The sequence below is a fragment of the Eumetopias jubatus genome, unplaced genomic scaffold, assembly GCF_037043125.1.
Source record: "Eumetopias jubatus isolate StellerSeaLion01/CBP00866 unplaced genomic scaffold, mEumJub1_p1.0 scaffold_3, whole genome shotgun sequence".
In the NCBI taxonomy this organism is placed as follows: domain Eukaryota; kingdom Metazoa; phylum Chordata; class Mammalia; order Carnivora; family Otariidae; genus Eumetopias; species Eumetopias jubatus.
Window position 1 is genome coordinate 166,146,194 of NW_028274809.1, and position 144,179 is coordinate 166,290,372.

Here is a 144,179-nt window from a genome sequence, read left to right on the forward strand (position 1 = left end):
ATGACTCTGCTTTTGGGAAGGTAGGAGGGATTCCAGTGGGAAGTATGTCCCAGGAAAAGGGGACTCAATAGCATCACTTTACAGAACATCCAAGTCATTCTGAGTGGGAAGACATTATGTCCACATGAGAAAATGGGAACAATGGAGGGTACTGGGGGTGATTCTGGAGGTGAAACATCAATTATGTGAAAGGACCTTTGTAGTCATTTCACACAATTTTGATATGAACAATGTTTTATCACTTTACATTTTGGCACTTGTCTAGTTTGGGTTCTCCAGGAAGCAGATGCTGCTATGAATTTATGAGTGCAAGAGATTTATTAGGGAGTTAACATCTGTGAAAGGAAAAAAGATCGGGCAGGGAGACTCATTACAACATACTGCAGAGCTAACGAGTTTAGCAGGGAGTTATGAAGCAAAGATTGCCCCTTAAAAGGGTCAGTGTCAGGCAAAAGTGGCTTAACCTGTACCACCACCAGTCAATGACCAGATGCCACGCTGAAAATAACACGACCTCAGGTTGAAAACTCAAGGAAACCCCGACACAGCTAACAGCTGGAGGTTGTTGGTTAATCACACTCCTTGCACCTGGTCAGAGTGTTTTCTGGATGGGGAATCCTGGCAGTTTATCGCCATGTCTGCCCCAGTACTGCAACGTGGCACTCGTGAAATTATGGGTGGCTGTATATTTGGAGATGAAAATTGACTAGGCCAGAACAAGAGGTGTTAGTGAAATGCATTAAAATTCTAAAATTGCACTTGAACTAGTTTCTAGAGGTACACTACCACCAACTTCTTAGGTAACTAGAGTTGTCACCACTTCCAGTAAGTTTAGGGGTTGAATATATTGGATGTTGCTTAAGGCCTCTAAAAGGATAAGAATATTGTTATTCCCATTTCACCCAAAATACATTGCTCTTAGTGGGACAACTCAGGGCCTCCCTTGTGATGGGCTACTACAGGTCACACTGGCTTAGTTGTAAAATGGGCAAAAGGAGCTCAGTGTGGCTCTTTTGGGGATAATGAGAAAAAATCATTTATTTCATATAGATCAAGAAGGTAGACTTAACGAAGTCAGATTGGCTCTTTGTGATGCATTTTTTTTTTTTTTAGGGTATATTATAGCATTGTGCTTAATATAGAGGAGACTCTGGAGTCTGTGACCATTTGCTAGTGATTTGGCTTTGGACAAGTTCCTGAACCTCTTGATGCCTTACTTACTGATTTGTTAAACAGGGATTATAGTCATATGCCTACAGCAAGGAGATATTGTGAGGATAAAATGATGTAACATATGCAGCCCCCAGCTTGGGGAGGATTCAATATCCATTAGTTATTATTTTACTTCCTTCCCCTCTTTCTCTTCCTCTTCTTCACTGAAAAAGTGCTCTCCCATTGAATTTTGTCATTTGCTCTCTAGATTAGCAAAATGTTCACAGAACTTGGGAGGAGGGTAAAATTGAAAGAATCCGTCACCCTAACAGGATTCAGGATGTCTACTTTTGGTCAGGTCTTTAAGCTTTTACCATTATGTTCTCAGTACTGATCCGGGTGTGTTAAGTGTAAAAAATGGCCTCTGCCCTGAGCAGTAGTGTATTTGAGAAACAACAAATGGACATATAAATGGTTAACGAAAACACAAGCACATATAAAATTAAGTTCTAAAGGAGCAGTATAGGTCATAAGTGATGTAGGAATCTAATTTCATTTTGCTGATACTGTTGTTTTGACTATGAAAGATGATACCATTTGGGGTGAAATTGTGAGGGTGACCTCTTGTACAATAATACAAGAAAATGTTCTATTTCATCGTCTTCGAATCTAAAATATATGAACTTAGATCAAAAGAAAACAAGTTTAAAGACATTTAAGTATGATATTATTGTCTCTTTTTATTGTTAGCCTATTCATGCTCTCTACCACTAGATGTTTCAGGATGGTAAAACTAGGAAGAACTAGTCAATGCTTTGAATAAAATTGTCAAGAAGGTTTAAATTTTTTTGGTGATGATCTCTCAATGAGTTTCTGTCTTTATTGTATTTTTGCTATTTTAACTAGCTGATCAGGCTCATTCAGTGGCCTTTTTCATTCCAGGAATGTCCTTTGGAGATTCAGGAAGGAAGTAAAGTAAAAGAGATAGCTGGGCCAGATTATGTGGGATCATAGTTTTCAGGGCATAGAAAGCAGGTCTTTGGGTTAAAAGGTACTTTATTTTGTCCCATCATACTCTTCTACTCCCTAGAAAAACATGCTTTGTGGCCTTTGGGAGATACTCACACATAGTAGGTAACGTGTGGTTACCCAGACACTTAAATAGTACACAAATTTATTGTTAAATCCTTCGGAATTATTTGAGTAGGATGACAAAACAGTCCTATCTTATTTCATTATATTCTTGTATCCTTCCAGTAACCTAGGGCTCTCCAGAGGCCTCCTTCCTTGGCGAGATATTAAGAGTATGGTTGAAGAGTCCCTGTTAGATTCTTAAATCTCATACTACCAAGAGGGGGTCAAAACAATATTTAAAAAGATATCCCTTACCTCACTAATGATTTTGAATGCGCGTTACAGGAACGTCCTAGAGACGGATCTCCCTGCATTGTCCTATGCTGGGTGAGTAATAAGAGGACGTGTTGGGTAAATGGGTGGTGACCCGACCTCAGGTGTTCTAGGTATGCGTTCTCTTTCCCCTCCACTCTGGTTTCTGCGTGGTGTGACTGTGTACCCGCCTGTGCTTGCGCGAAACCCGTCCAATAGAAAAGACCTATCAAGGACGGTGATATTTTTTTTCCGTTCCCTTTGCCACCGCCCACTCCCAACAACCTAGACAGTTCCCCGGACTTGTCTTACTTTTCCATCTCCTCCCACCCAGCCCAACCTCCCCTGCTTGCGACGCGAATGGGACGCCTGAGGACCCAACGAGCATGCGCAACCATTCCGAGCATGCTCAGTAGCGCGCGCGTCGTTCTGGGGCTTCACTGCGCGGTGGCCGACGCGGAGGATTCCGCGGCTGCTGCGGGAGCGACAGGAAGTGAAGCGGCCCGGCCGGGCGACCGCGGCGGCAGAAACAGAGGCGGAAGGGGCGCTGCGGCGACGACGTCGGCGACGGGGGTGGACGAGGGGGTCGAGAACCGAGACGACTCGCCCGCTCGGAAGCCGGATACCGAGCCGGGCAGGATGGATCACCACCAGCCGGGGACTGGCCGCTACCAGGTGGTGAGTTCCTGCGCCCCCGCCCCGGCCTCCTGAGCGGGCCGTCTCCCGCCGTTGACCAGGGAGTCCCCTTCTTCGGGCTAAAAACTGCGTAATTTATTTTTTTCCTTTACACCTCTCCTTGTGGAGCTTGCCACTGATTCGAGACCGTTTGCTCTCGACCCAGGGCTCCTCCTACCTCCCCGCCCCTCACCCGCACCCTATACCCCGCTGTAGGACGCCCTCCGTCCTCCCTTTCCTAAAACTTATATTTGTTTTACTTCTCACTTTCTCGATCATTTCCTAATTCCCTGACCCAGTCACTTCTGAGACCTTTACAGTGGATTGTTTGCTGGAAATGGTGTTGAGTTCACATACCTGCTAGGAAGATGATCGCCGTCATAAATGGAGCGGGTTGGTGGGGGGAGGAGATGTAAGCACGATGTAGGGTGGGATGTGGATTCGGTGAAAAATGTGGGTTGAAAAATTGTGTAACTATAGAGAATAGCGGTGCTGATCTTGTGTCTCAGCTCTAGTTAACCTTGTCATTTTGTCCTTTTCCATTGTTAGTATTAAAAGTGACTATTTTTTCCAATTCCGACTTTTTTGGGGGGAGGGATAGGAGAGGATATAGAAGTTTTACTAGAAAAAAACGCAAATCTTGTTTGAAGAATTATTTTTCATTAAATACAGGGTTTTCCAGTTCAACCACATAAGCCTTTGTATGTTAAAATGACTGAAAAGTGTCCCTCTCTATTTTTCAGTGTCAATTTTTCCAACGTAGTTTTTCCTCTAGTATTAATTATGGTCCTGGCATTGGGGCCTTCTATTGTAAACACTCTTTAAAGAAGGGTCTCGGCAATAGTTGACTCTTCTGTTGTAACTAGGTAGCGAGTTACAATATAAACTTTCAGATGGTAATAAGTTAAACCTTTTTACTAAGGGAGAGGAGGAAAACGTTAATATGTAGCATTGATGGTGCAATTAATAGTACTGTTTGTGAAATTTTACAAATGTAGATATAATAGAACAAATATGTATTTGCACATGTGAGCCTTAATTATGAACTAAGAATTTAATAATTGCATTTTGACAAATATGAAGGCTACTGAAAGATGAAATCCCAATGTATGCAATTTTGCATTTTTCTAAGGTAAAAGCTCATGATGGTTTCATTTCATCTGCTTTACATTCTGTAAATCGTCAAATGATCTGTGTTGAATTTTGTGAAAATTTGTCCGTATTTTCAGAATGGTTTGGAAAATACTGCTGTCAGTATGGAAGGCATTTTTCAAGTGGTCAGTGTACACACTTTTGGTAGTTTATTTTTTATTTTTGCAGATGTTAGCTAAAATAAAATTCAGTAGGTTAATATTGAGTACTATTTCCCGTGGTTTTTTTCTAATCTCTTTTCTTTTCTTGATCCTCTTTGTTTCCTTAATGGCATTAACTGATTTGAATTCTTTGTCTGTGGGGATTTTGCTTACATCAGAATCAACCATGTTCTCATACACAAGTCACTACTCAAAACATTTTTAATTGATGTAGCTGTGCCTTAAAATAATTTGTTATATTGTCATATTCACTTTCAGTAGTTATGACTAGTTAAGACTTGACTTAATTATTACTAAAAAAAAAAATTCCTAACACCAATATTTTGAAATTTACTCTCCTAGTTTTAAGATTTTTTTCCTTTTCTCTACAACTTTCTTCACAATAAGTGGACATATCATATTTTATTTCATTTTTTCCCCCTCAACTGGAGATATGTCCTACGTAGACTTTGAAATAGACTTTGATTGGGTGGAAGCATTCCTTCAGAGCAGAGGGCAAAAATTTGTTCTTTTAAAGTTACTCTTGGGTGGGGGGATGGGTTAGCCTGGTGATGGGTATTAAGGAGGGCACGTTCTGCATGGAGCACTGGGTGTTATACACAAACAATGAATCATGGAACACTACATCAAAAACTAATGATGTACTGTATGGTGACTAACATAACAACAAAAAATAAAAATTAAAAAAATAAAATCCATTAATTCCAGCTTTCTATATAAAAAAATAAAGTTACTGTTCACCTTAAGTAGGTATGATATTAATGGGTTTTCTTTGTAGGGCAAGTGTTTGAGAGTCTTAGTGTAGTTTAAATTTGGATGTTAATTCCTGTTGCTTTGTAATTACATAATTATTTCCTTTGTCTAGTATAACTCTTGGTTTTGTTGAGAGTGGCCTGGTAAATAACTCTATCTAGTTATTCCAAAGAAGCAGCTGAATTGGTGTCTCCTAGACTATTTGGCCCGGGACAAATCTGCAGCTCTGGTTTGTTTATACGATGAACACAACTGCTGCGTGGCTGTCTCTAGCTCAGAGTTTTTGAAAACTCTGGAATGATTAGTAGATCACTGAGCAGTAAACAATTTCAGTTGTTGAATGTTAAGAGATGACTAAGTAGGAGACGGGCAGATATACTTAGGGGTGAAATAGTATGTGATGATAATTTATCACTTGGTGATAAGAGTTACAGTTTAGCTTTTCCATATTGGAAAGCTGGCGGTGATGCGCAGGCCCACCAGGATGACTCACTACCATTAACCAATGCACAGGTTTTATGTGGAAACTGGTTTTTCTGTGGTCTTTTCTTCCCTTCCCTTGTTATAGGGGGTCTGAATTTTGTTAGGTAAAACAATGTAGAGCTACCAAAAGCCTTAATTATTACCCTTCTAATTTCAGAAAAAGCTAGGTATGCTATATAATTTCCTTGTGTTATGGGGAATTAAGTCTTGCTTGGTAAAAAATGAGCAATGTTGCCAAACTATGTAGTAGTTGATTTGGCTTGAAGCTGTTAGGCCACATTCTAACTTTGATGTTCTCTCTTTTAAAGGATTATGTACCTGAACCAAGCTGACTATTATGGGTTCAAAGATAATTCTGTATATCAGTAAAGTTGGCATTGTTGATTGTAGCAGTAGTTTCCCAAACTCTTTTCCAGAATGCTGATAATAGATTATCTTAGAAGATTTATGGCTTACATTAGCATGTTAAAACATATATTTGCATATTAAAACCATGAGAAATTCTGCAGTAGAGACAATGGTTTGGATTTGTTTGACCTAGCTCTTCCTAAATTTTGATCACAGAATTTTGAAGAAAATTTTAAGATTAACATTTCCAAAATGTTAATTTTTCTGTGAACATAATGAAGTATTCATACTGTAAAGGTCTAGGTACTTTGGTCTTATATCTGGAGAATTAGAGTTGTCTTTGGTAAATCATCTGGGAAGGAGATTGATTATTGATGGTTTAAAAAAAAACACATTTTAAAGGCATCTGGGCTTGTATTTAGGTTGTGCTGGTTACAGTTTGTGGGCCCTTAACTTATTTACTTAACATTTGAAGCCTCTGTTTCATCATATTAGTACCTATCTCATAAGGATTATTATGAGAATTATATGTTGTAATTTATGTAAAAGATAAAATACCGAGGCCATTACATGATAAATAATATTATGAATAACTTAAGGTATACAAACTATAAAGTATTATATATATTTCAGTTTTTGTTTGTGACCACTTTTGTGTCTCTTTTTTATATAGCAACATGAATATCAACTAGTTCTTTGTTGCTCATGTCAAGTACTGTGAAAAGTCTTAAGATTTGATTTTACCATGTTTATAGGCTAATAAGTTAGTTTTATTAATTTTTAATTGTTGCTAGTAAAAAACAGGAGATGGCCAGATCAGAAACACTAGCGTTATTACTCATAACACAGCAAGTGGCGTGAACATCAGCATGTTTGTGTAGGTTTTCGTTAGTACCCAGTTCCCATGAAGGTGATAAGTCTAGATGGATGCATGTAGTGGGTCACAATGGAGGAACTGAGGACCAAGGCTCCAGTACTTTTTTAGCAAGCAGCAAACATTGTAGCAGGCAACAAACAAGGTAGTTCACCTCTCCCTTGGAGTATAGTTATGTGCTGTGGTAACCTTGACCTTCTTTATTGCCTAGGTGACTTATTACAAGAATCTACTCAGTATCAGGAAGTAGGTAAGTTTTGCAGACTTTCACACTCAGCGGGAATATGCAGGGACAGTCACGCCCACGACTGCCTTACTCAATAGTACATGTTCTGGATGAGATAATAGATGGGGATTTTTAGGTGTAGTCATTTACTTTTGCTTTTCATGTTAAAGAAATACGGTAGCCTTTTATATTATGTTGCTCTCTAGCTTTTTCCTTCTTGGCCTACCTTTATTTCTTTGATCCTCACTTGTTTGTTTCCTTTGAATTTATCAGTATCCTTTTTCTGGTGTATATTCTTACCACACCACTTTTACATCATCAGAGTTGCTCATTGCTTAATCTAATAGGTATTTTTCTTTGTTCATCTTGCTGGATTTCTGTTATATTGACACTGGGAACTTACTTTCTCCTTGAAACTCCTTATTCCTGATAAGAAGCTTTCTACTGTTCTCTGACTTCTCTTTGTGAACTCATTTTGTACTTACTATTTAAATGTTAATACTTTCTATGACATTGACTGTTGTAAGATCCTACTTACTACTTTCTTCCTTCTTCTGACCATCCTTCAGTGTGTCTTTTGCACTGTGTGGGTCATATTTGTAGAGCATAAATTTGTATATCCTTTTTATTGCCGAATAGTATTTCATTGTATAAACTGAATGAATACACTACAGTTTATTCATCCATTGCTCTGTTGATGGACATTTGGGTTGTTTCCAGTTTTTGGCTATTATGGATAAAGCTGGTAGGAATATTTTTGTACAAATCTTTTTTTTTTTAAATATCTTTTTTTTTTTTAAGATTTTATTTATTTTGACAGAAGGAGAGAGTACAAGCAGGGGGAGTGGCAGGCAGAAGGAGAGGGAGAAGCAGGCTCCCTCAGCAGGGAGCTTGATGCGGGACTTGATCCCAGGACCCTGGGATCATGACCTAAGCTGAAGGCAGCCATTTAACCAACTGAGCCACGCAGGCGCCCCTGTACAAATCTTTTTATCAACATATATTTTCATTTCTCTTGGGTGGAATTACTAGTAATAGGATAGGTGTATGTTTACTTTTATAAGAAACCACCAGACTTTTTACCAAGTAGTTGTACCATTTTACACTTTTACCAACAATGTATGAAATTTTGGTTGCTCCACCAACTTGCCAAATCTTGGTGTTGTCAGTCTTTTTTAATTTTAGCCATTCTGGTGGGCTTATTGGAATTTTGAAATCTAAATTTCTGTTTTTAAAATAAAAGTTCCCTGAATGGACCTTTCCATACCTGTACAGTGCAATATCTTAGCAGTTCCTCCTCTTAATTTTTATGCACTAACTGCTGTTGTCTAGCAGGACCTACTTATTATTATTACTTCTTCAGCCATGATGTATTCTTTCTTACTTCTTTGATTTTATGTATGTTTATTTCTCATCTGCAATTCTGTACTACACCCCTCTGGTTTGTTTGCCTGTTCTTAAATGTAAAAACTCCTACAAAACTATATTTGGAAGAGGGAGAGAGGGCGAGTTACTTGTATCTCATCTGCATCAAGGCAGAGAAAAGTTGAAAATCACAGTATTAGAGAACTTGTTATAATGAATTATGTTTTTGTGTGTCTTTCTACCTTCTAGACCTGGTGTATTTTGGAGGTGCTTCAGCGCTCAGGGTTCCTGTGAATGATTTTTATCTCAACTTTAGAATAGGTTTGAAACTTATAAATAAAAACTGTAATTGAGGAAATTCATACTCAAATCTATATTATACCAAGTTTCCACAGATTGAAGACTAGTATTATGTTATTGTGTGTTGCCGGGTTAATTTGTTTTTTTTTTTTAAGATTTTATTTATTTATTTGACAGAGAGCGATATCGCAAGAAAGGGAACACAAGTAGGGGGAGTGGGAGAGGGAAAAGCAGGCCTCCCGCGGAGCAGGGAGCCTGATGCAGGGCTTGATCCCAGGACCCCGGGATCATGACCTGAGCTGAAGGCAGACGTTTAACGACTGAGCCACCCAGGTGCCCCTGGTTAATTTGTTTTTGAACAGAGCTCATATTAAAGTTTCTCTGGCTATTTCTGTGCTTGTAGTGATATTAACTGTAAGTGTGTCACTGATTTGATTGATTGAGGGCAGCTCATTTTTTTTTTTTTTTTTAATTATACAAATGAACAAGGAACAGTGTTGGCGGGGATGTGGAGAATTAGGAACCCTTGTACACTGTTGGTGGGTGCAGCCACTGTGGAAAACAGTATGGAGGTTCCTCAGAAAGTTAAAAATAGAACTACTCTACAATTCAATAATTACACTACTGGGTATTTACCCCCAAAATACAAGAACACTAATTTAGAGACATACATGCATCCCTATGCTTATTGTAGCATTATTTATAATGGCCAAATTATGGAAGCAGCTCAAGTGTCCAACCATAGATAAATGGATATAGAAGATGTGGGGTGTGTGTGTGTATACATACACATACATACATACGTATATATAAAATGGAATATTAGTCATAAAAAGAATGAAATATTACTATTTGTAATAACATGGTTGGAATTAGAGAATATAGTGCTAAGCCAAAAAAGTCAGAGAAAGATAAATACTTGACACTCATATGTGGAATTTAAGAAACAAAACAAAAGAAAAAAGAGCGAGACAAATCAAGAAGCTGATTCTTTTTTTTTTTAAAGATTTTATTTATTTATTTGAGAGAGAGAGAGAATGAGATATAGAAAGCACGAGAGGGAAGAGGGTCAGAGGGAGAAGCAGACTCCCTGCTGAGCAGGAAGCCCGATGTGGGACTCGATCCCGGGACTCCAGGATCATGACCTGAGCCGAAGGCAGTCGCTTAACTAACTGAGCCACCCAGGCGCCCCTCAAGAAGCTGATTCTTAACTATAGAGAACAAACTGATAGTTAACCAGAAGGGAAGTGGTTGGGGGGGTGGGTGAAATAGGTGAAGGGGATTAAGAGTGTACTTATCATAATGAGCATGGAGTAATGTATAGAATTGTTGAATCACTATATTGTACACCATCTGAAAGTAATATAACACTGTGTGTTAACTGTGCAGGAGTTAAAAAGCTTAAAAAAATTAAAGTACAGATGATATACTACATGAGCACACCTAATTGATACTGAATCAAATGCTGGCCATCGCTTAGGCATATTTAAGTAGTACATGATCTAGTAATAGTAAAAGATTTGCGCAGTAACAAGTGTGTTGGAATTATGTCATGAAAATACCACATTATAGTTGATATGCTTATTTTATGTTTTGAGTGCCTCTTGTCAGATTTATGCTTAAGGTATGGGAACAGTTCTTGGATATCATTGTTAACTATGAAACAGAGGTCCTGAAACTCATTTATTCAATATATAATAATTCATGAAGTATCTCTGTCTACCAAATTCTGTTTTAGTGCTGGTGAACAAGACAATAGCCAAATGTCGTATGGCTCATACTTTGGTGGAGGACGGGGTGCAGATAAATAAGTCAGCATAATTTCAGATAGTACTAGGTAGTTTTTAAAAAAATGAAGCAGGTTGTGGAATGAATAATAAATTTTATCAATACTGAAATAGCAATAATAGAACAATAATGACTTTGCATTATGTCAGGAATATGCTGAGAACTCTGCCAAGTGCTTTACACATGAGCACATTTAATCCTTAGACCACTTCTGTGAAATAGATAATATCCTGATCCTTACTTTGCAGATGAGAAAAAATGAGATGTAAAGAGGTTAAATAATAGGCTTAGCTGTGATGGATGTGGTATTCAGATTTTGTTATTGTTTTATGTTGCTTTATAACAAACTACTCCATATGCGAGCATTTTATTATGTTTCATGATTCCGTGGGTTGGCTTTGATCAATAAAGAGGTTCTTCTGCTCCATGTGATGATAGCTGGGGCTGCAGCCGTTTTGGGGCTTGATTGGGTTGGAATGTCCAAGATAACTCATTCACTTGGCTAGCAGTTGATGCTGACTGTTGATTGGGAGCTCAACTGGTACTGTTGACTGGATCATTTCAGTTCCCCTCTGTGCTAAATTTTAAAGCAGTCATAGATTCAGCCCTGTTCAAAGGGAGAGGAAATAAACTCCATCTCAGTGAAGGAGAGGCATGCATATACATGCAGGTAAGAAATTGGTGGTGACCATCTTTGGAGATGTCACACCAGTTGGTTTGACCCCTCAGTTGACTGGAATCAGGATAATCAGAGAACGTCATCCATTCTGAAGGGTGTGACAGTCAGGCTGAGGCTTGATTGAACTGTTCTAGTTGATGAGTATTTCAAGTGTGATAGTGGCTTATGGTGAATATTAGTTTGTTGGTGTAAGAATATGAAGAAAATTTTGTGGCTAGAGCAAGAAGAAGGGCGTTGGCTCAGAGTGAAATGGGACAGACCATAGAAATTTTATGAATTTGATAGAAGAATGGAAGTTTCATTTACAACTTTGGTTTATAATTTTTGTTTTATGAAAGCAGTGAAGTCTAGCTACATAATTTGTAGGTCCCAGTGCCAAATGAAAATATGGGTTCCTGGCCTGGGGCAAGGAAGCCAGTCTCCCCTTCCTGTAGGTCTGCTGTCTCAACCCACAGCAGATGGACAACTCCCAAGGGATTGCATCCTCCGTGCCAGGACTTGCTCCATACCTGAATCAGCCACAGGAGGAAACCTTGCTGGTTTGCCTGTGAATGTGTCACAGTGATGCCAGCCTGGGATGGGGGTGGCTGGTGCCTTGTTATACCCCTAGTTATGGGGCAAGCGTGGGGAGGTCAATCAGAGCCAGAGGGTTCAACTGACTGAGAATCCTTCCTGGGGAGGCAGACTTCTTATGGCTTCTTTTTCTTTTTTTTTTTTAAGATTTTATTTATTCATCTGAGACACAGAGATAGAGACAGAGAGAGAGCATAAGCAGGGAGAGAGGCAGAAGGAGAGGGAGAAGGGGAGAAGCAGACTCCCTGCTGAGTCAGGAGCCCGATGTGGGGCTTGATCCCAGGACCCTGGGATCATGACCTGAGCCGAAGGCAGACGCTTAACCATCTGAGCCACCCAGGCACCCCTTCTTACGGCTTCTTCTGAGCCCTGGCACATGCACTATTGTCTCATTGGGGTTTACTTATAAAACTCAGATTCAGAGATAAAATTATTAAAAATTTTAAGATGGTGACCATAGAGCATTAAACCCCAAGCATGGGGCCTTCCTGAGGCAGGGTTCTAGTGACTACACTGGTCATGTGCTCATGAAGGTGACCCTGAAAGTGGTCTTACTGTGGGGGTGGTGGTGGTGGTGGTGATGATGGTGATGGTAGTGTTGATGATCTAGACCAACTTCTGTAAAGGGCCAGATAGTAAATATTTTAGGCTTCCCAGGCCATGTGATCTGTGTCATAACTTCTCAGATCTACTGTTGTAGTGCAGAAGTATCCATACTTACTATGTAAACGGATTAATGTGGCTCAAAAACAGTGGGCTAGATTTGGCTTGCTGTAATTTGCCCACCTCTGATATAGTTATGGTAATATACCTCAAACAGTCCGGAAGCTTGGGCCTGTTGCCAGATGCTTCTGACAAATTTTTTATTTCACGCAGTCTAGAAACAAACCCTTAGGACTGTGGTAAGGTTGTTTTGCATCATTTACTTCTACCTGGTAATCAGTCAAACGCCTAGTCTGTCACTAGAATTGGGGTAGAGATGAATGGGTAGTGGAATAGAGTATAAATTTTTTCTGTGAGAATGGCAAAGACAGACTTCTCATGTCTGGTAGAATCTTCATTCTGTTGGAGTGATCCCCTCATTGAGGCCCTCTTGGCCATCTTATTTAAAATAACTATATACCCTTTTCACAGTACTTTCAAAGTTTTTTCTGTAGTACTCATCACCAACTGATATTCTAAATATTTTGTGTATTTAATTCCTACCTCCTCCCTTCACCCCAGGTGTAAACTTCATGAGAACAGGGATTTTGTTTGTTTAGTTCATTGCTATATCTTTCAGTACCTGGCATATGGTAGGCATTTAGGGAGTATTTGTTAAAAATGAATGAATGAATGAATGTTGCTAGCTCAAGACCAATTTTGTACGCTCAAAATCTTGCTTATTTTATTGTTTTTATATTTGTTTTTTCATTGCTACTAAGACTTGGGCTCTTGGTGGTGGTGATGGTGATGGTGGTAGTTGTGTGTATCTGTATTACCCTCCAGTTTAATGTATATTGCTGGCTCTTTGTGTGTGTGTGTTTGTATATAAATATATGTGTGTGTGTGATTGGCTCCCCCTAGAGTTGTTTAGTAAGTAGCATGTGAACCATATGCTGTGGCCCTGCTTATTAGTATCTTCATTAATTGTGGAGTTGTGGGTACTCCTTTGATTTTCTCATCTGTTTTATATTGATTACTTAGCGACTATTTTCTTTTTATTCTTTCCTTAATGTCAGACTTACATTCTAAAACATTGTCTCATTGTATGTCTATTAATAATATTTTAGAATTTTATGTCTTTCATGTATGTAGGCTTGACTTAAGTTTAGATAACTATGGAATACATTCTACTGACATTTATTAAATGTAAATTTACTGACAAGATCCTTGTAATTAAGACTAGCCTACCTAGCATGTGAGTATAAATCATCCTATATCTGTGTTTTAACAACCATGTTGTTATGGTTTCTTCCAGTTTGATTACTTAGCTGGAATTAAGGTGTGGATAAAATTCTTGTTAAAGATATGCCAAATGCAAGTTGGGAAATGCTGCAATGGTCTAATATTTACTATCAGATTATCTCAAAGGTTTGACTTGCTTTTAAGATTTGTTTGAACATGAACAATTTAATATTTTCAAAGTTTAGGAATGTGCTGTGGTTTAGTTTGTCTATGATGTTTCTCCAGAATTACCCATTATGTTGTGTGAAGAAATTGTGCTGTTAGGCATAGGCTTTGAGAATCAGGAAATAAACTGGATGGTTTTATCTCTTTACTAATTTTGAGGTGCTTACGATTTCTAGACTTCAGATGTTGGATTGAAGAAGTCCAGCAGTGACAGTTTTTATAGAACATTTGTTCTCACTGAGAGCTTTCATTTATCAACGTGACTTTTTGTGTGATTTCCCCCAAAGAGGAAGGTTTTGAAATAAATCTTGACCCTTTTTAAGTTTTTGTTTGTAACCTTTAGAGAACAGCATGAGCCCTTGCTTACCTCCCCTCTGCTTGGTTTGTTATTGCCCTGCACAGGAGCCAAATTTTGAACTATATTACTTTTGTTCTCCTGCTTTGCCCCTCTCTAACCACCACTCTAAACCATGCTTTCTGGCCTTTTGGCATTTGAACAAATTATTCCCCTTTTTCCTTTTCTCCCTCCTTCCTCCAGGATTATTTTCTATTCTTTATTCAGATCTGTTTAGATGTTCTTTTCCTCAGAAAATCTTCCTTCACCCTTTGCTTTCCCCCCTTCATTTCCCCCTTTAACTACCAAGTTCTGTGTGTTCTTTAACACTGTGCACTGATCCCTATCATTTTTTAAAAAGATATTTATTTGAGAGAGAGAGAGAGGGAGAGCACTAGCGGGGGGAAGGGGGGGTAGTGGGAGCAGAGGCAGAGGGAGAAGGAGACTCTCTGCTGAGCACGGAACCTGACATGGGACTCGACCCTGGGACTCTGGGATCATGACCTGAGCCGAAGGCAGATGGTTAACCAACTGAGCCACCCAGGTGCCCTGCACTTATCCCTATCATAGTTCTTATTCCATGGTATGTATTTTGTAAACTCAGTGGGAAGTAGAGCTTAGATTTCTCTTGTTTATATTAGTATATAGCATAGGGGCACCTGGGTGGCTCAGCTGTTAAGCGTCTGCCTTCGGCTCAGGTTATGATCCCAGGGCCCTGGGGTCGAGTCCCGCATCAGGCTCCTTGCTCCGCGGGAAGCCTACTTCTCCCTTTCCCACTGCCCCTGCTTGTGTTCCCTCTCTCACTGTGTCTCTCTCTGTAAAATAAATGAATAAAATCTTTAAAAAAAAAATAGTTCTCGGCCAATCATAGGTGCATAGTACATACTTACTGAAAAAATAGATGAAAATCTTTCTGAATGTTTCAAGTATATACATGAGTTTACTGGTGTATTATCTTTTATTTATGAAGTGAACAGTTTTGCAGTTACGTTAAAACAACAACAACAATGTATTGCCCAGCCTATACAATGATATTCTTGATGTCCGTAGTTAGGGTAGATATTTTCTTTTTAGAATAGTCTGAGGGGTCATTTAGATGAATTCTGCTGCTTTTACATAATTCCTCATCTGACTGATGGCTTGTATTTGCAAAATAGCTAACTATGGTTAGGTTATTTGGTCTACCTGTGGAAAGAAGGAAAACTGTTTCCAGGCGTGTAAGTTACTTAGTGATCGTTTTCTTCAACCTGCTTATTTTAGAGAAGATTGACTGAGGGAGGGTCTGGTCGAGGTTATGCAGCAAAGCTTGGAGGACAAATTTTATTACTTGCAAACATATCAGTTAGGTTAAAATGTTACGTATTATATATTATATATAATATGTTAATATTAAAATAAAATGAGAAACATGAGTCTCCTTTTGTCTTCCTAGCCTTTCTCAAAAGAAAACATTAGCTGCTTTAACTCTTGTGTTTTTAACATATATGTATATTCATTTATTTGTTGATTTATTAATCTTACAGTTGACCCTTGGACAATGTGAGGTTTAGGGGTGCTGCCTGCTTCCCGCACCCCTCGCCAGTCCAAAATCCAAGTATAACTTGACTCCCCCAAGATTTAGCCTACTGTTGACTAGAAGCCTTACTGATAAATAGTTGATTAACACATATTTTGCATATGTGTCATATACTGTATTCTTACAATACAATAAGCTAGAGAAAAGAAAACTATACCGAAAATACAGTCATAGTACTGTACAGTATCAGAAACAAATCCATGTGTAAGTGGACCCGCACAGTTCAAACCCATGTTGTTCAAAGGTTAGCTCTACCTTGTTTTCTTACATGTCCCCCTTTCTCCTCCCATATCATGACCTTTGTAGTCTCACCTCTGGGGTTCAGATTTTGGCTTCTCACTTAAATAAAGCACTGTAACCTTGGGCCAGTTACTTCAGCTCTCTATGCCATTGCTTCCTCATCGATAAAGTAAGGATAGTACAGATATAGGACCTACTTCATAGAATTATTGTGAGGATTAAATGAAAGGCACCTAATTTTTGGCTAAAGCAGTAATTAGTGTTTACATTTTATGACATGAACATACTGTTCACTACTGAGTCAGGTGGTGTAATTTCTATAACTTAGAATTTTTAATGGAGTTGCCTAATTTTTATTTCTTTATTTTTTCTCTGTATGTTAATTCTTTGCATGTACTGTGATGATTTTTCAAAATTTGCTTTTCAGCTGTATTCTTTGTGTGGTCAAAAATTACTCGTTCCTTTATTTTGTTCTTTGAAGATGAACGTTCTTAGAGCCCTTCTCCTCCCGTTTCCATCTGTACTGTTTGTTCTCTAGGCCTGCTATAGAGCTGTCCTGCTGAGACTTTTTTCTTCCACACTTTGCTTTGTTGGATCCTCTGTTTCTTGAGTTCTTAGTCTTAATCTGATTTTGGTTTACTCTCTTATTTTAGTGGGACATGTTTTCTAGTAGGTTCCTAGGAAGAGATGCCTAGAGGTAAAATTCAGTCAAAAATTTTGTTGTTGCTTTGTTTGCTGTTTACCTAAGATTCTTTCTCTGTCATTTTCATTGATTTCAAGATAATTTTGCTTTACTTCCTGGAACATAGTTATAATTGCTGCTTTTTAAAATCCCTGCATGGGAACTATAATCTGAGTCATCTTGGAATTGGCATCTCTTGATTGCCTTTTCCCCAGAGAATGATTTATATTTTCTAGTATTTTTTATTTCTAGTAATTTTGGATTTTATCCTGGATCTTCCGAGTTTTGCTGTGCTCCTCTGGAGAATATAGATGTTTTGTTTTAGAGGCAATAAACTCAGCTTTAGATTTTAAGTACTGTTTCACACTCTGTGTGCTGTGCATTTGAATTATATTCAAATATATTAATTCCTTAGGCCTTTACTAATCTATTTTGGGTCAGTCTTACAAATGCATGATTCCAGAGTTAGTGATTTCTCCTCACTTTCTGGCTGGTGGGCTCCATTTCATGTTTCCTTTGCTAGAAATAGCAGGATTTCGGGGCTCCTGGGTGGCTCAGTCATTGAGCATCTGCCTTTGGCTCAGGTCATGATCCCAGGGTCCTGGGATCGGTTCTTGCGTCTTGCTCCCTGCTCCGCGGGAGGCCTGCTTCTCCCTCCCCCACTCCCCGCTTGTGTTCCCTCTCTCGCTGTGTCTCTCTCTGTCAAGTAAATAAAAATAAAATCTTAAAAAAAAAAAAAAGAAATAGCAGGATTTCTATTGGGTTTTTGTAGCTCAAGCGATGGTGCTTTTCCACAACTGTGGTTCTGCCTCAGAGCCAAGTTGCAAAAAGAAAGGTGGGGGGTGGGGGGAATTTCTGCAGGTTCATTCCTCAAGTTTTAACTTCCCTCCACATCCCTATTTTTTTAAATGTTCAGATTGTTCAGACAGTTGGGTTGTTTTGTATGTTGTCCCAAGTTTATAGTTGGGATCAATGGGAGGCTTGTACTGTCGGGACCTATACTGCCATGCTGGAACTAGACCCCACTGTAGATTTTTGAGATTTTTGTGTTTCTACTTCCTACATTAACTTTTTCTTCCTAATATTTTTGTTTTGTTTTTCTTTCATGTTGGAGGTTTTCTCTAAATTTGGGTGCTCTTTCTCTGCCTATTTGTATTTTATAAGCTGTGTTTATGTGTTCTTGACTTATTAATTGGTGGGCTTCAGTGTTGTTATTTTTTGGTGAACCAACCAAGAAATAACAAAGGTCAGTGTCTGCAGTTTAGTTAGGAAGCTGTGGCAGTAGTTGAGCTAAGAGAGAGTGGTGGCTTGGATTAGAGTAGTGGCATTGAAGGGAAGTAGATGGGTGGATTCAAAGATGTGTGTAGTGTGTATGTGTACTCCAGTCAGCATTGGAAGTACTCATAAAGGTCATTTTGTGGCAGAGTAGATTACTACCCGTTATTTTTTATTGGCGGCATCTTGAAATAGAAAGAGCCTGAGTTTGGAGACAGTACAACCTGTATTTGAATCTTGACTTTGCTTCTAACTAGGTGTGTCAATTCAGTTACTTAAAGTTTGTTCACCATACTCATCATACCCAGCTATACACAGAGGGTTATGGTAGAGACTAAAGTCGATGATATATGTAAAGTGCCTTTGTTTTGTTTTTTAAAACAACACTTACATGGGGTTTTTACTGTCAGCCATTATTCTAAGTACTTACTGATGTTAATTTTTGTAATCTTTACAAAAACCCTATGAGTAAGTATTTCCTGTTTTAGATGATACAGCTGAAGCCCAGACAGATCACAGAGTTGATAAGTGCTGAAGCCTAGATTTGAATCTAGAAAAATTGATTCCAACCCTCATTACTTAAACCCAGTATGCTTCTGATTCTTAGCCCAATGCAGGTGATTGAAAATAGGCTCAGAATCAGAACTATTTGTGCTAGTATTTTATTTCACATACCTGTATGTATGCCTATGCAGTGCTTCTCATTGACCCATTTAAAAGCAAAATTACTGTGTAATGAAATACTTTCAAGTCTTTATCAGTGTTTTAGTTATGCTAACTAAAGATTAGCAAAATGCAGTCTTTCAGAAAGTAAAGCATTTAGATTACCAGGTCCATCCCCCCTCCCCCCCCAAAAGTATTTGGTAATTTTTTTTTATTGTGTGCTGACAATTGGAATTTGAGTATCATAGAGAACCACCTACTCAGTTTCTTTCTGGAAAGTAATTTTGCTCTGGTTTTTTCTCTCTGGAAAGTACTTTTGCTCAAGTTATAACATGTTTTTTGTCTTGTACATCTTTGCTCCTAGTGCAAATCAATATAGTATCGGAATTCATGTGTGTAAATTTTTATTAGAAAATGCCAGTCATGTCAAGTTGTGTGGAAAAACCTCAGTGCAATTGTGTGTCTGTATTGACCAGTTTTTAGAAATGTGACATTATAGTAATCTCTATAATATGAGGATATTATTGTTTATACGGGAATAAGGAAATACATGGGGTGAATCAGTATAGGAGTACGTGATCGCTAACTTTTTTGAAAGGAACAGAGAGAGAACATGTGTGTTTGGCTTTTGATATTATGAAGTTATTGAGATTATGTATTTAGATTTATTAGCCAGCGTTTGAGGGTTTGCTTTGGCATATAACACTGATGGATGAGTCTTTCAACTTTTGCCTTGTGCAGTGGCATCTTGGCATTTGCTGTGCTTCCTGGATGAATCATTAACAGCTTGTCTCTGTAATTGATATTATTTTACTTAATTTTGCTTGAGGATTCTGTTTGTAGCTTCTCTGTGTTTATTGAGGGAAAATTGAAGTTTCAGGCCTGGGTCCTTCCTGGTCTTGGCTCTCTGGTTTACCTATGATAGAATATGCAGACTTTTATTTTGCTTTATTCCCTCTCTTGCAGGCCTAGTCATACTGTATCATGGCCTCGCCTCAGAGCTCCTTGTTGTTAGAAGCTAGAAGTTCTGGGGATTGATGGGTTGGGATTTATATCCATTTCTTGCACCCAGTATAGTACCTAGAACATACTAGGCACTTAGTAAATGTTAGCTGAGCAGCTGTTGGGTAACTGACTAATGAAATGAAATGAATGATTCACAGAAAGAAGATGAGGTTCAAAACCCAGTCAGGATTATGCAGCTAGGAGGTGGTAGATATCTTGAATTTTTATCTTCTGGCATCAGATTATCTTCTTTTCTAGTTTATTCATTTAACAACTACCCAGTCGTCTAAGAGAATGTAAAATCAGAAAGACAGTACACCATGCTAATTTCTTAAATGACAAATGAATGCTTGTAATAGTAACTTTAACACTGTTACAGGGGGTTAGTTGCCTTATCCCCTTGCAAATGAAACTAAATTATACCAGTTACACACTCTCCAGCTTCAATCCAGTCTATGTGTTAGATGCAGCCTCCACAGCTCTTGATTCAGTTTTAGCTAAGACTCTTTAAAGTTGGCAGAGTAAAATAAGGACCCCTACAAAAGAAACAAAATGAATAGTCAGAGGTAGGAGGAAAACCAGAAGGAAATAGTTCTCTGGAGGCTAAAGAAAAACCAATTAGAAGTACACTCAATTGTGTTGAATGTATTAAAGATTTTCTTACAATGAGGACTGAAAAAAAGACTTTTGGATTTAACAATTAGGAGGTAGGTGTTCTTAGCAAGAGTTCTTTGAGTGAAAGCCAGTTGGTAATAGATTGAGAGGAAATGAGAATTAAAAGTGCACAGAATAAGAATAGATCTCTGTCTCTCTCTTTTTTAGAATGTTTGTCACTGAAGGAAAGAAAGGAGAGATGGAAATAGTTCAAAAAGCACAAGAGGGAAAAAAAAACTTTATTTTTAGCGGATGGCAGTTTTTCTCTTTTTAAGTATGGCATGAATAGAATATCCATGTGGGTAGAGAAAAAGAAATTAGTGGAGAAAGGAAGGAGAGACATAATGTAAAGCAAAAATGATTCTTTGGGAGGCAGGATCTTCTCTGTACAGTTATCTGGCATTTAGGAGCAAAGAGTGTATGTTAGGATGGATGCCATAATGCTCTAAATATAGAGATGCAGGGGAGAGAGGTTGAAGGAATTTTTGCTTGAAAACCTGTTTTCCTCTGTGAAGTAGGAAGCTCCAAGGTTGGAAGTAGGGAACAGGAGATTGGCAGAGCTGAAACACCTGCCATGATGAGGACTAGTTATGACGGCCCTGCTGGGATCAGAAACTAAATTGTAGTGGCACAATTGTGTGATTTGTTTTCCTCTCTCTACCAGGAGAAGAGCAGTTAGATTCATTCCAAATTGGATCTCAATAGGGTAGATGTATCAGAGGACATAGAAACTAGGAAATTGAATGTGAGCGTCATGCAAGTTTTTCACTTTATAATCCTGGCTACGTACGATAGAAAGTGAAACCAGATGGTAGTGAATGGAAGCCCCAAAGAATAGATTTAGTGGAAGTTAAGGGAAAGAGAAAGGTAAAGGCTAGGAGGTTGTGACCACGTACTAAGATGTAGAAATCTATCTTTTTTAGTAGAAGAGGAATAGATGAATATCATCAGGTCAGGAAAGTAGTGAACTGAGGCAGTCTCTGGACCACTCAACTCTGAATATTTTTACTTCCTGTTTTATAGCTGAGGTGTTAAGTTGGTTTAGTGATCCTGTAATACAGTAGGATTTAAGGCAGGGGGTGATGATATTGGGGGTAGAGAGCTGGCTTGGTAAGTTTTACTGACTGGGGAATGATTTTTGACCCTTGTAAATAGTAATGGTAGGATGTGAGTGGGTCTGACAAGCTGTATAGACTGTGAATTTTAAGAGAGCCTCTTGATCTAGAATTGGCATCATCTAAGAAAACTTTCCTTGTCTTCTTGTTCCCAGATAAGGGGGAGCTGTGGGAGGATTAACACTTTTGTTTGAGAGGTCTTTGAGGGATATAATGCCATTCCAGGGAAAGTTGGATTTTAATTAAATGTAGAGAAATCATTTTGTAAAGTGACTGAAGGTGTAGAGGTTTTTCATGATCTACAGAATTTCTAACAGTGGATTGGAAATTGTTAGAAGCTGGATTGTAGAGTTTAAGTTAATCTGTTGGTTTTTATATAATATGTTCTATTTTCTTATTATATAGCATTTTGTTTTTTTAACTTTTGTTTTAAAATAATTTTAGACTTATAGAAAAGTTTGGAAAAATATTGCAAAGAATTCCTGTATACCATTTACCCAGTTTCCTCAAATGTTGACATTTTATTATATTTGCTTTGTGATAATCTCTTTATATGTATGTACACATACAAACATACTGTTTTTTTCTGAAACATTTGAAAGTAAATAGCAGACATGCTGTCCCTTTACATCTAAATATCTCTGTATATTTTTTAAAAACAAAATCATTCTCTAATAAACTACAGTGCAAATTATTGAAATCAGTAATAGTGGTATAATAATATAAACTGTAAACAAAGTTCACCAGTTTCCCAAAGGTCTTTTAGAGCAAAAGAAAATACATTTTTTACAATATCAGGATTAGTTCTTGATTAAATACTGTGCTTAGTTGTTGTGTCTGTTAGTCTATTCTAATCTGGAACGGTTCTCTAATCTTTTTGGTCTTTCATGACAGTGTTTTGGAAAGATTCACATCGGCTATTTTGTGCTATACCCCACAAATGTCCATTTTTTTCCTAATTATACTTTTTCCCCTTTGGCTTTAGAATTCATTGGTTATTATTGCCTGGAAAATAGTTATAACTATGGTAGTTGTCAAATGGTGATTTCCTAATTCTGTCATTTCTTCTACATTTATTTAGAATTCTATAAGGAAACATTTTCCTTTCCTCCAGTTTATTTTTATTTATATCAGTATGAATTAATGGGATTCTTATTTTATTCTACTGGTTATAATCCGATGCTGTTATCATTTATTATAAGGCTCAGCTCATCCCAGATTTGACCAGTGGGCACCTCTGGTATCGCCTTTTATGTTCCTTAATATGTCCCCATCATGTTTGTACTTTCCTACCATATAGCATCTAGATAATGTGAAGTATCTGATTTCTAGAGTTAGGTTTGGACTGAGGAAGTACTGTTTACATTTACACATAGGGCTGTAATGGAAGCAAACTGACCAGCACAACATTATTGCCACAGTAGCTTACTACTGCTGTACTGGGTGCTGAATGAGCATTTTCTCATGGAGTTGTTCGTGGAAAGTTTTCAGAGTCCTTTATCAGCTAGGTTGTTGAATAAAACAGTTGGAACATTGGTGGCATGTTGCTGACAATGTTAGTGTGCCATCCTTACAACTGGAGTACTAAGGAGTAGATACTATTACTGTGAAAACAGAATGCCTTTGTAGATTATGTAGATGAATATGTAATGCGATTAGCAAAGGCAAAACGACACCATGAAGAAAACTCTGTTATAGATGAAGAAGAGACAAAGAAAAAGCCCTTATGAGTCATTTTGACCTTTAAAATGGGTTTCATTAGAAAATCATTGGGCGCCTGGGTGGCTCAGTCATTGAGCGTCTGCCTTCGGCTCAGGTCATGATCCCAGGGTCCTGGGATTGAGCCCCACATCGGGCTCCCTGCTCGGCCGGAAGCCTGCTTCTCCCTCTCCCACTCTCCCTGCTTGTGTTCCTGCTCTCGCTGTCTCTCTGTAAAATAAATAAATAAAATCTTTAAAAAAAAAATAATCACACTAAAATGGATACATGTTGATATTTATTTAGTACTGTTAATTGATTGATAGAAAATAACAAACATCATCATATCAGGGCTTATGTGCCTGACTTTCTTTTCTTGTAAAGATAATGGTTATAAAAGGTTATTGAATGGTTGTAGAGTCTGTGGTGATTTTTTTCTTTCAGTATCTTTGAGAAATTTTGCAGTGTCAAATTTTCTAACTTATAGAAACTTACTCCTTTAGGCATAGATGGAAATTTCTTTAATGTATCACATTGTGTCTTACATTAAGAACAAAAAAATGTTTCTTACTTTCATCTTAGTTCTAGAGAACTTAGAAAAAATGGAAAAGTAAAAAACAAAGAAACAAAAAATATGGACAGTTTGCAAGCACTCATGCTGCCGATTTTGTAAGCTGTCATTTTGAAACTTTTTCTTATTTAAGAATAGAATAATTTATGATTTAGCAGACACACAATTTTGTTACTTTTTTTAAAGATTATATTTATTCATTTGACAGAGAGAGAGAGACAGCGAGAGAGGGAACACAAGCAGGGGGAGTGAGAGAGGGAGAAGCAGGCTTCCCGCCGAACAGGGAGCCCCATGCGGGGCTCGATCCCAGGATTCTGGGATCGGGACCTGAGCTGAAGGCAGACGCCTAACCAACTGAGCCACCCAGGTGCCCCGTTACTTCTTTAATACAATATCATGATCATTTCCTTATGTCATTAAGTATCCTGTTAGAAACACCATCTTAAATGGCTGCATAGTGTTCCATTGTATTGATACTGTGTGCTTGTACTATTTTGGATGACTAGATTGATTACAGTTTTCTGTTATCATAAAACTGTGATGATCAGCTTTTTAAAGAATCCTGTTTTAAGTTTCTGTTTTGTTTGGGTGTAGTCTTTTTTTTTTTTTTAAGATTTTATTTATTTGACAGAGAGAGACACAGCAAGAGAGGGAACACAAGCAGGGGGAATGGGAGAGGGAGAAGCAGGCTTCCTGCCGAGCAGGGAGCCCGATGCGGGGCTCGATCCCAGGACCCTGGGATCATGACCTGAGCCGAAGGCATACACTCAACGACTGAGCCACCCAGGCACCCCTGTTTGGTTGTAGTCTTAATGTGTTTTTGTAATGACCTTTTTAATTTTTATAAAAAGTGATGTATTTAAAAATACAAGCAGTATAAATACAAAGAAAGAAGCAATCTAGGCATCCATAACTTACGAACCAGAAATAGGTTAGCACCTAACATAATTTCATTTGTGCTTATAGAAAGGAAGAATGTTATAAAAACAGGATAATGCTCTTTATGCTTTTAAAAAATGAAAACATGAAATATGATTTTGTTTGAATTTAATACCAAGGAAAAACATCTTAAAGAACTGTTAAATTCTAGATAAAGGTTTCTGTAACACAGAGCTATTAGGTTATGTAAGATTTCACGAAAATTACAAAAACATACAAAAACCAGTAAGAATTTGGGGTAATTTAAAAAATGGTATGTTTTAATTTTAGATATTAGAAAGTAAATCCCTGCTGTGATAGATGAGGTGAGTGATTACTTTCTCTTATCTCTTCCCCGTTTCCTGATTTTTATGTTGCGAATATTTTTGCTTTTTCGGGGTGTGTGTTTCTTTTCTGTTTGCTAGCAGCTATTTAGTCTTTAGCTCTATATTTAGCATTAGTTCTGTGTTTAATAGGATTCAGTGCTAGCCACCATATCTTTTCTTTTTCTTTGATTCATTTTCTGATTGCTTGGTTTTCATTATGAAGTAATTTTTTTTTTCAAGGAGTCTTGGGTGTTGTAAAACATACAGTTGGAAGACGACTGGCTAGCTCAACTTTTTTTTTTAAGTGTAAACATTAAAATTATGAAACATTTCAAATATAAAGAAAAGTACAGAAAATAATGTAAAAGATAGTTTTATATCCACTGTGGAGATAATGGCAAATGGAGATAATAGCATTTTGCCATATGTGTTTCAGGTTTTGAATGTTTTTTCCTTTACTTTTTTTATTTTTTAATTTTTTTTATTTTTATTTTTTAAGATTTTATTTATTTGACAGAGAGAGACACAGCGAGAGAGGGAACACAAGCAGGGGGAGTGGGAGAGGGAGAAGCAGGCTTCCCGCTGAGCAGGAAGCCCGATGTGGGGCCCGATTCCAGGACCCTGGGATCATGACCTGAGCCGAAGGCAGACGCTTAACGACTGAGCCACCCAGGCGCCCCTCCTTTACTTTTTTTTAAAAGATAATTTTAAAGCCTTACATTCATGCCTCTCCCTTTGTCCTCATACGCTTTTTTTTTTTTTTTTAAAGATTTTGTTTATTTATTTGACAGAGAGACACGCAGTGAGAGAGGGAACACAAGCAGGGGGCATGGAGAGGGAGAAGCAGGCTTCCTGCTGAGCAGAAGCGGGGCTCAATCCCAGGGCCTGGGATCATGACCTGAGCGGAGACAAAGGCAGACGCTTAATGACTGAGCCACCCAGGCGCCCCCTCGTACGCTATCTTGAAGTTGATTTATATAATTTTTGTGAATGTTTTTACTACATAAAATACTTCAGTTTTAGATTATGTGAAAATGTATTTATTACAGTATTTTGCTGTTTTATACTTTCCCAACTTGCTTTATTCATCTAGCATATTTTAAAGATTGGTCTAGGATGATTCATACAGATCTGATTTATCAATTTAAAATATTGAATTGTATTATAAAGTCATGGAATAATACTCATTTCCTACTGGCAGACAGTTTTCATCTTGCTATTACAAATAGTACTGCTGTGAGCATTCTTGTACATGTATCTTAATGTCCATGTGTGAGAGTTTTCTAGTGTTGATATCTGGAAGTAGAATTACTGCATCCTACACACCTTCAGCCTTACTAGGAGTTGCCAAATTGCTCTTCAAGGCAGTTGAGTGAATTCATACTCTTATTAGTTTGAGTCCCAACTCCATCCTTTCTAACAGTTTTTGCTCTTGTCCTTATTAGGAATATTTTCTTTTTTTTATGAATAATTTATATTATGTAATACTGTTTTATTTATTTTGTCCAGTAAAATTTGTTTTCCTAGAATTTTCATTTCTACTAACCTTTATCAAAAGATCACCCCCTTTATGACCTGTTTTTGGTTTTGTACCTATATTCTTTTGTAGTAAATTATTTTTTGATGAATAAAAATCCTGTGTATGACTGTTTGTTACTGCTATGTGCTCTAAGTCACTGATGCTTCTTCTATCAGTGTATGCAGTCTCAGGTAGTTTATCTCTTAATTCAGCGACCTCAGTGACTTTAGCTTTGCTAACTCATTGATTTTGTTGTGGGAGAGGATAGCTGCTTGTGATTTTTGTGACTTTCTTTGTTGTTGGCTATCTTTTTTTAATTTAAAAAAATTTTTTTAAAGATTTTTATTTATTTATTTGACAGAGATAGCACAAGTAGGCAGAGAGGCAGGCAGAGGGAGAGGGAGAATCAGGCTCCCTACTGAGCAGTGAGCCTGACGGACTTGATCCCAGGACCCTGGGATCATGACCTGAGCCAAAGGCAGCCGCTTAACTGACTGAGCCACCCAGGTGCCCCAGTTGTTGGCTATCTTGTCTAGCTATGGTAAGAAGGGCTGTCTCTAGTGTAGTTGTTCTAAACACTTGGGTGTGTGGGGTTGGAGTTTATTTTCTTGTTTAGGATGTATAATTTCAGTGATTTTTTTTTTTTTTTTTTTTTTTTAATGTAGTAAGCTTTTGGGCCCAACATTTGCTTATTAAGTTATGGTGAGTGCCCATAAAGTTGAATGACTAAATAAATATTTCAGGTTACCACTATGTATAAAGCACCGAGGAAGTTGTAGAAATAAATGAGGATGATTCTTGATCTTGAGATGTTCAGTGTGCATCTGTTAGTTGACTAGGCTCCCTACCCCATTTTGGTAGAAGAAAAACTGGGAGGCATGGAAGACAGTGTATTTTATGTGAAGTCTACTGGAAGCTCTAAACTCAGGTAACTGTTTTAGGAGATACCAGGATGAATAAAGCATACTTTCTAAATTTCAGAAAGTTATAATCTGATTGGGAAGGTAGAAACATTCCCAAATCTAATTAGAGGTTCCCAAGGGTCCCGAAGTCCTCAGGGCATCATGAAGCACAGTACAAACTTGCAAGGGGTAGTTTCCTGGAAGGAAATAGTTGCAATTAGAATTTACTAGCTCTTGTTTTTCATTTTTGTGCCTAAATAGTTTTGCTTTTAAAAGCTCTTGATGTTCAGATTCTGATTGCCAAAAGGGCTTATTTCATGTCTGATGACCTGTATCTTATGTTTTTATTTTAATGTCTGACATCTCGGTTCTTTATTATAAAGCATACTCCTTAGCCAATTTTGCTTTTTAATCTTTACCAGATACCACATTTGCTGACTTACTGTGGTGTGTGCAAATTAGAAAATGTATTAGTGTGTTCTTACTTAATTTAAGGAAACAGGAATAAAACGTTTCACTACAAGTTACCATTATATTATCAGTGGCAATATATTATTATATTATCAATGCCTATGTTAAATAGAATACTAGTATGTTAGCTTGTAAAAATCAGACCATTGGAATATTTTGAAAACTGAGGATTTGAATAGTTTTACCAATTAAAACATTAAAACTTTTTCTCCTGCTTTTTAAAAATGCATAGGACCACCTTCTCCTTTGGAGTTTCTAAATTATGATCCCTAAGACACTTAAGGAAATCTTTCTTTAAAGATTCTATTATTTTATTATTTATATTTATATTTATATTATTTTATTATTATGCAACCACTTTGAAAAACAGTATGGAGATTCCTCAAGGAATTAAAAGTAGAACCTACCATATGAACCAGCAGTCTGACTTGTGGGCATATATTCAAAAGTACTGAAATTAAGATCTCTGAGAGAGTGCTCGCTTCGGCAGCACATATACTAAAGATCTCTAAGAGATGGGGTGCCTGGGTGGCTCAGTCGTTAAGCGTCTGCCTTCGGCTCAGGTCATGATCCCAGGGTCCTGGGATTGAGCCCCGCATTGGGCTCCCTGCTCGGCGGGAGGCCTGCTTCTCCCTCTCCCACTCCCCCTGCTTGTGTTCCTGCTCTCGCGATCTCTCTTTCTCTGTCAAATAAACAAATAATAAAAAAATCTTTAAAAAAAAAGATATCTGCACTCCCATGTTCATTTTAAAATTGTTCACAATTATCATTTAGTTTAGATGGCAAACTTTTTTTTTTTTAAAGATTTTATTTGTTTGACAGAGACAGTGAGAGAGGGAACACAAGCAGAGGGAGTGGGAGAGGGAGAAGCAGGCTTTCCACTAGCAGGGAGCCCCATGCAGGGCTTGGTCCCAGGACTCCGGGATCATGGCCGGAGCCGAAGGCAGCTGCTCAACTTACTGACCCACCCAGGCGCCCCAACACTTAAGGAAATCTTAAATGCTGGAATTGCTCTGCATCTTTGTTTCTAAGAAAGCATAATTGATTGATTGATTGATGTAGTGTTCCATGATTGTTTGCATATAACACCCAGTGCTCCATTCAATACGTGCCCTCTTAAATACCCATCACCAGGCTAACCCATCCCCCCACCCCCATCCCCTCTAGAACCCTCAGCATAATTTAATGGAAGGTGGATTTGTCTCAGGAATTATTATCTGTGTTACTCTAGACGAATAATAAAAAGTGTTATGGGTGTTTCCTGAGCTGTGTTAAGTAAGGAGAAGAGGGTCTTCTCTTTCTCCCAACTGCATCTGTTTTTTTCTAGTCATCATTTCTCCCCCCACCATTTACAACAACCTTGGGTATACTTTAAGTGGATCATCTTAGGTTATCTTATTGCTCACCCTTGCCCCAGGCACCCTGCCCAGCAGGAAGTCAATGCTGGTTGGGAACCAGTTGCTTGCCAAAGGAGAGAATCATCCTGACTGATGACTGCTGTAGTCTAGTCAGGGGCTGGTCTTTGAGTGGGGTGGGTTCCATCTTACCTAAATTACTGTGAACCTGTAATGAAAGAGGGATGGAAGGGATTTTAGAAAATCACAAGTCTACCACAGATACCCTAAATGCTTAAGACCACAGTATAATCACTAACAGATCTCAAAAAGCTACTTGTATTGATGAAGTCAAGATACTGTAGAGACAGAAACTCAAGTTAGTGGCCAGACATTGAAAAAAGCAACCTTTATAAAGCAAACCTAAAATATTGTTACATGTAACATATTTTGGTATAAAACTGCAAATATGAGGCTGAACATCTTCCTCTGATGAACTGTATAGACATTTATGGCATATATTATGGTATTTTCATACTAAATTGAAGTGAGCTAGATTGTTAGGAGACTTTGAGAAGGTATGTGAAGGCTGACAAGCAGTGCCCTGAAGACAGACACCCTTAGATGAAAGAAAGTAACAAATTATAGAAATGATTCCTGAGATGAAAGAAAGTAATGAGAAGACACCAATCCAGCACACTCAAGTATTTTTCTCTCCCTCTGTCCCCCCCTCCTTTTTTTTTGAGGACTATGAGATCAAGCAAGCTGTTAGTCTCTGTTAAGATCGTAATGACGTATTGATAAGGAAATAGACTTGTAGGACACATTTGTAATAAGTACATATTAGGTAAGATCTGTGTAAGCTAAATAGAATTTTGGAAAAACATTTATAACAATTTAAGAATTAGGTCACACATTTGTCATTAAAGAGCTATGAATGCAACTAATGAGGGTACCCCATAGGACCCTTCAAATTGGAGCGCCTGGGTGGCTCAGTTGGTTAAGTGTCTGCCTTTGGCTCAGGTCGTGGTCCCAGAGTCCTGGGATTGAGCCCACGGCAGGCTCTCTGCTCAGCGGGGAGCCTGCTTCTCCCTCTCCCTCTGCCTGTCACTGCCTACTTGTGCTCTCTCCCTGTCAAATAAATAAATAAAATCTTAAAAAAAAAACCCTTCATATTAAAGAGGGAATCTTAGGGTCTAGTATATTTACATTGCAACTTTAGCATATAAAAGGAATTTAACCAGAGGGTGAGTGCTTTTGAAAATAGAAATTTATAAAATCTTTATCCCATCTGTTTAGCTTCTTTGTTCTTTGCTGGTCTTTGGGTTGTAGATATGCTCCAACTTTTTGTCCTTTACCTTAGTTAGTAACTAGTACTTAAAGACTTCAAAGTACATAGGTTAGCAAGGTTATTCTCTCTCGAGGCTTCCATTTTACACTATTTCACCGGACATATCTTGCATTTCTTTTTTTTTATTATTTTATTTTGATAGTGTTCAACAAGACAGATATAACCTCCACTTTTTTAAAACTCTTATGCAGCTGGGAAAACAGATTGTAAATGAATGATTACATAAATAATAGTAGTTGTGATAGGTACTCTGAAGAATAGGGTGCTTTAAGATTGTCATCAGAGTCCTAATCTTTTTCTGATGTAGCGTTCCATGATTCACTGTTTGTGTATAACACCCAGTGCTCCATGTAATACGTGCTCTCCTTAATACCCATCACCAGGCTAGCCCATCCCTTCACCCCACTCCTCTCTAAAACCCTAAGTTCGCTTCTCAGAGTCCATAGTCCCTCGTGGTTCGTCTCCCCCTCCGATTCCCCGCCTGCTTCATTTAGCGCTCACTAGAGTCCTAATCTACTTTTGGGAGACAGGAAAAGCTTTTGTGAGAACTTGGTTTTAATCTGACATCTGATGTGTACAGGTTAACTAGGCATGGAATGTGTGGTATGGAAGGGAAAGAATTGAACGTATATAGGAATTAATATTAACAAGTGGACGTACAGGTCTGAAGCTCAGAGAAGCAGTCTAGTCTGGCAGGATAAGTTTTGTCTTCTGTTCGTTAATCATTCTGTTGTCCCATTAATTATCCCTCTCCTTATTTTTCCTTAAAAAAACAGATACGGATTCTGTATTACATTCTTCAAATGTTTATTTTTTGACTATAATTCCAGGTTGTGTTATTTTTAATAGGAAATTGCATATACATAAACCCCAGGGAACTATTGTAATGATACTGTGTAAAATTTAAGTTGGAGAAAGCTTTTTATCATAGAATACAATGCTTACCCTTATTACCTCATTGCTTCTGAGATAAACCAAGCCAGAAACTAGAGATTTCAGTTTTTTGCATTTTGGGTTTATTAAAAATTAGAAATTTCAAATTATGTTTAGTGTGAAAAATTCAAATAGAGAACGATGAAGTCTCTCTCCCCACCTACTGCTCTTTCCTGTTCCTTGCTTATCTTTCCAGAAATTTTGATTGCACATAATGTATTACACAAATAACATCTCTCTTAATATTTTAAACATTGTTACACTGTTTATACTCTTTTGTGTGTGTGTTTTTTTTTTCAGTTGACCTGTTGTGAGCAGACAATAGCAGTTTTAAAATGAAACAACCCTTATTTATTTAAAAGACAGCTTAGTTGTGCCTTGATAAAATATCTGATGACACTTTGTTTTAATCAGTTATTTTGCAGACTCGTTCAGGTGATGGAGCATCTGGAGCTCATGGTACTTTTTGTGGAGCACCATGAAATAATGATATTCTTTCATACTAAGAAGAAAGGTTTTACTTGCAGAAATATGTTTATAATATGAAATATAAAGCCAAACCAGAATTCTGTACTTTAAAGAGAAGAAACTGAAAACTAGGCATGATTGCCAACTCACAGTTTAATATTCATTTGTTGCTTATAGTCTTCCCTAATTGTTTATATTTTTGCTTTATCATAAGCTAGCTTTCATTTGTGGAAAAATGTCCAGAGACAGTGAAGTTTTAGTGGAAATATCCCTAAAACTAAGTTCTGCTAATTTACTTAATAGTATGGTTTATGTACATTAGGAAGACTGCTGTAATTTAGTTTTATTGATAGAAAATCTAGCTTCATTTGCCAAGCAGCAGTGCTTTGTGGGAACTTATCTTCTGAGCATATTGGTTTAGATCACTTGGGCTCTCTGCAGGGATTTCTTCTTACCTCCTGCTGTTACCTTTCCCTAGCAGCGTAGATAAGAAAGCTCACTTTCTTCTTGGGTAATTAAAAATGGGTAGCTTGACTCTACCAGTTGATTTTATTGCAACTCTAATCTGTTTTTTTTCTCTAATTCAGGTGTTAAATAAGGCAACATAGATTGATAGAGACTACCATAGGTTTTCGCTAGAGCCTTATCATCTTAGAGTTTAAAGGAGCCCTTGTCATCTATTAATATCATACAAAGGGCAAAAATCCCATTATATGTAGGTTGACCATTCAATTTTCTTGAGAATGAAAGGGGTGGAGAAAATGCTAAATTGAGTGGTGCCCTGAAATAATAGGTGTAAAGTAGGACTGTCCTGGGAAAAACAGCTGTAATGGTCATCCTAGTTAGACAGCAGCCTTGCCATCTAAAATCTGCCTGAAGGTATTTGTTGCCCTACAGAAAAGCTAGTGTTCTAATAATTTAAAAGATCTAATGGAAAAAAAAGGATCTAATTAAAATTTTAAAGGTCTTTTATTTAGTTAAAATTTAACTCCTTGCAACTAGAACTGTTCTTCCCAGTTTTGTCTTCTGGTACTAAATGTAGTCAGAATATGGCAATATACGAAATACAGTAGCTCTTCACATACCTTTTTTTTTTTTTTAACAACTTACAGTTTTTTTTTTTTCCCAAACACTGCTCGTTAAACAACACTTTATAGTACATCCATACATTCTCATTTGGGTGTGTTTAGAAAACATTTAGTGAGGTCTCTGGCTTCTCAAAAGCAAAGCTTACATTTATTAATCTTTTATCATCTTAAGATAGAATGAAGTGCTACAACAAAGGAAAGCTGACAATTAAAGGAAACGAAACTGTAGTTTATACATGGGAAGGCTGGACTTCCAGCCAGAGTTAATCATAATGCTTATGCTTTTCTTACCATTAAAAGTAATCGATATACATCAAGTAAAGACGAACCATAGATACATTTAAGACAGCCAGCCCTCTTGGCATCCTTTTATCCTTCAGGCTAAATATAGGCAACTTTTCGTCACCCTGGTTACTATAGTAAAGACATCTTTTCGTTTTCATGTGCTGTTGTTGCCCATGTTTTTTTCCAGGAGGCTCAAAAATAGAACAAGCTAGGAAGATAACTTTTGAGGTGATGTGTGGACAGGACACAGAGCCACGTTCATTATTGTATATATGTAGTTCCCACCCCACTTATCTCTGTCCCCCCCCTTTTTTTTGCTATTTTTGATAATCCTGAAAGAATGTAAAATAGAACCATTGCACAGCATGATTAAGGAAAAATTTCTACAGAGGACATTGTTTAATTTGATGGACATGTAGTTTGATTTGAACTTTTGAATGAATTTAGTTAAAAGGCAACCAAAGTAGGTTGATTTATAGAGGCACCAAAGATATCAAAATTAAAAAGTTGATTTTTGGAAGTTCTCTGTTACAGTGGGTAGAGATTATTGACTGAGTTATTGGGTTTTACTGCTGATACATGGCAAATGTTCACTGTATATTATAATTTTGTAAAAATAAAACTGTGAGGTGTGAGGTAGGGCAGTTGAAATAATTTAGGGTGTGTTTTACAAGTACCAAAGCTTTACTTCTGAGGTCATATGTAAAAGTATCTGCAGTTACTCTTTTTTGTTTGTTTTTAAAGATTTTATTTATTTGTGAGAGAGAGAGAGCAGGAGCAGGGTCAAAGGGAGAGGGAGAAGCAGACTCCCTGCTGAGCAGGGAGCCTGTAGCAGGGCTTGATCCCAGGAACCCAGGATCACGACCTTAGCTGAAGGCAGACGCTTAATTGACTGAGCCACCCAGGTGCCCCTCTGTAATTACTCTTTTTATTGCAGTTATTTGAATACATTTTTTAAAAAGATTTATTTATTTTAGAGAGAAAGCTTGCGAGCAAGGGGAGGGTGCAGAGGAAGAGAGAGAGAGAATCCTCAAGCAGACTCTCTGCTGAGCCCAATGTGGGGGGGGGGAGCTCGATCCCAGGACCCCAAGATCATGACCTGAGCTGAAATCAAGAGTCAGCCACTTAACCAACCGAGCCACCCAGGCGCCCCGAATACATTTTGAAGGTTTTAAAAATGAGTTGGTCATTCTGGGGAGCACATTTATGTATTTGATATGGTAGGGAGTATTTCTTGTGAGGAACCAGAGGAGAGCTATTTTGTCATACAGGATCTTTTTCTGTAGTACAGTTCATCCACATTTGCAGCATTAAGGGTAGAGATGGAACAGTGGTTTCCTTTTTTTGATACTATCACTGTTAATTGTTTAGTGGATAATGCTAAGTATATATCTATACATTACTTTTATTTGCCTTAACTTGCTCATCTAATATTTTTGCTCTTTGAAGTATGATCAGAGATGACTAAGTTAGGAATTCTTCCGGGTACTTTGTTACATGAAACATGGAAGATGCTTGGTGATGCTGAGGCAGAGTGTAGCTAGTCAGGAGGGTGGTCATGCAGTGCCAACTTAGAAAACTGCTGCAGGTAAATACAAAGCTCATAGAAAATTCACTTTATGATTGTTTGACCTTACAATTCAGTTTCTGTGTGAATTTTATTACCTAAACCTTGGCGCTATGGGAAAAAACCCTGTCTTATTAACTTGAGAAATGATTTTAGGTATGTTTATGCTAGTTCTGATAAAATATAATTTATGAACTCACAGAATTATTGTGCTAGGGTGGTCACTTACCAAGACACATGCAAACAGCAGTGAAGTAAATTTTACTTTGCATGTTTTTAGAGGCAAATGAATGACCATTTATTGGACTGATAGCACCAAATTATTTCAGGCCACGAAATAAAGTCTATTAAACTAAAGGGGAAGAAGGAGGAAACTAGTATTTATTAAATGCCTTCTGTGTGCTAGGTGTTAATGCTAGATGCTTTCCAAATATTATTTTACAATTCTGTGAGGATTTTGGCTGCATTTAGAACTTATACTTAGAGACACTGAGACACAGAGGTTTATCAAAGCTCCTAAAAGGCGGAGCAAGAATTTGCATGCTCTTTTTTTTTTTTCCACTACTCACAAAAGTCAGATTTGTGTGTGTACAGATTTGCTGTGTGACAAAATTTATTTGGGGGATTATTTTTAACATTGACTTTCGTAAAGTACAAGAATAATTAAGATGTAAAATTGAATAATGTTGAAGGCCTGTAGTGTTTCTTCAAACCAAGATTCTAGTGGATTTAAAAATGTCTTAAAAAATTTAATAACTCTTCTCCAAATATATCTAAGTACCTTTTTGATGAGTCACTTTTTAGAGTATTGATGCTTTTGGTTGACTACAGTTAACTTGCCTACATGTAGTTATTATCACTTCCTAACAAATGAGCATTTAAAAGATTAGTTATAAATGGAGTAAGAAGTCTTTATAGCCCTGCCACTTAGGTTTGATTCTTGGTCTGACCCTTCCTAGCCGTTTTGATGTCTGGCAAGTTACTTTAGGTGTCTACACTTTTGTCCCCCCCCCACCCCCCCATTTTATCTGTCAAATGGGGATAACATTCTCTATTTTATAGATTTGTTGTGAGGATTAAATGAATTAAATGACTGCAGATCCGACCTATTATCTTGCACTTCCTGAGCTTTCAGTAAATTTGCACTTCCTGAGCTTTCAGTAAATTTGTTGTGTTGAAGAACATCTTCCAGGATTTTATATACACATTGATTCATCTTGCTTTATAAGTAACTCCAAAATTTTGGACTTGAGAAAACCTCCTTAGAGTATTCTACATTTTTGGAATGTTCATTATTATTTCATTTTATTAATTCAGGTTACATTTTCAATTATTCTAGGTATTAGTGTAATAGAAATGGTTTTGTGGTTTAATTATTAGATGCTTTATTTTTCTTTGTAGTACACAGTGATTAATACATGGTAGTCAATATTTACTATAGGATTGAATGAATTTGAATCTATTTATAGTCATGATGTTTTTCTTTATAAATTCTTAATTTGAACTTCATTTTTTATTGTAAAGAAACTACCAAAATCTTAATTTCTTAATGACTGCTTCAGTCTCTTACAAATTTTGTGCATCTTTACTTTGTTTTTAACTAAAAGGTGATCCTTTGCCTGAAATAATCTTTAAAAATTCGCTTAAAATTTTTAAAAATAATAATCAGAATGACATTAATATTTCTTTTTTGTTGTTCTCTTAGCTTCACAATGAAGAAGATAATTCAGAGTCATCTGCTGTAGAGCAGCCATCAACTTCAAACCCAACACCGCAGAGCGTTCAGACTGCTCCTTCAGCATCGGTACTTGAAACGGACTCTTCTCCTCCACCTTATAGTAGTATTACTGTGGAAGTACCTACAACTTCAGGTATTATTTTTAGTATGAAATAACTAGTAATGTTTTTAGTGACTCATTTTTTTTTTAAACCAGTATGGTTTTATTTAATTATAGAGTCTCTTAAAGGCTTACTGGTTTTATGATTTTTGTTACAAAAAGGTTTTCCAAAGGATAGTGTATAAAATATTTACTCATATATTACTAGTCTTACATTGTTTTCAAAAAAATTAAAAGTGTAAACTTTCTTCTGCTTACTAGAATGTTTCCAATGGAGTGGCATATTCCTTTTGGAAGAAATAAATAAATGTGTATATATGTATACGAATTTATGTGTATATATATAGGTATACATTTATAGATATACGCATATGTGGTTTATGTATCTATATACACATATATATTTGTGTTTGTGTGTATCTACCTACATAGCTATAAAACAAGGTGTTATTAGTGCTGAGTGTGAGTGGGAATGTGGTATGTGTGAACGGAGGTGAAAGGTCTACATAATATAACCATATATACAGGGTAATAATTTCTGGACACGAGGCAGTGTTTCCTGCTTCCTATGATTCATTTCATCCTCTCAGGTCATTCTAAAGAACTACCTTTATCTACTTCTCTGGTCACAATTTATATTTTCCCAGTAATGCTAGGTTAATCATCATATAATTTATTTTTTACTTTTATTCCAGTATAGTTATCATACAGTGTTATATTAGTTTCAGGTGTACAATATAGTGATTTAAAAGTTCTGTATTTTACTCAGTGCTCATAATAAGTGTACTCTTCACCCCCTTCCTATTTCATTCATCCCTCTACTCACATCCCCTCTGCTAACCATCTGTTTGTTCTCTGTGGTTAATAGTCTGTTTTTTTGTCTCTGTGTTTTCTTTCCTTTGTTTTGTTTCTTAAATTCCACATATGAGTGAAATTCTCTGATATCTTGTCTTTCTCTGGCCAACTTATTTTGCTTAACATTGTACAGTCTAGCTCCACCCATGTTGTTGCAAAGAGCAAGATTTCATTCTTTTTTAAAAAGCTGAGTATTATTCCATTGTGTATGTGTGTGTATTGTATCTTCTTTATCCACTCATCTACCGATGGATATTGGGGCTGCTTCCATAATTTGGCTATTGTAAATAATGTTATAATAAATACAGGGGTGTATATATCCTTTTGAATTAATGTTTTCATATTCTTTGGGTAATACCCAGCAGTGTGATTACTGGATCGGGTAGTTCTATTTTTTTTTTTTTTTTTAAGATTTTATTTATTTATTTACTTGAGAGAGAGAGAGAGAGAGAGAGAGAGCGCGCGCGCACAAACGGAGGAAGCAGCAGAGGTAGAGGGAGAAGCAGATTCCCCACTGAGCCGGGAGCCCGATGTGGGGCTCAATCCCAAGAACCTGGGATGGAGCCTGATGCGGGGCTCGATCCCAAGAACCTGGGATCGTGACCTGAGCCAAAGGCAGACGCTTAATGGACTGAGCCACCCAGGCGCCCCAGGGTAGTTCTATTTTTAATTTTATTTAACTCCATATTGTTTTCCAGAGTGGCTGTACTAGTTTGCATTCCCACGGGCAGTGCATGAGGATTCCTTTTTCTCCGCATCCTCACCAGCACTTGTTTCTTGAAGTTAATCATTATATAATTAAAAAAACATTTAAAATATGTTTTTGTGTACTATTATAAATAATGTCTAAATATTTTATATATTCATTATGAAACATTTTTTAAATCTGTTATAAAAATGTTTTAATATTAAAAAACCCTTCACTAGAGTATTTCATCTTTATTTGCTTTTCTGCAATTAGTATCATTATTCTCTTAAACCCTTGCCAGCTTTCTCTGGTTACCATTTCTGCCTCTATGGATTTTATCTAGACCATATGGGTTGTGTAAAAAGACCATTTACTATTTTCATTTACAATATTATGCAGTTACTGAAAATCATCTTTATGAAGGTGTTCTCACTAATAAATCAACAAATGCTTACTCTTATTTGCATATAATGTTTATTTGATCAATATGCTTTTTTAGTGCCCAGTTTGATGGACTGTTTGACAGTTTTTATATTGATTTATAGTAGTTTTATTTGTCTTTGGATTAAATAGCTGGATTAGTGCTTGCTAAAATTTATTATGGACTAAGTTTTCTTCGTTATTCTGTAAGTTTCCAGAATATAGTTCAGTGAATTTGCTACCCTAGATTTAAAAAAAAAAAATCTATTTGATGATAGTCTTGAAGAAAGAAAATTAGTTGTTTTGCTGAATCTTGTGTTTGAATGATGGAATGCTAAGATTGAAATTGTAATTTTTTTGTTGTGGTCACCATTGCCACTGCTGTGTAAAAGCCAAATGGAGTACAATAGCAACCATTGTTACTAGTTCTTATGGTTTTTGCGGTGGGCTAGGCTCAATTATGCTGTTTTCTCCCAGGATCTCATGTGGTTATCGTCTTTTGGTGATTTGGAGCTCCAGTCACCTTGACAGCTTCCTTATTAACATATTTGGCAGCTGATGCAGGTTTCAACTAGGGCCTCAGCTGGGACTGTTGGCCAGAACGGCTATATGTGGCCTCTTATTGTGGCCTGTGCTTCTTCACTGAATGGAGGCTGGGTTCCAAGAACAAGCATTCTGAAAGCAGATAGAAGCTATATCACCTGTTATGGCACTGCTTCAAAAATCACACAGTGTCACATCTGCCACATTTGGTTTGTTAGAAGTAAGTCACTAAGTTTAGTCTTCATTCAGGACAGTTGAGGAATTAGTCTCCTCCTTTTGATAGGAAGAGTTTCAAAGAATAGAGTTAAGTTTCAGCACCGTTACAACTGTCTACTGCCTTTTCCCCAATCACCACGCCTTTTCCCCAATCACCAGACCTTTTCCTTTGTCACTCTTCATTTCAGTAAATGGCTCCAGGAGGCCAGAAACCTTGAAGTCATCTTTTTGGGACCTTATCACATGTTTTTTCTCCTGTAATTACATGTTTTTTCTCCTGTAATTTTTGATGTAATGAAATATGTTATTAATAGATTTTTTCCTCTTTTTAAATTTTATTATGTTAATCACCATACATTCCATCATTAGTTTTTTTTATTATGTTATGTTAATCACCATACATTACATCATTAGTTTTTGATGTAGTGTTCCATGTTTCATTGTTTGCGTATAACACCCAGGGCTAAGCCAATCAACTTCTGTATTCCTAGAATAAATTGTCACTGTGTTCTAATTTCTTCTGGATTTAGATTTAATTTTTTTTAGAAGTTTTACAGTTTTATTAGTGGGATCTTTATGTACTATTCTTATGGTTTTAGTATAAATTTTGTGGAAACAACATAGCATGAATTAGGAAGCTTCTCATTTTTCTGTGCTTTAGAATAGTTTTTTTTTTTTTTTTTTAAGATTCTATTTATTCATTTGAGAGAGAGAGAGAGCACAGGCAGGGGGAGAGGCAGAGGGAGGGGGAGAAGCAGACTCCCTGCTGAGCTGGGAGCCTGACATGGGGCTTGATCCCAGGACCTGGAGATCATGACCGAGCTGAAGGCAGATGCTTAACCATCTGAGCCACCCAGGTGCCCCTAGAATAGTTTTGATAATGGCGCATGCCATTTTTAAAGGTTAGAGAATTTTCAGTTGTAAGACAAGTGGAGTCTGGTACCTGGGTGTTCAGTTATTCTTATAATCTGTGTGACTCCTGGTCTCAAAATTTTATTTTTAAATCTGTATGAAAATGACTGTAATTGAGCACAAGAATTAAGTAGTTCTAGGAGTTTGTATCTCTTTAATGAAAACCATTGATATTATTTTTTTTCAGCCTCTTAGTGTTGTATTTGAAGCATTGGCAGTACCAGTTGTCTGTGATTATGTTTTTCAGTAGGTCACTTTCTTACTGGTTTTATAGATTTAGCATCAATAATAATAGTTGACATTTGTATAATGCCTTACAGTTTACAGAGTCCTCTTGAATATGCTTAAATTCTGTCATATAATAGCAAGTAATAGACTTGCTGGGTCAGTTTTATGGATGAGAAAGTAGAGCTTCATAAAGTGCTTAAGTGGTTTGCTTGAGGTCACACAGCTTACGGAGCTGGGACTGGGACTCCTCAGACATTAAATTTTCTGGTTGAGAACTGCTGCCTTAAAGGGTAGACAAAATAAGTAAAATTAACCAGTGAAAATTAAAGCAGTAGCAAAATAGTGCTCCTTCCCAACTTTCATCTGTTATTGGATAGGATATTTTTGTCTGTCGTGGGAGTTAGAACTTTTCGAAAACTCACATATCTGTTGTTAATGTAAAAGATCTCTCTTCTTGGATGATGTATGTCATTGTTCCAGTTTTTAAATTTCTAATTTTAATGTTAGTGCCTTAAAATTCATAACCATTGCTTTCGCTTAATTTTTCTTCTAGTCTTCAGACCTAAGGAAATCTATTTACTTGACTGTGTGTCGTGTTTTTCATCTGAATAATAAGTCATTTCTAAGAATTTATGACTCCTGTGCCTTTTTGGTGGATAATGTTCAGTATTACACTGCTACTAGGATTGGATTAAAAATTACCCAGCTTCAGATACTTAGGTCTTATTGATAGCATTAAAAAAAGCTTATTTTAAAGTCAATATCCATTAAAATACAATAGGAAAAGTATTGCTAGAGTGAAATGTATTTTCATGTTGGAAATGCAAGAAATTCTGATGGAGAAAATGTACAAAAACTATAGGTAAAATGAGGAAACCACGGAACTGATGTCAAAAATTATAGTATGGACTACTGAGAGAACCTACCTATTTTTCATGGTAATGATTCTAGCATAAGTCTAATCAGTTTATTGACCTGTATGTATCATTTTACTTGTACCACTCAAGTTGGTGATAAGTGATGCAGGTTTTTTTTTTTTAATTATTAGCATTCTGCACTTACTATTGTGTTATATTTCTGGAGATCATATTTTTTTTTTAAAGATTTTATTTATTTATTTGAGAGAGAGCACGAGAGGGAAGAGGGTCGGAGGGAAGAGGGTCAGAGGGAGAAGCAGACTCCCCGCTGAGCAGGGAGCCCGATGTGGGACTCGATCCCGGGACTCCAGGATCATGACCTGAGCCGAAGGCAGTCGCTTAACCAACTGAGCCACCTAGGCACCTGATTATATTTCAAAAATAGTTTAAAAGTTGGGGAGGGAGAAAGTCTTCATAAAAAGAAAATCTAAAAAACTAGGTAGATACAGGAAAAAATGGGAAGAGAGGGACAAGAGTTTTAAAAAAGCTAAAAATCATCAGTTTTGTTTTTTTGTTTTTTTTTAAGGAAAGAGAAATAGTTTGCTGAAGAGATTCAGGCAGTTTCTAAAACTGCTGTGTAGAAAAATGAACCTCACATGTTATCAGAGCAGATATTGGGAATCGGGAAATCCCTGGGTTCTCCTGCTTACTGGTTGTGCAATACTGGGCAAATTACTTCTCTGAACTTCAGAGTTGCTAGGGTAAATGTATATAGAAGTGGCATATTAAATGGTTAGAACTATTTAAGTGTTATTATTCCTGATATATCTACTTTTTGGCTGTGAGATTATGAGCAAGAAAATTAAATTCTTTGAGCATAGGTACAGAGGGTGCTCACATGTGGTGAGTTTCTCACTCCCCTTACACACAGATTTTTAGAATTTCATTCTTGATATTTTTATTTTGTATAATAGCCTGTAGGTGATATTTATCAGTGTTTTCCCTTTATAATAAATATGGGGCTAAACTAATATATATGGTTGTAGTAGTAATTTATATGTTACATAGCTTATAAAATAGGACTACAAAAAGCAGTAACAGTCTTTAGTGGCCTGTTGTAAATTATTAAATTGTTTTTGGCTGTAAAAATTTTATTAAATAGTTTGTTTTAATGGTTATCCTTTTTTAATTCCTTTCTTCAGATACAGAAGTTTACAGTGAGTTTTATCTTGTGCCACCTCCCTACAGCGTCGCTACCTCCCTTCCTACGTATGATGAAGCTGAGAAGGCCAAGGCTGCCACAATGGCAGCCGCAGCCGCAGAGACAGCTCAGAGGGTAAGGCAGGCTGGTTGCTCTCTTCTGAGAATATCATGTTTAGTAATGTCAAAAATAGGTCTGAGTTTCAGAGTGTTTGTGCACGTAGACTGTTTTTTAGTATCTTCTCTACTACTTCTTAGGTGGGTCGTCATTTTTTGGTGAAATTGGTACTCACCTCTCCATTCCTTTACCTCCTCATTTCTGTTTCTACCGATTTTCCTGTGTAGCCCATCGTAATCGTGGTCCTTGTCTTTACCAGTACATTTCCTAAGTCTTGATTTTCTCCTTTCATGTGCTTTCACTCCCATCCCGTGACTTCCTTACTCTAGATACTCCACCCCATAGACCTCTTCTCTCTTGATGTCCTTCTTTCCCTCCTCATATAGTTTAGATTCTGTGATCCATAATTATAATCATAAATTATCTTTTTCCCTACTCATTTGTATTATTAGCAGAGCCAGTCTAGTGACTCCATGAATGAACTCAGTGTAGGTTAAAAAGCACAGAGAAATAAGTTACCAGTTTTCAAATTATGTTTGTCAATTCACTTTGTGTGTGTATGTCCACTTTTACACATCCCACCCTAGAATTTTTGAATGATACCTGTCCTTTCTGTCTTCTCTTCCTGTCTCAGTAAGAGTAAGAGTCAGTGATATACATGTACATTACTTCTTGTTCTGGTAAAAGGAGTGACTGTCTCAGGAGTGAAGAATCAACGAGAAGCATGTATGCTATTCTACAGTCAGATAAAAGGTGGAAGTTATTTACATTTTATTTATTTATTTTAAAAGATTTTATTTATTTACTTGAGAGTGAGAGCGAGAGACCACAGAGGAAGAGAGGGAGAAGCAGAGAGCCCCGACAAGGGGTTGATCCCAGGACCCTGAGATCATGACCTGAGTGGGAGGCAGACGCACTGAGTCACCCAGGCGTCCCGTTATTTACATTTTAGTATGGCTGCAAGCAGGGCTAGAGTTTGTTGGCTTTTTTTCTTGCTTCAGACTTTAGAGATATCATTTCAGCTTCCTAGGTTCATCACGTGTTGTTTAAGAAAAGACACCAAAATCACTTTACACAGAAAGCTAGGATTAGGTGAGGGACAAAGGGAGAGAAAAGTGATTCTGTGTACAGCATTCTTCTTCGGCCATCAGGCCAGAGCCCAACAAGTAGATTATCTGATAGGTGAGTGTTTTTTCCTGGATGGGTTTTTTTCATCAGTCCATCCCTTTCCATGCCTGTTCCCGCTCCCATACTCCAACACACACAGAGTTAAATGTCAACATAAATAGCTTTGGGCACATAAGTAAAGACAGTAAGCCTCAAATTTATTATTTATGCCATTTCCTTCGGAGGGTGAAAGTAAGTCTTTGTTAATACAGTGGCATAAAATACAGCTCAGTCAATAAGGATTTTTGATACTTAGAGGAGAGAATCATAGAGAAGGAGCATAGATCTGCAGTGTGGAGTTTATCAAAATCAGTTCTAGGTTGCTTAGCACGTACATGGTTATACATGCATTATATACATGCATGCACTCTCTGTGAACGAGAAGGGCATAACTCCTTTTCTCAGGGAGTATCTCCCTAGAGACCTTGGAAATGACAAAGGTCCTTAACTCTGAAGAGAAAGAAGCAAGCATTGTCTTGCTCTCTGCTTTGGGGAAAGCATAAAAAAAGTTTTCTCTCTTTTGGAGAGAAAACTCTGAAGTGTTTTCTATTCCAACCTTTCATTGTCATCATTTCCAGTGTCTTGTTTTTAGCAAGTAATATGATGCCAGTCTGAATTGGAACATGTTCATAAGGAAAAGTTTTCCGTTTTCAACTGCTTCTGATATCATTGTAACTCCAGCTTCTGAAGATTTTGGAAAATTTCATAAAGCAAAATATAATTGAACAGAAGAGACTTACTTAGGTCCTTGTAAAAGACTCTTAAATTCATCAGTTTCTAACCCAGGGTTCCAGCACCCTCTCTTCTGCAAAAGATGATTGAGTATGGGTTTCTATACCTAATTCAGATAGAAAACTGGTCTGATTAGCATTTGAGTATGTATTCAGTTGTAAATGAATTTCAACTGGGTGAGGTGTGAAAGCTTATTTCTTTTTTTTCCTTATTATTTATTTATTTATTTTTGATGTAGTGCTCCATGATTCATTGTTTGCGTATAACACCCAGGGCTCCATGCAGAACGTGCCCTCTTTAATACCCATCACCAGGCTAACCCATCCTCCTACCCCCCTCTCCTCTAGAACCCTCAGTTTGTTTCTCACAGTCCATAGTCTTAAATCCATGCTCATTGGGAGAATATAGGTAGTAGCCAGGAGACTTGGAAACAATACTGTTTTCTATTTCCTATTTCTAATGTGCAGGATTGCATGTAAATTATGGGATGATTAAATGGACTTAAAGAAACTAACTCCTTTTTTGAAAAAGATTTATTTATTAAAGTGTGTGCGTTAGTGTGAGCTTGCGCTGGAGTTGGGGGAGGGGCAGAGGGAGAGAATCTTCAAGCACACTCCCCTCTGAGCGCATAGCCCACCACCTGGGGCTCAGTCCCAGATCCTGAGATCATGACCTGAGCCTAGACCAAGGCATCAGTAGCCCAACCAGCTGAGCCACCCAGGTGCCCCTGTACCTTGTTTTAAAGTTTCTCAGTAATTTGTTTTTTGACATAAAAACTATCACTTTATAAATTGTGAGCCACTCCAGGATAAGGACTCTGTTTGCATTTCTAGCACCTTTCTATTACCTGGTGCATATTTGGTGTTTAATAAATTACAGTTTATTAAGTTGATGAAAGCTTTTTAAAAATTAGCAATGTAAGAAATTAGGAAGAAGAAAATACCACACTTGTTTTCTCACAGCTTTTCATTTTAAAATATTTTGGTGTCTTTTACCACTTTTAGGATTTATAAATTAATGTAGTTGGAATTATTATAGAGCTATTATATTTTATTTTTAAGCATTTTATATAAATGCTTCTTTAATGGTTTAGTGAAATTCCATGGAATCAATATATTATAAATATAATTTAGTGGTTCTTCCTCCCTAGTGAACAGTTGGATTATTTTCAGATGTGATTATGTGTCTGTGTTTATCATTGTTGATGTTGTAAAGGACATCTTTGTACATGTTTCCTGTCTTCTTAAAAATGATGTCATATGATAAAAATCTCAAAAAAGTATGAAATATTTATATTCTTGCCCTCATGTTGACAGTGGTTTGGAGGGGCTCACATTGGGCTTTAGTGTTTATTTCTTGAATTAACTTGAAATTATACAAAATTTTATTAATATATAGTTATTGCCAATCACTGTATTTTCTCTAAGAGGGTTGCTTACGATATGTGATTGCAGAGTTTTAGGGATCTTTTTGCCTAAATAATGAGCAGTATGGTTTTGAAAATCTTTTTCTTTTGGCAGTGTACATAGTGAGACTACCATGAATGTATTAGCATTTTCTTGACCAGTCTCCTGAGCCTCAGTTCCCACTGAGAAATACGAAGAGGGCCAAGTAATGTTTCCACACAGTGTGGAACCCTGAATTTAGTGAACCCAGTATTTTCTTTTTTCTCTAAAGATTTAATTAATTAATTTATTAGAGAAAGAGAGAGAGAGCGTGCATGCAAGAATGGTGGAGGGGCAGAGGGAGAGGGAGAAGCAGGCTCCCCAGCAGGCTCCTCACTGAGAAGGAGCCAGGATGCAGGGCTTGATCCAGGACCCTGGTGTCATGTCCTGAGTAAAGCCAGATGCTTAACCGACTGAGCCACCCAGGCACCCCGAACCCATTATTTTCTCCTGGTCACTAATCTCTGCTCTGGGGAGAGACACTATCTCTTCCAAAGCTGTCTGCAATATAAGGAAGAAGGGCAGCCAGTGCCTCTACCTAGAAGATGTGTAGAAACATGAAGGACTCATGGAGAATTATCTCCTGACTAGAGCCCACTATTGATGGGCATTTAGATTGTGTCTAATATTTTGCTCATACTATTATTATTCCTGCAGGGCGCCTGGGTGGCTTAGTCAGTTAAGTGTCTGACTCTTGATTTCCCGGCTCAGGTCACGATCTCAGGGTCGTGCTATCAAGTCCTGTGTCGGGCTCTGTGCTAGGCGTGGAGCCTGCTTAAGATTCTTTCCCTCTCCCTCTCTCTAAAAAAGCAAACAAACCCAAAAAACGTTGCTGCAGTGAATTATCTTTAATACATCATTTCTTGTAAGTGGGAATATATTGTATATTTGTACAGTATGTTTCAAGAGCTGGAATTGTTGGCTGTGTACATTTTTTTCTTTTTTTAAAGTTGTTATTTAAATTCCAGTTAACATACACTGTAATATTAGTTTCAGGTTTACTATTTAGTAATTCAACATTTATACAAAACCTGGGGCTCTTCACAGGTACAGTCCTTAATCCCCATCACCTTTTTAACCCCCTTCCCCTCTGGTAGCCATCAGTTTGTTCTCTGTAATTAAGAGTCTGTTTCTTGGTTTGCCCCCCCTCTCTTTTTTTCCCCCTATGATCGTTTGTTTTGTTTTTTAAATTCCACATACGAATGAAATCATACGGTATTTGTCTTTTACTTACTTGCTTAGCATAATACTCTCTAGCTTCATCCACGTCATTGCGAATGGCAACATTTTTATGGCTGAGTAATATTTCACTGTATATATACACCACATCTTTATCCATTCATTGATTGATGGACATGGGCTATTTCCATAATTTGGCTATTGTAGATAATGCTGCTATAAACATTGAGGTGCATGTATCCCTTTTGAATTAGTATTGTATTCTTTTCATAAATACCTAGTAGTGCAGTTACTGGGTTGTGGGGTAGTTTTATTTTTAACATTTTGAGGAGCCTTCCTCCATACTGTTTTCCAGAGTGTCTGCACCAGTTTCCATTCCCACAAACATTGCAAGAGGGTTCCTTGCTAGCACCTGTTGTATCTTGTGTTGTTGATTTTAGCCATTCTTACAGGTGTGAGGTGATATTTTATTGTAGTTTTCATTTGCATTTCCCTGATGATGAGTGATGTTGGGCATCTTTTCATGTGTCAGTTGGCCCTTTGGATGTCTTTGAAGAACTGTCTATTCATGTCCTCTGCCCATTTTTAAATTGCATTATTCAGTTTTGGGGTGATGAGTTTTATAAGTTCTTTATATGTTTTGGATACTAACCCTTTATCAGATATGTCATTTGCAAATATCTTTTCCTGTTCCATAGGTTACCTTTTAGTTTTTTGATTGTTTGCTTCACTGTGCAGAAGCTTTTATTTTGATGAAATCCCAGTAATTTATTTTTGCTTTTGTTTCCCTTGCCTCAGGAGACACATAGTAAAAAGTTGCTACGGTTGATGTTAAGGAGGTTACTTCCTGTGTTAGCATTTTAATGGTTTCCTGTCTCACATTTAGGTCTTTAATCCATTTTGAATTTATTTTTGTGTATGGTGTAAGAAAGTAATCCAATTTCATTCTTTTGCATGTTGCTGTCCAGTTTTCCCAATACCATTTGTTAAAGAGACTGTCTTTTTCTCACTGGATATTCTTTCCTACTTTGTCAAAGATTAAGTGACCATACAGTTGTGGGTTGTACATTTTTATTTTTGATAAATATTTCCAAATTGCCAGCCATAGAGATCATACCCACTTAGATTCCACCACTGATTATGAAAATTCCTCTTTACTGTTCAGTGCAAATGTGTCAGTCACATCTTTCTTGATATATTTTCATTAATCTAATGTTTACTTTTTATCTTTTTTTGTGTTTTCTTTTAAAGTTACTCTTTTCAAGGGTGCCCATGAAAAATTAATACTTGCTAATGTTTTTGAATACTTACTGTGTGCCAGACACTGTACTCATTTTATCATTTGTCTATACAACAAATTGAGAATATCTGATCTTATTTAAATTATCTTTATACTTAAATAATAAAGTTGTAATTAGTTTTTTAGTGAGCTGTTCTAATGTTATGTGTTTTACAGATTCAGGAGGAAGAGTGCCAACAAAGAGATGACTTTAGTGATGCAGACCAGCTCAGAGTGGGTAATGATGGGATTTTCATGCTGGCATTTTTCAGTAAGTGTTTTTTCATTTCCAAATTGTTTTTTTGCATATATTAGCTGTGTGTGTATTTAAAGTAGCATTGTAAAGAAAGGCAGATATTGTTAATGGGTGACTACTTTGTTTAAAATGTAAATTGTTCTGATATTGAGCTATGTGATCATATGATGCAATAAAAATCCTAGTATTTAGTATACTTATAACAGTGTATTACAGTCATTATGCTAGATGCTGACTATATAGAATTATATAAATATATTTAAACTATGTTTTTGCATGAGAAATGTTGCGTGTCCATGCAGTGATGTAGGAGCATGCAGAATGAAACTATAAATTCTGCTTTTGGAGCAAAGGACTTCCATTTGAGTGTCTTTAAGCAGGAACAAGAGTTGGAAAAGGAAATATTCTAGGCATCTGGAACAATGTGATTCGATACACGAAAGAATGCAAATATGTCTTGTTTGGGGGGAATGGTAAGGAATTAGAAGACCAAAAACCTAAGTATGATTTTTTTAACATGTTGCAGAATTCTTAAATACCTGAATTTATAAAGTGGACTTTATACTTTGAGGGAAGACTGTGTTATAGTCTATTATTTCAGTTCTAACACGGGGATTGGCAGAGAGTATACTCAATACATAATATTATGACACTTCAATTGTTTAATTGCTAAAATTAAGTTTTTGAAATCCAATATTCATATAAGTATATTTATTAGACTAGATATGGTAAATTTCTGCCCTCAACCTGGTTAAATGATCAAGCTCTCATAGAATGCTGATTTAATTCATTTTAAGTATAAAATTTATTTTGATAAAACTAAGAAATAGTTTTCTTATTTAAAGTATCATGTTCAACTTTAAAAATAGAAAATACAGAAAATACATACCTTGAGCTGAGTTACTTTTGAGTCTGGGAAATCACTAATCCTCCATTTTGAAATGGTTTCTTGCTTCTTTTCCTTCTTTCATTTCATCTGCTGAAGAATAGAAGTAGATAACCACTCAGAAGTGGGTCGGTGAGTGGGAAAGCAGTTACATTTTTCTCTTCAAATTTAGTAAATTATGTTCTGCTTGGCAACCAGCTAATGTATATGCAATATTTAAATCTTGTGTCGTTAGTTAAAATTTGTAGTTAGATATGATGGTAGGTACCATGGAAGGGAAAAGAACACTTGACTACAAATAACTACTGTTTTGTACTATTAGTCTAGTCAATGTTAGTTTTTTCCTTAGTTTTAGTTCAACGGGTAACCCTTTATTATTCATAACAGACTTCCCACATACTTTGTTTATAAAAAGAGTAGTGTCAATATTAATTCCTTTAATGGTTATGTATTTTAAAAATCTTAATTAGAAAAGGAAATTTAGGTTTATTGTACTATATGTATTATAAATACCTGTCTCTTGGTATAAAAATGTGATTTGATACCATCTATATCACTCAGCTTAGTGATTATTTCTCCATTTCTGTATTTCACTTAATCCTGTCTTCTTTTTAGCCCCCCCCTTTTTTAGATTTGGAAACATTTTGATGATAAAACACTGTTGCAAATGTTTGGTAACCTACACACTTAGTTGCCTTTATTTTTGACCTGTGGTGTATTAATACGAAGATATATATTTCATGTATTTAGTGTAAATTACCTGCTTTTACTACATTTTTACTAAATGATATCTTTATAACTTATTTTTTTTATGTTCCCTATTCTACAAATATTGCACCAATATTATAAGAGTAAAATTATAAATTATTTTTGGACTTCATTTCCTGATATATTTTTTTCTGGTAGGTTGTAGGCCAGTGTTTGAGTGTATTTGCTTTGATAAGCATAGATTTATTTGTAATCACTACCATCTAGTGGCTGTTCTTCAAATTGCAGCTTGCTATGTTTTTCATGCTTCATCTAGTAGCTGTTATTTAGATTCTATTCTTTTTTCTATTTCTGTGGTTCAGAAATAGATTTTCTTTTTAAAATGTTACTAAGTTTTTAAAATTTAATTTCAGTATAGTTAATATATGGTGTTATATTAGTTTGCGGTGTACAATATAGTGTAGTGACTCAGCAGTTCTCTACATTGCTCAGTGCTCATCATGATAAGTGTACTCTTAATCCCCTTCACCTATTTCACCTCCCCCCTGCCCCCCACATCCCCTCTGGTAACCATCAGTTTGTTCTCTATAGTCTGTTTCTTGGTGTATCTCTCTCTCCGCACCCCCCCTTTTTTTACTTGTTTGTTTTATTTCTTAAATTCCACGGTGTATTTGTCTTTCTTGTACTTAATTCACCTAGCATTATACTCTCTAGCTCCGTCCATGTTGTTGCAGATGGCAAGATAACATTCTTTTTTATGACTGAATAATATTACTTTGTGTGTGTGTTTGTGTGTGTACATCTTTAGCCATTCATCTATCGAAGGACACTAGGGGCTGTTTCATAATTTGGCTATTGTAAATAATGCTGCAGTAAACATAGGGGTGCATATATCCTTTTGAACTAGTGTTTTCTTATTTTTCGGGTAAATACCCAGTAGTGTGATTACTGGGTCATAGGATAGTTCTATTTTTAACTTTCTGAGGAGCCTCCATACTGTTTTCCACACTGACTGCACCGGTTTGCATTCCCACCAACAGTGCATGAGGGTTCCTTTTTCTCCACATCCTTACCAACACCTCTTGTCAGAAACAGATTTTCTTTAACGTGGTTTATAACTTAAACATTTCAGGTATAATAAGTTGTGTGAATAAAACTACAGTGAATATCAATAAGAATATTTCAAATTAGAACTTTATGATGGTTTAATTCTTCACTTCTCTCTTACAGCATCCACATTTCCATCTCTTACCACATGTAATCCTAAACAAGTTTACACATAAATTTGGTAAAATAATTGCATGTTCGTGTTCAGAAAATATAAAGAAAGATATGTATCCTTGATAATTTTTGCTTCTCATAATCCCTTGAAGTGTCAGAGCAGAATGCCTCATACGTACTTGTATCTGATCTTATTTTTAAGAGTTTTTAAAAGAGTGGAATGGAAGTCAGTTATTTGTTAGTTAAAAGCTAGAAACTAAGATTTAGTCCACTGGATAATTGATAGTCTGCGGAAATGACCTTGGACTATAATGCTTAAAAACGTAATAGACTCTGTTTAAGAAATTTTGTACCATGTGTGAATCTTCAGAATTGAAGAATATTCATGCTATAGTAAAAATTAATCACCTGTATTATTCCCATTTTACTTTATTTTTATTTTTTTAAAGATGTATGGATTTATTTGAGAGAGAGCATAAGTGGGGGGGCAGAGGCAGAGGGAGAGGGACAGAGAAGAATCTCAAGCAGATTCCCCACTGAGCACAGAGCTCGACGTGGGGCTCGATCCCACAATCCCTAAGATCATGACCTGAGCCAAAATCACAAGTTGGACGTTTAACTGAGCTCACAGGAGCCCCCATTATTCCCATTTTAGACTTGAGGGAAACACATTTAAAGACATATTAAATTGTAATTTTAAAAGGAATTAGAATACTGTTTTGAAATGTGAATTCTGAATTGTAAGAAATTGCCAAACTGTGTTACCAAAGTGGCTGTACCACTGTGCATTCCCACCAGCGGTGAGTTTCTTTTGCTCTGATCCTCACTAGTATGTGGTACTGACAATTTTTAAAATTATAGCTGTTCTAATAGATGTGTGGTAGTATCTCATTGTGGTTCAATTTGCATTTCCCCAAGGATTGATGATATTGAGCATCTGTATTCACTAATAAGCAGTTTTGAGCACCTACCATGGACAAGTCATAAAAGTTAAAATTCTTAAAGAGATTGTCTGGGCATCACACATACTGAAAAACAATACATTGATGACTTGTTCTGTCCAGATAGAGCTGGGTTTATAATTATATAGCTTTTAGGTGATGTTGTAGATGGTAAGTGAATCCAGAAAAGGAACACTTAAGAATTGTAACTACAGGGCACCTGGGTGGCTCAGTTTAGCTTCTGCCTTTGGCTCAGCTCATGATCCCAAGGTCCTAGGATTAAGCCCTGCATCAGGCTCCCTGCTCAGCAGGGAGTCTACTTCTTCCTCTCCCTCCTTCCTCCCCCACCCCCCCACCGCTTGTGCATGCAGTCTCTCTCTCTCTCAAATAAAAATCTTAAAAAAAAAAATTGTAACTATACCTTAAGAAAGTCATGTAGTATTTGTGAAGCATTAAACTTGTTTACAAGAAAAAATTTGTTTTGGTCATCTCATTGCTTATAATTTAGCTGAAATGTCTTAAAACTAATAAATTGTTAGCATCATGTCTTTCTTAATGGCTAATTGATTAAATGAGGAGAATTGTTTGAGGATAAGAGAGAAATTTACCTGTATGCAATTCAGAATTAAGTTTAGTGAAATTGGTTCCTTGTCTAGGAACTTGATGTCTTTGAAACCTAGTGCATTTATATGTATTAAGAATTTTTCTGTGATTGAAGAAATAAGTGCTCATTGTTAGGATCATATGTATATTCATTTATGATTTTCTTTTGTTTATTTTCAAAACAAGTATCAGATTTTTAAAAATTTAAAACTTTTTAAACTTTACATCTTTAAATTTAAAACTTAGGAAAAATTTGCAAAAATAATACAGTTGTCATGTAACTTTCATCTGGTTTTCTCAAGTATTAACATTTTATGTAACATCAGTGCAATGATCAATATTAAGAAATTAACATTATGAAATAGTACTAACTAGTTTACAGACCTTATTCAAATTTTACCAGTTGTACCATTGGTGTTCTTTTTTTCTTTTTTTTAAAAAAATTTTATTCGTTTGACAGAGACACAGCAAGAGAGGGAACACAAGCAGGGGGAGTGGGAGAGGGAGAAACAGGCTTCCCGCAGAGCAGGGAGCCTGTTGTGGGGCTGATCCCAGGACCTCGGAATCATGACCTGAGCCGAAGGCAAGACACTTAATGACTGAGCCACCCAGGCACCCCCCATTGGTGTCCTTTTTATAGTCCGGGATTATATATTGTATTTCATTGCCATTTTGCTTTAGTCTGTTCTTAATTGAAGAACAGTTTTTTAGTCTTTTTTTCTTATGACTTTGATTCTTTTGAAGAATATGGACCAGTTGTTATGTAGAATGTCTCTCAATTTGGATTTACCTGATATTTCCTCATGATTAGATTCAGGTTATGCATTTCTTTCTTCTCCTTCTCCTCCTTCTCCTCCTTCTCCTCCTTCTCCTCCTTCTCCTCCTTCTCCTCCTCCTCCTCCTCCTCCTCCTCCCCCTCCTCCCCCTCCTCCTCCCCCTCCTCCCCCTCCTCCTCCCCCTCCTCCCCCCCTCCTCCCCCTCCTCCTCCCCCTCCTCCCCCTCCTCCTCCCCCTCCTCCCCCTCCTCCTCCCCCTCCTCCCCCTCCTCCTCCCCCTCCTCCCCCTCCTCCCCCTCCTCCCCCCCTCCTCCTCCTCCCCCTCCTCCCCCTCCTCCCCCTCCTCCCCCTCCTCCCCCTCCTCCTCCTCCTCCTCCTCCTCCTCCCCCTCCTCCCCCTCCTCCCCCTCCTCCTCCCCCTCCTCCTCCCCCTCCTCCCCCTCCTCCCCCTCCTCCTCCTCCTCCTCCCTCTCCTCCTCCCTTCCTCCCCCTCCCTTCCTTCTTCCTTCCTTCTTCCTTCCTTCTTCTTCTTCTATACCATAGAAATGATGTGCCCTTCTCAGTGCATCATATCAGGAGGTAGTGATCTATAGTTATGTCTTATTGCTGGTGATGCCAACTCTCATCAGGTTAAGATGGTGTCTGCCAGCTTTCTTCACTATAAAGTTTCCCCTTTGTTATTAATAAGTATCTTGCGGCTTTTGGAAATTTAAAAGTAAAGTCTTATTAGTTAAAGGATAAACTGTGGTGTACAATACTGCTTTCTAGGTTATCTTGCTCCCCTCTTTTTGTAGGTTGGTGGTATAATAAAACGGTTACTGGAGAGGTGAAAGACCTGGATGCTCCTGTCTTACTATACCTCTTGCTTTGCGAGTTTATGTGGCATTTCACTGTTCTAAGTCTCCATTTGTCCTTCTGTAAATGGAACTAATTCTGACCTTGCCCTTCTTAAAAGACTAATGCGAGGATCAATTAAATTAAAATATGTGAAATGTCATAAATTATAAAGTGCTGTTAGGTGAAGGTAGTAGTAATGTTCTCCTTCCCCATCCTTACCTGAGCATTCACCTTTTACGTGATTTAAAGTGGTAGCCTTCTTTCAAATGTCATTAACCTGTCTGACTCACTTTCTTATAAAGAAGCACTGGAAGGTGAATGTGGAAAGTGTAACTGGAGCAACAGTAAGCATTCTTTTTGCCAACTTTTCTGAGTTAATTGCTCTGCTTCCTGCTGCTTGCTACCCCAAATCTTACTTTTTCTAAGGAATATAGGCTATATAAGACTTTTGCTTCTTTGGATTCCATGTTGGGCCTTACTGTGTGGGGAATAGGTGCCCTACACCTTTTAAGCTTCCTAATTTGTCTTAGGTTTTCAGGGAAACATGGCATGAATGAAGTAGAGCTAAGAGAAAAGTGTTCTTGTCTTTTTTTCTAGAGGCATGTATATGTTTGCCTGCCTCTACTATATGTTGTTCCTAATTTTATGGATTTTATACACTTAAGGTTTAGCATACATTTATTAAATTCTCTTTTGCCGACTCAGGCATGTCATAGAGGATTTAGAATTGAATGCTTCTGCCCTTTCTGTATTTTAAGGACCTGTTCAGCTTTATTTGCTACCTTATGGGCCAAGGGGCCTAAAAAGTGTATCTATGCTTGAGTCGTCACCAACTTCACTGTTTTCCCAGTGTTTAACCCAGTTACAGAAGGATAAAGTTATGCATTAGTCTCTTAGAGCTGCCATGACAAATGCCATCAACTGGATGGTTTAAATAGTGGAAATTTATTTTCTCACAGTTCTGGAGACTGTCTAGAAGTCCAAGATCAAAGTGCTGGAAAATTAGGGTTTGGGTGAGGATTCTCTTCCTGGCTTGTGGACAGCTGTCTTGCCATTTCCTCCCATGGTCTCTTTCCTACATGTGGGTGGAGAGAGAGCTCTTTGGTGTCTCTTCTCTTCCTATAAGGACACCAATCCTAGTGGATAAGGGCTCTACCTTTATAACCTTAATTATCTTCTTAAAGGCCCTGTCTCTAAATACAGTCACACTGGTTAGAGCTTCAGTCTGAATTTTGAGGAGACACAGTTCAGTCCATAACACATTATATTACATGAGCACAGCTTCTAGGAATCCATACTGCTGGCAGAGAGCAAAAAGAAAACACAATGACTCAGTAGGTACTTTTTTGTTATTTTGTATCTTATTTCTGATGTGAGTACAATTATATGTATAGTAGATATTGGTAAATCTGTTTTAAGGAAAACAGTGTTTGAATTAATTTTCTCCAAAACTAAACATACACACACTCAAAGGTAAAAATGCACTTTTGGAATATTTTGCTGTTTTGTATTTTCTCCATCAGTGCTTCCTGTGTTTTAACAGCACGACATGCTTACGAAATGATGGAATGTTTATAGCACGCAGGATCCGGGAATAAGGTGCTCAGGGCTGGTGGCCGTCTGTGCTCTGCCCAGATCTCACCTGCCTGCTGAGGAGGAAGAGAGGAGCTCGCTCAGCCTGTCACTAGCATATATATGGGACACTGGTTTGGGAGTCTCTGCTGCGGTTCATTAATGCACATTATGTATTTTAAAGAGATATCAACTTATTTTTTGATCAGCTGTTGCATGTTTTTCTCCACAGATAACACAGATATTAACCAATTAGATGTAGAGCAGCTGTATCTAATAGTGTATTATTCTCTGACCATGGAACTAATTCTCTCTCCACTGTCCAATATGATAGCTACAAGCTAAATGTGACCACTGAACGCTTGAAATGTGGCTAGTGTGACTGAGGGACTAAATTTGAAATTTCATTTACTTGAAATTTAAATAGCAACCTTTGTAGAGTTAGGGTGGGTTCCTGGAGCAAGTAGACAAAGCAGTGTGGCTCGTGGCATTAGATAGCACAGATCTAGAAGATAGCCGAATACTGATCAGTATCTAGGTTTATAAAAAAGAAAATGTGGAGTGTGAGCAAGTTTTATTTCCAGTAGTGTCTCCTGAATTTTTTCTTTTTTGCAGAAAAGATACAAGCTACTCTAAAAATATCATTTTGTATGGGTAGTAATAATGGTTAACATTTCTTAGCAGTCACCATGTGCCAGGTTCTATACTGTGCTAAGCTAAGCTCTTTAAATTCATGATCTTGCTTAATCCCCTTATCAGACTTGTGAAATAGGTCCCGCCGATCAGAGAATTGTGGCTCGTGGAAGTCAGCAGTGAGTCTAGTGAGTGATATATGTCACACTGTGGCTCAAACACGTCTCTTATTTCAAAATTCATTCTCCTGACTGTTGTACCATATAACATAGCTTGCCATAAATGACCAAGAAAACTGTGCCCAGAAGGCATTAGGAAGGAAGAAATTATAGGAGTAGGGGAATTGCTTTGAAGAAATAGGTATTTCATTTAAACTTATCTTAAAATGTTTCCTCTTTGTCTTCAGAATTCTGAAAAATCAGCATTTCTCTAGGTAATTTACTTTGTTTCCCTGAGGGTAGGTTAGAGATACTGAAGGTAAGAGGATGGGCACTGAACAGGACCAGAGTTCTGCTCAAATTGATCTTCGGTTTTATTATCGTTACTGTTCTTATTTTGATAATGTTAATATCTTGGACACAGGGCACTCTGATTATATCTCAAGGACCTATGTTAAAATGGTTTCTGCTACAAGTAACAGAAAACCCTTACTCGGCTCTTTTAAATAGAATATTATCTCACAAACCAGAAAATCCATAGGCAAGCAGATAGACAAGCAGACCTCAGCCACAGCAAGTGTCAGTTCTGAGGCTCTGCTTTTCTTTGATTTTCTTCACTCCCTAGCCCTTGTGGAGTTACACTTTAATCCTCGGGCTGATAGTAGAATCCAGGCAGAAGTTCCAGATGTTATATCCAAACTAGTCATCCACTGGATAAGGAGTTTTTTTGTTTTTGTTTTTGTTTTTTAAAAAAACATTGTAGAAATTCTCAAACTAGGCAAGAGTATAAATAACCTCTGTGTATTTATCACTCAGTTTCAACAATGAACAACCTAGAGCCACTGTTATTTAACCTATATTCCATCCTCTATCTCCTTGATGTGTTTTTAAGAACCAAAGAATGCTGTTCAGAAGTCCTATTTAAAAAAAAAAATGGCAGGGAGTTTTGGCCTCCTGTGATTTTTCCCAGACCACTCAGGACCCACCTTTTCGGGTTAAGTATGGGGTCCATACTTATGGATGCTCTGTAGGTGGGTGGGATCCTGAAAAGGGGGAAAAGCAGGTTTCAGTAGGTAGGACGAAGAGGCAATGAACACTACCTTCTCTGGAAGTATTTTATAATTTATTTGGCTCATCTTTAATATTGCTTTTAAAAAAATGCAGTTTGGTTGGCTGATTGCTTAGGTTAGAATTCTTGGGTGGGATCACATGGGAGTTACCTTGTGACTTGGTTTTTTAGGTGGTTTAAAAATGTAGTTTCACCTGTTGGTGGTAAGTTTCAAGGAATTGATTCCTATTGATCAAATTGACAAGAAACCAAGCTTACCTGTTTGTTAATGTATAGTTAATAACTAATATATTTGCAAAAGGTATAGTCTATAAACAAGACTTAATTGGTACAGTCAAGAGAAAGGGAATTGTTATTTCCATGGTGCAATGAAGTATTGTTAATATTATGTCTGTTAATTTGTTTCCAAAGTGTGGTCTTTAAAAGGACTATTTTTCTTGCTTTTAGTGGCATTTATTTTCAACTGGCTTGGATTTTGTTTATCCTTCTGTATCACCAATACCATAGCTGGAAGGTATGGTGCCATCTGTGGATTTGGACTTTCATTGATCAAATGGATTCTTATTGTTAGGGTGAGTGTTTTAATAGACTCTATCGCTTTTATTTCATTAAAATATATGAAATTTCTTGTGTGGTTCATAAATGTTCATTTTACATATATGAATCAATTATTTTGAGACTTATTCTTAACCCTTTTAGACTTGTTATTGTAGTGATCTCTGTGGTGTGAACATTTTGTAACTTTATTACATGAGAGCTTGTTACTACATGGAAAGAGCTTTGAAGTCAAAAATTTGAGTTTGAATCTTATTCATATTTATATCAGTGTTTTAACTTTACGTTTTTAAATTGTTGTGAGCATTTCTTCATAATAAGCTGGTAGTCCTGCCTTTCAGGATTTCTCTGAGGACTAGAGGTAATACAATTCAAGCACTTGTCCAGTTGCTGCACAAATGCATGTGCTCAGTAAACCAGGCTGCGACTGTTGTGATACAGCGCAGGCATGCCTACCATCCGTTAAAACAGAACATTTTCTGTTGGTTAGTAGAATTCTCAAGGACTTAATTATCCTCTCACTCTTTCTTTTAGTAACATTAAGAGCTCAAAAGTTAACTAAGGCCTCTGAGGTGGCTACCAGAACTCACCTTTTTTCCCCTTATGTTCCTTCTCCACCTTTCTTATTTCCCTGTTGTTTCTGGAATTTACCCTCTGTCTACTTCTTATCACTTACAACATGGTGTGTAGGGAGATAATCCTAAGTCCTTTTCTTTTTCCATCTCAGCAGCTTGTCCCAAAATAATTTTCTGTAACCATTCCATCAGCAGTAGTATTGTTAGCATATTCTTCCCCCAGCTCTTTACCTTTGCCTATTGAAGGCCCCTTTTGGCTCCTTTTTACAAAGCTTTGTCCCTAGTTTCTTTAGGATAAGTCCTAGGAGAATGATCAAGAGTGGTTTTGGGGCACCTGGGTGGCTCAGTAGGTTAAGCATCCATCTTTTGATCTCAGCTCAGGTCTTGATCCTCAGGATCATGAGTTCAAGCCCTGCATAGGGCTCCACATTGGGCCCCACACCACAGAGATCACTACACGACACTATCACTTAAAAAAAAAAAAGTGGTTTTATTGATTGTTTTAGTAAGTTTTCTTAAAAGTAACCCACATATTTAAGTGCTACTATACAATTGATAAAATGCATAATTTCTACAAATCATTTATTTAAACATTGATTTCTAATTGAATGAGTCAGATCCTCAAATATTCTGTAGAATCACATACTAAAATGTCAGCTTTTCTTAAGTGCTTCAGACACTTCAGTTATGCACCTACATTATCACATTGATTTAAGAAATTAAAACTGTGGACCTAATGTGTTTCTTCATTATTTTTAAACTTACTGCTTCCCAGAGTATCAGTAATCTTATCAGACCTTATCTCTGTTCAGACCAGATATAGATTTTGGTTATTAATCAGTTGATTCTTGGGTAGTACCTAAGACTTGCCGCCTTCTCAGATGATCAAAATCTGAGCCAATGTAAGAACAGCCCCCTGGCAGATTCTTTTTCTAATTTCATTTTTAAAAATGTGAAGTGGGGGCACTTGGGTGACTCAGTCGGTTAAGTGTCTGCCTTCGGCTTAGGTCATGATCCCAGAGTCCTGGGATCGAGTCCCATGTCAGGTTTCCTGCTCACCGGGGAGTCTGCTTCTCTCTCTCTCTCTCTCTTTCTCTCTCTCCCCCTCCCTCTACCCTTCCACCCCTGCTTGTTCTCTCTCTCAAATAAATAAAATCTTTAAAAAATAAATAAATAAAAATGTGAAGTGAATTCCCACTATAATCATAAATCTGTTAAGGTGTTAGGGAGCATACAAAGATAAAGCACGATCCCTGGCCTTGCAGAAGTTATTACTAGAAAAACCTCAACAGAGTTGACACTAGATGTGTCCAGTGGTTATTATTATGTTAGTAATAGAATTAATTACTATTATTCAAATGGATTTCTTAGTCACAGAACACAGAAAATGATTTGAGGATTGTTTTCTCAACTCTTCTAAACTTAGTAAGTTTGTGTATTCTAGATTCATTAAAAAAAAAAGTCCGGTCCATTATATGCAACCTGTGCTGTTAAGGGTATTAGGGCCTAATTCTCTTATAATACCCCTAGTTGAGAGGGGTTTGTTTATCTAGTAATTAACTCCATCTGATGTGATAAGATGGGGAACTTAAATTCAAATACTGGGGATTGCATCAAGTTTGATCACCAGAACTGTTTCGTTTCCCTTTAAAATACCACTACTGAGGGGCACTGGCCGGCTCAGTCAGAAGAGCATGTGACTCTCAATCTTGGGGTTGTGAGTTCAAGCCTCACGTGGGGTGTAGAGATTACTTAAAAAAAAAATAAACTTTTAAAAAAAACCACATAAAATGGGCCTTTAAAAAAAAATAAAATACTGCTACTGGGTTAAGGTTAATATTATGCCTTTAGTGTGTATTGAGAATTGATATGAGAAAAAGATTTTTAAAAATCTTTTGTATCAAATAATAATAGCTGCATTTCATTGAGTACTTATACTGTATTGCAAACATAATTCATTACAAACATCAAATTCTTGACTCCTGCTTGTATCAGTGATGCTCATGATAATCCAGACATTTTATTGATGATAAAAGCTAAGAATAAAAAAAGTCAAATAACTTGCTCAATATCCCACAGTTTGTTGGATTACAATCTAGGTTGGTCTCACTTCCATGCCTCTTCTCCTAATTCTGTCCTGCCTCTGTGACACTGTACTTGGACTTTTATTATAATGCTCTAAGCAATAAATGCCCTGTGAAGTGCTGAGAGAAAGGTTTTCTCCTAAAAGCCTGTTGTTTTATTTTATTAGACAATAAGTAATTTATAAATCATACTGTAGCTTTTCTTTTTGTTTCTGAGTTTCCATTTACTTAGATTTAAGTTAAATATCTTTAGCTGATTCTGGTATTATTTCTAAGGCTTTTGATGTTTTTATTTATTTAAAAATGAATATGTTTTTTTAAAAACTAACAACTCTTTTTGAAAGTAGACAGGATATAAACAATAAACTACTGGTGTTATATTAATAAAACAAAATTAGATAAATTCTTAGTGTCAGTTAATTTATTTTCCAAAATTTGGTTTTTGCATCCTGTGATTGGCCAGTTGACATGATTGATTTACTCATTAAACCCCCAACTTGGCTCAGCCCTCTGACTATTGGTATTTTAAAACATTTTTACTCACTCAGTAATGAACCCAAAAACTCATTAGTTTATCCTTTTTACATAGTGAGTCTTTCTTTGACTTCACGGTGAAAGTGATTATATTTTTTCATTTGGGAGTAAATAAAGACTAGCTTTGGCAAATATTTTTGGTGAAGAATGATGTTCTTACTTTTCTGGTTGCCTCTTGCCAGGTAATATTATTTATTTAAGTATATTCTACAATATATTTAAAAATTAGAAAGTTAAAAATGTGTTGCTTTGGTTCTTTATTTCTTTTCATTCTTAAAGACTCTAAAACCTATATGAAAATCTTTTATTTCTAATTATTAATCACTTGATTAAAAAGTGTAGTGCAGTCCTACTTTACCAGCTATATTTCCCCAGTTGTTTAGTTCTCCCTTGTACATATTTTAAAGATGTAGTGTGTGGGATCTGCATCTATAATGATACTTTAAAAATTTTAAACTTTGAAATTTCTAAAACCCTCAGCCGAAAATTTAGATTATGGTTCATTTATTAATTGTAAATACTTCCTGTAGAAATACTTAAAAAGTTTTAAAAAACAAATTTAGATAATCATTATTAGTACATATGCTTCCTCAATAGTGACATTATTTACAATTTATAAGTACTTTGTTTATTACTAAACCTATAGGATTTTTATTTTGTTTTTTGTTTTTTTTAAAGATTTTTATTTATTTATTTGACAGAGAGACACAGCGAGAGAGGGAACACAAGCAGGGGCAGTGGGAGAGGAAGAAGCAGGCTTCCCGCTGAGCAGGGAGCCCGATGTGGGGCTTGAACCCAGGACCCTGGGATCATGACCTGAGCTGAAGGCAGACGCTTAATGACTGAGCTACCCAGGCGCCCCTAAACCTTTTAAACTTTTGTGGAAATTACCAATGAATAGTTGGAAATAATTACCAAAATAAAGTTGGAGATACTTTTAATTTCAGATTTGAGGGCAAATCTCCATTTGACAAAATCATTTTTAGTTAGATTTGGTTTGGAGGCCAGTGAATGGAAACAGAGTAAATAAAACAAAGTAAATTTTAGTAGTTTTAGACTAGGTTATATTAAACACTTTCAAAATATAACTTTGGAAAATTGTTTAGGTGCTAAAGGATAATAGGGAAGAATTATCTGAAATAACTGAAAAAAATTAGATTGACTTAAAAAAAATTTTTTTTAAATAATAAATCATGACATCCAGAGATTAAGCAAGGAAAAGATACCTGTGTTCAGTATCACCGGACTCTGCCTTCCATCTGCCTATTCATACACTCATTTCACAGGGGATATAAAACTCTCAACCATGGTCACTAATAGGAACTGTTGAAATGCCACTTCAAGGTTCATTTAGCTGTTCTTAGCTTACTATTGGGAACTGAATACTGGAGCATCTAGTTTGAAAATAAAAAGACTCTAATGAGTTGGGGGTCTTTATGTGCCTAGTATTCTTGGCAGTGATTAACAGTAGGGGGTGTACAGAAGGTCAAAAGCTCTTCTTTTTAGAGGTCAGCTGAACATCCCCATCTGATAAGATTAAACTAATGTGGCTTTTGGTGTTAATATCTAAAGCAGCGGGTTGCTGTAGTGTGTTTGGGATGGTAGTTGTGGCTTTGAGAGATTATGAAAAAAGAACTGACATGTGAACTCTTTAATGAGAAAGTTGGATTCAGATGTATAGAATTTACCTTTCTTACAATTTTGAAACTGATTTTTGTTTTTAAAATACTTTGTGTAAGTTTGTTAGCTATTGTATACAAGATTTTAAAGAGTTTGTTTCCTCAAATAATTATGTATGTCATTAAGTATTTATTTTTCTCTTTGTGTTGTTTTAAGTGCAAGAGATGATTTGAGGTAAATTGTTCTGAAACTAAGGCTAATCTATGATTTTCAAATTTAGGTACATAAATAGGGTTAATATATTTATGTTCACTCCATAGTTTTCTGATTATTTTACTGGATATTTCAATGGACAGTACTGGCTTTGGTGGATATTTCTAGTACTTGGTAAGTTTGTTTCTAATGCATTTCAGTTTTTAATTTGCATTTAGTTTAACTTTGATATTTCCCCAAATTGTAAGATGTAAATACATTGTGTTGAAACTTATGTGGAAATAATTTTTCTACTGTAAAATTCTCATATCCAAATACTTAATATCATCTCAGCTATTTGGATAATTATACATTGCACTCGAGATTTCTGATTGAAAATCCAGAGCCTGTCAAGTTAAAAAATCAGTGGTTGGATGATAATTGAATATCGCAAAACTTGAAAATCCTAAAATGATTAAAAAAATTGTCTTTAGCATTTATTTTGGAAAATATACATGCATAATTTCTTTTAATGATCCTAGGATATGTTGAGAGTAGGATAGTTGGATGTTCTATGCATTTTCTTATTTTTGGAACATTGAAACATTCTTTATACTTTTGAAATGTACCCTGCATTAATCATTAATCAACCAGGCATAAGAAGGCTTCATGCCCAACGATCACAGTACTTCTGTTGAGTTTTCTTTTTACAAGGCATGTCTTTTTGTTAATATTGATGAATTTTATGGATTTCCAATTTTTGTTCCCTGGTGATTGTCACTCTAGATGTATGGTAAATTAATCTCAAAATCACATAATGCCTTTAATCCACATTTCAGATTTATTTACTGACATGAAGAATATCCTCTCTACTTAGGTTTAAAAGCCCACATTTCTGTAGTAACATAATTGTACCAGAAAATAATAGCATTTCAGTAGGTGGCAGTGTTCTCATTGAGTTTTTGTTCAGTCCTGGTATTGGATCTTTAGGATCTTTAGGGAAACAAATTCTTAGTGGTCAGTTAAGGTCACTAAAGATCTTGTATTCTTTCTCTTAACAATTATAGTGAAATTATTCTAGTGTTGTGATTTTGGTTAGGGAGCCAGATCTTACAAGGGTTTAGGCAGTTATTTGTATTGTTGTGTTCTGACTGCCTGAATTCTGTGCTCGTTATTGAATTTCTTAGTTAAAAGTGAAAAAATATATGAAGTCTTTTAGGTATTTAAGCATATTAAATGAGTGTATTTGCTTCTAAATATATTATTAAGGATTGGATGTTAGGAAGACAGTTATAGGGCCCAGTGAAATGCAGAGGACCATCCCCCATTTTCACATCAGAACCACAATCTAGCATTTAGGGAATTGTGAAAACTTAATCCATAATAAAAATGTTGCTCTCACATATACTCAGAAGAATGTTGAGTACATTGTAGAACACTGAGAGACAATAGCTGCTGAATGATTGGTTTCTAGATATGAACTGGTTTATTTTAGAAAATGCCTGAGCAGGACAAAATAGTCTTAGAAACTGTAGTTTTCTTAGACAAAAGTAGGGATTTCATAAATAATTTTGGTTTACATTTTTCAGTAATACTTCTACATTTGGATCACAATACCATTATCTTTGAACAGCATCTGGAAGGACGTGAGGGTGGAATTCAGAGTGGGAGTCACAAATGGAAGGAGTTAGGATATAGGAAGCAGATGGGCTCAGATTTAGCTGAAATTTATACCACTTGCTTTAGTCATTATTTGTATATCTTCCTATCTTTTCTCTTTATTATAACCATGCTTTTTTTTAGTGCTTTGGTTACTGTCTTGGAGTCGGAGTACAAATTTAGTTTGGGACTTTGCATTTTTAAATCGACAGACTCCTCCTCTCGATGAGGAAAGTTACATGCGTGTATATCTTCTGTTTTTCTGTTTTTGTTTTGTCCCCCGCCCATTACCTAGTTAAACATTTACTGAAGTTAATAAATGTTTCCCTTAGAATTCTATGTTTGATAAGTATATCAAAGAATTTACTAATAATGCTAATGCTTTTTATATTTAGCTAATATTTTTCATCTGAAACTTTGAAGCATTTCACAGGCATTGTTTTATTAATTACTAAAGGATTCCTGTTATGTAAATGGTTGTTATTTAAAAATCCTGTTAAAGAGAATACTGATAGATACAAGATCTATCCCAAATCATTTAATAAATCACTAGAGTGGTTGCTTCCCAATTCTTTCCTGAGTCTTCTTATCTAAATTTGTACTATAAATTAGTCTTTTGTTAATACTTGAAAATAAGAACTAATAATTAAAATTATTTACATAACATATATCTTCAAATACAGATTTCACAGATGACAGGCACTTGATATTGTTAGAGAGGCTTATTGGTTTTATCCTACGATTGTTAGAAAATTACTTGAATATATTCTTTCTTGAATACTTTCTATTAGTAAATATGTCTTAGTTTGCTTAGTAGTTGTATTAATTGGAAAGTTTCCTATAAAAATGGGATTTCTCTGAGTTGAATCAGCTTAAATGCATTAGGTAACTTTGTTATTAAAAGAAATCATGGAATAAATATATTTTTGTGTAATTCTGGGTTTTCATGGCTGGCTTTGCTTTAATTTAGATACATCTGGACTTAACAAATTGAAAGAATTTGGGGAGGCAGTAAACTTCTTTATATTTTTTCATGATGGTTATTATCGTTATAGTGTAAAATATATTATGGAATGAGTAGAATTTTACAGATTAAATTCCTTAAGCCAAGAGGATCTTGTTTATAATTGTCTGTTTTAAATTGATGCCCTCTCCATATAAGAACATAATGGCTCTGTATTACTTTAACCGTTTCAGGCCTGCTTCTTTTCTTCAGAGGATTTGTTAATTATCTAAAAGTCAGAAACATGTCTGAAAGTATGGCAGCTGCTCATAGAACAAGATATTTCTTCTTATTATAGAGGTAAGAAATATCAATAGAGAACTCTGTTTCCTTCATGTATTCTTATTCACCAGATGACTATTATGTGTACTTATGTTGTTTACTTAGACTTAGCATATTTAATATATTGTTATACTGTTAACAGTCAACTAATTAAGATTCAGTACATTGTGAACTTTTTAAGATTTTTAAAAATTGAATTTCATAAATTTTAATTTTTTAAATATATTATGAATAAAAAAACTTTAAGTCAGACTTTTTAAACTTCTTTTTAAAAGATTAACCACAGGATGTAAGTAACCATTAGCACACAGTTTAAAGGCTTGAAAAACAAAATACGACAAAGCACTTACACAGAAGGGATGGGCATTTTGTATAAAACAATGTGAAATCCACAGACATGTGGTAAACAAAACAAAACAAAACAAAAAACAAATTTGTGGTTGAAAAGAAATTTTCCATGCAGTGATCTTAACAAACTAGATCAAAGAATAAAAGTTATGTGAAGAAAATGGGAGCTCTCATAGTTTCCTTAATGTCTGTCAGTTTGTATCAACAATGAAGGCTTCAACTTGAATAAATGGGAATAAAGAAATGAGCAGAGGTTGTCTTACTAGTTATCCAGTGAGTTTCTGGAGGTTGCATGCGGCTAGCTAGTAGTTTCTTCACATGAGGAGACCTCATATCTCTATTTTCTATAATAGACTTTTTGTTATTTAAAAACAGTTAACATACAATGTTATATTAGTTTCATATGTACAACATAGTGATTTGACATTTGTATATTTTGTGAAATGCTCACCACAATAAGTCTAGTTACCATCTGTCACCAAATTAATACAAATACAATATTATTGACTATATTCCCTGTGCTGTAATTTACGCCCCCATGGCTTACTTGTTTTGTAACTAGAAATTTGTACCTCTCAATCCCCTTCACCCATTTTGCTCCCCCGTCCTGAAACTCCTTCCCCTTTGATAGCCACCACTCAGTTTTTAGTATCTATGAGTATAGGTGGTGTTTTATGTTGTTATTGGTTTTTTTTCGTTGCACTTGTGAGGGAAATCATGCAATATTTGTCTTTCTCTGACTTATTTCACTTAGCATAATACCCTCAAGGTCCATCCATGTTGTCACAAATGGCAAGATTTTTTTTTTGTGGCTCAGTAGTGTTCCATCATGTATATATGGAACACACACATACACACCCTACATCTTTATCCATTCATCTGTTGATGGGCACTTAAGTTGTTTTCCATATGTTGACTATTGTAGATAATGCTGCAGTTAATAGGGGTGCATATATCTTTTTGAATTAGTGTTTTCATTTTCTTCAGATAGATAGCTACAAGTGGAATTGCTGGATCATAGGGTAGTTCTATTTTTAATTTTTTGAGGAACCTCCATACTGTTTTCCAGAGTGGTTGGCTCAATTTACTTTCCCAGCAATAGTTCACAAGGTTTCCCTTTTCTTCCTGTCCTCGCTAACACTTGTTTCTTATCTTTTTACTTACAGCCATTCTGGCAGGTGTGAGGTGATAATCTGCTTGTGTTTTTCATATGCATTTCCCTCATGTTTAGGAATGTTGAACATCTTTTCATGTGCTTGATGGCCCTCTGTATGTCTTTGGAAAACTGTCTGTTCAGATCCTCTCTTCATTTTTTGATTGCATTGTTTGGTTTTTTAGTTATTGAGTTGTATGCGTTCTTTAACTATTTTGGATATTAACTCTTTACTGGATATATGACTTAAAAATATCTCCTCCCTCTATACTGTTTTTGAAGCAAGTGCCATATACTTCATGTCTATAAATGATTTGAACTTTTAAAGTATTTGAACTGCATAGGCAAAGGGTCTGCTAAAACACTTAACTTCTAGATCTCTACAAGTACAAAATGTTTCAAAGTTACTATATTCTTTTTATAAATAAATTGTATGGTTTGGGATTTGATTGCTTAAGCTTTATAACTAGGAGTTTTTTGTAATCTAATATAATTTACTTATTTCTACTGAAGAGTACAGTGAATAGTTGTATTTCTGGAAAATATTAAAGTATCCTTTTAAATGTTCTTTTAGCTCTAGAAGGTGTCACATTTTCTCTTTAACCACTAAAATGTCTTTGCGAGCAGTAACAGAGTGTATCAGTATGTAAGATAAAATGCAAAGTAATTTTACTAATTTGAATGATATTCTGAGTATTCGGTGTAATTATCTTGTTTGCATTTTCAAGAGCCTAAAATTTAATGTGTAAATATTTTCTAGATGGTTTCCTATAGAAGCTTAAACTTCGGAATATATTCTGATAATAGGCTATTTTATATTATCTTTACCAAAAGAACATTATATATTTGATGTAATACTGCTATAAAATGGGTTTTTATTGTATTATCATGTAGACAGCTGCAACTTAATATACTTTAAGACTCTTTCTTTGTCCCTAGACTGCATCGACCAGACATTCTTTTCTTATATCAATGTGAAATTTCCAGATCATCTGTAAACCTACAACTTTAATAGAAGACTACTAAAAGCAGAAGACAAATTAGTGAAGAAAAGATAGATCTTCAAAATTGAATAGCAGGATGGTTTATGCTTAAAAGCCATTTCTGTTCATTCTCTTAAATATTTATATTTCATTTGTTTTGCACATTTGCATACGTGCCCATGTAAAAGATTTGCGTATACTTGAAAGAAACCATAAAGTTGTAGCAGTAAAGTCCAGTCATATTTGGTTAATCAGTGTTTGTTATAATTGAAAGAGGTGAGTGAGAAACAGTCTTCCAGCATGTAAATGCCATTGACTTCCGACCTGACATTTAGTATAATAAAAATGAAATTATTCAAATGCTTTAGTTTCTGGCTCCTAGATTCATCTAGTAACTCTACACATGAGACATCCTTTGTTATATATAGTTTTTGAAACCTGCAGTGCTGATTATAGAAGAACTTTGTCAGATATTTGAACATGATATTTACATTATTATTTAGCAAACTCTGTAAATAACCATGCATAAATTACTTTCTGCATTGTTTTCTTAGAAACTGTGTCTGGATATCTTTTCAATTAATTTAAAATTAAGTGAACTTAATATATAGAGAAAATTTGGGTGTTAAAGATAGTTTGTTTTAGGACAGATTTTAAGAAGATATGGGTATTCCACGTGTCCCTTATAAAAACATCTTTTCATTGTTTTCTTTTTAAGGGACATGCCAGGTTTAGGGATTCTGTCGAGAAGCTTGGTTTTTAGCATTGCCATCTTAGAGAGTCTTGTAGGAAGAGATTGTATTAGACATTATATTTATTTCATTTAAGACACTTTTGAAAATTAATTTTCTGAATAAGATTCTCATTTGCATTTGTCTTTTAAGAAGCCAATAAAAGTATCTTTCACTTATCATTGTAATAATTTTTTCTTTAGATGTTTAGTTTGTTAAATGAAACAAATCAAAACTTGTACTAATAGCTTCTTGCTTTATGATTGTAGGATTAACCTATAAAAATCATATCTTGAATTCAGATATGCAAAATAATCTGTTTTTAAGTTACAGAAATGTGTCTGTGGAATATGGGGGTGGTGTGTGTGTGTGTGTGTGTGTGTGTGTGTGTGTGTGTGTGTGTGTTGCAAGAGTATGTGTGTCTGTGACCATTATTAAAACTGGAATCTACATTCATAAGCTACTACATTTTGCAAATCATTTTATGTCTCATCTGTTTTTTTTTCAGTTATATTTTTGTTTTTGAATGCCAGAATTAAAAATGGGAATTATATCATCTTTTAAACTTAAAAGTAATTTAATACAGCTATAGAGTACATATAAAATTGGTTGCTTGTTTATTATTAGACACTGACTACTACTAAAAGATACATCTAAAACTATTCAGGGACATTTTTCCATTTCTGAAAAAATAAATTATACTTTATAACTTCTTTTGTATTTCTCTGTATTTTCTGATTTATTTCATTGTCTTTGATAAATAAAACATGCAGTTTTGTTTTGCTAATTGAGCGTCCTATTTTTTGTTTTCTCTCATTCATTTTTTTTCCCTACATAGAATTTTTATTGTTGATTGAAGTCCCTGTGTTATACCCCTTGAAGTCAAACTAGCATGGGGTAAAGAAAACAAAATATTTAACTTAGTTGCCTGATTTGGAATTTAAAATTAAGTTAGAATGTATTTATGAGAAATGGAATCTCATGCTAGATCTCTTCTTTATCGCATATTAAGTTTCTATCGACCTGTACTTTGTTTTTTGTGATAATTTTTAAATTAAGCTATTGTACATGGTAATTGTAGATTACTAGATGAGCTATCACATCACTTTATTAAAATGTAACATTTTAGTTTTTGTGATATTTATCCTTGGTTTCTGAATATGGATGTGTCACTTTTGATCCAACATCAAAACCTTCATTTTTTGTTTTGGTCCCCCCCACCTTCAAATCTATAAGGTTCAAGTGTACATGTTAACTGATCCCCTATAATTGGTACAATTCAGTGGTAGCCGTAAATCTCATCATCCAATTGGGCATAGAATATTATTTTTAAAACCTTAACATTCTCTTCCAGATCTGTCAAATTCTGCATACTTCCCTTCATTTCCTGTGAGCTTGGATAGAACAGTTGCTGTTGTGTTTTGGGGATGCTTAACTGCCTTTGCACTCTGTCTTAAAGTTTGAAAATCAGAATCTTTGTTAGGGTGTCTAAATAATTGAATGAATGTGAACGGGGCTTGGAAATTAATGCAAATATTAAATTATTTCTATTTGAATAAGCTAGTTAGGGCTAGGATATTATGTATTCATGAAATCAACTGAATGTAAGGTAAAAATACATTTTTCTGTATAGTGTGTTCAGGATTGAAATTAGGAATTTAAAATTGAAAGACAAATCTTATTATACTCAGTTAAAATAAAAATCTCTCTTTAAGAGAAAAAATACTAATCTCTATCTAGCCTTTTATTTTGAGTCTGTGAGGTATATCTCCCATATCAACCTGTTAAGACAGTAATCACTAATACTTCCAGCAGAACCGTCCACAACAGGAAAAGTGAAATCCAAAAAGTGCAACTAGAGAAAAAAATCAGGGTTTCTTAATTTAACATTTTTCTTTTCAACTGGTTTGTAGTCCCCCAAAGCACAAAAGTAACGAGAGTGCATCTGATGCTGTATTTAACTGGAGTGACATATGTCCTGAGTTTGCTCAGAAACAGCCCTATTTCTGTTTTCTCAGCATAAATAGTGCCTCCTCTCTCAAAAGTGTCCTAATTTGGAGAATAAATTACATGATCATCCTATATATAACTGTACTTTTTACTGAGAAGTGACTGCCTAAATCCACTGCCCTTGGAGAGAAGGACCTGGAGTATTAGGTCAGCAGCTAATTTTTGTCGTGGCCTTTCCTAGCCAACCCATTTGTCTGACCTATAGAAGATGCACGGGATCTTTTTTTTTTTTTAATAGAAGTTGTATTGGAATGATTCCAGCTTATGGTAAATAGTAAACAATGAGCTTTTATATTTTAAAACTGCTGTTAAATGTTAATTTTAATTGTTTATTCTTCAAATAGTCATATGAAATGTTAGCGTATTATTTTTTAAAATCTCATTCTTGATAAAGTTAAACTGTTAGATGATAATGTGCCAATTATTATAGGAATGTCCTTGCCCATATATAAAACATGCTGACATATGTTTTGCTTATTAATAAAGTTCTATAAGATGTGGAAATGTGAACCTGTGCATCCTTTTGAAAATCAGTGTAAGATTCACAACATATCGCCATCTTAGCCTCACAAAATGTTTATATGGTATACCTTATTTGAGATGAGAACAGCTGGCATGGAATTAGGTTGGAGTGTGGAACAGTATTAAACTTGTCACAGGAGATGATTGCAGTTTAATTTTAATACATGCCAAAAAATCAGCTTTATGGAATTTATGTTCATTGCTACTTTATAGAATATCAGTGGTAACCATAGGTCAGACCTCCCTGTGGGCTTATATTTTCATTCGGGACATAAGACCTAGAATGCAAAAAACTTCCTTCAAATTATTTAGAAGAAAATCAAAAAGCTCATTCCATACTTGATAAAAATTTTTAAAAGTGTTTGTTTTGAACTCAACATGCTTGGTGGTTTTAACTTTTCTTTCTTGGTGTTTTCAGCTTAGCTTTCATTCTTTTTGTTTTAAGAGATTGAGCTTTTAAAAGCTACTTGGTTTTCATGAAAACCATTAAAAAAATCCAGTAGCTATATAGAGTTTACTTTTTAAAAAAATATTTATTTATTTATTTGAGAGAGACTGGAGGGAGGTGCAGAGGGAGAGAGCATCTCAAGCAGACTCCATGCTGAGCGCAGAGCCCAATGCCAGGCTCAATCTCATGACCCTGAGATCATGACCTGAGCTGAAACCAAGAGTCAGACGCTCAATCAACTGAGCCACCCAGGCTCCCCTAGAGTATTACTTTTTTAGCAGTTGAGATTATGGAAAGCCAAAATCATACACTTTTGGTTTCCAGAAATTGAGAGGTAGCTTCTCTCTCTCTCAAACTTGCAAGAAGCGTCACCTTATTACTTTCCCACTCCTTTCGTGTTTGTTTTACTTAGATCAACAATTTACCTTCAGTAACACAAAAAGGGATATTGGTGGCTGGCCTTACAGCATAATATCTTCTTTTAGCTTTACCAGAAGCATAGCAAAATCACGTAAAACAAAAGTTTTACCAAAGTTCAGAAGAAATTTGGAGGAGCCTCTGCGCTCAGATTATGAAAAGTAGCAGATAACCTTGTTGGAAAGTATGAGCTCTTTGGAGATTCAAGAACAGTACTTGTACCTAAATCCCTAGTGTGGAAATATATTTATCATTCCTTTAGTTTCTCAGCCATCTGAATTCCTGCATGGTGATTTGGTTTGGCTATGCTATGCAAACTATGGGATTTGGGCTTTAAAATTTTAATTTTCATCTTATTCAGAGATAAGACCTAAAGACTTTTTTTTTTTCATCAAGTTGGCTCTGTGCCTAACATGAGGCTTGAACTCATGACCCTGAGATCGAATCACGTGCTCTACCAACTGAGCCAGCCAGGCACCCCAAGACCTAAAAACTTAATTGCTAGTAAGCATTGGTGGTGGAATGAGTATTAGTATCACTTCCTAAATCCAGCTTTTAAAATGACCAGCAGACTGTGGAAAACAGGATCAGTTCATTGAGAGTTAGGAACTTCTAAAAGATAAGTGAGTCTTAACATTTCCTTAATCCAATGGGATCTTCAGGGAGGAATTATTATTACTTATTTTTATTATTTTTATTTGTTTTAGAGGGGGAGAGGGAGGGGAGGGACAGAGGGAGAGAGAGAATCGCAATTAGACTCCAAGCCCAGCATGGAGCCCTTGGGGCTTGATCCCACAATCCTGAGATCATGACCTGAGCCAAAATCAAGAGTCGGACACTTAACTGAGCCACCCAGGCGACCTCCAGGAATGAACTCTTGATTGAGTGAGTCTTAGGACCTCTCTTCAGAGCTGGGATTGTTACTCAAAATGGTGCATTATAATCAACTGGAAGTTTGGGGGAAATTAACATTCTAGCCTCCATTACCAGAGGATCCAATGCAGTACACCTGGCCTGTGACAGCACATTTCCTTCCCCTAGTTTGAAGTTCGGGGATTTTGGTCTAGTGGGAATCCGCGGATTCCCTTTTTCATCATTGTGTGCTCTCTCTATAGCTAGGTGCTTGTACACAGGTGATGGGTAGTACGTTAGGCTCAACGTGTCAAGACTTCTTGCAGGCAAAGGGAAAGGCACATAAAACATCTTAAAAGAGTTAATGAGCATTTCTTGAGTTCTTTATGACCTCTCTGAAGGAGAGCCTTTCTGGTTTTCAGGCCTTTATACAGACAACCTGGCTCTGCAGGGCAGTGTGGGAGTGTTGTGACAGAAGTGTTTGTTGGTTTCTCCATAATCCTGTAAAGTGAGCAGAATTGGATTAATTTTCACACAGTTGATTTTTCCTACCTCAAGAAATGTAACTTCTTTCCACTAGCACCTCCCTTTCTCTATCCTTGAGGAGCCTCTGGATTATTAAGAGAAGCAGCTTTATGTAATAAAAGACTGGTTTTGGAGTCAGATTAACTAACCCTGAACTCAAATAACCAACTTTCATGCAAGCACAGGCAATTTGCTTAACCAAAGCCTCAGTTTCCTCACCTGTTTGTTGGGAAACACAGTATGTACCTGAAGATGAGGTGAGAATTATGCAAAAGAAAGAGACATTATGAAATCTTTGCTCAGTGTGTTCCCTGACCAGACTGCCTGTGTCAGTAGATGCTTTGAGGATTTGAAATAAGCCCTTGCCTGATGTGGGCCTTGCACCCGCCAAAAAGGGTGATTTATATAATAGCATCGTGCTGACCTAGGGTTGGTTCCTTATATCTTGTATCTTCTCTGCAGGAAGTGGAATCAAAGCAAAAGTTTCTTTTTATCTATCTGTCTATCTATCTATCTATCTATCTATCTATCTATCTATCTATCTACCTATCATCTATTTTTTGTTAGTCACCATACAGTACATCATTAGTTTTTGATGACAACTGATTTTAAGGGACACAGTCATGCAAAGGGGAAGGGAGTTGCCTGTTTGACAAGCAGTAAAGCACTCCAGCCGGTGGGGAGTGTGGTAGCTCACACAGATCTTTCCAGGCCAAAGTGTGGAGGCCCCAAAACCAGTCCCTCAGATCTTCACTGTTGAATTGGGATGATGTTTCTTTTTACAGGTATCCCCCGCCTTTTGAAGGTTCACAGTATGCCACTTCACGTTCATGAAAAACCTACACTGGTTCTTGTTTTCGCTAACTGAAAGAAATTCAAAGAAGATTTTTGCTTTACTGAAAAAAGGTGAAAAGCAAAAATAGCACTCAGCGTTTGTTTCACAGCGCGCTGGGACAGGGGCAGTGCGCACCCCAAGCTGCTTCCCCTGACCTGCCCTTGAGCATCTCAGCAATCAAGCCAGCAGAGCTCTGAGCTGTGTCTGGGAGCATCTGTCTTCCCGGATTTGTTTTGTGCATTTGTTAGCAAGATGTGTCCTAAGGTGTTAGAGAAGTCAAAGAGAGATTTTTGGGGTCTAGGAGTGCCCAGAAATAAACGGCAATAAATTTAATGATAATTGCTTTCATATAGATCAGGGGTAATTGCTTCACGTTACACACTTCAGCTTACGAAGGTTTCCTGCAATGCTCTGCTTTCGGAGAGCAGGACAAACCTGTAACTGGCGCTGCATCGCTGTTGCTCAGGGAGCCGGGGCTCTGAAATCCTGGTTGAGAAGTGATCAGAAAATAGTTTGTGGGCAGGTTGTTTCTGATTCTAGGAATTCGAGGACTCACCAGCTTTCTCTTATCATCATGGGTTCTTAATCTTGGATTTATTTTCAAAAATGTCTATTACCTTGCAAGGGAAATACTTAGATGGGAATTAGGTCTCCTAGACTCTACCCTGATCATAATTGGGTCCATTAAAAATTTTTGAGTGCCGAAGGGATGGTGCTGTTGCCCTCACAGGACATCCATCTACCCTATTCATTTTTCCACCTTCAAAAAGAGCTTGAATACCATCTCTTTTGGGAAGGTCCATTCTCTCTCATCCTCTCACTCTGACCCGGCCCTCTTGGTTTCCATAGCCCTGTGTATTCTTTCTGTCAAGGCACAGACGACACTGCATTATCATTACTGACTTGGGTGTTACTGTCCTCAGTTGTAGATGTTAAATCTTACCCAACTTGGCACGCCTCCCCCACACTCAGTACAGCTCAGTAAATTGGAAGGATGGGTGGGATGGCTGCCAGTGCCAGGCTGAGTGCGTCCCAGGATACCTAAGATACTTTCAGCCCTTTAACCCAAATGGAGGGAGATTTATACACAGGAAAATGTGCTAATGTGAGGTAGGGACAGAAATGTCAGGTCTGAACTGTTGCTCTCTGGGAGGACCAGGGCACCCTACACTACAGAGGTGACGCCGGAACTAGAACTTCTAGAGAAAAAAGGAGTGTGCAGCTATGTTTTTTTTTTTTATTTTTATTTATTTATTTAAAGATTTTATTTATTTATTTGACAGAGACACAGCGAGAGAGGGAACACAAGCAGGGGGAGTGGGAGAGGGAGAAGCAGGCTTCTCGCCCAGCAGGGAGCCCGGTGTGGGGCTCGATCCCAGGATCCCGGGACCATGACCTGAACCGAAGGCAGGTGCGTAATGACTGAGTCACCCAGGTGCCCCATCTATGTTTAAATGTATCACCAACGGGCGCCTGGGTGGCTCAGTCGTTAAGCGTCTGCCTTCGGCTCAGGTCATGATCCCGGGGTCCTGGGATCAAGCCCCGCATCGGGCTCCCTGCTCAGCGGGAAGCCTGCTTCTCCCTCTCCCACTCCCCCTGCTTGTGTTCCTGCTCTCGTTCTCTCTCTCTCTGTCAAATAAATAAATAAAATCTTTTTTAAAAAAATAAATGTATCACCAACATTTTGTATTTTGCCATCTCTTGCACAAGGCTCTGCCTTTCTCGATCCTTCTTAGAAGGAAGTAACCGTTTTTCCAGTTCTCATGGCAATTCATCTGAGCCTCTTTATTGTCCAGCCACGTTCCACTGTGTGGCACACTTACAGCATTCATGCCTCATCACTTCTGCTCGAGGCCAGGATCCATGCCTGGTGTTAATTCCACAGCCTTCAGTGCACCTGGCGCTTGAAAAAGCAAGCCTGAGGTTTTCCACATGTCATTGTGAACCACTCACTTTGCCACTGCACATACTACTGACCTCAGAACTTAACAATGGTGCAGGCACCCTCTTCTCTAAACACACGGTACAAGAAGTATACAGAATAAATTGTGATAGTTCTTTTTCATGTATCTTCCAATTTTTTCTTCCTTTCCAGAAGTAACCACTGTTACCTATTTATTATATACTCTTACAGGCTTTTTCATCATAATGTTTTACTAGGATGGCCCTGTCTTCTGTGATGTCAGTGGAACTTCTCATTTCATCTAAAGGTGAGCTGGTCCCAGGTACAATGTCTGAGACAATGTGCCTTTTTCTTTGTATTCTGGGAGGCAGCTCTGGAGATGACTGCTTCTTCCTGAAATGCTCTTACTTTGTTTTTCCTGAGAAACCAAGGTTTACTTTCTTGGTTCTTTAGTCTCTAGGTGAGGGATGGCTTGTGTCTTCCAGGCCTGTGGGAACTGGGCTATTCCAGGTTCTGATATTTGCAGCTTTTAGATGTCCTGCTTCCTGATCTTCCGATAGGTCTATTTTTGGCAACAAGTTCTCTGGAACCAGGTTATTAGGAGGAAGGGGGTCAGAGTTGACAAGAATATCCAGGCTGGGTAGGTTTAGGGAAGACCAAAATGATTCTGGGTTTAAAATTAATTTCCCTTGTTTCAGGACCAAAACTGTGTTCCAGGATATGGCAGTCACTGTTCTCTGGCTAAACCAACAGCCATTTACCACCCCTCCTTCTCTCTTCCCCAATTCTTCCTTTCTTGAACTGAAGTGTGACATCTGGAGCTGAAGCAACTATCTTGTGCCACTGAGGCAACAGTTGGTAGACTAACTATGAGAGCAGGAAGGAAGGAGGAGCTTGATTTTGCTGACATCATGGAGCACTGCGTAAGACTTGGACCTGCCTACCTTCTAACTTTCTGCTCAATGAGAAAAATAATTGCTTAATTATTGTTAGTTAGGTTTTTGTTACTGATATTTAAGAACAATTCAAACTGGTATAAGTATAACCATCCGTTTCCCCAGAAGAGCTGCTCAGGTCATCAGAAGCCACCAACATGAAAAAGGAGTCACAAGACTTACCTGCGCACAGGAGGCACTGACCATCCAGGCTCCTTGCACTTGGTTTGCTGATTGTCAGTCAAGTCAATGCAGTGGCAATGTGTAAGCAGTGGGTTTCACATCTGCTTTACTCATGCCTGCATTCTCTTTTTTTCTCCAATTGGGAGTCCCATGGAATGACTAACTTCCCAACAAATGCTTCCAGAAATGGCCTCAGTGAAAATGTCAGCAGCCACAATTCAACGACTATCCCCAAGATCATTCGATGCTATCCACACTGCCCATCAACAAAACTTTGCCAGGGGAAGCAGGTGCCATTTGCAAATTACTGCTTGGTAAAACAACAAATGAGAATGACCCAGGTGCAAAAGGGCACTCCCTTTTGCAATGATCCAGCTCCCAAATGTATGATACTGGTTTGTATTTTCAGAAATGAAACTAAGTCTGATTCTTTGGAACCAAGGAGGTTTCTAGGTAGAGAGCCTGCTGCTTAATAGGCCCCCAAAACACCATCTCTCACCTGCCCTGAGTTCTGCCCTCTGGTCTAGTACAGGATAGATGACTCTGAGATTCATTGGCTGTTCACACCGGGAAAGTTTACACAGACACTCCCTAATAATGTGTTTGCAATGATTATGTACAGCTTTGAGCATTGCTTTGCCCTTCCCCTTACTGTTAGTTGGAAATATGTATTTTTCTCACTCCAAACTATTCCCCGGAAAAAAATTCTTTTCTCAGAGAAGAGTTAAAGAATATGTAATGGAGTCCTATAGAAATAAGACTGAAGGTTCCAGATTCTGAAATTGATTGATCAACTCTGTGTAGCAGAATGCAGAAGAGATGTAGAGAACAAAGTCCGGGACTATTTACACCTACTTGTTAACAGTGATTACCTCTGCCCCTCTATCCTCTCTGTTCCTACCTCCCTTACTCCCTGCCCTTTTTCCCTTTTTCCCCTCCTCTCCCTTTTACCATTTCTTTGCTAACATAAACCTAGTTTGTCATTGTCTGAAGTCAAGAGTAAAAGACAAATATAAAAAATTCTGAAAGAGAAATTACTTGTAATGTGAGCTCCATTCTGTGTGTTAACTTCAGCCATTTGTTTACATTTGGCAAATCTCTGGGTCCTCAAATTCCAGGAAAATGTTTCTAATAATGCTAATATTTTACAATTTGTGAACTAGAGTTTTGTTTTGTTTTGTTTTTTTAAAGATTTAATGTACTGTTGGAAGATGGGGGGACATTCCTCCACCACTTTTGATGTTTCTTCCATGTGGATGAAATGTAATTATTTAACTCCTGACCTCTCTCTTTATTAGCTCTTCCTTTGGGGAGTAATTTATTTGATAGGTAAATTTGAAATGTAAATACCTAGGTATGTTCTGCTCAGCTTCTCTTCTTCCTCTGGGGAGCTAGCAGCTCACAGGAGTTCCAGCTGTGCTCTGTTCTTCCAGGGCAAGCTCTGCTCTGCCCCTGCCCAGGGAAGGAAGTCTAACACGACCTGGGTAAGGTACATCTGCCTAATTCTGGAGTTCATTTAATTAAACTATGCCCTCCAATCTAGTTTTATCAGCAATAAAGTTAATATTTTAATTCTCCATGTTCCACTCTTTTGTTTTATAGCTTACACATATATAACCCAGGTGGGAAGGAAAAGTGCTTTATTGGGATTTTCAGAAACTCAGAATATACATCACATTATACTAGCTGTTGACTAGATGTCTGATTAGCTGTCTTCAATATACGAGACTTAAGTGCAAGACTATATGAATTATTATATTTGAAGTCATTTATTTGCTGCATATTTTATTTTTCAAATTTTTATTTAAATTCTAGTTAGTTAACATACGGTGTAATATTGGTTTCTGGAGTAGAACTTAGTGATTCATCACTTATATGACACCGAGCGCTCATCATAACAAGTGCGCTGCTTATGAAGTCTTTTAGAGGAGGATTTTTGGACAGATCCAGCAGACAAAATCAGTAAGGACTTACTGAACTCAACACCATTGATCAACTGGACATAATTGACATCTATAGACTACTTCATCCAACAACAACAGAATACACATTATTCTCAAGCTCACATGGACCATTCACCAAGACAGACCACATTCTGGGCCACAAGGTACACCCTAACAATTTGAAAGAATAGAAATCACACCACGTCTGCTCTCAGATCACAATGGAACTAAATAGATATCAGTAACAGAAAGATGACTGGAAAGTCCTAAAATTTGTGAAGCTTTAAACAACATGCTTCTAAACACATGGGTCAAATAAGAAATCCCAAGAGAAAGTTTAAAATATTTAGAACTAAATGAAAATGAAAACAACTTATCAAAAATTGTAGTGAAAGCAGTGCTTAGAGGGAAATTTATGACAATACACATATTAGAAAAGAAGAAAGAGCTGAAATCAATATTTTAAGTTTCCACCTTATGAAACTAAAAAAGAAGAGTGAATTAAACCCAAAGTAAATAGAAGAAATAATAATTAGAGAAGAAATTAATGATAGTGGAAAAAGGATATCAATCAAGAGAAACAATGAAACCAAAAGCTAGTTATTTGAAAAGATTAATAAAATTGATAAGCCTATATATAGCCAGGCTAAGAAAAAAAGAGAGAGGACACAAATTACTAATATCAGAAAGGAAGGAGAAGAATCCTTACAAATCCCAAGGACATTAGAAAGATAATAAAGTAATACAGTGAATAGCTCTATATCCCCAAATTTGATAACCTACATAAAATAGACCAATTCCTTGAAAAAAACAATTTGCCAAAACTCACACAAGAAGAAATATCTATTAAATAAATCAATAATTAATAACTTCCCAAAACAGAAAGCACCAAGCCAGGTGGGTTCACTGGTGAATTCTACCAAACATTTAAGGAAGAAATTATACCAAGTCTCTACAATTTCTTTCAGAAGATAGAAGCCGAAGGAATACTTCCTAACTCATTTTATGAGGCCAGCATTACCCTAATACCAAAGACATTACAAGAAAAGAAAACCACAGATGAGTATCTGACATGACCACAGACACAAAAATCCTCAACAAAATATTAGCAAATCAAATCCAACAGTGCCTAAAAAGTAGGATTTATCACCAGGTATCCCAAGTTTGGTTCAACATTAAAAAATCACTTAATGTAATCCATTACATCAACAAACTAAAAATGAGGAATCACATAAGCATATCAATAGATGAAGACAAAACATTTGTCAAAATTCATCATCCATTCGTAACACTCAGTAAACTAGGAATAGAGGGGAACTTCCTCAACTTGATAAAGACTGTCTCCAAAAACCTAGAGCTAACATCATCCTTAATGGTGAGAAACTCCAAATTTTCCCACCAAGACCAGGTACAAAGGAAGAATTTCCCCTTTCACCACCTCTTTTCAACAAAGTCCGTGCCAATGTAATCATGCAAGAAAAGGAAATAAAAGGTACACAGATTGGGAAGGAAGAAATAAAACTGTCCCTTTTTTCACAGTTGAGATGAATAGACAAATTCCTGGAACTAATAAACAATTATAGCCAGGTTAAAGATGCAAGGTTAATATAAAAAAATCAATTGCTTTCCCTTATATCAGCAATGAACAAGTGGAATTTGAAATTAAAAACACAATACCATTTACATTAGTACCTCCCCAAAATGAAATAGTTAGGTATAAATCGAACAAAGTACATACAAGATCTATGAAGAAAATTGCAAAACTGATGAATAAAGTTAAAGAACTAAATAAATGGAGAGAAAGTCTATATTCATGGATAGGAAGACTCAATATTGTCAAGATGTCAGTTCTTCCCAATTTGATCTATAGATTCAATGCAATCCCAATCAAAATCCCAGCCAGTTATTTTGTAGATGTCAACAATCTGATTCTAAAGTTTATATGGAGAGGCAAAAGACCCGAATAGCCAATACAATATTGAGGAGAAGAACAAAGTTGGAGAACTGACATGACCTGACTTCATGACTTATTACAAAGCAGCAGAAATCAAATCAGTGTGGTCTTGGTGAAAGAAGAGAAATAAATCAATGGAACAGAATCAAGAGCCCAGAAATAGACCTAAATAAACACCGCCAACTTATCTCTGACAAAGGAGCAAAGGTAGTCTTTTCAACAAGTGGTGTTGGAATAACTAACTGGTCATCCACATGCAAAAAAAAAAAAAAAAGAATCCAGCCACAGACCTTACACCCTTCACAAAAACTAACTCAAAAAGGATGATAGACCTAAATGTAAAATGCAAAACTGTAAAAATCTTAGAAGGTAATACGGGAGAAAACCTGGATGACCTCAGGTATTTATTGTAATGACTCTTTTAAGACACAACACCAAATCCATGAAATAAGTAATTGATGAGCTGAACTTCATGAAAACTAAAAACTTCTCTGTGAAAGACCAGAGAATGAGAAGACAAGTCACGGAGTGGGATAACATATTTGCAAGAGACATACCTGATAAAGGACTATAATCCAAAATATATAACGAACTCTTAAAATTCAACAATAAGAAAGCAAATAACCTGAATAAAAAATATGGGCTAAATAAATAAAGGGCTGAAGGGAGATTGAATCTCATCAAGGAAGATATACAGATGGCAAATAAACATTGAAAAGGTATTCCACATCCTATGTCATCAGGGAAACTCAAAAAAAAAAAACAACAATGAAATACCACTACAAACCTCTTTAGCATAGTCAAAATCTGGAACACTGACAACACCAAATTCTGATAAGGCTGTGGAACAACAGAAATTCTCATTCATTGCTGGTTAGAATGCAGAATGGTACAGTCACCTTGTAAGACAGTTTGGCAGTTTCTTACAAAGCTAAGTATGCTCTTAATCCAGGATCCAGCAATGGCAATCCTTGGTATTTACCTAAAGAAGCTGGAAACTTATGTCCACACAAAAACCTGCACACGGATATTTATAGCAGCTTTATTCATAATTGCTAGAACTTGAAAGTAACCAAGATGTACTTCAGTAGGTGAATGAATAAATAAACTGTAGTATCAGACAATGGAATATTCAGTACAAAAAAAAGAGGATTTTGCTTTTTGCAAGATTGAACAGACATCACCGGGATTGTATATAGAAAGCTCAGAAAATATTAGATTTATCCTCTTAAAAATAAGCTATCGTCCCCTCCAATAAGTTAACTATTTTCTTGGTTGTATGATTTCTGCACAGTCATTTGGATTTAGGATTCCCGATAGTCAGTATCTTCCGCGGTGCCCACGTTCAGTTGTTTATTGATGGCAGACATATTCTAACAGTCCTTCTTGTGGGCAGTCACACGGTGTAGCAAAAAGAAGTCTGAGCTGGTATCTATCTCGTTTGAACTTCCATGGCTGTTGGGACTTCTTTTAGAAAATGCTTGGGGTTTTTTTCCCCATGTGCTTTGGTTATTTCTGGCTTTAACTTGTCTTCTTGGATGGCCTGTTGGCAACTCTTGGCCAGTTACAATTCCTTTTGTTCTTTGTATTCTCACCAGCTGTGTTCTATTTCTGAAATTTCGGTAATTATGTTGAAGAACAGAAGAGAAAATGAGCAAAGGAGCACGGCAGGAAAGCTAGGAGGGAGAGTGGAGGGAAAGAAGGCAAACATGTAGGTGAGATCGGGGGCCTTCAGGGTCGCATGGCCATAGACAAGAAGGCGAATGCGTAGGAGGGGAGCCTGTGTTGTGCGGATAATTAGGCTGCAGAGTGACTCTCTGGAGCTGTGGTAGGAAACCTGCTCCATATGGAGAGTTACAGCAGTGGGGCCAAAGCTCATCCAAACTCCACACATAGACCCTCGAGCTCCGAAACCTACTCAAGAAAGCTATTAGGGTAGAGGGATATGGGGATGCAGGACACCTAAGTGCAGGAAAAGCAGTTTATATGCAAAAAGGACGTGTAACCAGGCGCTGAATAGCGAGCAGGAGCCAAGTCAGAATCACATTCACACAATCTTCTCACACAATTCACACATATCTTCTCTGGGACCCCTTGGCTTCTTATCTCCTTCTCCCTGTGTGTCTGCTCGATTATTGTTTTTCTTTCTATAGATTGATTTCTTAAGTTTATCCTTCTTGTGCCTAGTGTGTAATAGTCATCTCTACACGCCGGCCTCAGCCCTTGACTTGACCTGACCTTGAACTTCACAGAAGCTAGCTTATGAAGTCTCTCTGTGTCCCAACCTCAAACTCCTAGGAGATAAAACTTCATGTCCCTCTTTCCCAGGTACCCTGGACTGTGTCCTTGTGTGGTACTCACCCATAGCACCGTCTGGCACTGGGGAAGGGCAGGGTCATACCTGCTTTCATTTGAAGCAGATTCTTGCACAGAAACAGGAAGACAATTATTGGCATCCTTAGTACACTGCACACCCCAAGAAATATGACCAAGTTGGAGGATCCCCCAGCCTAGGATAAACTTTCATGTATTTAGTTAGAACTGATGTGAAAGCTAGATTTTCAGACTTAAACGTAAATGGAGTTTGAGTGAAAATTGTAGTCCTGTCATAATGGTACAGCTTTTCCAGATTTTGTTCTCGGTGAAGTAAGACCGGTGAGAGGATTTTATCTGAGGCCCCCTGCTACTGGGAAGATGGAGTAGACACGCTTTGTCTGTTCCTCCCACTGAGTACAACTAAAAACCCCAAACATTATGTAAAACAGGCCTAAGAGAAAAGGTGGAGAGACCTTTCTTCTAGGGACCTCAGGACCTCGTGAGTTCCCTGAGTTTTCTTTTGCCTCATATATGCCAGACATGGAGCCCAGGATGCCAACAACCCGAAAATACCAAAGGGCGCAGACACAAAATGGCCGGAGCAGAACTCTGATCTCTCTACCCACAGGACCAGGAAAGGGGCGACATAACAAGACAGAAAACTTTTGGACAACAGCTATTCTGCTGCAGCCAACACCACAGGAAAAAAAACCGTGTTCTCGTCCAACCTCAACCAACGAAGTGGGGAGTCTAGACTTCAACATTCGGCAGGCTGAAACAAGGCACTCCACCCTCCACTGGGCTGAGAAGGCCAAGGAAGGAGCTTGCACTTGGGGGTCAGAAGAAGCCTAGTGGGAGGCAAGACTTTTGACGTCCACTGGTAACAAAGCCACCTTGGTGTTACCATGTGCGGAGCTGGAACACCCTTCTTTCCTCAGCAGTAATGGGGAGGAGGCCCCTCCTTGGGTGTCAGTGTGGGCTGAGCAGGGACCTGGACTTTCTATTATGCGTGGAAATAACGAAGCAGCAACTCTCTTCGCTGGCCAGAGAAAGTCAGCTACAACAGAGGTTTCAATTAGATCCAGAGTCTCATAACTTAATACGAAATGTCCAGGTTTCATTCAAAAATCATTCATCATAACAAGGATTTCAATCATACATTTACTAAAATCTAAACCAGGGGAAAAAATGTCAAGAAATTCTCATGTGACTGTTTAAGTATTTAATCTTATGAATAACTTAGATTGGAGAGAAATCCAAGTGATTACAGTCCTCGATTGTTTATTTCAATGTATTTTCAAGAATGCTAATAGATAGAAGCAGATAAAGCCTTATAACAATTACGTCCTACGCTTGGCGCTGGCTGCACATTTGGAAAGATAGAGCCCTTGGGATGAGGGCTTGAAAGGAGAATGGAATTAAAGGGACAAGATTATCTCAAGAACCAGAAAGCAGCGGTCTTGAATTGTAAGACTAAAGCATCAAGATATACAATAGGATCTATATACTGGGAACTTTTTCTGGAAATATCTGGAAAATAAAGCTAGGAAGATTCTTGGAGGTAGGCATATGGTTTTGCTTTTACTGGAGCAGTATTTTATGTTTTCCTAAGTAAGTAGATCGTCATTTAGTTGCCCAAGTCAGTAAAAATTAAAAATGCTTTTAAAAATCTTAAAAATTTCCATCTCTCATGTTTATTGTTGCCGATTATTCCCCAGATTTCTGGATGAATTTGGAACACTTTTCAAAAAATGGTTAAGATGACATTCTTAAGTGAAGAAAAATACTGCTAATTCTTTAAATAATTTATTTTCCACCACTCCCATCCCCTACGTCTGGCAGCCTTTAGTACTCATACATTTGAAAAAGGGTATGAGGAATGAATGACCTGTTTAATTGTATAACCAACTTTGTCTTCTTTTAATGCCTGAGAAGAAGGGGGAAAGATCAGATGTGCTGACGTAAGGGTAAGTAATAACTGAATGCTTATTGAGCGGCTAGATGAATATCAGAGAAATGGTTTATGTAAACTTTGGGTTCTGCCCAATGCTTATGCCCACCCAGAATACTCTCTCTATAAAACCTTCAGTCTTGCTCTCCGCAGGTTCAGCCTTCCTGAATTTACCATATAAACTTTTATTGAGCGCCCTATTTGCAAAACTGCCTTCTGGAGTGGCAAACTCAAGTTGATAGGGGACTCCTACGCTTTTTTTCTTGTAACTTCCCTTTTCTTGTATTTACCCCTCTGAGTCTTACCAAGGCAGGAATCCCACACACCACACAGAGTGCACTTATCAGCCAAAGGGGGCAGCGGGGGGGGGGGGGGGGGAGGAGGGGAACAACCAGTATTTACAATAGTAGTCTGTAGCATTTTTGTACCGTGATTTCAGAATGAAATGATGTCAACTCATCATGTTGTACACTTACAGCTAATACGATGTTGTCAATTACATCTCACTAAAGCTGGAAAAGAAAAAAAAAGGATTTAAAAAGGGGTGACGTGTTAGGCACTTTGATAAAAAAATAGTATCTGCTTTAGCCTTTGTGGAAGTTTTTAGACATAAAACAAGTTTTTTTTTTAATTTTTAATTTTTAATTTTTTTTAAGATTTTATTTATTTAACCGGGAGAGACACAGCAAGAGAGGGAACACAAGCAGGGGGATGGGACAGGGAGAAGCAGGCTTCCCGCCGAGCAGGGAGCTCGATCCCAGGATCCCGGGACCCTGGGATCATGACCTGAGCTGAAGGCAGACGCTTAACGAACGACTGAGCCACCCAGGCGCCCCAAACAAGGGGTTTCTTAATAAATGCTAGAACCTACCTCATTGTTGAAGAATAAAGTGACCTATAATGATAACTGGGAACAAAAGGAAGAAAGGATTGGAATCTTTTATATTTTGACTTAAAGTAAGGAACTAGAGGGGCACCTGGGTGGCTCAGTTGGTTAAGTGCCTGCCTTTGGCTCAGGTCACGATCCCAGTGTCCTGGGATCGAGCCCCGCATTGGGCTCCCTGCTCATTGGCGAGTCAGCTTCTCCTTCTTCCTCTCCCCCTCCCCCAACTCATGCTCTCTCTCTCTCTCTTTCAAATAAATAAATAAAATCTTAAAAAAAATAAAATAAGCAACTCAAATGCATTAATGCTATTAGCCATCTTTTAAGACAATTTTACAAATAGAGAAAATGTTTTATTTACTTGTCCAAACAAAGGTTAACCCTCCATATTATTTCCTTCTTATCGTTTATTCTGTCTTTCCTCTGGAATGTACACACAAAATGTGAATTAAATTTAAATCCGAATGAATGAAGACTAAGATATGAAAAAATTTTTATTCAGTTATGTTTAATTAGTAGATCAGCCATTATTACAAGTCCTCAAATGCGCATATTTGTAAGAGCTGTACAATAAAAACAGGGTACCTTGAGACTGTTTTTATTGTTGTTATTGTTCATTAGATACTTTTCCAACACTGAAACACCAGCAAACAATGCAAACAATACCAGTTTGATTATGTCCTTGAAAAACCATAATGCTCTGAAGAAACGACATTCTTTTTTCATGTACTCTCTAAACAATAAGGATAAATATTTTTTCAATGAAAAACTCACGTGTCCCTAAAATCAGAAGATTTCAGTGGTCTTTTTAAAAAATTTCCAGCAAAAGTTAACATTGTAAATTTTAGGGAAAAAAATCCTTTCTAATCTCATTATCTTCATACAATTTCATTTTGGCTCATTTTTTCCAGGTCTTGACCCCATGCAGTTGTTGCTATTTTCCAGACGAACTGTGTTCTCTTTTCTCGTCACAATGTTTTACCCTAACATCTATTTTTATACAATTGTCATAATTAATGTTTGTGATAGTTTTAATAATCTCATTTATGGGAATTTCTCACACAGAAAGACTTCAGCAAATAAAAAATACTTTATAAAGAGGTTCATCGACACCCTTAGATATAATAAACTAATACATAAAATAATGATCATCTAATAATATTATATTAGTGAATAATATAGTAAAATAATGAATATGATCATTGTCCAGCAATGGCAAACCATGGCCTAAAAACTGTATGGAATATGATGTCAGTGCTTTCAATAGTGGCCAAGAGGATGAGCACTCTGATCACGGCTCTTGGTCAGCTCCAGGGACTCTAATGGCCACGGTGACTGTCACAGTAGGTTGAGTCATATTTCTGTGCTGCCTTCTGTGTTATGTTTCCAGCAAGAAGTCTTACTTGACAGACAGAACGTAGGAAGACTAACGAGTAAAGGAGGCCCGAGGATGGCTTAACCAGTAGTTGGCATTTAGCACAAAAGTAAAGTACATCCCCAAATTTGGCGGGGCCACAAGCAGAGATGAGTTGACAAGTTATAGATGCTATTCTTTCCCCTCAGGTTTTTATAGAAGGAGGGACTAATTGCTGAGCTGACTTAGGTCACCTGGCTCAGGAAACCCGAATAAAGAAAGGGAACCTGGTAGGCAAAGGAATGGTATGGACGGATGGATCAGACTTCAGTGAAGGGCTGTAGGCAGGCAGCCTGCATGGGGCTGGTCCCACACAAGTCAGAATGCTCAGTTCCAAGAGCAAACTGCAACTGCTCCTTCAGTGGAAAGAACCAAGGTCATGGCCGATGTCCACGGTATCCTTGCCATGCTGACCTATATCCATACAGGCAGGGCAAATTGGACAGGTCAAACTGGGACTTTGGGTTTTCCTTGGGCGTGTTTATCCCACTGGAAATATATTTAAGAAACATTTTAATTTAATGTCATTATCTTTAAGAAAGGGCCCTCAATATATGTAAGAAGTAAACTAAAAATAAAAATGGATCAGGGTTTTCATGAATAGGTTTGCTGTTTATTGATACATCATTCATAAAAGTTCTACTTCACACATTCATGGTAAGTTAGAGGAAAATGTCTAATTTTTTTTAGAGGTGGGGAGGGCGGAGGGAGAGGAAAGAGAGAATCCCAAGCAGGCTCCATGCCCAGTATGGAGCCCAACGTGGGGCCCGATCTCATGACCCTGAGCTCATGACCTGAGCCAAAATCAAGAGTTAGACGCTTAACCAACTGAGCCACCCAGGTGCCCCAAATGTCTTACATTTTTAAATGTCATACTTATTTTGAAATGAAATGTCAAAAATAATTGCAAAATGTTTTAGTGCAATGAGCTAATAGCCTAAAATATTGATCTATGCTTCTTTTTTGGGTCTCTCCTGTGACCCCTACCAGGCGCTCCTCAGCCAGGCAGCAGGGGCGGTAATACTAACACTTCTCAGTGTATGGTTCTTAGAACAGCAATGCAAGGACCAACAAGTAAGGGGCTTGACTAAAAAAAAGTCAGTGTTCAGTTTCATGTTCCCAAGTACGCATTTGACATTCATGGCAGGAATAGCAGTTGAAAAGAAAAAGCTTTATGAGTTGTAAGAAAATTAGTGTCAAAAAGCAGAACTCTGAAGAACTAAAGTATAATACCATGCCACAAACAGGAGGTAGAGCAAGCCCTTCCGCAGACCCAGGCAGCCCACCTACCAAGACTAGACAAAGATATTGCCGGCTGGGGGCAGAAGAGAGTAGACGAGGAGAGCCGCGATTAGGGGATGATATGAGTGAACGGAGGACTCCACGCACATGCTTGAGGATCCAGGAGGGCATTGCAACTCTGCTTTGTTTCTTTGGTGGGAACTAGGAGAGGGGTGAGTTTCCAGATTTCTCCTCCGTTGTGGTGCGGGTCGTGATGTGTAGGCAAAGTGGCAAGGAGAGCATCTACAGCCTCACCCTGTTCCTAAGATGGGCACAGAGACAGGCAGAGTGGGTTATTGACCTATGCAACCCCGCAGTTAAGACAAGAGTCATGCCCAGGAACTGCCAAGGGGTTTAGACTGTGGACCAGATGGGACTATGGCCATGGGGTGTGGACTATAGACGCCCCACACTAGAGACCAGTGAGCATGAGGACCAGCAGGAACTGCCAGCTTGGGCAGATGACAACAGGGCCCCGAGGCCTTCCAGCCCCTGCTGCCTCTGCTTGGACGTTAGAGATCTTTCTGTATCTTTGCCGCAATCTTGGAGAAATAGAAAGGGGATGGGAAAAGCACTCTGAGTTGGCCAAGGAAATTCTGCTTGACTAGCATTCATTTATGTCATCTAAGAAATGAGAGCTCGAGAAAGAAAATAAGCTGAGTTATAGAAAAATCAATATTTTTTTGCCTACCTGAACTTGCAGGCTATGAGATTTAATGCATAGTCATTAGTATAAAGACCTAGCCAAAAATTTATATCAGAACCTTACACATCCAAATAAAATGAAGTATCTTAAAATACTCACATATAAAAGGTTAAATATCAACCTTCGGAGGGAGATTTTCATTTTATAAATTCATTCTGTCAAGATTTAATGCCTTTGGAAGGGGATCCCGCTCAGTTTCCACAGGGTTCTTATGACATAAATGTTAGCGCTGTTACAGTAGTTTCCTGTGTGGAGAAAAAAAATATTGTAACATAAAACTAAGTTTAAATGAGGACTTTGATTAAGAGGAGCCAATAGGTTAGAACTATGCTTTTTCTCCCTTTGCGGAAAAATGTGTATCCCAAATACTGGGTCCCTATTAAGCTGATTCTGTATCTGGTTCTTTGAGAAAAGCTTTCCACTTTGATCATGGGGGTGCTATTCCAGCTATTGTGTTTCTACAGTACTGTGGACATAGCTAATTTGTCCAAAGGTGCACAACTGACTGGGGTAGGCCAATCGGATTTTCTGTTCCAGAAAATTCAGAACTTAAAAACAGGGGCTAGGAGTTTTTGGTAACTGAGACACTGTAAACTCATGTGGTGGGTTCCCAGAGCAGCCCTGAGTGGGCCCTGAAAGCTTGGTTTTCAGCAAATCTTGGATCTCAGTAGCTTGTCTAAAATCCATCAGTTTTGCCTAAGTTAACTAGATCGGTTTCTGGTCTATAAAACCCAAAGAGTCTTAACTCCTGCTTACTTGTAAATTTACTAGAAACTATTTAGGCAACAAGGCCCTACTACAATGTCCTGGGTGAAATCAGAAGGTCTTGCCTGGGATGCTGGCCTCTTTTTCCCTGACTGAATACACATCTTCCTTAAAACATGTAAAAACACACAATACACACCTATACAAAATGTTCTTTCTGAAATCAGCCCCCAGAGGTGGTTGAGCCACCCCAGTAAAACTTAGCCCTGGTCCCTGGTGGTTTTTTTTTTAAAGAGAAAAAAATAGTTTTGTGTTTTTATCTAAGTTGTTCTTAGATAACCACAATTACTTACCACTAGCATGTGTGCACCTGTTGGGGACTACAGGGCTTCTCGAACCTTGAAATCAGATTAGACACCACCATCCTTGTTTCCTGTTCCAAACTGATGTTTTCAAGTCATGTTTGCTATTTTTTTTTTTAATCACTGCAATCACTGACAACTCAGCTTCACAAAATATGGTGTTATGGAAACAAATAGAGTGTGATGTCATGTTGAAGTTGTGAAACTAATTTGAATGAGTCGTTTGTGCATTGTCTGATACACGGTGCTGTATTTCTCTCAAAAATTTAAACCAGACTGTGGCCCCACTACGGCTTGGCTTCAGTAATTCTGTCAATTTTTTTTTGTATGCATTTTGAAGCTAGGTCCCTTTGGACATACAGTATTCTAATTGTTATGGTGCTCAGAGTGTATGGGACACTTTATCATTATGAAAAACCTGTCTCTAAAAATATTTCTTGCCTTAAAGTGTACATTGTTTGATAAGAGGATTTCCCAAACCTGTCTTTGTGTTTCAGAGAAACTGTTCTTGACAGCATTTTAAACCTGTTCTAGAGAATATTTGTATCTGCTGATGTGCTTCCTTATAATATTACAGCTGCTTGAAAGTGAATTAAGTACTCTTTTATGGCTTATTTCTGTCAGTTCTGTAAAATGCTATTTAAAAAATTATTACCGAGGATTGAAGAGCACTTACTGCCCAGCACATCATTTTGCACAGGTCTGCTCTTTGGTTCCGTGCTCTCTCCCACCGAGTGACCCATCGGTGACTGGTGGCCCAATGCCCTGCCCATTGGAAGAAACCTCTCATCCCAACCTGTCCCATTACTTTCGATGTTGCCTCCCTTCCCTTTTCCTTTGGAGACTATAAGTGTACTATTTAGGTAGAAGGGGAGAAACTGTTAATGTCTTACTTATGAAGTTTTATTTATAAAATTCAAAAGTCTGCAGAGTGAATTGTGAGCTACCCATTTCCTGTCAGACATGGAAAGAGCTTACATATCCCTCTTGTCCTTACAAAAGAAAAAGCTGAACAAACTGAAAATCGGGAACTGTGCTTAGATCTCTCAGATGATGGAAGTCACCAGGTAAGATGTTGTCTCAAGGACTGAAGAGACAGGTGAATACAGAAAATCATAGTTTAATGGGGGTGGAAGGCAAGACCAAGGTAGAAAAGCTTCAACTAATTGATGAGTTGCTGGAGGCTCAGCATAGATGAGCTAGAGAGTTAAAATCTCCAGGGGGCTCCATCTTAGGGGGTCTGCCCTGCTTTTGTTAGTTTTACCTCCCAGTGCCCCTACCAAGTTCTTCGGGTGAAGATCAGAGAAAAATCCCGTGTTTCTGGTGTCAGGGCATGGTGGCGTGATTTTGAAATCTGCCCAGAGCATTCTAGAGAAATAATTTACCAGAGCCCACCTGACTTAGGGGCAAGGAAACACCCAACTGTAGCTTCCTCTAGCCTTCTGTGTGGAAAAGGAAAAATCCCCAGCTCCTGCCCCCTCCAGCCTTCCTGTTTCACTAGGCAGGAAAGAAGTGGAGAAGCGCTTGTGAAGATTACATCCCAGCGGTACACGCTCACTCACAGATTGAAAGCTAATCACAAGAAGAATAGAACCCTTTCCTTCTCCCCACATGTCACCGCTACATAAACTGCGCTCCTGTAGAATAACCAGGGATTACAACAGAAAGTTCCGTAAGCCTCAGATCCGAAGTAAGAAGGAGTGTCTAGGGAAACCCAAAGACAACAGGGGAGATAAAAATAATGATGGTAGAAGGAATTTTAGCCTTTGACACCTGCAGCTACAACAGCAAACACAGTCTGACTTCTACGCAAACACGGAACCTCACACTAGAAGCCTATTCACCTCACATGTCCAGACATGAGCAAAAAAATCTCTGAGTTGCCTTGACCCAGGATCTGATCCCACAACCTCAGATTAAAGTAGGAGGCCTTACCCTTCTCATAGAGTCAAAGTAATTCTGTTCTCTAAATAAAAATATTCTGGTATTTGCAAGTGTCCTAACTGGTTACTTGACAACATTCCCTTTTCTTTGTGAATAGGTTTTTTTTTTAAATTACATATTGAATACTACGCAGGAATATCTATAACCTGTAATGCATAAAGAACAACAGTAACATGACACATGGACACCGTCTCCCAGCTCCCAGCTTGAGAACAGGATAGTGTGGGCGCTCCTCGATCCTGTCTGTCTGCACTGCAAGGGAACTTCTGAACTTGTATTTATCATCCTCTTGCTTTTCTTTATAGCTTTTCTTCATCTTTATAACAAAGAGCTGTTTTTTAGTTGTGCCTGGTTTGAATATTATGTAAATGCAACCATCCTATGTGGATTCTCTGCAGATGGCTTTTATCCATGCTGAGATCCATCCATAGAAATGTATGTGGCTATGGTTCATCTCCTGGTTTTTTAAATTTTGGGGGGCATTCGTTTCTCTTTTGGTAAGGTGTGTTGTTGCTTTGTAGGTTTAGTTGTGTCATTAAGGATCTATGTCAGCCTGTTATTATTGTACACCTTCATGTATGTTTTATATATATTTATCTTATATATATTGTCCACTGGTGATTAAGTATTTTTCCCTGCTGTTTATTCCCTTGCATTCACTCCCCTTAACATGTGGGTCTTGGGCCCAACAACCTCTCACGGGCTCACTTTCTTCCTCTGTGATTACAACATTCAGAGGCAGGAAAAGAGAGGTTTCCCCCAGGTGCATTTTAAAACCTCTCCCGAGGCCCCTCAGAAACTTCCCTTACATCTCTTTGCCGTTCTTGAACCAATCACTGGTGAGAGCAATATAATTATCACAGCCGAGGCTAACACGATGGGGGACTGCTCAGCTTCCCCTGAAGCATATTGGCCTCCCCAAGTGCACGCTAAGGCAACGCTCTCTCGGAAAGAAGTGGAACAAGAGGAAAGGGGCACTTGGCACACAACCCTACTGACCTCATAGGATTATGGTGCAGATGAAATGAGGTAAGATAAGCAAAAGATAAACAAATGATGTAAGAGAAAACAAAAAATACAAGGCATTATTAGATTGAGAATCTTAAAGCATAAAATGTTATTTCCTAACAAACTACTAGCTTAGCAGTTTTCAAGAATAACTACGAACAACATTAAAATTAATATTTGTACAGGCATGTTCTGAAAGAACAGTATTTGAAATGCGGCTGATTTCAACAACCATCATCTAGGATACAGTGGAAACTGGAGTCTAGGAGAGAAAAGAAAGACCCTATACTTTCTGGGGCTTTAATGTTGTAATAGAAAGTTGCTGGCATTCTATTAGATTTGCTGAGGTGCTAGACTAAATTTCCTGTTCTTTGTGACTTAGGAAAAAGAAAGCTTAGGAAAGAATTTCGTACGATATTTAAGACGTTTAGGTTTTTATAAAGGAATATCTTTCCTTATAAACATTGTCAAATTATTTTAAAAATCAGCTTTGAGTTTAGATTTTCGCGTTTTTTTTTGGCAAATATTGTCTTGAACAAGAACTTTGATGACAGGATTCATCCATTCGACGTCTTCCAGGACAGATTACACCGGCCAAATAATTTGAGCAAATTAAAGCATTATATTAGGTACAGTAATTCTGTAATTATTAATCAATAATCAAAAGATCATTATATTAAATATAATAAACTTTCTAAATATTTATATTGTTTTCCATCTCTTGATGAAGTTAGAACTTTATTTAGCAGCAAGAATGATTTAAATATTTGATTTGTGTTAACCTGTAAATATATAAGTTATATCTGCTAAGAGTGACTCCATATTGTGGCAAAAGACATTTTTTACACATTTCTTTTACTTTTACTCAGAACTGCGCTTTTGGACTTAATAGTGTTATTGCCAATTTTATAAATCCACAAGGCATTTTGAAGCAAGAATGGAAATAATATAAACAAATTTATAATAGGGTTTCATAAAAAGCAGTAGCTGGGAATGAAGGATTGTGGTAAAATTGAGCAAAATTACATATGCTGTATCCATTTAAAATTGGAGATCATAAAGAGAAATAAAATCCCCTTTCTAAGGTCCATAGGTCTTTTTTTTTTTTTTAATGGAGAGAGGAGGTAGAGAAAAAGAATTCTAGACAGAGAAAAGATCCTGAGCAATGGTGAGAAGGTGAGAGAAGACAAAAGATGTTAAAGCACAAGCAGGTGAGTGTTGCTGAGCACAAAGTCCGAGGTAGTGTGTAATGGAAGAAGAGCCTAGAGACTCCAGCAGGGGCCGATGATGAAGTCCTAGTATGAGACAGGGGAGCCAGAAGAGCTGGAAGAGGTCAGGATAGGGTAGAGAGGAGATTCCGGCTGGATCGAGTTTCCTACTAGGACAGTGGGTTATAGAGTGAAGATTCCAGGTGGTGGACTCTCCGGGGCATGAGAGTTGCAAGAGAGCTTGGTGAGCTTGAGCAGGTGCCTTTAATCTTCTCTACAGAGCACAGTTTTCCCAATTATAGTGTAGTTCCATATGGTAATCATCTTAAGTGGTATGTGGATGAACATTTTTAATAGTTGTGTTATAGAAAAAAATATCTCATATAGCACAGCTGAGACCTTCTGGATGTAATTGCTCATACATACATTAGACATTTTAATGACTTAAAGAAAAACATTCAGTGATAGTCCCAGAGTCAATGATTAGGGCAGAAGTCATGAAGGTGCCATGTGAATGATGGAGGCTGGGGAACCTGGATATAAGAGGTGAAGGGAGAGGAGAGAGCTCAGGAAGCTTTGGGGGCTTGAGGGGTGTGGTGAAGGTTTAAAGTAAAGCCACTGAAACGGTGGGCCATGGAGTTCTAGGACAATGGAAGAATTCATAGGCGGTGCTATGGGCCCAGCTGTGGCTTAGAGATGTAATGACATGGGCACTCCAGCCAATCTTTGTGGTTGTGAGATCTGTCCCAGCAGTGCAGCCACCTGTAGCGAGGACTGATCCTGGATCCCAGGATGGGGTTTTGCTGGGAGACCTTGCACAGAGGTTGGAGATGCAGAGGAATTGAGGGAAACTCTGAAAATTGATCCAGTGATCAAACATCTAGCGCAATCCCACTTCTGGATGTATTTGCGACACTGATCCAGGAAACCGGCCTGTGGGACCCACTATCTGTTAACACTGGGCATGGGTATCCTTTTTCTGTCAATCAAACTACATAGGCAGCCTAGCAAATGCCTGATTGGAAGGGTCTGAAAAATACCATCAGAGCCATGGGTGGCTATGCTCGGATCTGGGTTCTTGGGGCTCACCCTGCACATTTGAGCACCCGGGCACCCCTATGTTGGGAACAGAAAAATCACTCAAAACAGAACCAACCCAATTGTATCAGAAATTTGGGATGAAGGCCACTAGAACTGTGTAATCATACTGTCACGTTGAATGACAGTGACTGGGTCAGCACGGACTGCTTGTGGGGACCCAGTGATTGCAGTGCATAAATGTTTGACCCTGCTTCCACCTGGGTGACTGACCCTGCTTCCACCTGGGTGAATGTACCTTTCACCCACAAGTCCCACAGTGGGGGCAGTTTTCGAGGGCACAGCCTTGAGAGCACAATGTGGTGTTTAGACCTTCTAGATGGCGTACGAGGCTGAACCCCGTTAAGGCCTCTATAAACCTTTCAGATTCTGGTAGGCGGGTGCGGAGCCCAGCTGGTCTTCAGGCTGCTGTGGGCAAGACACCTAAGTAAGCTCCCTTGCTTATTGAAAACTGCCCCCTAGCCGTCTGGAAGGGTCTGCTGCTTTCTTCCATCTCTCCTTCCCCTCCCTGTACCAGGCCATTTTCAGATTTCACTGGAAGCTCCTGAGTCTGAAAACCAACACCTAGAACTGTCCCATTTTGTAGAGGCAGAAAGTAGAATAGCAGTTCCCCAGGGCTGAGGGAGCAGGGGTAGGCAGTTACCGTGTAATGGGTACGCAGTGAATGTACTTAAATGTGATTGTACTTAATTGTGAATGTACTTAAAGCCATTGAGCTGTACACTTAAAAATGGCTAAAATGGTAATTTTTTTTTTTTTTTTTTTTAGTAGGCTTCACGCCCAGCATAAAGCCCAATGTGGGGCTTGAACTCATCACCCTGAGATCAAGAGCTGAGCTGAGATCGAGTCAGATGCTTAACCAACAGAGCCATCCAGATGCCCCTAAAATGGCAAATTTTATGTTACGTCTTACCACAATAAAAAAAAAAAACAAAAAAACAACAACCCCTGGACTTTGTATTAATTCAATGACAAATCATCAACATGGTAACATGATACCTGAAGTCTTGTAGACTGTGCCTTTACCACTGGGCCCTTGATACAGCCCTGCCTGTGCTGAGAGTCTTGAAAGATCTTTCAGTTACTTAACTCTGTCCACGTCTCAATTTCCTCCTCCCTCAGAGGGACTCGGAATTGGGCCTGGGCTGTGTAACAGATACCAGCCTCCATTCTGTAACTCTCCCTTTCTCCTCAGGAGCCTCAGTGCACTCAAAAGGTAACCTTTGCCTTCCTCTTTACCTATATGTCCTGTCCTTCCCCCCACCTCACTAGAAAAGTCTGGAGACCACAAGCCCTTCAATTCAAGTAAATAGGCACCTTTGGGCACGGGGGAGTTGCTTCCTGATTTAGGATACCAATTTCAGCCAGGAAGGACCTACTAGTATAATAAATAAGGTAAATCATATTATTCTGAAATGAACTTTTTACTTTGTGTTTAATCCCCTTACAGGAAGCTAGTGGAAGAGAGGGGCCATTAACTGTGTATGTTCCTAGGGTCCAACACTGTGCCAGACATATAGGAGTAGGTATTCAGGAAATTTCAAACTGAACCGGGGATATTCCTATCAATTAAACCAATTAAGCTAAATTTAGTAAGTAAGTACTTGTATTAATTATCTATTGCTGTGTAGTAAATTACCTCAAACTTAGTGTTTTAAAACAATACTAATCAAATATGACCATTTACAATTTTGCTGGATCAGAAATTCAGGGCTTAGCCCAGGAAAGAGGGCTTCGTGTTGACTGGGACCACAGGTGGATGACTCGAAGGCTGGGGACCGGAATCGTCTGAAAGCTAATTCACTCACATGTCTAGTGCTTGATGTTGGTGTCACCACGTCTGGCTTCTCCATGTGGCCTGGGCTTCTTCCCAATATGGTGACTGGGCTTCATGGGTAAGCATCCTACGAGAGAGAAAGAGAGGGCAGGTGGGCAGGAGCCATATATTTCCTTATATGACCGCCTCAGAAGTTACATAACATCATTTTTGCAACTTTTGGGACAGTCACAAAGTATGCCTAGATTCAAGAAAAGGAAACAGACCCCAGTGGAGGCGTGTCAGTCTTACTTGGTAAGAAGAACCTGGGGATGGATCACGTCAAATGTGGCCATCTTTGGAAAATCCATTGGCCACAGAGTCTATAATGTGTCAGGCACTGTGTTGATGCCTTTCTCTAGGCTTTTCTTTAAAATATCTATCTAAGTTTTTTCAGATGCTTGAATAGAGGTCAATGATAGCAGCATTCTTTTGTTCTTGTTCTTCTACTTCATATTCTCTGAAGTCTAAAAATGCAGAATATAATTGGTCATCTTTCTCATGGTTCAAGGTTGATTTACTTATTAACTTGTTTGCTTGGCAAGTATTTATTGAGCATCAGCTGCTAGGCACTAAAGTTAGGTGCTAAGGAGAGACGTGAACAAAACAGATGTGGTTTTTACCCACACAAAGGTTGTGGTCTGGTAGGTGATGGAAGAAAGCATTGTAGCCGTCATTTCATTTATGTGCAGAATGAAGACCGAGTCAGATAATAGAATCATAGATTGACAAGGATATAAAAGATTTTCCTGAGGGCCACCCTTCTTTCTTGTAGGCCACGTCGACCAGATGGTTGACCATTCTAATTGTAAATCTCTCCGGGTTATAAGAGGACATTTCTGATGGTAAAGCCTAATGGCAATTTAAGCTCGTTTTTCTCTTGTCTGGTTTTCTGTCAAGCCACAGAAGTGCTCAGTTCTCTCCTTACAAAAACTTGTTATATATTAAGTAATTATTATCAAGTCGCTTATTAGCTCTTCCCTTTTCTGGCTAAACTTCCTCAACTTTTAAACTTCTCCTCATAGGGCTATGGTCTGTTCTTTAATCATTTTATTTTGTCTTGTCTCTGTAGGGAATCTCAAACTGTACACAGGATTTTGAATAAAGCCAAGAAGCCACAGGAGTGAAGAGATAACATGTGGGCTCCAAACGTGTTTCTGTGAGTACACACTGATTACGCTGACTTTTAATGTGACACAACATTGCTTGTCTGTATCTTAGGATTCATTGACTCTTCTGTTCCCCTCCTTTGTAATGTGAGTTCCAGGTCATATTTGTAACTTTGCTCTAGTTTGTGTGTTGTTCTTAAATGACCATGTTTAACACCACCATCAGAATTAACACTTTACCAATTGAAATAGGCTCTGGGATCTTACTTTCTTATTTTGATACCTTAAATATTTTTAGTATCCTTTCTGACCTAGGATTGAATGTTTGAACCTGTATGTGTAGACACACTAGTTCTAAATACCCTTGGACCTGGTTTCATTCATTCTGCAAATATTGAGTACCTACAATATGCCAGGCAGTTTTGTGAAGTGCCTGGGGGATCTAATGCCCGGCAAAGCCTAGCTGGGTGCATTTATTACCATCTTACATTAGTATGGTACATTCATCACCACTGATGTACCAGTACTGGTACATTTTCATTGAAATCCATGATTTATTCAGATTTCCTGAATTTTCACCTAATGTCCTCTCTCTGTTCCAGCATTCCATCTAGAATACCATATCACATTTAGTCATCATGTCTCCTTAGGCTTCTCTAGGCTGTGACCATTTCTCAGATTTTCCTTGTGTTTGATGACCTGGAAAATTTTGAGGAGTACTGTTCAGGTGTTTGTAGAGGGTCCCTCAAGTGGAATTTGTCTAGTGTTTTTCTCATGATTAGACTGGGGTTATGGGTTTGGGGGAGGAAGACTATGGAGGTAAAGTGCCATTCTCATCACATCAAATCTAGGCTATGTGCTATCAACATGACTTATCGCTGTTGGTACTGACCTTGATCGCTTGACTGAGGCTGTGTTTAGGTTCTTCATTGTGAAGAACACCATTCCACACCATACTCTCTGGAAAGAAGTTACTATGCACAGCCCACACTCAAAGAGCAGGGAGTTAGGTTTCCCCTCCTTGAGGGTAGAGCGTCTCAGTATATTATTTGGAATTTTGTTGCATCATAGATTTGTCTTTTCTCCCCTAGAAAGCTATTTTAAAAGCTAGCTTTGTTGTTAGTTAGCCATGTGACCTCTGGCAAGTCGCTTTCTCTTGATGAGTTTGCTTCCTTATCTTTAAAATCTGTCTTCTTCACATACATTCTTAAGACACGGTAGACCAAAATGCTTTGTGCTTTATGAACTGTGACTATACGAAGGTCTTGGTAATTGTTTCTCTAACTTCAGATTTCTTGTCCCCCGGGACAGCTTTCCTGAAGGCCGGGGGGTGGCGGGGGTACCCGAGGCCTCAGGGGGCAGTTGCTGGTCGGGACGCAACCACAGGCCCAAGTAGGGAGTTCTGCTTTGCTTTACTTGCATTCTTTCCCCTCCTGCCAGGGAAGCTCCTCATCTGGGGTGATTGCTGTGGTTAAGATTACCCAATATAGCTGTTTTAAGGCTGTTCACCAGGTCAGAGTTATGAGGAAGAGAAGGACTTTTTCTAATCAGATAACTCGAAGAGAGTCCAGAGCATTTTGGTCCAAGGATTTCAGTAGCCTGCTTGGTACTCCTTGCCTACTCTTTTGGGCTTCCTCTCTTTCTTTGCTTCTCCCTCAGACTCTCTTAGGAGTATTTTTGGTTTCAGTTTTGTGCAAGTTCCTAACACAGTTGCAGGTTGTGATTAGGCTGATTGTCTTTAGAAAAGACACTTGAAAGTCAGGTTCAAACACAGCACACGCACGTTCTTTGCAGAGGCTGTTAAGCTTGTTGACTGGAAGCCGGCCTGCCAGAACAAGATCCTTCTGCGAACACCAGGAACAATCTGCTATTGTCTCCTGGGATAAAACGGTGCCAAGAAAGAATGAAAACTCTGAGCCAAGAAGAGGAATACCGCATTAACTGCTTCACCACTAAAAGTCATCATGAGGAGGGAGAGAGAGAGGGGGTAACACCTTCTCCTTTGTGTTTAGCTTGCCAGGACACACAGAGCCCAGATGTGACCAGAGCAAGACCTGTCATGTGTCTTGGTACCGGGGAGAAAATGGTTCGCTCCTGTGTGTGAACCCACGTCAGGTCTGAGCCCTACCTTCCTCCTGTGCGTGCTCGATGCTGCCGGGGGAGCGAGCCGGGCGCCCCCTCAGTTTCCTTTCCCCTTGATTGTCTCGGTTCCAGAAGCTGTTACCTCAGGTACAGGCCTGTGCCAGGGCTTCGGGGGAAGGCAAGGGGAGTATGCATAGCTTTAAGGGCACCTTAGGGAAGGGGATAAAATGCAGTGTCCGTGGAGGGAACGCAGGAAGGAGAAATGAGAGGGGAAAAGACCAAAGAAAATACACTGAATTAGGTAATGGGGAGGCTTGTCTTAGTTTTATTAATTCTTTAATTTGTGACTTAATAAGCATGGGGGCAGGAAAAGTTAGGGGCAGGGGGCTAAAATTCTCCAAGCCCCCTCTTCCCTGTTCTCCCCTAGACTCTGATGAATAAAAGTAAAGTGATCTTAATTAAATCTACGTGGGACCTCCATTTTCTTCCTTCCTAGAGTCTCTGTCAGGGTCTGATGCCTGCTGCAATGCATAGGAAACTCTCTAGTGATATTCGGAGCCCCCTGTTCCTCAGCTGACCACTAGGCCGGGCCACCCTAACTCCTGTCCTCACACAGAGTTCAGCTTTACTTGAAAAATTCAAAGACTGTGCAATAATGCAAGACTGTAGGCGTTTTGGGGAGGTGCTGGCTTCACGTGAGTAATCACCAAGGGGTAACGGACGAGCCTCTGGGTCAGCAGTCAGACTTCGCGCCTGTTATTCAAGGTCTCTCACACAGACAACGTCTTCAGAGGAGAAGCCCTTTTCTGAGTTACCAAGATTCCCGGCCAAGTCCCATTCTAGTTTCAGGCACGACAAGTTTGTCTGTGACACTCGATGAACTCTCTGTGGCAGAGGGGGGAGGCAAAGTCTGCCTTTGTTTTAAAATTTGGGTCTGATCATTTCCATACCTGAATCACAACTGTGTCTGATTCTGTTAGGAGTTTTAAATCATAGTTCTCCCTGTGGGTGTGTCTGATAATCGTCCGAGGAAGGTTTGTGCAAAATTGTAGAGGGTCTAGATGATACTCTCTTCAGAGAGGGTGTTGTTTCGCTTTCGGAAGGCAGTGAGTAGAGGAGCAGATCACCTTCATCCAATTGGAGGGACACTGATTTGAGCCTGAGTCTCCATCTTTAAGACTCTGACTCTTTAGGGTTTGCCCTTACTTCTCAGGTGTAGAAGTTTCAGATGAAGCCCTGGAGTGTTTGCCCGGGCACTTCCACTTGGGCGACCCTGAACTCTATTTTTCCTCCTTAGCACTGTGAGGCTGTCAATAGCTCTGCTTAGTGTTTCAGCCTCTTAGCAAGAGCTTTCTGGAGGCGTCACTCTCCCTTGGCCTGCACCACAGACAAATGGAGGGCTGTCCAAGAGGACACGTGGCTCAGACCATTGGGCTTATTTTCCTGTGGATCACTTCCCTCCAGGATCCTGGCTTCTCGTATCTTGGGTTTCTCGATCGTCCCGAACTTCCATTTTTGACTCTCTGGTTCCATAAGCCTGCTCAAAGTTTTGTTCCGTTTCTCTGCAGCTCGGAAGCCACTTTCTGCCCACCGTCTTCATTAACTTTTCTTCTTTCAAGGATCTTGACCCCCTCAAGTAGTTAGTTTCATAGTTCTTCAACACCATTAAATAGGGGTGTGTGTGTGTGTGTGTGTGTGTGTGTGTGTGTGTGTGTGTGGTCCTGCTTGTCTGGTTTTTCTAAGTAGAGTTAGTCTGCTGTAAGCCAGATAGCAAAGACCAGCCCTTGTTTTAAATGTCACTGATGGAAAGTGTTCTGAAGTTTCCTTTTCTTCTGCCTTGTTCTGAGTCTTTCGTTTTAACGCAGGGAACCAAAAAGGTACTTGTTTGACTTATAGTTTACTTATGTGCTATGTCTCATATTTGGGATTGTGTATGTGTTTCTCAAGGACAGGAGCTCATATTTCTTGCTTCTCCCATTGTGACTTACAGAGTAAGTACTCTAGAAAAACTGGCCAGTAAGGGGATTTGATAGTTACCATCTTCCTGGCAAGAAATCCCCCCTCCACCCCTCCAGGAATCCAGCTGAGTCATTCAGGGTGTCAGCCAGACAGAGATTTCCTGCCTGCGATAGGACAGACCATCTGCATCCCACTTGAGGCAGAGGAGAAAGGAAGCCAAAAGACAGATCACACCAATTTCTTCAGCTGTATAATGAACAGGATGATTCTAGACAATATCAAAATTTCTTCAGACCCTAATAGTTTGTGACCCTGTTAGCAAACCCACTGTAATTCTTTGGTCCCTTTAGTGAGGAGTTCGTTAAAGACAGTGCCCATCTGCACCTGTGTTTCCTCAGGCCATGCCCATGCTCAGTGATACTGGTAGAAGAGAGACTGTAGTCTGCGTGCTGATTTTTCCATTAACTCTGTTTCCCGCTGTATTCGTTTCCCAGGTTTGCCATAACAAATAGCCATGGACTTGGTGGCTTAAAACAAATAAATTTATTCTGTCATGTTTTCGGAGGCCACAAAGTCTGAAATCAAGGTTTCAGCGGGGTTGGTTCCTTCTGGAAGCTCTGAGGGAAAACCGTCCCACGCCTCTGTCTTGGTTTCTGGGGGCTGCTGGTAATTCTCAGCATTCCCCGGCGTGTTGCTCCACCGCTCCAATCTCTGCCACCATCTTCCCATCACTGTCTTCTCTCTGTGTTGCCCTGTGTCTGCTCCTCTTCTGAGGACACCAAACATAGCATTTAGGGCCCACCTTAAATCCAGGTTGACTTAATCTCAAAATCCTTGGTTACATCTACAAAGACCCTATTTCTACATTCTGAGGTTCTGGGTAGGCTTGAATTTTTGGAGAACACTAGTTAACCCACTGTAACTGCCAAAATCAGTCAAACAAGAAACTTGATGAGGGCTGTAATTATGTATGTCTTGTTCGCTGCAGTATCCTCAATGCCTAATTGAAGGCATTGAATGTTTGTTAAATAAATTAATGAAAAAGGTTGAAATAGGGCCTAGATGGTAGGAACTCAATACATATGGCCAGCTACATTCAAATTAAGATGTCATTCACGGGCTAATCTTCTAGAGTGCTTGCTTTTTATGAGTTTTCAACATATTTATATAAGTTCTATGCCTCGGTGGGTGGATGGAAATGCAATCCATTAGTGAAAATTGTATTACTACGTAGTCTACTTTAAAAAAATTAATTTTTATATTAATTCTTTACTTTTGCTTTGACTTGTCTTTCTTTTTCTTCTGTTTTCTTCCTATTTTCTGTTGGAGTTGTTCACTATTACGAGCTACAAGCCCTCTGTTTTCTTCTCAATTCTCTTTCTTTTTTATGTCTTTTCTCTTTTTTCAAATCCTCATATTCTGCTTTCAAAAGGTATGGGTCTGGAATGTAAAAAATGCATATTTTTTATATAAATATATATTTCAGTATATTCAACAAAGGTATATTTCAATATAACTTAGATGAAAGGGATCCCAAGGGTTCAGGTAGCTTAATCTGGAAAAAGAGAATGATGCTTAGTGATTTTTTTTACCCTTTCCCTGAAGGAAGGAGACACAGCTTATTTTGTATTTTAAATCAGCCATAAGAGGAAAGGAATTCCATGTTTTCCAGCATATAGTCTTTTAAGGTATTACGTCTGCATCTCTTCTAACTAATAAACGAAGACATAATGAGGGAGGCGACATTATACATAATAAGCTGCCTGCCATCCAACTAAGAAATCCTTTCTCACGCTATTTCCTGCGGAGTGAGATTGTACGGATGCCTGCAAATATCTAAACTTGCTGCACTGTTTGAACATCCCTATTACCTTGCTGAGCCTCAGATCTAAGTTCTTTGATTTGTTCTCTCAAGCTCCTTAAAGCTTCTTCTATGCCAGTTTGGATAGTATTTAGGAATCTTGATGAATATGCTCATTATCTAATACAAAGTGACATAAAACCCTCCTGCCACGAACTCTGCCACATAACCATACCCTGCTGAACTCCCTCGATTCATTCGGTACTAGATTAATAGCATTTATGTTATTCAAAGATCTCAGTTGACCTTGATCTTCTAGAAACTCCCTCCTTTTTATCTCTGTTCCATACTGGGGAGGTTTTGTCGCACATGAACAATGGTCCTTTTGTACATCAAAGCACATGCCTCCCTTCCCCAACATCCAAGTTTTAATTTTCCTTGCATGCATAATATGTATCTCTCTTCTGTTCAATGTCTGTTACTTCTTACCTATGTTTAATTGATGGATAATAGAATTTTCTATCTATTTTGCAAAAGAAAAGTACTTAAAAATTAACCTTTTAGTATCTGAACAACAACAAAAAGACTGCAGCTTTGTGAATGAAAGAGTTCACAAAAATAATTTTTCTTCTGTTTTTCAAATTTATGAAATACAGATCAAGCAAAGATCTAGTCTCATATCTCCATTTATTCAGCATCTTTCAAATAACAGTATTTATTTGTCTTGGAAAATAAAAGAGTTTTAACCACCCTGACATATCCCTATTTGGGGTGAGTATTTAATATACATCTCCATGTATTTTGTATGTATGTGTATATATTAAATATATGTGTATATATGTAAACACACACACAATCTTTCAATGAGTAATGATATAGACCCTGGGTAAAAGTTTGTCAGCAATAATTGAGAGTTTAATTCACTGAGTCAATTCTGCCATTCCTTTTAGGAAAGTTCTTTGAAAAGCACTTATCAAAAGCAAACAAACACGTGAACATTTCTTGATTGGATTATTTGTTCTTTGGGTATTGAGTTTGATAAGTTCTTTATAGATTTTGGATACTAACCCTTTATCTGATATGTCATTTGCAAAGAACAAATAATCCAATCAAGAAATGGGCAGAAGACATGAACAGACATTTTTCCAAAGAAGACATCCAAATGGCCAACAGACACATGAAAAAGTACTCAACATCGCTCGGCATCAGGGAAATCCAAATCAAAACCTCCATGAGATACCACCTCACACCAGTCAGAATGGCTAAAATTAACAAGTCAGGAAACAACAGATGTTGGCGGGGATGCGGAGAAAGGGGAACCCTCCTCCACTGTTGGTGGGAATGCAAGCTGGTGCAACCCCTCTGGAAAACAGTATGGAGGTTCCTCAAACAGTTGAAAATAGAGCTACCATATGATCCAGCAATTGCACTACTGGGTATTTACCCCAAAGATACAAATGTAGGGATCCGAAGGGGTACATGCACCCCAATGTTTATAGCAGCAATGTCCACAATAGCCAAACTGTGGAAAGAGCCAAGATGTCCATCGACAGATGAATGGATAAAGAAGAAGTGGTATATATACACAATGGAATATTACGCAGCCATCAAAAGGAATGAGCTCTTGCCATTTGCAATGACGTGGATGGAACTGGAGGGTGTTATGCTGAGTGAAATAAGTCAATCAGAGAAAGACATGTATCATACGACCTCACTGATATGAGGAATTCTTAATCTCAGGAAACAAACTGAGGGTTGCCTGAGGGGTGGGGGGTGGGAGGGATGGGGTGGCTGGGTGATAGACATTGGGGAGGGTATGTGCTATGGTGAGTGCTGTGAATTGTGCAAGACTGTTGAATCACAGATCTGTACTTCTGAAACAAATAATGCAACATATGTTAAGAAAAAAGAAAAAGAAGAAGATAGCAGGAGGGGAAGAATGAAGGGGAGTAAGTCAGAGGGGGAGACGAACCAGGAGAGATGATGGACTCTGAAAAACAAACTGAGGGTTCTAGAGGGGAGGAGGGTAGGGGGATGGGTTAGCCTGGTGATGGGTATTAAAGAGGGCACGTTCTGCATGGAGCACTGGGTGTTATGCACAAACAATGAATCATGGAACACTACATCAAAAACTAATGATGTAATATATGGTGATTAACATAACAATAAAAAATTAAAAAAACACGTGAACAAAACAGAAAACAATCTAATAACAAAAACCTCATAACTTAGAGATTACTCTGTACCATACATCTTCCCTCCTCTCAATAAAGCATCTTAATTATAAAGTACCCCCTTCAATTAACTTATTTTTTTGTAATCAATGAATACTTACCTGGTAATTAGTCATCTGTGTAAAATATTTACAACTTTGTTGTCCACCAATTACTCTAGTAGGTGAATAATATCTTTTAAAGCCTTCTTTCATGGAGTCCAATTCAGAGTGTTCAGTCTCTTGTTTTTACTTCAGGATTCAAATTTTGATTTATTTATTTGATGTATTTATTGTTCTGGTATATTGCTTCCCTGTGAGGAGATATTCCACAACTATTTGTGATAGGAAAATGTGTAATGAAAATTATCTACCATCCTTAAAATGTTTTTCCACATTCTCAAACTTCAGTTTGAACAAATAGCACCTGGAGAGCTTTTTTTTTTTTTTTAAACATGCAGACTCCTGGGTTCCATTTGGAGAAATGCTGACTTAGTAGATGTGGGGGGGTGGGGGAGGGTCAGGGGCCAAGCCCACATTTTAAAAAATCAGCTCTGTTGATCCTAAAGTGCTTGGCTACAGATTGTACTTTGAGAAACATTTTTCTAAACTATTAGGGAGCAAAGAGCTTAGTTCCATTGCTAGGGAGCTAGAGTCTGAAGGCTTGAAGGGTGCAGTGGAATTGTATTCTGGAATGCTAATTGTGTACCTGACATACAACACAGATGCACAAAATATATAAACTGTGGTGGAAGAAATACTTGGTAGGTCTGGCTCTTAATACCTTGCCAAAAGTAGGAAGGGGAAGCCCTTACAGAAATTGGTGTATCGGGTAATGTGGAATGAGGAGGGTTGTTGGAGGTGCAAGTGGTAGGACATTTTCTTCTTGACCTCTGTTGGGCTTATTTGAAATGAACTGGGGCCCCTGATTACTCATGCAAAAGGCCAGGACAGGCTAAAACTGCTCCATGGGAATAAAATTACTCACCAGCCCATCTATACTTGTTTTTGTTTTTTAAGTCTCCCCATAATCGTACCATAGGGATACTTTGGAAATGAAGTGATTCAATCGTTAGACAGTTTTTAACTCCTTCAGGATAAAATGCTCATTTCCCCAAATGAATAAGTGTAGGCTATTCATAGTCCAGATTAACATAATTAGTGTAGGGCCTACCTTAAAATTAGGTCATACAGTTAATTGTTTTTATCTACATTTGGCTTTGGTTAATTACACGAGCTAATACACGTGAAAGTGCCTGGCACGGAATCTGGCATGTGTTAAGTACTTAGATCCAATTGCTTAGTTAGCATCTTCTCTTGGATAGCTTGCAGCCACCTCAAACTCAATATTAGCTGATTAAACCATCTACTGTGTCTCCTCTCTGAATGTTCCCTACACCAACCAGTCACTCAAGCCAGAAAACTTTGCTTTATCCTTGATTTCCTTCTCCCCTCCAAGTCTTATTGATTTGACTTCCTACATATTCCCTAATTCATTCATTGCTCAGTGAACCAGTCATGGCCTTTAAGAAGCTTCTGGGCAGGTTGTGTAGGATGGCCCTCAGGTCCAAAGACCTTAATACATACAAGAAACACAGAAGTTCAGTGTGCAAGGGGAAGGAGGCCAAAACACAAAGTGCCCTTTAAGCCACGTTAAAAGTTTTTGAAATTTCATTCTAAGAACAATGGGAAAAGTTTGAAGAGTTTCAAGCATGGGGGTGATGTGATCAGATTTGAGTTGTTTTTTTTTTTTAATATTTCATTTATTTATTTCAGAGAGAGAATGAGAGATAGAAAGCACGAGAGGGAAGAGGGTCAGAGGGAGAAGCAGACTCCCTGCTGAGCAGGAAGCCCGATGTGGGACTCAATCCCCGGACTCCAGGACCATGACCTGAGCCAAAGGCGCTTAACCAACTGAGCCACCCAGGTGCCCTGTTTTTTTTTTTTTTTTTTTAATATTGTATTTATTTAAGAGAGAGAGCATGAGCACGGGGGGGAGGGGCAGAAGCAGGCTCCCCACTGAGCAGGGAGCCTGATGCAGGGCTTGATCCCAGGACCCTGGGAACATGACCTGAGCTGAAGGCAGATGCTCAGCTGACTGAGCCACCCAGGCACCGCCAGATTTGAGTTTTACAAAGATTGCTCCCTTCCGTCTCTCAGACTCTGTGACCACGGAAGACTGGAGTCTCTCCTCAGGAGTATTACATCCAGTCCCTTTAACCCCTTCCTTGTCCCCTCAAATGCATGCTCTGCATTGCAACAAAGCAAACCCCACACACAAACCCCTAGGGATCTGATTATATCATTTTCCTGTTTCAAGTCTTTTAATGGTTTCCCAATGCCCTTAGGATAAAATCCAAATTCCTTGACAGGGCTTCCATGGCTTATGAGCAATATTTACCTTCCCAGGCTCTTCTCTCAACCACTTTCCCTCATACATTCCAGCTACACTGAACATCTTTCAGTTATTCTAACGAACCATGCTCCCTCTCACCCAGACCTTCCAGTTCTCCATGCCTGGGCACCAGTCCTGCCCAGCTCTGTTTGGACTGGTGAATTCTTTAAGCTTTATTCTTACAGCCTTTGACTCTGGGGAATACCCTGCTAACGATCGCCATCTTTCCCAGTAACATTTATCACATGTTTCCCTGCTAGACGGGGGCTCCACCAGCATCTGTCCTCGTCATTACTTCGACCACAGATCCTCCCACAGCCCCTGCCCCTGGGAGGCTCTTAATGACACCCTCCTGCAGAATGAATGAAGGAGCAGTACCTATCAGCTTCTTTCCCTTTGTCATTTATATCGTGTCTTCCTTCTAAAGAGTTCATTGGAAAAAGGACTATCCCGATAGTAGCATACCTGTTTTGAGTTTGGATGACACATTTTAGTCCTATTACAGTGCTGGGAATAAAAATAACCAAGTTAAATTTTAAACAGGAATGTGAAATCTGATCTTAGGGAAACAAGGAAAGGCCTAAGGGGAATTTTTTCCTATTCTAGATGGGGGATGCTAAATAATTGTTAAATATAATCAGTATATTCAGTTGCTTAGGGTTTTCACTTATTTCTCTCACAATCATAATTAATATTTGAAAAATGCTTTATATTTTATGAAGTGCTTTTCATACGCATGATCTCATTATGCTAACAATGCTATATTATCATTACCTGCCTTATAAAGGAGAAAATCAAGGTCTACCTACGGTGCAAAGTGACTCCCCAGTGGTAAGTGGTAGGGCAGGACTTGAACCCATGTCCTGACCTCAAATCAGGTGTTCTTCTGCTATATCACATTCCTTCCCTAAATATCTGAAAGCAAAACCAAAATAGTTGGTTACTCCTGGGCATAGTTTGGTATGCATGATTATTTAATCCAGTAAAAGTTGAAAATAATTGGGAGGAAAAGAAAAACAATAGAGAACATGACTGTTTTGGCTGGGGATGGAACCCGTTTCTGAAATATTCGCTTGTAGAAGGAGAAACAGCAGTGGGGCTGAAGTGCCACACCTGACCACCATTCTCCATTAAGGAAGTTTCCCACCCGAGCAGGACGATCCTGATGGAGGGAGGCCTCCAACTGCTGTCAGACTTGTCAATTTTTTTTAAAGACTTTATTTATTTGAGAGAGAGAGAAAGAGAGAGAGAGAGAATGAGAGGGGGGAGGGTCAGAGGGAGAAGCAGACACCCCGCCGAGCAGGGAGCCTGATGCGGGACTCGATCCCAGGACTTCAGGATCATGACCTGAGCAGAAGGCAGTCGCGCAACCAACTGAGCCACCCAGGTGCCCCAGACTTGTCAAAATTTTTTAAATTTAATTTTATTATGTTATGTTAATCACCATACATTACATCATTAGGTTTTGATGTAGTGTTCCATGATTCATTGTTTGCGTATAACACCCAGTGCTCCATTCAATACGTGTCCTCTTTAATACCCATCACCAGGCTAACCCATCCCCCCATCCCCATCCCCTCTAGAACCCTCAGTTTGTTTTCAGAGTCCATCGTCTCTCATGGTTCGTCTCCCCCTCTGACTTCCCCCCCCTTCATTTTTCCCTTCCTACTATCTTCTCTCTCTCTCTCTCTCTTTTTTTTTAACATATAATGTATTATATTTTTCAGAGGTACAGGTCTGTGATTCATCATTCTTACACAATTCACAGTGCTTACCATAGTATATACCTCCCCAGTGTCTATCACCCAGCCACCCCATCCCTCCCACCACCCCAAACCCTCAGTTTGTTTCCTGAGATTAAGAATTCCTCATATCAGTGAGGTCATATGATACTTGTCTTTCTCTGATTGACTTATTTCACTTAGCATAATACCCTCCAGTTCCATCCACGTTGTTGCAAATAGCAAGATTTCGTTTTTGTTTTTGTTTTTGATGGCTGCATAATATTCCATTGTGTGTGTGTGTGTGTGTGTGTGTGTGTGTGTGTGTGTGTGTGTGTATATATATATACCACATCTTCTTTATCCATTCATCTGTTGACAGACATCTAGTCACTTTCCATAGTTTGGCTATTGTGGACATTGCTGCTATTAACATTGGGGTGCACGTACCCCTTCAGATCACTACATTTGTATCTTTGGGGTAAATACCCAGTAGTGCAATTGCTGGGTCATAGGGTAGCTCTATTTTCAACTTTTTGAGGAACCTCCGTACTGTTTTCCAGAGTGGCTGCACCAGCTTGCATTCCTACCAACAGCGTAGGACGGTTCCCCTTTCTCCGCATCCTCGCCAACATCTGTTGTTTCCTGACTTGTTAATTTTAGCCATTCTGACTGGTGTGAGGTGGTATCTCATTGAGGTTTTGATTTGGATTTCCCTGATGCCAAGCGATTTTGAGCACTTTTTCATGTGTCTGTTGGCCATTTGGATGTCTTCTTTGGAAAAATGTCTGTTCATGTCTTCTGCCCATTTCTTGATTGGATTATTTTTCTTTGGGTGTTGAGTTTGATAAGTTCTTTATAGATTTTGGATGCTAGCCCTTTATCTGATATGTCATTTGCAAATATCTTCTCCCATTCTGCCGGTTGTCTTTTGGTTTTGTTGACTGTTTTCTTTGCTGTGCAAATCTTTTTATTTTGATGAAGTCCCAATAGTTCATTTTTGCCCTTGCTTTCCTTGCCTTTGGTGATGTTTCTAGGAAGAAGTTGCTGTGGCTGAGGTCAAAGAGGTTGCTGCCTGTGTTCTCCTCTAGGATTTTGAAGGACTCCTGTCTCACATTTAGGTCTTTCATCCATTTTGAGTTTATTTTTGTGTGGTGTAAGGAAATGGTCCAGTTTCATTCTTCTGTATGTGGCTGCCCAATTTTCCCATCACCATTTTTTGAAGAGACTGTCTTTTTTCCATTGGACATTCTTTCCTGCTTTGTCAAAGATGAGTTGACCATAGAGTTGAGGGTCCATTTCTGGGCCCTCTATTCTGTTCCATTGATCTATGTGTCTGTTTTTGTGCCAGTACCATACTGTCTTGATGATGAGAGCTTTGTAATGGAGCTTGAAGTCTGGAATTGCGATGCCACCAGCTTTGCTTTTCTTTTTCAACATTCTTCTGGCTATTCGGGGTCTTTTCTGGTTCCATACAGATTTTAAGATTATTTGTTCCATTTCTTTGAAAAAAGTTGATGGTATTTTGATAGGAATTGCGTTAAAATGTAGATTGCTCTAGGTAGCATTGACATCTTCACAATATTTGTTCTTCAGACTTGTCAATTTTTAAGAGCCACTCAATCACCAGAGAAGACTGAGCGTCAGCTAGGTACTTAGAAAGTCTAAAGGGAAGATAGAAGGTAGAAGTAAAAAAAAAAAAAAAAAAAAAGAAGAAGAAAAAGAAAAGAAAAGAGATCATTCTTGCCCTGATGAAACTTCTCATCTATGGGGGAAACGCATAAACCTTCAAAACCTCTACCAGCATGATGAGAATAGTGACGACTGAATTAATAGCAGATGATTCAGCGAAGTGCCTAGGTCAGTGGTTCTCAACCTTGAGCTCTTCAAAAGTCCTTCTAAAGTTCTGCTGCCCAGACTGCAGCCCAAACTGATGAAACCAGAATCTCCAAAGATGGAACACAGGCAGCAGTACTTTCCAAAACCTGCCAGGTGATTCTAATATTCTTGCAAAGCAGAACTATGAGAAACACTGCCCAGAATACTCTTCTTTTACTGATTTTAATAGAAGTTAGCCCAGTCTTAGTTTTATGACCACTGATGTGGTGTTTTTGATTGTTTTGAGAAATGCTGAAGAATTCCTGAAATATTGAACCAGAAGTTCATTTAAATCTCCTTTAATTCAAGGAGCAGTAAGCAACACCTGCTGAAGCAGTCATGCAAGCTCACCACAGGTCACGGGGGTTTATCTGGTTTATCTCCTTTAAACTAATTGAATTCTCACAATCCTGAGGTTTCACTGTTAGCCTGTTTGAAAATGAATCAACTGAGGTTCAGATATTATTTGCCTGAAGTCATATAGCTGGTAAGGAATTGTAGAGACAGAATTTGAACTTGCTTGCCTAATTTTGTAGTCATCAGCCTCTAAACCATTCTATATATTCACTGGGGAGTGAAGAGATGCTATTAAAACAACAGCAAACCTCACTTCCAGAAAGTCTGGGCCTTGCTGTGGTTTACAGTTAGAGTACAGTAGACTCAGGTTATATTTCTATTACTGTCTTCAAAGTCTGAAAATTTAATTTTTAGGCCTCAGGTTTTAAAATTTAAAAATGGGGGAGAATGTTATTTACAAAGTTTATGGTTTGTTTTTTTTTCCCCATACATACACGTCCTTGTTGCAAATCCAAAGAGTTCAAAGGGGTATTTTGAAAAAAGTAAATCTCCTTTCAGCCCCATCCCCCAGCCACTGGATATTCCTCCAGAGACAGTGGTCTGGAGATTTTATTGTATTCCAAGGAGAATGAAATGACCGTGATTGATTTAGGCTCTTCAAGATTAATTTCCTGGGGTTGGGGAGAGGGTTAGAACAGTATGGCCTAATAGCAAAATAGAAGTTGGGGAATGACCAGTGGATAGATAAGTAAGAGTGTTTGCCATGGTTTAGATGACTGACCACTTAAGCAATGCCACTTGATGGCAATTTCCAAACTTCTGCTACTATAAACAATGCTCCAGTGAAGAGCTTTACATAAATGTCATTTTGCACAAGCCCAAGTATTTACATTGGATAGATTCCTAGAGGTAGAATTTCTGGGTCATAAGTATGTGCACTTAAATTTGGTAGATACTGCCAATTGCTCTCCATGAAGGTTGGATTCATTTACACACCCATGAGCAGTGATAGAATTCCCAGTCCATTATGTATTTGCCATCATGGTACTTCACCAAACTTTTTGAACTTTGCCAATCTGATGGGTGAAAAATGAAATTTCAGTATAGTTTTAATTAGCTTTTTAAAATTATTCTTCATTTGAAGATCTTTTTATATTTTTAAGAGACATTTGTATTTACTCTCGACTTGTCTGTTTCTAAATTTTGCTTACTTTTTATTGGTCTTTTCTTATTGATATCTGGAAGTTCCTAGTGTTAGCGAAATTACACATTTTTAAATATGAATTGCAAGTATTATTCCCAGTATTTAAATGTTGATTTGATCCCAAATGAGTTCCTTACCATTCTAGATATGGTGTCTCAAAGACTTTTCCACAAACCATTTTATATCACATCACATAATAAATATATCTAGCGTTTTTATTGCTCTACCTGTTATGAGTATGCAATCGACCCCAAGAAGACCACTTTTCTTATTTAGTATCCTATTTACCTATGTCTCACATCACCGACCCCCCCCGCCCCAGCAACCACCAATCTGTTCTCTATATCTATGGGCTTGTTTGTTTTGTTTTTTTGTTTTGTTTGATTTGTTTGTTTTAGATTCCACTTATAAGAGAGATCACATGGTATTTGTTTTTCTCTGGCTGACTTTTTTCCCTTAGCATGATACTCTGGAGGTCCATCTGTGTTGTCCCAAATGGCAAGATTTAATTCTCTTTTATAGCTGAGGAATATTCCATTGTATATATTATATACATATTATGATTTCTTTATTCATTCATTCATTGGTGGACACTTAGGTTGCTTCCATATCTTGGCTATTATAAATAATGCTGCAATAAATGTGGATGTATATATCTTTTCTAATTAGTATTTTTGGTTTATTGGCATAAATACCCAGAAGCAGAATTGCTGGATCATATGGTAGATCTATTTTTAGTTTTTTAAGGAGCCTGTACAGAGTTTTCCAGAGTGGCTACTCCAGTTTACATTCCCACTGAAAGTGCACAAGGGGTCCCTTTTCTTCACATCCTTGCCGGCACTTGTTATTTCTTAGCTTTTTGATGATAGTTGTTCTGACAGGTGTGAGGTGGGTGATATCTCATTGTGGTTTTGATTTGCATTTCCTTGGTGATGAGTGAGGTTGAGCATCTTTTCATGCATCTCTTGGCCATCTGTATTCTTTTTGGAAAAATATCTATTCAGATCTTCTGCCCATTTTTAAATCAGATTGTTTTTTCTATTACATTATATAAATTCTCCGTATAGTTTGGCTATTAACCTCTTATCTGATATATGATTTACAAATATCTTCTCCCATTTACTGGGCTGCCTTTTCATTTTGTTGATGCTTTCCTTTGTTGTGCAGAAGCTCTTTAGTTTGATGTGGTCCCACTTGTTTATTTTTGCTTTTGTTTCTTTACTTTTGGTGTCAGAGTCAGGAGGTCATCACCAAAATCTATGTCTAAGAGCTTACTGCCTATGTTTTCTTCTAAGAATTTGGTGGTTTCAGGTCTTATGTTCAAGTCTTTAATCCATTTTGAGTTAATTTTTGTATATGGTGTAAGATAGTGGTACAGTTTCATTTTTCTGCATGTTGCAGTTCACAGTTTCCCCAACACCATTTATTGAAGAGACTATTCCTTATTGTAAGCATGTATTGCAAACATGATTCCCAGTTTGTGTTTGGCGTCTTGACTTGATTTATTATTCACACACACACATTTATAATATTGTTACATCATCAAATTTAATTCTGGACTGCTTATCAATATTAGATTTTCCTGGTCAAAGATTATTTACATTTTTTCAATATTGTTTTCTTAATGTTCTTAACATTTTCTTTTCATGTTTAAATCTGACTGGGATTTCTTTTAATGGAAGTTTTGAAGTAAGGAATCCAAAATTTTTTCCCTAGATTGCAACCTGTTGGGACCAATAACTTCTATCGGACACTTTTCTCTCCATTGATTTGAAGTATCACTTTTAACAAATATTAAACCTTTTTACCTTTATTTCTGCAATTTTGATTCCATTCTGTTGGTCTATTTGTATGTTCATATGAGAGAACCATATTGTTTATAATAACTATAGCTTTATAATTGACCTGATATCAAGTAGGGCTAGGCTTCATTGACCATTGTTGTTTCAGAAATTTTGTAGTTATTTTTGCTGTCTTAGTTTTAAATTTTTATTTGCTTTTCTGTTTAGTTTATTTAGTTAAAATGTTCCATGTGTATGATTATTATAAGGAAGCTACATTTATAAACTAACTTAGAAAAATCCCAATTGATATTTTGCCTTTCTATCAAAGGGTATGGTATATTCTTCTGCTCTCTTTTGGTCTGGTTTTTGTTTTTAAACTCAAGTTGTTTGATTCTCTTTTTCAGGAAAAATTTGTCTTTAGACAATAGAAAAGAGTATACTTTGAATTTTTTCTTTTTTTGGTTTTTGGTTTTTAGATTTGGTCAATAGTTCCCTGAAGTCACTCATCAATTTTGTGACTGCCAACATACAGGGGGGAAAAAGCAGAGCAGGTAAATGAATCCTAGTGATGCCAAGTCTGTTTTTTGTCCTAAGAGACTGGGCCGAGAAACGTAAACTGAAATCGTCCTTGCCATTTCCCAACACTGTTTGGAAAATCCTGCTAACGAATCCTGGGGCAGTATTTCCAAGGATGAATATGGTCTGTTGTGGCCTTGGGACTCCAGTAGCAAGGCCACACCACCCACTTCAGGTAACACTGTAGCAATCAGCATCTTAATATTTCCTAACTGGTCTCACTCTCATGCCAACGTTCAAAAAGGACAACCTAAACAAATATTTATTTACTGGTTTAAATCTTGTCTTCAATTCTGCAAACGAAACCTGAAGCTCCCCGAGTAATGAAAACATCTTTATTACATGTTGGGCATGTGCCGTAATCCCTTGTGTCATTGTTTTGGGAAGTACAGAGATTATGGCCAAATAGTCCTTTCAATTTGTAAGGAGCCACTGGGCAAATCTTAAGAAACAGTTCTGACTTTTTTGCGTGCTCTGACTTGCCATGAAGTGAAGGACTTCTCACAGTTAACCAAACTTTCTGGATTCCTCACTGCTTTAAGTTTTAAAACTGCCTGTTTCTCAGAGATGTACTCCTCTTACTTGCAACTGTCCCCATTGGCAACACGTATGCCAATCCCTGTGTTCTAGGGATCAAGCATTTTTTCTTTCTTCTCTTACATTTATGTTTAATTGATTGTACATTGGGGATGAATGGACAATTTGAGTTTAGTGGTCCATTAGCTTTATTAATGTGTGCAGATATTTAATTTGGGGAAAACATCCTGAAATGTATTTGCTACATTTTTATTTCTTGCTGTATGTCTGCACGGAATCCAATCAGTTCCCATGGTAGCAGCAGAGGTCAACATGAATTTCACGACCAGATGAAAGGGGGACTCTGGCTGCTCTTAATTCATTTGATGCTTCATGATTATGGGAACTCACTCCACTATCTGTCCATTAATTTGGCCAGCTCTAAGGGTTTTTCTTGTTGTTTGTTTTGATTTGACTGGTTTTGTTTCTAGTCCTCTGGAAAGAATCAGAGAGAAGGAGTGACTGTTGTGGTGACTTCGTCCCAAGCCCAAAATCAAACAGGGTTGTGGGACAAAGAGGGACTAGAGGCTGGTGCTATGTTTAGCTGGTGTGTTCAGGGAAAGGCAGAATATCTGAGCAGAGACACGGACACTTGAGGGAATTAGTCACATGTAGATCTAGGAAGAAGGTTCCCAGGGGTAGTATATTCAAAGGAAAGGATGAAGGCCAGTGTATCTGGAGCCAGAGGAACACAGGTGAGAGGCCCGGGAGGTGAGGTTAGAGCAGGTGTGGTGTGCAGTGTCTGACCTGGCTCCCAAGGACACTCACTTCCTAGTGTTCACACCCTTGTGCAATGCCCTCCCCTTGTGTGTGGGCCGGACTTAGTGACTCACTTCTAACAAATAGCATATGGCGGAAGTGATGGAATATCCCTTCGGAGACAAGGTTGTAAAAACCTGTGACCTCCTTCTCTCTCCCCTTTTCTCTGCCTGTTTTTCTGACTCACTCCCTCTGTTGAAACAAATCACAAAGTTTTGAGCTGCTCCAAAGAGAGACCCATGTGATAAGGAACTAGGGGTGGGCATTTGGCCTATAATCAGTAAAGAACTGAGTTCCTCAGACCAACAGGCCATGATAAACTGAACACTGTTAACAAGCACGTGAATGAGCTTGGAAGAGGATCCTCTCCAATTGAGTGTTGAGATGACTTGCAGCCCTTTCCATCACTTTGAATGCTGCTTGGAAGAGCCCTGAAGCAGAGGACCCAGATGAGCTATACTTGGGTTCTTTACCTACGGAAACTGCCAGGTAGTAAATATTGTTTCAACCCACTGAGTTTTGGGTAATGTGTAACTCAGCAATAGATAAATAATACAGGTGGGTAGGGCCAGATCACATAGAGATTTGTAGGCCATGGGAAGGAGTTTGGATTCTCTTTCACTGCAGTGCAGGGAAGGCCATAATCACTTCTAAAAAGATTACTCTGACTGCTGTGTGGGGAATGGAAAGCACAGGGACAAGAGCAGAAGCAGGAAAACCAAGTAGGACGCTCTCAGGGAAATATAAATGGAAACGGTCAGAGTTAAGATATATTTGTGCATGATGCGGATATGTCTTGCTGGGGGTTGTGTACAGGAGATAAGAGAAACAGGAATTACAGATGACTGGTACATTTTGGCTTGATCGGCTGGGTAGATGAAGGTACCAGTTGCTGAGATGAGGAAGATTAGGGGAAGAGTGGATTTGGGGTGGAATTAGAAATATTTATGTTGACGATAGTAAGTCTATGTGGAGATGTAAATGGGGAAATGTCAGGGGTTTAGATGGGTCCATGTATGTCTGGAGGATAGGTGGGGAAGGTCTCTGGGGGAATCTATTTACATGAGGGCTCTGAATACTTTTGAGAAAGAAATACCCTAAGAGAAGTCAAGATGCTCTCATTTGGTTGACAGAAAACAGGCCAGAGTTAGAGAGGGCTGGTGATCCTGTATATAGCATCTTCTCCTCTGACTTAGTCCACATTTTCTAGGGTAAAGGGAATACAGTAACAGCCTCCATAAACATGAAAATAAACACTTTCCCTAAATCTCCATTGATTCATTCATCACCTCTGGTGCCAACAGTTCTGGAAAATGAGATAGCAGACTCAGCACAGAGATCGACACTGATAATATGAGAAAGCCTTGACTTGGAGGTTGATGAGTCTTAGTAATATGTCAGCATCCTTGTCAACCACTGGTGATGGCCACTTCTGTGAACTATAGTGAGGCTGCTGCCATTTTTGGCTTCGGCAGTGATCGGAATTATCACTACAGAATAGAAGAGAAAGAGAATGGTAAATATCAAACTATAGCCAAGAAAGCCCATTTTGGGGACTTTTTTCTTGTTGAAAAATTTGAAATGGGTTGCAATCTCTCAGCTGGGATGGATTTGGAGAATACTGTTATCATGACCGTATTTTTATCTCCATGATATGTTCTTTGGAAAACAGGAGTTACAACAGTGATTTAAAAAGGACTTCTGTATTTGTTGGAAAACTCTTGTCAAGAACATTAGCTAGTGAGCCACACAACGTACGTATATAAAATCCTAGATAATATTAATTATATTTACTATTTAGTCAAGAAATTGATGTGCTTCCACTTTTATGTTCAAAGGACTGACATAGGTGATTGTGTTTCCTGTGTTAGTCCTGTCTCTCAGGAAGATCACAGATAAATTTTAGTCTCACATATGTTTTTGGAATATTTGCTTTCTTCTCAGGTCTAGTTTGTATTTTTTAAATTCATTTCTTAATCTTATTAAGATGTTATGAAGTCTTTTTCTGTGAGTTCTTTCAACTTTTTTTTTTCTTTTGAGAAAGATGAGGGACTTAAAGAAAACATTTTAAGGTAACACAATGTTGTATTATAAGTGTCCTAAGTGTTTTCTATACTGCGCAATATGGCTCAAGGATTTTTCCATATGGCACCAACCCTTTAATTTTAAATACTTCTCATTTCTAAATAGGAAAAGTAAATCCAACTGGTTAGATTAAGCTCTTCTTTGTCTTTTGCCATTTTTTTCAAACATGAATGTTTGGGACACTGGGCTTTTTGAGAGCTGAATGTTCTTAGACAAATTATGTAGCCTAAGCAAGGTTAGAGATTTTTTGGAATGAATGAGAAAGTTGTTGACTGAGTAGAAAGAGTTGAAAGGAAGTTCTGAACTAGAAATATTATCACATGAATTCCAAATATTGCTTTAATATACCTAGAGTAAAAAATATTAATGTGATAATGAGATCTTTTCTTCCCCCAAACCATTCTTTTCTTTTAAAAGAAAAGTACATGGCATAGTATATGCCATTGTTTTTCCCAAATACAGTATTTATTACTTCTCATATGATTTAGAAATTAATAACCAATAAACTTGATGGCATAGAAACAGATTAATATTTCTTGAAATTTCAGATACGATATGGTAAAATTACTCAATATGTAATAGGAGGGATATACAGTGTCTTATGTCACTATTTAAAAACATTTACACACCTACTATTCTTGTGTTGAAAATTCATTAATATTATATATAATTCATTTAGGACAACTGATAGGACTAAAAGAACCTGGAAAGTGCTACTCTTGTTAAAATTAAATGATACTCAGGGATCTCTTCCTGTTTGGTACCTTAGACCCAACCTTGTAGCTTAACCAGGGTGAGTTAGTTACTGCCCCAAAATGTTCCAGTGGGTTTATGTACTGCCTGAAAATCAAGAGTTGGTCATATATTCAAATGGCCTCTGGAATCATGCCAACCTAAAAGATTTTTTTATCTCTTTCACACATGGGGTAATCTATTCCTTGTTGATTTTGTACTTGTTGCATTTGTTGGTTTTGCTTTAGACTCAGAAAGCCATTTATTTTCCTTATTTAGAAAATCTCAGAGGACAATCTCACTACAGTTCCTACGTAATTGTTTCAATAATTTCCACAGTATGAATAATTAGCTGAGAATACCCTTTTTTTTTCTTTTTCTAAGTCAATTTTCAGATTGAACTAATAACTTTTCTTTTTCCAGGTTACTAAATCCCAGACAGACAAGACTGCATTATATTAACCTGTTTACTTATTACCAGAAAGTTCCTGATCTATGTTTCTAGTTTGTATTTGTAATGAATAGCTAAATATAGGATTATTGGATAAATGAATTAATGAGTAAAAGAAACAATCTCCCTTCCAACTGATCCTTTCAGATCTGGTTCTTCCTCTCCATCCATTACAAATTAGAAGTTCACTGACTTATTCAGGAATATTTCCCCCACAGTCTGAAGCATAGTTGACCAATGACATATGCTACTTAAATGTGACTTTCATGTTTTATAACCAAATCACAACCCTACGGACTTAGAGTAGAAGATCTGTTGGGAGCATTCTGTCTCTGGCCAGCTACCTATACATGCAAAAAATGTGCAAAGTGATCTGGGATATGTTTTGTACTGAATCTTGCCTTGCACAAATTTAGTCTAAACTTGATAGGTTTCTTTGTAATGTTGCTATGTAAAATAGTAACATAGTATAAGCCACATAAGGTCACAAATGTCCTCAATTAGACAGGCATTAAACATTTTTCCCCCCCTGGGGCTTGAACTCATGACTCTGAGATTGAGACTTGAGCCAGACCAGGAGTTGGATGCTTAACCTGCTGAGTCACCTGGGCGCCCCATAGATAGACATTAAACATTTAAAGATAACTTTTAAGGACTAGTATCATTTTGTGGTGTCTTTAATCTTGATGTTATAAAAACTGCACTGTACATATACAATATATGTATATCCACAAAAATGTTATATCAGTTTCACTTGAGATGGAATTCTCTTGAAAACCAATAACTGGTATTCTTTTGGAATACTATTTTTGTTATGATTAGAAAGTTAAATGTTCTGCTCAGATTCATAACCAAATTTAAGAAGGCTTGAATGTTTCCGGAAAGTAAACCTGAGTCACAAACCTATATCATGATCTACTCTGTTTTAGAATATGTTCCACCTTAGAGCAAAGCACAATAATCTATCAAGAGTTTTCAACTTGATTTCTAGAATGCATTTCTGGAATGACTTCTAGAATGCTCTTTGTTTTTCAAATGAGAGGTTTTATAAATGATCAGGTCAACTGACCATTTCAACAGATGGAAAGAAATCATGGTTGCCAAATGAGCAGGTTTTTTTGTTTTGTTTTAAGTAATTTCTACACCCAACGTGGGGCTCGAACTTACAACTCCAAGATCAAGAGTCACATGCTCCACTGACTGAGGCAGCCAGGTGCCCCTGCCAACTGAGAAGTTTTTAAAGATGAAATGAACTCCTTATTTACTGAGTCACCGGTGTGATGGACTCCAGGGATCAGTTTCAGTATTTTTGAAGGCTTTAGTGACTTGGGAGATGGCTGTGTTCACCAAAGCAAAATTTGAAAAATTTGCGGTAAAATATACATTTCAGAGTTCATTGGCCATCTGAATGAAATCTGTTAATATGTTAACATCAAAAGCTCTAATTTCGGGCACCTGGGTGGCTCAGATGGTTAAGCATCTGCCTTCGGCTCAGGTCATGATCCCAGGGTCCTGGGATCGAGTCCGGCATTGGGCTCTTTGCTCAGCAGGGAGTCTGCTTCTCCCTCTCCCTCTGCCTCTCCCCCTGCTTGTTCTCTCTCTGCCTCTCTTGCAAATTTTAGAACTTAGTAGGCTTAGAAACTCATTTCTAAGCCTACTAAGTTCTAAAATTCAATGATTTTAAATATCATACGGCTGTCATTGCAATCTTAAAATTTATAAGATACAGTAGATGCTTGATATTTGGAAGGGTTATGTTCTATGATCTTCATGAATTCCCTGATTCTAGGATTTGGAAATATGTCATGTTTCCTAAGTATGTCTTCATGACACAAGTTAACCATCTCTTCAATATTAGCTGAAGTTTTACATCTCACTTAATGGACATTAAAAAAATTTGAGTGTGCATGATGAGAGAGAGAAAAAGAAAGATTCATTCTTATGTGAGTGTTGGGGGTATTTTCCAGATCTGAAATCTGGCCTTGCATCATTATGATCTTGGAAATTGAAAAAAGGATAGCTGCTCAGGCTTTATCTCTGATCCACGGATTCAGAATCTGCCTGACGAGTAGGTAAGTACCCAGATAGCTATAGTTTTAAAAAGCTATGATTCTTTTTTTTTTTTTTAAAGATTTTATTTATTTGACAGAGAGAGACACAGCAAGAGAGGAAACACAACAGGGGGAGTGGGAGAGGGAGAAGCAGGCTTCCCATGGAGCAGGGAGCCCCATGCGGGGCTCGATCCCAGGACCCTGAGATCATGACCTGAGCTGAAGGCAGACGCTTAACGACTGAGCCACCCAGGCGCCCCAAAAGCTATGATTCTGATACACAGCTAGATTTAGGAAATACACATAGGTCTAGCTAAATGATTCACTTGAAACTCCCAGCTGCATCATTTTGTCCTTTCGGAAAAATACATGTCGCAGTTTTGAGTTATTCTAAAAGAGTTTATACCTCAAGTATTTAATCCTTGAATGGCAAAGTTCTATATTCAGGATTTACCGTGGGGAGGTGATAGTAATCCGGTATTCTGTTTGGGCTACCTCACATCTTTAGGGATGTTAAGTTTTGGGCTTCTTGCTTTACAAGAGGAACACTGACCACATGAAATTGAAATCTATCACATTGATTCCATGCTAATTTATTTTAGGGAAAACTTGTAGTGAGTTTGGGTGACAGGGTTAGAGAGATCCTTGAAAAGCAGCATGATTCTTATATTATCACTCTAGATTTATCAAGAATTAAATGACTCTCAATTTTTATGGGTAAATATATACAGTATACATTTTTATTCCTGATCTAATTTTATATTTTTTTATGTACGGTCAGCTGACTTTTACATTACTGATCCAATATCTATGCCTTTTTTTTTTTTTGGTATTATCTGCTTTCATATTACAGTAGAAATTACCCCAATAACTAAGGATATAAATACAGTAAAAAAGGGTTAGGGGCCCCTAGGTGGCTTAGTCACTTAAGTATCCTACTCTTGATTTAGGCTTAGGTCATGATCTCGGGGTGGTGAGATCCAGCTTCATCAGGCTTCATGCTCGGGGAGTCTGCCGAAGATTCTCTCTACCTCTACATCTGCCCCCCTGCCCTGCTCAAATAAATAAATAAATCTTTAAAAAAAAAAAAGAGGGTTGATTTATCACTCTAAAAAACAAATACTTAATAAGATTTGAAAAGTTTGTTTACTTTTTTTGAGGTAAGTGCTAATTTCAAATAGCATTGTGAAATGGAATTATATTATGAAAAAAGGCATTTGTTTGTGCCAGCCTAGCATCTAAAAGAATGCCCAGCACATAGGAGAGGCTTAGTAATAACTGATGGGGTAATTTAATATGTTTGAATTGAGTTTTGATAATGAACACTAATTTGAAAGTTTTTTAAATTTCATTTGTGTTCACTCAAATTTTTTTGATGATTTACCTGAATGCTAGGGGTATATCTGGCTTCACGGATTTCAGAGATTAAAATAATTTTGTTAGGTCTACTGTCCCCACTCTGCTTCTCTCTCCTGGTTGGCCACATTTTTCCTATTTCAGATGCATTTCCTCCACGTAGTGAGAAGAGGAAGTCATGGCCACAGCCTACTTTAAGTTAGTGACCCCAGAGGGAAGAGGGGGTTCCTTCCTTCACAGCAGCCATATATAATGTCCCCAGAGACGCACTCTTATTGATCTGGCTTGAGTCACATGCCTGTCCTTGGACCAAGCACCATGTCCAAGTAGATGCACTGCTGCTAGCCAAAGCTCTGTGATTAAGGGAATGTGTGACATCTGTGAGTAATCAATTGTGATTACCAGGTGGGACCACACAGAGTGGGGAGCAGTGGGAGAGCAGTAGTTCCCCAAAAGAAGTAGTGGTGTTGCTATAAGAATGTTGAAAATGAGACTAGACAGACAAAATCAATAGATATCTGCCCCCCAGCTTCCCATCTGCCAGGGTCTGAGCTAGTCGGTGGTCTCTCGCTCTGAGTGCACTTAGTGAAGAAGAGAAGATTCTATACGCTGACAAATAGCAATCCAAAGGGGAGCGTTCTAGCAGGGGAGGTCCAGAGTGCCATGGCCCAGAGAACACCACTCCACATGGGGGAAACTAGAATGTCTTCTCAGCATACAGAGTTGGCAGTGAGCGTGTGGGGGGCACACAATAAATATTCATGGGGTGAATGAATAAAAGAATGTTGAACTAGCATTTGAGGCCAAGTAATCAGCTTGTCCAAAGGCAGAAGGTCTGTTGTGTTTGGGGAATGGTGAGAAAGTCATTGTATCTGGCCTTTTAAATGAGAGGCATTTGGAAGAGAAGGTGGTGAGAAGAGCTGAGTTTTGAGAACGTATAAGGCCGTTCATTTATTCAACAGATATTTTTTGAGTACCAATACATACCAGGAACACATCATAAAAAAATTAATAAATATATCATAGATTGAAAACAATTGAATTATATTTGGAATGTGATGAGGAATGATGTGATCAGATTTGAGGTTTAGAAAGATGATTTATGCAGCCATGTATAAATGTCTCTTACCAAGGAAAGGTAAACTATTTGTTCATTTTTTCACTTACTCTTATCATTTATTTACTCAACTCTAGCATTCCCATTTCTCAAGTCTTTTGATTTCTTCATTAGTAACCATGATAGCTCTGGCATTTCTATTCATTTAGTAAGAGCCATGTATTAGTGCTGTCTCCCTGGAACCTTGCTGGTGTGTTGAATTCTGTATCACAGAAGAGTGCTGCCGTAGCAGAGATGCTTTCTAATCCAGGGTATGTTCTGCTCCCATTGAGCAGAGCAGTCTGAAAATGACTACTCAGAATTCAGTCCCATACTCTTCCAGTTCCTCCTGGTACATCTTGGGATCCTGCAGCAATATTAAGGCATAATCTCTTTGCTTTGTTCACAGACCCAATACTTGGGATTATATTTGACTTAGCTTTATGAGTCTGGTGGCCAGGAGATGGGCACAGATCAAGAGTGGTGTGTGATTGTTAGGCAAAAGTCCTTTAATTTTTAAGAAAGGGAGGTCTGCCACTAGCCTTTAACAGGGAGGAGGGGGCTGATTCCGCAGGTCCTCTGTGAGGAGTCAAGATTTTTTAATGTATCAACTCAACTATCCCCATCCCATATCTTAGGTTCCCATTACTTCCAAATCAGGGCCCTGACCTTGGAGTGGTGAACGGGTCAAGGTGGAAAATACCACCTTTCCTGGTGGTCTGCTACTCTTAAATTAAGTCCTGGGTCTAATCCTAAAATTTTCATACCTTCTGGTTGTAAAAGATGAGAGTCTTTTTTTTTTTTTTTAAGAGGGAGAGAGGGAGGGAGAGAGAGAGAGAGAGAATGCCCTCACAAGCTTATGGAGGGGGAGGGAAGAGGGGCAGAGGGAGAGGGGTAGAGAGACTCTCAAGCAGGCTCCACCCCCAGCCTGAAGGCAGGATTTGATCTCAGGACCACAAGATCATGACCTGAGCCGTAATCAAGAGTCAGACCCTTAACTAACTGAGCCACCCTGGTGCCCAGAGTCTTTTTATATACTGCTTAAGGAAGCTCTTGGCTTGAATGCTTATATTTTAATTGGTGGTTAATCACTCTCAGCTGTTTATTGTCTTGCCGCAAAGCATCATTTGATCCCAGGAACATGCACCCAGCTGTCTGATGCATTGTATCAGCTCACATCTAGGGGGAGTGAAGGAAGCCGGATTGGGCCCTGGAAACTACAGTGCACTTACAACAAAGGCCTCAGCCAGTTTCAAGGCCTTTAAAAGCGTCTTTAATTGATCAGTCATGGGATGAGTGAATGGGGTGGTGATCTTTGGGTAAGGGGGTGATCTTCAGGGCAAGGCAATGACTGCAGATCGACACACGTGAGAACTGTTGGCCATCAACACACCCAATAAATGGGAAGCGAGGGCTGCGGTCACAGGTTGGGATCTGGGCCAGTGCCCGGCATGTTTGCGAGGACCGAGGGAGTGGAGCGGTGAGTAGGTCCTCCTTTACTAGTTTGGTCTTTATCCTGAGGAAGGCTGTGAAGGAACTGCAAGTAGGAATTGCAAGTAGGCTGATAATCCCAACAATAAGAGTTTTAAAGGTGGTGAAGAATGTGTCAGAAACGGTGTGGGGAAAAACTGCTGTTAGTCTTGAACAAAAACAGAGTGTTCAACGTTGGGGATGTTCTGTAAAATGGTCTTTTTTTTTTTTTTTAAAGCTAGCTACAGCAAACACCTCTATTTAAAAATTTCCTGTAGGGAAAAAAGCCCCCCCACCTTTTAAAGGAGTCTGATAATCTGTACACTCTAAATTTCTTTCCCTTTCATCTGATAATCTGTACACTCTAAATTTTCCATGACTGAAAGGGTAGCTTTTGTAATGTGGTTTTTGAATACATGAGGCTTCATAGATAAACAAAGCCTTCTCAGTAATGGAAGAGACAACACACAGACACTAAGGAGTGTGGTGATTGTTCTTATAGAGCTCGAGCTGATTCAGTATATCTCTAAAGACCCAATCCTTCGTGATTTTGAAGACTTTTGAGGGAGAAAGCATGAAGTCTGGATTACCAGTAACATTTCTTCCTTATGCAATGTTTGCTTTTACTAAGGCATTTCGTTACCTTTTTTTTTTTTAAAACAAACCCTGACTTTAACAAAGAACAGAAAGTCTTTATAGAATTTCACAGGTGATAAAAATAATCTGTATACTTTATTTTTATATACGTTTTCTTATTGCTCACTTTTAAAGATGAAGCCACTGAGGATTTTAGAAATTAAGTGAATTGCCAGACGCCATGCTTCTGCCTTCTAGAGCTTGTACACTTTCGAAATACTACAAGACCTTGGATTTATTTACAACCTCTTGTAGCCTGAAAACTGTGTAGAACATCTATAAATCAGAAGCAGAAGTGGGAGAAGGGCAGAGGACAGCGTGTATACCTTTCTGAAATGAATCCAAGTATGTGGCCCGGAAGGAAGGAAGTCTCCTTTTGCCTTGGGCAGGGAAATACTTTGGACCCACCCTGGATGTAGGAACAGGGGAAAAGACCAAAGGGACGTGAGGAATTCAAGAGATTTACCTCAGGGTAGGGAAGTGAATCTGATGAAATGGCACCTGAAAACCACATTTGTTCTGGGAGCCTGAGACCAGGAAAGATGTGGACATTTTCTTGGAAAATGTTCAGACGAGAAATCAGGAAGATGACCTAGGGGGGTGGAGGGACAGGTAAAGGAATTAAATAGGTTCACCTGGGCTTAGAGACAGCAAAGCGAGGCCTTGTTAACCACCTGCAATTATTTGGATGTGTAAATATCAGGAAGGTAAAGGGTGACTTAGGGGTGGAACAAAGAAGTGTAATTACCTGAAAATGAAGGCAATGAAAATAAACCTATGAAATAATTCATGTTTACAAGAATGTTCACGGCAGGTCTATTACAAAACTTCTTGGTGTTAAAGGACCAAGTTACCTTAGATAAAAACTGCCGAATGTATTTTATGATAGGCCTTAAAAAATCTTGTTTTAATGCTGTAAATTGTTATCAAACCTGAATTCAAGTATTATAGGCCCCTCCCGTGCCATGCCCCCCACCCCCCAACAAACAAAATGCCACAGGATTGCACTAAGCAGATCGCACCGTCCTTCATTTGGGTGCCAGGGACACCCCTAATTCCATTTATTCCTGACCCATAGAGTGACCCAAAGTGACGAAGGCTCTGGGATGTTCTCTCTGTAGGAGAGAGGTTCAGTGACCTAAAGGGAGTGGCTGGCTCCCAGGGGACACCAGGGGAGGTGGTGCTGGGGCTGTGTTTTTTGTCATTGTGCCATGAAGAAAGAACTATGCCCTTGTCAAACTCCTCCTGCCTCCTCGATGGTAATAACATTTAACCTTGACTTTCAGGTTCTGTCCTTGGCCCTTCATCTATTTTAAAGTACAGTTTTTACCTCTTTGTGCATTATATGCTGCTTTTCGAAGATGGTTAGAAACTTCTCATAACTTGTGAATATTTGCTTTCCTTAAAGAACTTTGAGATGATGGTATATGGAATTCCTAGTATATACTTACTTTCGCCCCTACCCATGTAAGGGTTAATTTGAACTGGGGAGGAACTTCAGAGTCCAACAGTGATTCTCAAACTTTCTGTGGTGAAGGATGAGTTTCTTTTTCTTTTTCAAGGTCTTGTGGAGTGATACTTTCTGGAATACAGTAAAATTACTCATGAGGAAAAGAAATAAAAACTCTGAACTACAAAATACCCTAATTATTTTTAGATTTTGGTTGACAAGATTTACTTTGTAAATTGTTCTACTCTGTAAATGGTTAGAGGTCTCCAAATACACTCAGTTCTGTGCGCCACAGAAAAGTCTAGGGTTCTGCTCTTGACTCTGCTGTTTCCTGATCATGTTGCCTCTGGCAGCACGTTGACTCACCCAGAGCATGAGTTTTCTTGTTCCTGAAATGGATAGAGTAATTCCTGTTCTTTCTCTCTGGGCATGGTGAAGATCGTGGCAGGAAGGAAGGAAGGAAGCTTGGTTTGTAACTAGTGAGGTGCTAATTACATATTGTAGACCATATGGGTTGAAATGGTTCCTGTGTGACGTGCTTGAAAAAGTTTTCATTTGTTCTAGCAAAGAAGAGAGTTTTGCATTGAAGGATTGTCTTAAATTCCAAACTACTTTAATTTTGAATGTTTTTCTTCTAGGAACACTTTGTACATTTCCCTGGTCAGCAAAATCTAAGAGCCAGCGAACCTCTGGTATGGGTTTCAGGAAGTTATGTGTATCAAGAGAACTTGGGGCTTCTTCAAGCTGTGCACACTGGCCCCTTGCCCCAGATTCCAACCTATCTGCCTTCTCCTGGGGTGCAATATAATTTTTCAAAGTTTACACGTTAGGTCTCCCGAGATTTTTGCAAATGTCTTATAGGTGCACATTAAAACAGGAAGAAAGATGTGGGTGGGGTTGTATAGGTTAATAAAAAACAAAACAAAACAAAAAAACCTCCCAGGACATTCTGGTATTTCATCCATTCAACCCTAGTTTGAGAACAATCACTCTCTATATCGTGTTAGTTTGTGAGGTTTACAAGTAGATTTCAGGGACTAGGAGGTTGAGAATTTAGGGAATAGAGGCGCTGATAGTATGTGAAGTACCTGCAGATTAACTGGGAACAACTCAAATAATACAGAGGCCAGATGCTTGGCCTGGAATTTGGTGGATCTAAGATAATAACCATTTGCCATCGTTAAGATTCGGGCGAGGGGAGAGGTATATTAGCTTTCAGTGGGTGTGAACCTGCTAAACTAAACGTATGAAAGGATAGAATCTGATTTTTGCTTGGCTGTTGCTTGGATTTTCTGTGCTTCAAAGACCTAGTGAATCTGTAGCGTATCTTCTGTTTCCTGGATCCTAAAGATTTTATTTTATTTTGAGCGAGTGAGCGAGCGATAGAGCACAAGCAGAGGGAGGAGCACAGGGGGGTGGGGGGGAGGAGAGAGAAGCAGATTCCCTGCTGAGCAGGGAGCCTGATGAGGGGACTCAATCCCAGGACCCTGGGATCATGGCCTGAGCCAAAGGCAGACGCTTAACCATGTGAGCCACCCAGGCGCCCCTGTTTCCTGGATCCTAGACATGTGTCTTGAAATGGGACTCCAGAGTGGATTGTGTGCCATTTCATTACTTTTTAAAAATGTATTCATATGTATGCAATTACTCACTTATTCAACAAATTCCTATTAGTTACTAAATGTAGATGATAACACAGTGAGATGATTAACCCATCCTTTCCTACAACACTATATGATTCTACAGAACAAGTGGTATACATGCCAAAGGCTCTTCAACTACATTCTAGAATAGTTAATAACTTCGAATTATAAAGCTGCCCAGAAACTGGTACATATAGTTTAATCTCACACTTGTTCTTTAGCACATAATTGCTTGATTCTCCTGATTCTATTGGTTCAAGCTTGGAAGTATTTGGAAAAAAGCTATTGCTAAGAATATAGCTACTTGAAATGTAACCATCTATATGTATCAAATGTAACAGTAATACTGGAGGAAAAATTTCTAAAACTTCAGGATCATGTTAAGGGAGGAGCGTGGGTTTGAGATTCAGATGGAACTGAGTGTTTGTCTCTGCATCACTGCTTACTAGCTATGTGACCCTGGGCCAGTTACACAACTTCTCTAAATAGGAGTTTCTCTTCTTTCCTTTAGTGACCTTTTAGGATTTCAGGTTTGTACACACATTTGTTTGTTGATCAGACGCTTATATTGAAATGAGAATTGTGAAATCCAGTCAGATAAAGACCAATACCATATGGTTTCACTTACATATGGAATCTGAAAAAAACCCAAACAGACCCATAAATACAGAGGACAAACTGGTGGTTGCCAGAGAAGAGGGTGGTAAGGGGGATGGGCAAAATGGATGGGGGGTGGGTAGGAGGTATAGGCTTCCAGCCCGGGATGCGTAAGTCCTCGGGTGAAAGGTAAGGGCATAGGGAGTAGTCAGTGGTATTGTAATAGCATTGTGCCTCACAGATGGTAGTTATACTTGTGATGCACAGAGTGTAATGTACATAGTTGTCCAATCACTAGGTTGTACACCTGAAGCTAATGTAACATTGTGTGTCAGTTATACTTCAATTAAAAAAAGAAGTCCACACACTCCTGAAAAAAAGGTAACAATGTCCGATTTCTTCTTCTGAATATATAAAGACTACATTTCAGAAAGTGGCTTCTTGACTCCAAATTTAATCATTTGACTGAAATTTTAATAGTAGTTCCTAGCCTTTTTATGTTAATCGTAGGCCCCACAAAAGTATGCTGAGATTGATTAAATTGGAGTCATTTTAAAGCTAAGTTGAATGTTCAGGTCTGGGCCTACTCTCCTGAGTCCTGTGGAAGCTTGAGCCCTGAGTTTCTGGCAGGTCTTTTCATAGATCCTCCTAGAGAACAGTAACCGTGTTACTCCAACAATTTTAGTGACTTAGTGTACTAGGGGTACTTGTTTTATGGCAAGCTGCCTTCTAAAAATGCATACCCATGTTCACATACGGTTATACTTCTGCGAATGACCCGAATTTTTCAATTCTATTTCTCTTCTTGTATATCTTTATATTCAAAAAGATCATTTGTATCTACCTATTCTCAGTTAACCTTAGCTTATGATAACTGTCATGGTGACTGTCTTTTCGAGAAACATGTAGTTAGCAATCTCCTTAGAATCGAAGATGCACACACCCTGACAAGACCTAACCAAAAGGTATTAAATGTATGTTGACTTAACAGAATGGTTTGGAATGATACAATGGAAGAGCTCATTAAAAGAACAAAACACAAAATAAGCATTTTTGAGCATGGCCTATAATGTCTGGGGACTCTGCCTTTCTTTGCTATTTTCGAGGACCTACCACTTTTGGCGGGGGGGTTAGTCTTCCTGTTCAGCAGGAATGTGAGGGACTTGATGTTTTTTGTTTTGTTTTCATGAATGTGAGTTTGAGGCACAGTGAAATGTAGGGTTTTAAAACAGACTAGTTCATAGCACTATTCACAACAACCAAAAGGTGGAAGCAACTTAAGTGTCCCTCTATAGATGAATGGATAAACAATATAGTATACACACACATATAGAATATTCAGCCTTAGGAAGGAAATCGACACATGCATAACATGGATGAACACGGGCGACATCATGCTAAGTGAAAGAAGGCATTCACAAAAAGACCTGTATGATTCTACTTATACAAAGTGCCTAGACAGGTCCAATTGATAGAGCTAGAAGGGTGACTGCAAGGGGCTGGGGAGGAAGGAGGAAGGAGGAGTTGTTTAACGGGGATAGCAACAGAATTTCAGGTTTGCAGGATGAAAAGAGTTCTGGATTGGTTGGTTATACGTCAGTGTGAATGCACTAAATACTAAAACACATTTAAAAATAGTTAAAATGGCAAATCTTAAGCATATTTTACCACCATTTTATTTATGTATTTATTTTAAAAGATTTTATTTATTTGACAGAGACATAGCGAGAGAGGGAACACAAGCAGGGGGAGTCGGGGAGGGAGAAGCAGGCTTCCTGCTGAGCGGGGAGCCCGATGTGGGACTCGATCCCAGGACCCTGGGATCATGACCTGCGCCGAAGGCAGACGCCTAACGACTGAGCCACCCAGGTGCCCCGCCCCCCCTTTTTAAGATTTTATTTAACCACCGTTTTAGACTGCAGTCAAAAGCCCTAGGAAATAAAAGAATTTTACTACAGTCTTTGTTCTCTAACTTAGGACCTTACGTGGTCTGCTGTACAATTTTGAATTGTAATAACCTTGATATTAGGACATCGGGAATGTAATTTGTACAACTGGAAACGTTCTCTCTCCCGATGATCCCCTTTGCCCATCATTAAGATTGCGTAAACCGTTCTGAAAGGTTAAGAAGGCTGCTGGAACAGAGACCTTGGCTGAAACCTAAAACACGTAGATGAGTTTTCTCTGAGCTTGGCCAGGGTGGAGTACAGACCTCCTTAACGTTTTCACTGTCTTTCCAGTGTTTCCTTCAGTTTTCATTGCTGGTAGTCGGTGCCCCAGGGCACTTCCGAGTTTATCTCCGCTTGACAAGGTTAAGCCAGTTGATGATCTGCAGTTCTGTTCAGCTTTATTTTTCATAGATTTCTCCCGATAACCATAGTGTGAACTCTAGAGTATGTGTTAGGAGCTGAAAAGGAGCTCAAAGTTTTTTTATTAGTGTTTGTATTTTCATATTCAGTAATTTTCTAAGGGCAAAAATGTGTCCATGTCCTTTATGGAAAAAATATAGTTATGATAAAAGCTTTTTTTTCTGGTCCTACATTAAGCAAAATTCAAAGTCTACACTTACTGATGACCTCTAGCTGCTTATGCTGTCCCAAAGCAACCTATTTAGTGTTTCCCTTTGTTATAGTCTAAAAAGTGAACAAAGTGTTCTGTGTGCTCTGACATTCTAAGCTAATATAGGGAATTGTGATGATTAATTTGATCATTAAGCTTCAGTAAATATTTTAGGAGTACTTGCATTCTTTAATAGGTGTTAAAAAGATAATGCTTGCTTTTACTCTTGTGTTGGATAGATACAAATTGACTAGTAGATATTTTGAGCAGATCACAACAAAAATAAATATAAATTCTCTGTACTAATCCGAGTTCTTTCCCTATTGCGCTGACTGCTGATTAACTGTTCTTTCTTTCCAGAACACTGTTAACTCCTCTGTCCACCTCAGCTGATCCATTATTTTCTCAGTATTTGGAGATAGCAAATATGCCTATTTTTAATAACTAGAACAGATGATGAGAGTAATTCCCATAAATCAAAGCCCAAAGCTTTCTAACGGTTTGTAGGACTCCTCTCATATCCTGAGTTAAGAGATTTGGAAGTAAAGCAACTTTCCAGAGCTTCTATTTGGAAATAGGTCTTTATCTTGATGACTATCACCTGCATCTCACGAGCAGTCAGTTCTGGCCATGAAACAAGATGGAAACTCCTGCAAGGCTCTAAGGATGGAAGCGGGGGGCGGGGCGGCGAGAGGAGCGGGGAGAGAGAATAGAGAGATTCATGACATGGAGGGGGTGGAGAGGAGAAAGTGAAAATTGAAGATGGGACTGTGTGAGGTAAAATTCTTCCTCATAATCACAGATCAAGGAACACACTTAGGTCCAGTCCCAGCAAGGAGCTCTTGTCTGCCACGGAGAGGTAATGATGCATCTTGATATTTCCTTTTCAGTGATGGAAATCCTTTGTATGAAAATATACAAAACCCAAATTCATAACCTGATTCTCAAATAAAGGGCCACCAGAAACTTGAGACCCTAGGAACACCCACTGAATTCTGAGGAACCAGCTGGAATTAAGAGGTAGGGTCTTGCTCCCAAAGTTAACTGAAGGAGACCTAGGGTCTGGATACCTGGAGAAGAGTGTTTTCAGAGGCCATCAGTGAATGTGTCAGGTGCCCAACACTCACTGATTTGGGACCAACGTGGCAGGTAGAAAAGTATTACAGGCAGCTGGAATGGGTTAGGATAGGTGGGCACATTTATGAAATAATGCGAGATAAAAACGGAAGGTATGGGCATGAGGGTGCACACACGCGCACACGCCTGCCTTCTTAGTTCCTTGTCCCTTGTAGTGAGGTCGACTGCCACCTGCAGGTCAAACCTTACCAGAATTCCAGGGTCATTTTCAACCATCCGTAAGAGAGATCCCTTTAGGATGCTATTAATTGACTCTGCAGTAAGTCCTTATTACCAGTTAGGTGGAAGTGACCTTTTAGTTATGATAGCTGAGCTTCACTAACTCAGTAACTTTCTAGGAGTAACTGTCTTCTTGGACCCTCACATTTGTTCAATAATTTTTTGTTGAGCACCCACTGACAGGCATAGGGAATGCAGAAGTGAACAGAATGGATAAAAAATATTTCCTGCCCTGTGATCTGTGACCCAAGACAGAGGTCCCACTCTCTGCTGCTGGTTTCCTTATGCTGAGACACATTTATCTGCTTTGGCGGCAAGCCTCCTCACCTCTAGGTCCCTTATGGATGACATTCCATCCAGATATTTCATTCCTTTCCTTTTGATTTCCTCTATTCATCTAACTGCACTACTGCCCCCCACCTAGCTCTGGCTCCCTGATGGTCCTCCCCGCATTGGCTTTGCCCGACTTGCTCCCCACTCAGCGAGCACACCTGCTTCTGCATCATTCAGTCTAGTTAGCGTGATCTGGGACATAATGCCGACAGGTTGATCATTTCCTAAGTACAGTGTCACAAAGTGTGAGGACTGGAGACCTATCTAAATTCAAATCTAGCTCTACCATTTTTAGCAAGTAACCCAAAACAGGTTACTTACACTTTTTGAGTCCCTTTCATTATAAGGTTAAGTTGCTCAAAATACTTCTCAGGGTTTTTGAGAGGTCAAATGGGATGTTGTATATCAAGCAAGTGGCACGCAGTAGGTACTCTATGATGGTTCTCTACTCTTTTTGACAGCTTCATTGTTTGAATAGAGACAATAACCATGGAGAGAACTGGACAGGGAGAGAATTCCTGTCCTGCAGATACAGACACTAAGCCTCAGGGGAGTTGAGTTACATCAAGTAACTGTTGGTCAGAGGGGGAGCCGGTATAAAAAGCCAAGACCTAACTTCTGCTTGGTGGTGTTTGTTTGTTTTTGTTTTTTTGTTTCCCCCATTAAATGGTGCCCGTTTTACCTAAAAATAATAAAATGAAAAAAAAGAAACAATATAAAATTACAAAAATTTTATCACTACTTATATTAAAAAGTTGGTCAAGAGGCACCTGGGTGGCTCAGTCAGTTAAGCGTCTGACTCTTGATTTCTGCTCAGGTCATGATCTCAGGGTCCTGAGATTTGTTACACTGGGTGTGGAGCCTGCTTAAGATTGTAGCTCTCCCTCTCCCTCTGCCCCTCCCCTCCTCACACACATGCTCTCTCTAAAAAAAAAAAAAAAAAAAAAAAAAATTGGTCAGTCGCTAAATAGCTTGTAACTTTTTTTTTTCTTTGCTCAATTCTGGCTGTTGATCTTCTGTTAGTGTGTCCATGCTGAATATAACTACTATGTGGAAAGGAATAACAACTATCTGACAATAGCCAAAGTGTATTTAGTTTTCACTGTGTAGCAGGTCCTGAAGTATTTTAATTGTTTACTCCTCTATATCCCTTGTCTACATTTTATAATGCTAGAACTGAAACAGAACTCTCATGAGCCCACATTAGCACAGCTAGCTAGTGGCACATTGTGCATTTCACTGAAATCCGCCGACATCAGAGTCTAAAACTGCTTATTTCTTAATTAACTCTTTATACAAGTGATAAGTATACTTGTAATTTATTGCTATCTGTCTTAGCATTTTATATTGTTAAATATCTGCTTAGACTGGCTTGGACTGAAGGGGGCAGAGCCAGCACAAAGTGAAGAGAGGACTTTGAATTTCCAACTTAGTGCCAACCGGAATGAGCTTAGAAATCTCTGCTGCGACCTCGGGCTATTTTTATGGAAAAGGATGACTCAGAGGGCAGAACCAACAGCACAGAGCCAGGAGTTATAGAAAATTATTCACAGGGAGTGAGATTGGACTATAATCAAGAAAGTGGTTTAGCCTGTGCTAGGACCAGAGTGGCAGATGGAGCAAAAGGAAGGAAAGAAGGAAGATACTGACAAGGAAGCAAGAAAAATATCACTTATTTCAGATGATGTGATAAGTTATTTTAGGTTTTACATATAAATCAAATTCTTAGATTTCAAAGATTAATATAAACTTGTCAAGGCCTTCAGGTAAAACATTCAACTTTCAAAGGCAAAACTATTAGATTGACATCAGGCCTTTGAAAACTCTTCTACAAAGCAAAGGTAACAAGAGGGCACAATAAAAAAAAAAAAAGTGAGAAAGTGAAAGGTAAAAAGATGGGGGCATGTCCAAAGGATGTAGGAACTAAAGGGAAAGAAATTCCAGTGTCCAAACCTGGACCAATTTTAATCTTCACATTAAAATGAGCAACTTTTGATACTACAAAGTAAACAAGGTGAACAGCTAATAGTATTGAGCTACAGCTTGTAGGTTAGAGATTGAGTCCATACTGCTATAAACAAGTGGGGATAAGGAATAGCCCTTTCTTACGGAAGAATTCAAATGAATAAACGTAGAAGGAATGACAGAAATAGAAGCACCACATTCTATAAGCAAAGACCTTGGTAGTTATTGTGAGCCAATACTAAAATCGGTGGGCAAAAGTTTGAAGAGATGTAGGGTATTAACATAGACTGAAGTATCTCCCAAGATACCAGAGGGAAAAGTATTACCATGGACACACCTGGAAAACACTTTTACCAAAGTGATCATGGTTAAGCTGTTGACCTTATAAATTCCTTGACATGAAAACCATCAAAAGGCTACAAAATCACAGCTAGGGTATTCTGAACAAAAATTTATAATCTCATTATCATGAGAACACCAGAAAGACCACAACTGCGATAACTGACCAGTACTCGTCGAAACTATCAAGGTGCACGGGAAGACTGAGGAACCATCACAGATTAGGGAAGACTAAGAACGCACAACTAAATGAGGTGTGTGATTGTGGATTGGATACTTGAACATAAAAAGGATCTTGGTGGGGGGGGGGTGTGTGTGTGGGGAAAGCTGATGAAATTTTAACAAGGTTTGTAGTTAATAGTATTGTTTCAATGTTTTCTAGTTTTGATAACTATACTCCATGTAAATACCATGAGGGGAAGCTGGGTATATTCATTCCAGAGGATTAAAGCTTTCAATGTGAAAGCCAAAACTATAAAACTTCTAGAAGACAATATTGAAGTGGTATGGCCTTTGAGTAAGAAAGGATTTCCCAAGACACCAAAAATATAAACCATAAATAGAATAATTGAATTATCACATTAAAATGAACAACTTTTGATACTACAAAGTAAACAAAAAGATGAACAAAAACCTAGAAGTTGTTATAAACCTAAAACTGTGAAAGAATTGGTATTATAAATATATAAAACATAGAGCTCCTACTAATCAAGAAGTGAAACATGAATTTACTAAATAGTAAAGTAGGTAAAAGACACAAATATGTTTTTATTGAAAAGGGTCCATGACTGGCTCATAAACATATGAAGATGTTTAGTTTCATTAGTAATCAGTAAAATGAAATAAAACTCAAATACCACTTAATACTTCTCAAACTTGCAAAAAAAAAAAGATACTAAAGTGTGGGAGAGGATATGGATCAATGGAATCCTTGTTCACTGCTGATGGGAGTATTGGTAGAGCCTCTTTGCAACAAGTTTAGCTCTATCCAGTAAAAGTAGAATTTGTATTTAAGAATCCTTGATGTAAATCCTGGAAGAATTTCTGCACAGGAACATCTCGAGATTGAATGTTCACAGTAGCATGATTCTGAGGAGTCAAGAATCAAAAACTCCAAATGGTCATCAACTATAGAAAATATATAAAGTTGGTGTATTTATAATACATGGCAGTATATATAAAGGAATAAAAGCTACAATGTCAATCTAGATGAATCTTAAATATATGAAAGAGGCAATGCATACTTTGATTTTATTCAAGCAAGGTTCAAAAGGCTAGCAAAACTAAACTGTTTAGTGATTCACACATAAAAAAGCAAAACTACAAAAAAGAAATGATAAATTCAGGATGGTGATTGCCCTTGGAGGGAAGACAGAGGTGATTAAGGAGAGACACATCTAGGAGTCCCTAATATATTGGTAATGTCTATGTCTCCATATACATTCTATATAAAACATATATATAAAAGAATGTGATATCATACACATCAAATAGTATTATAAATGAAAACCTTTTTCAAGAAAAAAATATTGCCTGGAAAATACCTATTTATCAAAAGCCTCTGCTCTTCTAGAATATTCTTTGCGGCTTGAAGATTAAACACATAGAATGATCTCTCCCTGGTTTGTTACTTCAAATGACCCCAGATTTCTTTTTTTAAAAGATATTTCACTGTTTAAGAATGGGGTCATGAGTTTCAAGGCTGTTTTTCTGATCAAGAAATAAAAGTGAAGATAATAAGTTGGCTTCAGTTCCATCCCACATTTAAGTCACTAAAGAACATTAGTCCACACTCGGCCATCTGCCATGCAATGTGCAGCCAGGGCAGGAAAATCAACCCGTGTGAATTCAGAGACTTATCTCTCTGACATTCTGGCCCAGAAAAGAGAAACAGAAATCTAGTACTATCCACTGAGCTGACATTTTCCCACAGTCTGTCTCAAATTTCATAGTCCTTGTTAAGTAAGTTGATAATATCAGTCCTATTCCCAGTGGGCAAACGTTAATGTCATTTAACTAGAATATGAAGAGGGGATTTGATGAACCAAAAACCTCAGTGAAGGTATTGAGACATCAAAGATGGAGAATGTAGGAGGAAAGAAAAAATTCTTTGCCTCACCATCTTTTGCAAATTATTTAACCCTGTGCTTAACGGAGGAGAGGCAAAGAGGGTCCACCTTTATTTTTTATTTTTTTGCTTTATGTAAGCAGATGCAATCCTCTTTGGAATACTTGTTTTACGTATTTCCCCTTGTCCCGTCCTCTGCCTTTTCTTTATTCCTTCCAATTTTTAAAATGCCCTTAATATTCTTAGTTATAGATCAGTTGAGTAGGGACAAAGTCAAGGTTAAAGATTAAGTGGGGGTGATTATAGATTTGTTTTTCTCCTTTTGCTTCAAATACTGATCAGTGCAGGCTGGGTGTGAGGATAATCAGTTTTCACTGACACTTGCATTAAGACTTGGTCTGAGCGAAATATGTAACCTCAATTGTGCTCCACTGATGGGAGACTTTTCTATCGATGATCTTTTGCAAATATTAAGTCAATGTTAAATGAGTGACAGAATTTGGCGAAACAACAAAATGGGGTTATAATTTGGTCAGTTTTGATATGTGAGGTCCTGGTCCCACAAACACACACGTGGCTTTTTTTTCTATTCATATCTGTGTACGTTTCTATGCAGCACTAAGCGAAGGGGGTATGTAATAAGTATTTAGGATTGTTTATGCACTAAATTAAATGCTTGGGCTCATGACTTTGGCCATGTAAGGGGATTAAGGGCATTCATATTCTAAATTCTAAAACAACACATTCTGATTTGGAAATGACATTTTTTTTTTTTTTTTTTGGTGTTTCAGTTGTAGGTGGTAAAATAAATCTGTATGGTTACTAAAAGGAATAGCAAATGAAGTGTATCAAATACATTCTGAAAGCCCTCTACTCGTGCTAAATAAAATCACAGTAATTCTACTTGTAGAAAAAGATTAAAATTTCCTAGGAATTTTTGGCCTATAAAACAAGTTTCCATATAAAACCTCTTTGGTTCTCCAAAACAATATGCTAATCTGTAAAAGTGTAATTTCAGAGATTGAAAAAGAGTGATTATCAGGGTGGGAAGACCTAGCTGCAAAATTTTCTATTGGCTTGAAAATTTTACCCATTGGAATAGATTTCTAGTTGACTACTGATAAAATACAAATTATCTTGGGGGAATAAGACCTTACATACAGACACCTATATTAACATTGCAGCATGGAGTTGTTTTTTAACCGAAGGAGCAAAAGTGAGAAAAACCTGATTAAGTGAGCATTCTACCACCGGATAAGAGAGCATTAGTATACGTTGCAGTAAAGTGATCCAGTTAGGTCCTTTGCTTTTAGATCCTTTGTTCCTCTTTTTGCAGGGTTTCCCATTTTTAACGCAGGATCAAAATTTTAAATTAAAGGGATTAAAGCTCTTATTGGGGGAATTTCATGCCTCACCCAGTGGGTGAGAGTGAGTGGTATCTGGGAGGACCTGGAGGCGGTTTCATGCCCCCAGTCCCACACGGAGGAAGCAGCTGCTCACTCCCTTTGTGAGGGGTGATTATAAGCTTGAGACTCATTATCTTTTTCGACTTGTAAACAGGCTCTGAAGAGGCAATTTTCAAATACAATTGTATTTTAAAATATTTCTCCAAAAAACTCCAAGTAAGTAGTTTGAAATATGCCTATTTTTGTAAATGCTCTGGTATATCTGATAAGAGTCCCATTAGAATATTTTCCTCCTAAGGAAGAATGCCACATGGAAATAAACAGTAGGAAGAGTTTTGAGGAGGAAGACAAAACTGCTCTCACATTTAATAACTGGGTGACTTTGATTAATCTCAATGCTTCTCTAAGCCTCAAGTTTCCATATCCGTAAAATGGGAATAATATCCTCTCTTGTGTGGAGTTGTTCTAACATTTATTAGAAAACACTTCACAAGGTAACATCTGTTTGTAACAGTTGGAATTCTAATTCTTAGGAAGAATGACAGTGCCTTGCTCAGAATAGGCAAACAGTGAATACAGCATTGGTATATGTGAGGTCAACACAGAACAATTATTGTGTATCTTCAAATAATTTCTTTGTGATCCATTACTTTTTTTTTTAAAGATTTTATTTATTTATTTCAGAGAGAGAGAGAATGAGAGATAGAAAGCACGAGAGGGAAGAGGGTCAGAGGGAGAAGCAGACTCCCTGCTGAGCAGAGAGCCCGATGTGGGACTCTATCCTGGGACTCCAGGATCATGACCTGAGCCGAAGGCAGTCGCTTAACCAACTGAGCCACCCAGGCGCCCTGTGATCCATTACTTTTCATTGATGTCATCTCCGACTAAAATGTTAAGGAGGAGTAGACCCTTTCTCAAGGAAATTCTCAGTCCTGTCTGCATTATCTGTACATTTGAT

At 38.1% G+C, this 144,179-nt stretch overlaps 1 protein-coding gene, 1 long non-coding RNA gene and 1 other non-coding gene across 3 annotated transcripts; 2 read left to right on the top strand and 1 right to left on the bottom strand.

Moving 5' to 3' along the window:
- Nucleotides 1-2,884: 2,884 nt before the first annotated feature.
- Nucleotides 2,885-70,235, top strand: NDFIP2 (Nedd4 family interacting protein 2). Its single transcript, XM_028106078.2, has 8 exons — nucleotides 2,885-3,216; nucleotides 36,708-36,873; nucleotides 42,762-42,895; nucleotides 48,857-48,950; nucleotides 58,785-58,909; nucleotides 64,026-64,092; nucleotides 66,754-66,859; nucleotides 69,282-70,235. The coding sequence occupies exons 1-7, from the start codon at nucleotides 2,899-2,901 to the stop codon at nucleotides 66,855-66,857; spliced, it is 1,008 nt and encodes a 335-aa protein (XP_027961879.1). The 5' UTR covers nucleotides 2,885-2,898; the 3' UTR covers nucleotides 66,858-66,859; nucleotides 69,282-70,235.
- A 3,623-nt stretch (nucleotides 70,236-73,858) lies between these two features.
- On the bottom strand, nucleotides 73,859-73,929 carry TRNAR-UCG (transfer RNA arginine (anticodon UCG)). Its single transcript has one exon. It is a non-coding gene; the product is annotated as a tRNA-Arg (tRNA).
- A 3,381-nt stretch (nucleotides 73,930-77,310) lies between these two features.
- Nucleotides 77,311-80,263, top strand: LOC114211507 (uncharacterized). Its single transcript, XR_003609785.1, has 2 exons — nucleotides 77,311-77,875; nucleotides 78,267-80,263. It is a non-coding gene; the product is annotated as an uncharacterized LOC114211507 (long non-coding RNA).
- Nucleotides 80,264-144,179: the final 63,916 nt, after the last annotated feature.

Bases quoted from the DNA above. Each gene is read 5' to 3' on its own strand.
- NDFIP2 (XM_028106078.2), top strand. From the start codon at position 2,899: ATGGGACGCCTGAGGACCCAACGAGCATGCGCAACCATTCCGAGCATG. The intron at 48,951-58,784 runs GTAAGTGTTTTT...TCTTGCTTTTAG, and splicing joins TTTCATGCTGGCATTTTTCA to TGGCATTTATTTTCAACTGG. The intron at 64,093-66,753 runs GTAAGTTTGTTT...TAACCGTTTCAG, and splicing joins GTGGATATTTCTAGTACTTG to GCCTGCTTCTTTTCTTCAGA.